The sequence below is a fragment of the Heptranchias perlo genome, unplaced genomic scaffold (assembly GCF_035084215.1).
Source record: "Heptranchias perlo isolate sHepPer1 unplaced genomic scaffold, sHepPer1.hap1 HAP1_SCAFFOLD_60, whole genome shotgun sequence".
NCBI lineage: Eukaryota > Metazoa > Chordata > Chondrichthyes > Hexanchiformes > Hexanchidae > Heptranchias > Heptranchias perlo.
The window spans coordinates 4,094,035-4,238,213 of record NW_027139623.1 but is presented as its reverse complement, the minus strand read 5'-3'; the positions used below and the strand labels follow the sequence as shown (position 1 = coordinate 4,238,213).

At 44.2% G+C, this 144,179-nt stretch overlaps 4 protein-coding genes, 1 long non-coding RNA gene and 15 other non-coding genes across 20 annotated transcripts in view; 8 read left to right on the top strand and 12 right to left on the bottom strand.

Annotated features, from left to right (window-relative positions):
- LOC137316846 (uncharacterized) overlaps nucleotides 1-7,013 on the top strand; it is a 7,833-nt gene extending 820 nt beyond the window's left edge. Inside the window, exons 2-3 of the long non-coding RNA XR_010961628.1 lie at nucleotides 4,653-4,715; nucleotides 5,092-7,013. This is a non-coding gene — a long non-coding RNA (uncharacterized lncRNA). The remainder of the gene's footprint in view (nucleotides 1-4,652; nucleotides 4,716-5,091) is intronic.
- Nucleotides 7,014-10,420: 3,407 nt separating this feature from the next.
- On the top strand, nucleotides 10,421-11,103 carry LOC137316703 (histone H2A-like). The gene has a single exon (XM_067980547.1). The coding sequence runs from the start codon at nucleotides 10,521-10,523 to the stop codon at nucleotides 10,908-10,910; it is 390 nt and encodes a 129-aa protein (XP_067836648.1). The 5' UTR covers nucleotides 10,421-10,520; the 3' UTR covers nucleotides 10,911-11,103.
- Nucleotides 11,104-14,188: 3,085 nt separating this feature from the next.
- Nucleotides 14,189-14,578, bottom strand: LOC137316790 (histone H2A-like). The gene has a single exon (XM_067980630.1). The coding sequence runs from the start codon at nucleotides 14,576-14,578 to the stop codon at nucleotides 14,189-14,191; it is 390 nt and encodes a 129-aa protein (XP_067836731.1).
- A 16,188-nt stretch (nucleotides 14,579-30,766) lies between these two features.
- On the top strand, nucleotides 30,767-63,163 carry LOC137316647 (killer cell immunoglobulin-like receptor 3DL1). The gene is made up of 11 exons (XM_067980497.1): nucleotides 30,767-30,867; nucleotides 36,445-36,477; nucleotides 45,774-46,067; nucleotides 46,930-47,223; nucleotides 47,976-48,269; nucleotides 53,433-53,726; nucleotides 55,019-55,108; nucleotides 57,097-57,124; nucleotides 58,106-58,149; nucleotides 60,205-60,245; nucleotides 61,878-63,163. The coding sequence occupies exons 1-11, from the start codon at nucleotides 30,810-30,812 to the stop codon at nucleotides 61,941-61,943; spliced, it is 1,536 nt and encodes a 511-aa protein (XP_067836598.1). The 5' UTR covers nucleotides 30,767-30,809; the 3' UTR covers nucleotides 61,944-63,163.
- Nucleotides 63,164-85,238: 22,075 nt separating this feature from the next.
- Nucleotides 85,239-85,310, bottom strand: trnaa-ugc (transfer RNA alanine (anticodon UGC)). The gene has a single exon. It is a non-coding gene; the product is annotated as a tRNA-Ala (tRNA).
- Nucleotides 85,311-85,778: 468 nt separating this feature from the next.
- trnaa-cgc (transfer RNA alanine (anticodon CGC)) lies at nucleotides 85,779-85,850 on the bottom strand. The gene has a single exon. It is a non-coding gene; the product is annotated as a tRNA-Ala (tRNA).
- Nucleotides 85,851-88,023: 2,173 nt separating this feature from the next.
- trnaa-ugc (transfer RNA alanine (anticodon UGC)) lies at nucleotides 88,024-88,095 on the bottom strand. The gene has a single exon. It is a non-coding gene; the product is annotated as a tRNA-Ala (tRNA).
- Nucleotides 88,096-89,510: 1,415 nt separating this feature from the next.
- On the bottom strand, nucleotides 89,511-89,582 carry trnaa-ugc (transfer RNA alanine (anticodon UGC)). Its single transcript has one exon. It is a non-coding gene; the product is annotated as a tRNA-Ala (tRNA).
- A 472-nt stretch (nucleotides 89,583-90,054) lies between these two features.
- Nucleotides 90,055-90,126, bottom strand: trnaa-cgc (transfer RNA alanine (anticodon CGC)). The gene has a single exon. It is a non-coding gene; the product is annotated as a tRNA-Ala (tRNA).
- A 249-nt stretch (nucleotides 90,127-90,375) lies between these two features.
- Nucleotides 90,376-90,447, top strand: trnaa-cgc (transfer RNA alanine (anticodon CGC)). The gene has a single exon. It is a non-coding gene; the product is annotated as a tRNA-Ala (tRNA).
- A 461-nt stretch (nucleotides 90,448-90,908) lies between these two features.
- trnaa-ugc (transfer RNA alanine (anticodon UGC)) lies at nucleotides 90,909-90,980 on the top strand. The gene has a single exon. It is a non-coding gene; the product is annotated as a tRNA-Ala (tRNA).
- Nucleotides 90,981-92,832: 1,852 nt separating this feature from the next.
- On the top strand, nucleotides 92,833-92,904 carry trnaa-ugc (transfer RNA alanine (anticodon UGC)). Its single transcript has one exon. It is a non-coding gene; the product is annotated as a tRNA-Ala (tRNA).
- A 1,630-nt stretch (nucleotides 92,905-94,534) lies between these two features.
- trnaa-ugc (transfer RNA alanine (anticodon UGC)) lies at nucleotides 94,535-94,606 on the bottom strand. The gene has a single exon. It is a non-coding gene; the product is annotated as a tRNA-Ala (tRNA).
- Nucleotides 94,607-129,161: 34,555 nt separating this feature from the next.
- trnaa-ugc (transfer RNA alanine (anticodon UGC)) lies at nucleotides 129,162-129,233 on the bottom strand. Its single transcript has one exon. It is a non-coding gene; the product is annotated as a tRNA-Ala (tRNA).
- Nucleotides 129,234-130,658: 1,425 nt separating this feature from the next.
- trnaa-ugc (transfer RNA alanine (anticodon UGC)) lies at nucleotides 130,659-130,730 on the bottom strand. The gene has a single exon. It is a non-coding gene; the product is annotated as a tRNA-Ala (tRNA).
- A 462-nt stretch (nucleotides 130,731-131,192) lies between these two features.
- On the bottom strand, nucleotides 131,193-131,264 carry trnaa-cgc (transfer RNA alanine (anticodon CGC)). Its single transcript has one exon. It is a non-coding gene; the product is annotated as a tRNA-Ala (tRNA).
- Nucleotides 131,265-131,513: 249 nt separating this feature from the next.
- trnaa-cgc (transfer RNA alanine (anticodon CGC)) lies at nucleotides 131,514-131,585 on the top strand. The gene has a single exon. It is a non-coding gene; the product is annotated as a tRNA-Ala (tRNA).
- A 472-nt stretch (nucleotides 131,586-132,057) lies between these two features.
- Nucleotides 132,058-132,129, top strand: trnaa-ugc (transfer RNA alanine (anticodon UGC)). The gene has a single exon. It is a non-coding gene; the product is annotated as a tRNA-Ala (tRNA).
- A 1,719-nt stretch (nucleotides 132,130-133,848) lies between these two features.
- Nucleotides 133,849-133,920, bottom strand: trnaa-ugc (transfer RNA alanine (anticodon UGC)). The gene has a single exon. It is a non-coding gene; the product is annotated as a tRNA-Ala (tRNA).
- A 1,438-nt stretch (nucleotides 133,921-135,358) lies between these two features.
- Nucleotides 135,359-144,179, bottom strand: part of LOC137316690 (zinc finger protein ZFP2-like) — a 14,189-nt gene continuing 5,368 nt past the window's right edge. Inside the window, exons 4-6 of the mRNA XM_067980535.1 lie at nucleotides 141,754-142,155; nucleotides 140,933-141,669; nucleotides 135,359-135,753 (exon numbers count right to left, since the gene is read on the bottom strand). Coding sequence (XP_067836636.1) covers nucleotides 135,359-135,753; nucleotides 140,933-141,669; nucleotides 141,754-142,155 — 1,534 coding nt within the window. The remainder of the gene's footprint in view (nucleotides 135,754-140,932; nucleotides 141,670-141,753; nucleotides 142,156-144,179) is intronic.

Below are 144,179 nucleotides of genomic sequence, written 5' to 3'. Positions count from 1 at the left end.
TTTAAACATTAAGATATTAAAGCTACAGTATTGAATACCACAATGCAACCTGAGAGAATAATAATACACAGACACAGAATGAATCTCACACTCACATACCGTACCAGAGACTGACAGATGCAGAAGGAAACCCAAACTCACATACAGTACGAGAGGTTGCCAGACGCAGAGTGAATCCCACACTCAAGTATGGTACCAGAGTTGACAGAAACAGAATGAATCCCACACAGGCATACAGTACCAAGGACTGACAGATACCGAGTTCATCCCACATTCGAATAAAGCACGAGAGACTGAGAGGTAAAGTATGAATCCCACACTCACACACAGCACCAGAGACTGACAGATACAGAATGAATCCCACACTCACACACAGTACCTGAGACTGACAGACACAGAATGAATCCCACACTCACACACAGTACCTGAGATTGACAGATACAGAATGAATCCCACACTCACACACAGTACCAGAGACTGAGAGATACAAAGTGAATCTCACAGTCACCTAAATTGGTTCAGGCTGAGTTACACATTATGTACCAGAGCAAAAATCTCACAGTCATAGATAGAAAGATACTGTATCAATTCCATTAGTGCAGACTGAGCTACACATTAGAAACCACTACAAAAATACTAATACAGATTCAGACTGAAATATACAGCATTCCATTCATGCAGACTGAGCTACACATTATTAACAAGTTCAAAAATGTCACCATATCAGTGGGAAGATGAACAAATTCACAATTGTGTTCCCAATGTAGATTTAATAGAAGTCCAAAAATAGATGCCCACATTATCTTATTACATTTCAAAATATATCATTATCTACCAAGTAAAGACTCGGAAAAATTATTCATATATTAAGGTCTTAAAGATACAGATTTGAACGCCATACTGTAAATGAAGATACAAATTAGATACAGATAAAGAATGAATCTCTCACTCCGATAGAGGGCCAGAGACTGACATATAGAATGATTCCAAAACTCATACAATGTACCAGCGACTGACAGATTCAAAATGAATCCCACACTCACACACTGCAGCACAGAGTGACAGATACAGAATTTATATCACTCACATACAGTTCAGAAATTGATAGATACAGAATGAATGTCTCACTCACATACAGCACCAGAGACTGACAGGAACAGAACGAATCGCTCACACACACAATATCAGAGAGTGACAGATAAAGAATGAATCCCAAACTCACACACAGTACCAGAGACTGATAGATACAGAATGAATCCCAAACTAACACACAGTACCAGAGATTGATAGATACAGAATGAATACCACACTCACATAGAGTATCAGGAACTGACAGTCACAGAATGAATCTCACAATCACACTACTGCAGACTGAGTTACATTTTACATACCAGTCCAAAGATATCATCGTGTCAGATTGAAAGATACACTATAAATTCCATTAGTGCAGACTGAGCTACATATTAGATATATTAGTAAATACTCATAGAGTATTATACTGAAATAAACATTATCAATACCATTGGTTCAGACTGAGTTACACATTACATACTGGTCCAAAAACCTCATAAATGATCAGACTGGAAGATACAGTATCAATTCTATTAGCACTGCCTGACCTGTACATTACATACCGGACTGAAAATACCATACAATATTAGACTGAAAGAGACAGTATCAATTCCATCAGTGAAGACTGAGCCACACATTATATAGCAGTCCAAGAATCTCATACCTTATCAGACTCAAAGATGCACTATCAATTCCATGGCACGGACTGAGCTACATGTTACACACCAGTCCAAAAATTTCATAAAGTATCAGATTGAAAGATTCAGTATCACTTCCATTATTGAAGACTGAGCTACACCTCACATTCCTGTACAGAAATCTCATACAGTATCAGACTGATAGATACAGTATCAATTCCTTTAGTGCAGGATGAGCTACATGTTACATACCAGTCCAAAAATATCATGCAGTGTTCGAGTCAGATACAGAATTAATTCCATTATTGCAGACTGAGCTACACATTACATACCAGTCCAAAAGTCTCATACAGTATCAGACTGATAGATGCAGTATCAATTTCTTTCATGCAGGCTGAGCTACATATTACATACCAGTCCAAAAATCTCACACAATATTAGATTGAGATACAGAATTCATCCCATTATTACAGACTGAGCTACACATGACATACCAGTCCAATAATTTCACTTTGAACAGATTGAAAGGTACATTATCATTCACAATAGAGTTCCGAGATTAAGATGTAATCCCACTCCAAAACTCACACACCTTTTTTGATTAAAGAAAATCAAAAAGTAATCCATATTTACAAATTAAACACTAGATGAAGAAATGTATATAATTTAAAGTATTAAAGATACAGTTTCAAATATCATACTGTAAACTGAAATAATACAGAATGAATTCAGACTTGCACATTGTCACAGAGACTGAATTACAGAATGAATCCCACACTCAGATAATGTAGCAGAGAATGGTAGATACAGAATGAATCCCACACTCACATACAGTACCAGAGACTGACAGATACAGAATGAATCCCACACTCACATATAGTACCAGAGACTGACAGATACAGAATGAATCCCAAACTCACACACAGTACCAGAGACTAATAGATACATAATGAATCCCACACTCACAGACTGTACTGGAGACTGACAGTTACAGAATGAATGTCACAGTCACATTACTGCAGACTGAGTTACACTTTACAGACCAGTCCAAAGATCTCATATTGGCAGATTGAAAGATACAGTGTAAATTCCATTAGTGCAGACTGAGCTACATATTAGTTATATTGGTAAATACTTGTGTTATACTGAAATAAACATTATCAATACCATTGGTACAGACTGAGCTACACATTACATACGAGTCCAAAAATCACATATGATCAGACTGGAAGATATAATTTAAATTCTATTTGCACCGTCTGAGCTCAACATTATATATCAGTCCAACAATCTCAAACAATATTAGACTGAAAGATACAGAATCGATTCAATTAGTGCAGACTAAGCCACATATTATATCGCAGTCCAAGAATCTCATACTGTATCAGACTCAAAGATACAATATCAATTCCATTAGCACAGACTGATCTGTATGTGACTCACCAGTCCAAAAATCTCATACAGTATCACATGAAAAGATTCAGTATCAATTCCATTAGTGCAGACTGAGATATACATTGCATTCCAGTCCAAAAATCTCATACAGTATCAGACTGATAGATACAGTATAAATTCCTTTAGTGCAGGATGAGCTACATATTACATACCAGTCCAAAAATCTCATACAGTGTTAGACTCAGATACAGAATTAATTCCATTATTGCAGACTGAACGACACATTAAATACCAGTCCAGTAATTTCAACGTGAACAGATTGAAAGGTATATTATCGTTCACAATAGGGTTCAGAGATTAAGACGTAACACTACTCCAAAACTCACACACGTCATTTGATTAAAGAAAATCAAAAAGTGTATCCATATTAACAAATTGAATGCTCGATGAAGAACTGTATATACTTTAAAGTCTTAAAGATAAAGTTTCAATACAATATTGTAAACTGAAATAAGAATACAGAATGCACATTGTCACAGAGATGGAATTACAGAATGAATCCCACACTGAGATAAAGTAGCAGAGAAAGGCAGATACAGATTGTATCCCACTCTCACAGACAGTACCAGAGACTGACAGATACAGAATGAATGCATCACTTGTATATAGTACCTGGAGACTGACAGATGCAGAATATACCCCATGCTCAAACTCCGTACCAGAGACTGACAGATTCAGAATAAATCCCAGTCTCACATACAGTACCAGAGACTGACCTCTGCTGGCGGTAAGCGACAACTGTAATGAGGGAACAAATTCACATTATCTGTCATGGTTACAGAAACAGGACAATGTGCAATGTGAGGAAAGTTTCTGTCTGCAACATTTACTCTCGTATTTTTGCACTTTTTGACGGTGAAAAATGAAGACAATTGATTCATAATAAAGTTTTTGTTTCACTCATTCCATAGTTGTGAATTTGCCCCATTATATTTCACTGTACATTGCGCAGTGTTTCTCTCTGATTTCTCAGGACACGATTTACATTGCTCCTCTACCCCATTTGGACTCTTATTTTCCAAGCAGTGTGTGGCCTCCTTATTCCCCCTAGCGAAATGCCCCACCTCACACCTTTCTATATTGAAATTCAATGGCCATTTACACGGCCGTTCTGCAAGTTTATTTTGTCCCAATCTTCCTCAGTATTGAAAATACCCCCGAAATCAATTACAAGAATTTAACACAGCATTACAAGTAGTGTTTGGTCAAACAAAATGTACTTGGAGCTCGTCTCCATTCCCAGTTTTTCTAAATCCCACCCGTGCAATATAATGTGAAGAATGAGTTTATCTTCTGTCCCTCTCTCATCTGTAAACTTCAATGACCCGGGGTTTGGGGACATCTACTGGCCGGAAGCAGAACTGCAACAGTTCGGAACAAATTGCTGAAACCGGACAAGGTGCAGTGTGAGCGTGTTTGTGATTGGTGGCAGGAATTAATTCTGATTTTAAACCTGACCATTAACCTTTAGTGTTTGTTATTGAACAGTAAACAGAGCCGGACAGTAAGGATATGGGGAGTTATACAAAGAGCATCTATTGCAGGCATCAGGTGAGAAGTATGAAGGACACATTTTAAACAGTTGCTTTTTTGTTTCGGTTGAACGGTTAGTCCCATGGGAGAGGGAAATTGAAATCTGATGTGTGCAAAGTTCCCCGCCCCATCGGCTAGTCCCATTCATGGATCAGTCCAGGGGTTGGGTTGTGTCTGGATGTCACTAAACTGTTGTAAAACAGCCCAACATACCTGGTGTGCAGAAGCTGAGTGCTGCAGTACTGCAGTGGAGTCAGACACTGACACTATTTGTATCACTGGTTTTCATTTGTGGATATTACAATGATTATTAACAGACAGATTCAATTGATCACTTTTGTATTTTCTACTTCACCTGTTCTTGAATTACAAGAGATTCTTTTTCTTCCAACAGTCAAATCCTTGAAGGACCCAGAATCAGTGTGATGTTTCCTGCACCCGAGGCACAAGGAACAGTGCAGCCAGCTCCTTCTCACACACAGTATGTACATTATCACTCACAGAGCACAGGGACGCAGACAGGTCATCAGTCCCACAGTCTCACACCGCAGAAATAGTCAATCCCACACTAATCCCAATCCAACAGTCAAACAGAGCAGGAGAGACAGACGGAATTTCAATATCACAACAACTCAGTACCGCTGACCGTCAGATAAATAATTCCCAGTCCAAAATCACACCCAGTATCAGATTGAAAGGCACTGTGTCAATCTCACATTAGTTCAGCATTAGCTACAAATTAAATACCAGATTGAACTCACACATGGTACCGATTGATAGGTACAGAATGAATCACAATAGTGTACTGCAAGATTCAAATTAAATGCCAGCCCACAACTCATACACATTATGAGTTTAAAGATGCAGTATTCATGACAATATTGTGCACTGAGATACAAATTAGATACCAGTTCAGATGTTACCCATATTTGACTCACATATATGTTCAAAAACCTCATAGTCTCAGAATGAAAGGTAAATTTTCAATTCCTTCACTGCAAACTGAGGTACACATCACATACCAGTCCAAAAATCTCAGTGTCAGGTTGAAAGATACAGTATCAATTCCATTAGTGCAGACTGAAGTACACATTAATTACGTGTCCAAAAATCATATTGTTTCAAACTGAAAGGCAGAGTATCAATTCCTTTACTGCAGACAGAGGATCACATTAGATACCAGTCCAAAAATCACGTACAGTTTCATACTGAAAGATATAGTATCGATTTGATTAGTACAGACTGACCTACATGTTACATACCAGTACAAAAATCTCTCACAGTATCAGATTGGAAGATACAGTATCAATCCCATTAGTGCAGATTGAGGTATATATTAGATACCAGTCGAAAAGTCACACTCAGTATCAAATTGAAAGATACAGTATCAATTCCATTAGTGCAGACTGAACTACACCTTACAAACCAGTCCAAATATATTACACAGTATTAGACGGAAAGTTACAGTATGAATGCCATTAGTGCAGACTGAGCTACATATTATATACCGTCCAAAATTCTAATACATTATCACACTAAAATATACAGTATGAATCCTATTAGTGTAGACTCAGCTACACATTACAAACTAGTCCAAAAATCTCTCACCGTGTCTGACTGAGAGTTCGAGTGTCAATTCCATTAGTACAGACTGAACCACACATTACACACCAGTCCAAAAATCTCACACAGTGTCAGACTGAAAGATACAGTATCAATTCCATTCGCCCAAACTGAGCTACACAATAAATACCAGTCCAATAATTTCACAGTAAAAGATTGAAGTGTACATTATCTTCAGAGATTCAGATGTAATCCTACAACAAAACTCACACATGTTGTTTGATTAAAATAAAATCCAAAAGTCTATCCATATTTACAAATTAATGCTAGATGGAAGATTTGCATACATTAATGAATTAAAGATACAATTTAAAGCAGCATACTGTAACCTGAAATAAGAATACAGAACGAATACAGACTTGCACTTTGCCCAGAGACTGAGTTACAGAATGAATCCCACACTCACAGACTGTACTGGAGACTGACGGATACAGAATGAATATCACACTCACATACAGTAACAGAGACTGACAGACAGAGAATTAATCCCACACTCACATACAGTCTGATATCTACTGGCCATAAGTGAGAACTGTAACAGATTGGAACAAATTCACATTATCTGTCATTGTTACAGATTCAGGACAATGTGCAATGTGAGGAAATATTTTCTCTCTGTAAATTCTACTCTCGTATTTTTCATATTTTGTCAGTGAAAAATTAGACAATTAATTCATAATTAAGTTTCTGTTTTGCTCATTCGAAAGTTGCCCCATTATATTTCACTCTACATTGCGCAATATTTCTGTCTGATTTCTCAGGACACGATTTATATTAATTCAAATAAACCGAACTGAAACACAAATAAAAACTGAGCGCAAATCTGGAAGTTTCAATGGCGACCGTCAAAAGTGAAAGGGATAAAATGTAGAAAAAATTAAAACCGAAAATGCTGGAAAGACTCAGCAGGTCCGGCAGCATCTGTGGAGAAGGGAAGCTCGGGATAACGGTTCAGGACGATGACCCTTCTATAGATCAGAAAGGTTAATCCGACATAATTTAAATAAGGAACGGGAATCAGCAGAGGGAAAAACTTCAGAAAATCAATTAATTTCACTGAATCCGGGCAATTGTGTCCCGTATCCACTGCACAGATCAGGGGAAATAATAATACAAAGGATCAGAGTTAAATTCAACGTTATGGGGGAAATAAATGAATTTTAATGTATTTTTTATATAAATTAGACCCGTTTGTGTTTTGGAAACACTATCCCTCTGAACATCATCAAATTCGGTTCCAGTCTTGGCGTTTCTGAATTCAGCGTGCTGGGATTCAAAACTTTTGCAATTAACTGCTTGGAAGGCAGCTATACTCACCATTATAGCACCTTATTTCACTAGGAGGGAGAAATAGAATGTTTCTGTGGAGTTTGGGACTGAATTGCTCCCTTTGGGTTTCTGGCACTATAAACATAGACAATAAATAGTTCCCAAACATCAGCCCCTGAACAGACACAACAAGCTGGTGGAATTTCTCATTTATAGATATTAAATAAGAGGATGACAAAAGCAAATAGGAAGAGGTTAGGAAGAAGTCACAAAAACAATTAGGGAAGGAAACAGGAACCATGAAATCAAATTATCAAGGAATAGAAAAAGAAATAGTAAATTATTCCACAGACACAAAAATAAAAGAAAGAAAATCAGAATAGTTTGAGTGCCACTAAGGGATGCACAAGATAAACTCACAGGTAAAGTCAGCGAAATGGCAGAAATATTGAATTATTACTTTGCCTCAGTATTTACCCGGGAGATTAACAGGGTGAACATGATATTAGAGGAAGAGGTCAATAAATAAATCAAGACATTTAAGTTAGAAAGGGAGGTTAAACTCCTGGTCCAGATGGATTGCATCCGCACATATCAAATGATGCAAGGGAAGAGATAGCAGAGGCACTGTTACATATATCGAAAAAGGAATAGTGCCAGAGGACTGGATGACAGTTAATGTGATTCTTACAATTTAAAACAGGAGATAGAACAAGTCCAGGGAACTATAGACCAGTTAACTAAAGGTCGGTGGTGGGAGTGATCATGGAATCCTTTACTCAATGATGCAAGAGAAAAACATCTAGAAACCGAAAATATAATAAAGAATAGTCAGCACGGATTTCAGAAAGGGAAGGTTTAACAGTTTGACAGAAGGTTTCACAGTTTAAATTACAGTTCAACATAACTTATCTGCTTTTCAATTCTCCTCCTCTAGAAATAAACCTCTGTGTTTGCTTTTTATGGCCTTATCAACCTGTGTTGCTACTTTTAAAGATTTGTCAATCTGTACCCCTAAATCACTTTGCTCTTCTACCCCATTTAGACTCTTATTTTCCAAGACGTATTTGGCCTCCTTTTTCCACCGAGCAAAATGCACCACCTCACACCTTTCTTTATGGAAATTTAATGGCCATTTCCACCGCCTTTCAGCAAGCTTATTAAAGGCTTCTTGAATTTGGTCGCAGTCTTACTCAGTTAGGCAATACCCCGTAAATTAATTACAAGAATTTAACACAGCATTACAACTAATGTTTGCTCTAACAAAATGTACTTGCAGCTTGTCTCCATTCCCAGTTTTTCTAAATCCCACTCGTGCAATATAATGTGAAGAATGAGTTTATCTTCTGTCCCTCTCTCATCTGTAAACTTCAATGACCCGGGGTTTGGGGACATCTACTGGCCGGAAGCAGAACTGCAACAGTTCGGAACAAATTGCTGAAACCGGACAATGTGCAGTGTGAGCGTGTTTGTGATTGGTGGCAGGTATTAAATCTGATTGGATATCTGAAGAAACCAATCAGAGAGTGAAAGGAAAAGGTGACGTTGCATCACTCCCAATGACCCAATCACAATCATTGCCTTCCCCCATCCCTCATTACCATAGGGCTGTGGGGCTGCCTATTTAATCCGAGCTCGGAGCGGATTTGGGTCATTTCTGGGTCTGAAATTGAGTTTGAAAATGCCTGAGGACAAGAAAGCAGCTCCCAAGAAGGGCGCCAAGAAAACCCTGAGTAAAGCACCAGCCAAGGGCGGCAAGAAGCGGAGAAAGTCGAGGAAGGAGAGTTACTCCATCTACGTCTACAAAGTGATGAAGCAGGTTCACCCCGACACCGGCATCTCCTCCAAGGCCATGAGCATCATGAACTCCTTTGTGAACGATATTTTCGAGCGCATCGCGGGTGAGGCTTCCCGCCTGGCCCATTATAATAAACGGCGCACCATCAGCTCCCGGGAGATCCAGACCGCCGTGCGCCTGCTGCTGCCCGGGGAACTGGCCAAGCACGCCGTGTCGGAAGGGACAAAGGCGGTGACCAAGTACACCAGCTCCAAGTAAAACTCCACAATGTACTGAAAAAAAACAACGGCTCTTTTAAGAGCCACCCACAACCTCTCTGAAGGAGCTGCATTTCCGATATATTTACATAGTATGTTTTTAACACCGCGATATTATTCCAATCGAAAACTGATACTCTACGCCGTTGAAATTTCTGACCCATAAAGTGAACACGAGTTTCTGATCCGCTCCTTCCCATTCGCTTTGTTCTTAAAGCGTTACTATTCCGGCGACGAACACACCCTGAATGACCCCTTAGCATTTCCATTATCTCTATGAATTCAGTCTCCCCACATCAACAGCAAACCCACCGCTTGCAGTAACACAGCGGAGTCGGGGCAGAATGAGAACTCCGTCCGGGTCCGTCTTTTCACAGAAACACTCTCGGCTCTGTGAGAAGGGACCAATCTATAACGTGTCACTTTTATAAAGACTAAATTGAAACGTGTCCCTTCACGGAATGCTGTGAATGGGGATTTCGTCCCGTTCGGTACAGTTTGAATGCGATGATAAAATTAGCGATAATTTAAAGCAGATTTTAAAACGGCGCCAGCGATTGGTGATGGGGAGCGCTGAATAAGACAAGATAAAAAGAACGGGTTTAAAATCTTGTGCTCAGGGAGAACATTGATCGAAATCCGGTCCTTTACTACACTGAAATTGGCGGGCTTTTTGAAATTCATCAAATTCCTGGTCTGAACGTTGAGGCCGGAAAATCCCGCCCTCTTCTGATTCCCAGCTATCTGATTGGTTAATGAAATAGGCAAATGAGGTGTATTAAAGAACAACCAATCAGATGATCTTTCAGTCTGTAAGAAGGGTAAATACGGAAATCATTCTTCATTCGTTGTGAAAGTATTTGTGAGATTGTGGAAATGTCTGGAAGAGGAAAAACTGGCGGTAAAGCTCGGGCCAAGGCCAAGTCTCGCTCATCCCGGGCCGGACTGCAGTTCCCTGTGGGTCGTGTTCACAGGCTCCTGCGAAAGGGGAACTACGCTGAACGTGTGGGTGCCGGAGCCCCGGTCTATCTGGCTGCTGTGCTCGAGTATCTGACGGCTGAAATCCTCGAGCTAGCCGGCAACGCGGCCCGGGACAACAAGAAGACCCGCATCATCCCCAGACACCTGCAGCTGGCCATCCGCAACGACGAGGAGCTCAACAAGCTGCTGGGACGGGTGACCATCGCTCAGGGTGGGGTGCTGCCTAATATCCAGGCCGTGCTGCTGCCGAAGAAAACCAGCACTGTGAGCTCCAAGAGCAAATAAAGCGATCAAGATTTAATCTGATAACCCAAAGGCTCTTTTCAGAGCCACCCACTGTATTTATGAAAGGGCTGGTCACTGTCTGTCAAAGGACTTGATTCCGATTCGCGAAACTAACAATAACTTGTGAAATACAAATGATCCATATGCTGAATGATCAGTTGTTTATTGTGTCAGCGATTACTGAATAAAGAATGTGTGAAATTTGTGTTTGGATGTGAGTGAGGTATTTATTCTGTCCCTGCCCGTCTGATATCTGCTCCCTCCCCTTTATACATTTCCCATTTAAGCAAATTTCTCACGGCCCTGCCATTTCAACAAAGGAGATCACAGCTCTTTCCATCGCCGATTTGGTGGCTCTGAAAAGAGCCTTTGTTGCACTTGGTGCTGAAGCCGGGTCGGGTTTCGGCGCGTTCCCCGCGGATGCGGCGGGCCAGCTGGATGTCTTTGGGCATGATGGTGACTCGCTTGGCGTGGATGGCGCACAGGTTGGTGTCCTCAAACAGCCCCACCAGGTAAGCCTCGCTGGCCTCCTGCAGGGCCATGACGGCCGAGCTCTGGAAGCGCAGGTCTGTCTTGAAGTCCTGAGCGATCTCTCGCACCAGGCGCTGGAAGGGCAGTTTGCGGATCAGCAGCTCGGTGGATTTCTGGTAGCGGCGGATCTCCCTCAGAGCCACAGTGCCGGGTCTGTAGCGATGAGGCTTCTTCACTCCGCCCGTGGCTGGAGCGCTCTTCCTCGCCGCTTTGGTAGCCAACTGTTTGCGAGGAGCTTTCCCGCCGGTCGATTTACGCGCTGTCTGCTTGGTCCTGGCCATTTTCTGAACAGATCTGAACACAACCTGAGACACACAGACTGTTAATACGGAGTGCGCTCTGGGGCCGTCTTTTAAAGTGTCTCAGGGGATCCGCCCCTGGCCTCTGATTGGCTTCAGTCCCACACCCAGTCAGGGAGGGATCGCCCCTGGACGATGATTGAACCGAGCTCTGTCAGTCAGACCGAAACGGCGGGAGATATTGGGCCCCAATTGGCTGAGCTGAAATTAACCATCAATTTCAAAAAGCCCGCCAATTTCAGAGCATCAAATAACAGTTTCAAGAAAATCTCATTTCCCTCCAGCAATTTAAGAATCTCTCTCTTTATAATCTCCATTATTTCCCACTCCTCAGCTCAAATCTCAGGCTGTTTCACATTCCGGTTCATTCTCTGATCTGTCTGTAAACGGGCGGGAATAAAGCCCCGGTCATTGCTTTCCGTAACGGGACAAAGTCCAGCTTCAATTTCAAAAATCCCGCCAGTTCCGGCCCGGTGAACCGCTCCTCAAACAGAAACTTCACATCGAACTGATAATTGAATGAGAGCAGGAAATAAAGACCGAGCAGAGAGGACACAGCGGGAGAGGGAGTGAGGAGGGATTTTACTCTGAGCGGAGAATGTAATGTCTGGGGAAAGACTCTGTATCACCGCCTGTTCATTTATACCGTGAAACCGGGAATTCCGCTCCTTCTCTCGGGATGGCTGAGAACCCCGGCCGTTGTTTCTGATCTCCCTGTACCGAGTGTTGGGGAATCGCCCTATACTAATTAAATATCAGAAACTGATTCCCCATCCCGAGATCTTTCCTCTCCCCGTTTCCAGGTCAGTGCTCTCTGTGAGGCGGTGGGTGGCTCTTAGAAGAGCCTTTGTTTTGTGTCCGGTTTGAAAGGGTCGAATTGTTCAACCGCCGAAGCCATAGAGAGTGCGGCCCTGCCGTTTCAGAGCGTACACCACATCCATGGCAGTGACCGTCTTGCGCTTGGCGTGTTCAGTGTAGGTGACCGCGTCCCTGATCACATTCTCCAGGAAAACCTTCAGCACCCCGCGGGTTTCCTCGTAGATCAGACCCGAGATCCGCTTGACACCGCCACGGCGAGCCAGGCGGCGGATGGCTGGTTTGGTGATCCCCTGGATGTTATCACGAAGCACTTTCCGGTGCCGCTTGGCTCCTCCTTTGCCCAGTCCTTTTCCTCCTTTACCTCTGCCAGACATGATGATTCTTCACTCAGATCGCCGCTGAATGAAAAACTCTCGCCTTTCTTCTCTATTTATAAAGCCCGCCCCGACCTGGTTTTGAGAAAGGCACATTATCGGAGAGGCCGGGGAGGAGTGTTTGAATGACAGACAGAGCATGAAGTGCGGGAGGGAGGAGACTGGCTCGGAATGACGGACAAGCGGACGTGAAACTTCAAGCTCCGCCTCCAGGAATCAGTTACCGTCCTTTATAAACTTTTCACCAGCATCAAATGCGAAATATAAATTCAGACACAATCCTTACAGACTCCGCCTTAATATTCAAGGATTGCTCGAAAAAAAAGGCGGAAAATACAATTTAAATTCAATAAATGAGGCACACTACAGTTCCAATACAATCACTGTCATAACAGAATCAATCAGTGCCGCTACGGGACCGTTGGAAGAGGGAGTTTTAGTTTTCAGATTTGTAGCTGACAGTAGGCGCCCAAAAGTTCAATAAACTTGAATCGGTGTGGAAGGCACCCGATACCTTTCCGTGCTTGGGTCAGTATGGGACTGAATAGATTCAGGCACCGGGATGGATGGAGACTGGTCCTGTGTGGGGACTGAATAGATTCAGGGACCTGGATGGATAGAGAATTATCCTGTGTGGGGACTGGATAGATTCAGGCACCTGGATGGATGGAAAATGATCCTGTGTGGGGACTGGATAGATTCAGGTACTGGGATGGACAGAGACAGTTCCTGTGTGGGGACTGGATTCAAGGACTGAGATGGACAGAGACTTGTCCCTGGCCACTGTGTGAAGCGGAATCTTAAACTTCGCAACCTCAGCGTCCAATTTACCCTGAGATAAGCATCAGACCCCATTTCCGCTCCACCACCAAGACCACCAACTTCCACCTCCGAAACATCGCGCGTCTCCTCCCCTGTCTCAGCTGATCTGGTGCTGAAACCCTCACCCACGCCCTTGTTACCTCCAGACTTGGCTCTTCCAATGCTCCCCTGGTCAGCCTCCGATCTTCTGCCCTGTGTAAACTTGAACTCCTCCAAAACACCGTTCCCCTATCCCAACTCACAACAAGACCCGTACACCGATCACCCATGTGCTCGGTGAATTACATTGGCTCCCATTAGTTTAACCGCTGTATTAACGTGGGATAACTGTAATCAATAGGTCAGTCTCTTCAGACAGTAACCAGCCCTTTCATAGATACAGTGGGTGGCTCTGAAAAGAGCCTTTGGGTTATCAGATTAAATCTTGGCTGCTTTATTTGCTCTTGGAGCTCACAGTGCTGGTTTTCTTCGGCAGCAGCACGGCCTGGATATTAGGCAGCACCCCGCCCTGAGCGATGGTCACCCGTCCCAGCAGCTTGTTGAGCTCCTCGTCGTTGCGGATGGCCAGCTGCAGGTGTCTGGGGATGATGCGGGTCTTCTTGTTGTCCCGGGCCGCGTTGCCGGCCAGCTCGAGGATTTCAGCCGTCAGATACTCGAGCACAGCAGCCAGATAGACCGGGGCTCCGGCACCCACACGTTCAGCGTAGTTCCCCTTTCGCAGGAGCCTATGAACACGGCCCACAGGAAACTGCAGTCCGGCCCGGGATGAGCGAGACTTGGCCTTGGCCCGAGCTTTACCGCCGGTTTTTCCTCTTCCAGACATTTCCACAATCTCACAAACACTTTCACAAAGAATGAAGAAATCCTCCCGCACTCGCCCTTCTTATACCTTCTGGAGGAGAACAGTGGGGGCAATTGTGATTGGTCCATCTGTTCTCAATCTCATTGGTTCAACGAACAGACCATTCAGAGAGCTGTTTAATTCACCAATCAATAGCCGGCAATGAGAAAAGGCGGAAAATACCGAACTGAACCGTTTTTTTGAAATTTGAAAAGCTCGCCAATATATTTGTAACACAAGAAGCGGATTTAGTAAATAATGTCGCGTAAAGACAAAGATTTAAAAATCTCTCTTCTTTTACTCTGTTATTCCACATTTCCCGTCAGAACTTCCAGAATTTTTCACAATCCGGTTAAAATCCGGCTTCATTCACCGTTCGCTTTCAATCCGGCGGGAATAAAGTCCCATTTTGTAACGGGACAGATTCCAGCTCAATCTTTGTAAAAGTAACAAACCACAGATTGTGGATTGATCCCTGTTCACAGGAGCTGCAGCGCGATCGAAACCGGAGCCGAGACTCCTGGTGTAAGAAGTCGAACAGTGACAGAGCCTTTAGACTATTCTGTACTCGGTGTGAATTCCCTTTCAGGGCTGCTGTTTTACAAAGGATTGCGGTTCTGAAAGTGATATTCCCGAATAATGAACAAACAAACGTGAAAAGGATAATGAAATGACAGAAGTCTCATCCACCGCCTTAAAACGGCTCTGAAGGGGCAGATGCGGGGGAAGGGGTGGAAAATGAACGGGAATGAGAGGATCAGGGACACGTTTTTGGTTATTGGGACTAAATAAAAAAGCGACACACAGATTAAACCGGGCTGTGATTATGAGAATCTTCCAGATTTCAAGAGAAACTACAAAAACACAAGAGTTATCGAGAGACAGTTAGTATCAAACTATCTACAGTAAAATGATTTCATACAGGTGTCGGTACAGCGTCTTCAGAGAGACTGTGGGTGGCTCTTAAAAGAGCCTTTGTGTTTATTTTTTTTCAGTACATTGTGGAGTTTTACTTGGAGCTGGTGTACTTGGTCACCGCCTTTGTCCCTTCCGACACGGCGTGCTTGGCCAGTTCCCCGGGCAGCAGCAGTCGCACGGCGGTCTGGATCTCCCGGGAGCTGATGGTCGCCCGTTTATTATAATGAGCCAGGCGGGAAGCCTCACCCGCGATGCGCTCGAAAATATCGTTCACAAAGGAGTTCATGATGCTCATGGCCTTGGAGGAGATGCCGGTGTCGGGGTGAACCTGCTTCATCACTTTGTAGACGTAGATGGAGTAACTCTCCTTCCTCGACTTTCTCCGCTTCTTGCCGCCCTTGGCTGGTGCTTTACTCAAGGTTTTCTTGGCGCCCTTCTTGGGAGCTACTTTCTTGTCCTCAGGCATTTTCAAACTGAATTTCAGACGCAGAAAAAGGCTCAAATCCGCTCCGAGCTCGGATTAAATAGGCAGCCCCACAGCCCTATGGTAATGAGGGATGGGGGAAGGCAATGATTGTGATTGGGACTGATGTCACAATATTTTTCCTTTATCGATCTGATTGGATATCTGAAGAAACCAATCAGATTTAATACCTGCCACCAATCACAAACACGCTCACACTGCACATTGTCCGGTTTCAGCAATTTGTTCCGAACTGTTGCAGTTCTGCTTCCGGCCAGTAGATGTCCCCAAACCCCGGGTCATTGAAGTTTGCAGATGAGAGAGGGACAGAAGATAAACTCATTCTTCACATTATATTGCACGGGTGGGATTTTCAAAAACTGGGAATGGAGAACATTTTATAGATAAAACATTAGTTGTAATGCTGTATTAAATGCTTGTAATGAATTTAGGGGGTATTATCTATACTGACTTTGATAAGCTTGCTGAAAGGCGGTGCAAATGGCCTTTGAATTTCCATATAGAAAGGTGTGAGGTGGTGCATTTTGCTCGGGGGAATAAGGAGGCCACATACTGCTTGGAAAATAAGAGTCTAAATGGAGTCGAAGTGTAAAGGGATTTAGGGGTACAGGTTGACAAATCTTTAAAAGTAGCAACACAGGTTGATAAGTCCATAAAAAGCAAACACAGAGGTTTGTTTCTGGAGGAGTAGAATTGAAAAGCAGATAAGTTATGTTGAACTATAATTTAAACTTTCAAACCTTCTGTCAAACTGTTAAACCTTCCCTTTCTGAAATCCGTGCTGACTATTCTTTATTATATTTTCGGTTTCTCGATGTTTTTCTATTGCAGTCATGATGTGGAGATGCCGGTGATGGACTGGGGTTGACAATTGTAAACAATTTTACAACACCAAGTTATGGTCCAGCAATTTTATTTTAAATTCACAAGCTTTCGGAGGCTTCCTCCTTCGTCATTTTCACATCGTTCACCTGACGAAGGAGGAAGCCTCCGAAAGCTTGTGAATTTAAAATAAAATTGCTGGACTATTACTTGGTGTTGTAAAATTGTTTACAATTTTTCTATTGCAGCATTGAGTAAAAGATTCCATGATCATTCCGACCACCGGCCTTTAGTTAACTGGTCTATAGTTCCCTGGACTTGTTCTATCTCCTGTTTTAAAATATAAGAATCACATTAACTGTCATCCAGTCCTCTGGCACTATTCCTTTTTGTGATGATTTTTTCTATATATGTAACAGTGCCTCTGCTATCTCTTCCCTTGCTTCATTTAATATGCACGGATGCAATCCATCTGGACCAGGAGTTTAACCACCCTTTCTAACTTAAATGTCTTGATATCTTTATTGACCTCTTCCTCTAATATCATGTTCACCCTGTTAATCTCCCGGGTAAATACTGAGGCAAAGTAATAATTCAATATTTCTGGCATTTCACTGACGTTACCTGTGAGTTTATCTTGTGCATCCCTTAGTGGCCCTCAGATATTCTGATTTTCCTTTTGTTATTTTTGTGCCTGTGGAATAATTTACTATTTCTTTTTGTATTCCTTGATAATTTGATTTCGTAGTTCCTGTTTGCTTCCCTAATTGTTTTTGTGACTTCTTCCTAACCTCTTTCCATTCGCTTTTGCCATCACCTTATTTAATATCAAAGAATGAGAAATTCCATCAGCTTGTTGTGTCTGTTCAGGGGCTGATGTTTGGGAACTATTTATTGTCTGTGATTAAAGTGCCAGAAACCAAAAGGGAGCAATTCAGTCCGAAACTCCACAGAAACACTCTATTTCTCCCTCCGAGTGAACTAAGGCGCTATAATGGTGAGCAGAGCTGCCTTCCAAACAGTTAATTCCAACAGGTTTGAATCACAGTTCGCTGAATTCAGAAGCACCAAGACTGGAACCGAATTTGATGATGTTCAGAGCGATAGTGTTTCCAAAACACAAACGGGTCAAATTTACATAAAAATACTTTTAAAATTCATTTATTTCTCCCATAACGTTGAATTTAACTCTGATCCTTTGTATTATTATGTGCCCTGATCAGTACAGTGGATACGGAACACAATTGCCCGGATTCAGTGAAATTAATTGATTTTCTGAAGTCTTTCCCTCTGCTGATTCCCGTTCCTTATTTCAATTATGTCGGATTAACCTTTCTGATCTATAGAAGGGTCATAGTCCTGAACCGTTAACCCGAGCTTCCCTTCTCCACAGATGCTGCCATACCTGCTGAGTCTTTCCAGCATTTTCGGTTTTAATTTTTTCTATATTTTATCCCTTTCACTTTTGACGGTCGCCGTTGAAACTTGCAGATTTGCCCTCAGTTTTTATTTGTGTTTCAGTTCGGTTTATTTGAATTAATATAAATCGAGTCCTGAGAAATCAGACAGAAATCTTGTGCAATCATAGAATCATAGAAGTTACAACATGGAAACAGGCCCTTCGGCCCAACATGTCCATGTCGCCCAGTTTATACCACTAAGCTAGTCCCAATTGCCTGCACTTGGCCCATATCCCTCTATACCCATCTTACCCATGTAACTGTCCAAATGCTTTTTAAAAGACAACATTGTACCCGCCTCTACTACTGCCTCTGGCAGCTCGTTCCAGACACTCACCACCCTTTGAGTGAAAAAATTGCCCCTCTGGACCCTTTTGTATCTCTCCCCTCTCACCTTAAATCTGTGCCCCCTCGTTATGTAGAGTGAAACACAATGGGGCAACTTTCGAATGAGCAAAACAAAAACTTTATTATGAATCAATTGTCTAATTTTTCACGGACAAAATATGAAAAAGTACGAGAGTAGAAGTTACAGAGAGAAACTATTTCCTCACATTACACATTGTCCTGAATCTGGAACGACGAAAGATAATGTGAATTTGTTCCACTCTGTCACAGTTCTCACTTATGGCCAGTAGATGTCAGACTGCATGTGAGTGTGGGATTAATTCTCTGTCTGTCAGTCTCTGTTACTGTATGTGAGTGTGATATTCATTCTGTATCCGTCAGTCTCCAGTACAGTCTGTGAGTGTGGGATTCATTCTGTATCTGTCAATCTGTGGTACTGTATGTGAGTTTGATATTCATTCTGTATCCGTCAGTCTCCAGCACAGTCTGTGAGTGTGGGATTCATTCTGTATCTCTCAGTCTCTGGTACTGTATGTGAGTGTGGGATTCATTCTGTGACTGTCAATCTCTGGGAATGTGTGTGAGTGTGGGATTCATTCTGTATCTGTCAATCTCTGGTGCTATCTGTGAGTGTGGGATTCATTCTTTGACTGTCAGTCTCTGGTATTTTATCTCAGTTTGGATTCATTCTGTAACTCAGTCTCTGGTCAAAGTGCAAGTCTGGATTCGTTCTGTATTCTTATTTCAGGCTACAGTATGGTGTTTCAAACTGTATCTTTAAGTCATTAATGTATGCAAATCTTTCATCTAGCATTAATTTGTAAATATGGATACAGTTTCGGATTTTATTTTAATCAAACAACGTGTGTGAGTTTTGTTGTCGGATTACATTTTAATCTCTGTGAAGATAATGTACATTTCAATCTTTTACTGTGAAATTATTGGACTGGTATTTATTGTGTAGCTCAGTCTGGGCTAATGGAATTGATATTTTATCTTTCAGTCTGACACTATGAGATTTTTCGACTGGTATGAAATGTGTGGTTCAGACTGTACTAATGGAATTGACACTCTAACTTTCAGTCAGACACTGCGAGAGATTTTTGGACTGGTTTCTGATGTGTAGCTGAGTCGACACCAATAGGATTCACACTGTCTGTTTCAGTATGATGATGTATGTGAATTTTGGACGGTATATAATGTGTAGCTCAGTCTGCACTAATGGAATTCATACTGTACCTTTCAGTCTGACACTGCGCAATATATTTAGACTGGTTTGTAAGGTATAGTTCAGTCTGCACTAATGGAATTGATACTGTATCTTCCAGTCTGACACTTTGTGAGATTTTTGTACTGGTATGTAACGTGTCGGTCAGTCTGTACTAATCAAATCGATACTATATATTTCAGTATGATACTGTATGTGATTTTTGGACAGGTATCTAATGTGAACCTCTGTCTGCAGTAAAGGAATTGATATTGTATCTTCCAGTACGATACCTTATGCGAATTTTGGACTGGTATATAATGTGTAGCTCAAACTGCACTAATGGGATTGATAGTGTATCTTTCAACCTGACACTGAGATTTTTGGACTGGTATGTGATGTGCAGCTCAGTCTGCAATAATGGGATTGATACTGTGTCTTTCAATCTGATACTGTATGAGAATTTTCGACTGGTATCTAATGTGTACCTCAGTCTGCAGTAAAGGAATTGAAACTGTACATTTCATTCTGACACTATGAGGTTTTTGGATATATGTGAGTCAAATATGGGTAACATCTGAACTGGTATCTAATTTATATCTCAGTGTACACTATTGTCATGAATATGGCATCTTTAAACTCATAATGTGTGTGAGTTGTGGGCTGGTATTTAATTTGAATCTTGGAGTACACTATTGTGATTCATTCTGTATCTATCGATCAGTACCATGTGTCAGTTCTACCTGGTATTTAATTTGTAGCTCAGGCTGAACGAATGTGAGATTAACACCGTGCCTTTCAATCTGATACTGGGTGTGATTTTGGACTGGGAAATATTTATCTGCCGGTCAGCGATACTGAGTCATTGTGAAATGGGAATTATGTCTTTCTCTCCTGCTCTCTTTGACTGTTGGATTGGGATCAGTGCGCGACTGACTATTTCTGCTGTCTGAGACTGTGGGACTGATGACTTGTCTGTGTCTCTGTGCTCTGTGAGTGATAAGGTACCTACTGTGTGTGAGAAGGAGCTGGCTGCACTGACTGCTCTTTGTGCCCCGGGTGGAGTAAACATCACACTGATTCTGGGTCCTTCAAGGATTTAACTGTAGGAAGAAAAAGTATGTCATGTAATTCAAGAACAGGTAAAGTAGAAAATACAAAACTGATCAATTGAATCTCTGCTAATAATCATTGTAATAACCACAAATGAAAACCAGCGATACAAACAGTGTCAGTGTCTGACTCCACTGCAGTCCTGCAGCACTCAGCTTCTGCACACCAGGTGTGTTGGGCTGTTTTACAACAATTTAGTGACATCCAGACACAACCCAACCGCTGCACTGATCAATGAATGGGACTACCGATGGGGACGGGACCGTTGCCCACATCAGATTTCTAATTCCCTCTCCCTTGGAATGAACAGTTCAACCGAAACAAAACAGCCGCTGTTTAAAATGAGTCCTTCAAACTTCTCACCTGATGCCTGCAATAGATGCTCTTTGTATAACTCCCCACATCCTTTCTGTCCGGCTCTGTTTACTGTTCAGTAACAAACACTAAAGTTTAATGGACAGGTATAAAAAAATCAGATTTAATTCCTGCTACCAATCACAAACACGCTCACACTGCACATTGTCCGGTTTCAGCAATTTGTTCCGAACTGTTGCAGTTCTGCTTCCGGCCAGTAGATGTCCCCAAACCCCGGGTCATTGAAGTTCACAGATGAGAGAGGGACAGAAGATAAACTCATTCTTCACATTATATTGCACGGGTGGGATTTAGAAAAACTGGGAATGGAGACGAGCTGCAAGTACATTTTCTTTGACCAAACACTACTTGTAATACTGTGTTAAATTCTTGTAATTGAGTTCGGGGGTATTGTCTATACTGAGGAAGACTGGGACAAAATAAACTTGCAGAACAGCCGTGTCAATGGCCATTGAATTTCAATATAGAAAGGTGTGAGGTGGGGCATTTCGCTCGGGGGAATAAGGAGGCCACATACTGCTTGGAAAATAAGAGTCCAAATGGGGTAGAGGAGCAATTTAAATCGTGTTCTGGGAAATCAGAGAGAAACACTGCGCAATGTACAGTGAAATATAATGGGGCAAATTCACAACTATCGAATGAGTGAAAGAAAAACTTTATTATGAATCAATTGTCTTCATGTTTCACCGTCAAAATGTGCAAAAATACGAGAGTAAAAGTTACAGACAGAAACTTTCCTCACATTGCACATTGTCCTGTTTCTGTAACCACGACAGATAATGTGAATTTGTTCCGCTTTTTTACAGTTCTCGCTTACGTCCAGTAGAGGTCAGTCTCTGGTACTGTATATGAGAGTGGGATTTATTCTGTATCTGTCAGTCTCTGGTACTGTATATGAGAGTGGGGTTTATTCTGTATCTGACAGTCTCTGGTACTGTATATGAGAGTGGGGTTTATTCTGTATCTGTCAGTCTCTGGTACTGTATGTGAGAGTGAGGTTTATTCTGTATCTGTCTGTCTCTGGTACCGTTTTTGAGAGTGGTGTTTATTCTGTACCTGTCTGTCTGTCTCTGGTACTGCATATGAGAGTGGGGTTTATTCTGTATCTGTCTATCTCTGGTACTGTATATGAGAGTGGGGTTTATTCTGTATCTGTCTATCTCTGGTACTGTATATGAGAGTGGAGTTTATTCTGTATCTGACAGTCTCTGGTGCTTTATGTCAGTGTGAGGTTAATTCCATCACTGCCAGTCTCTGGTGCTGTGTGTGAGTGTGGAATTAACTATGTACTGTCTGTGTGAGTGGGATTCATTCTGTATCCGCCATTCTCTGCTGCTTTATCTCAGTGTGGGATTCATTATGTAATTCAGTCTCTGAGACAATGTGCAAGTCTGAATTCATTCCATATTCTTATTTCAGTTCAGAGTATCGTACTTGAAACTGTATCCTTAACACTCCAAATTATATACAGTTCTTTGTCGAGTATTTGATTTGATAATATGGATACACTTTTCGATTTTCTTTAATCAAACAATGTGTGTGAGTTTTGGAGTGGTATTACATCTTAATCTCTGAACTCTATTGTGAATGATAATGTACCTTTCAATCTGTTCACGTTGCAATTATTGGACTAGTATGTAATGTGTAGCTAAGACTGCAATAATGGGATTAATTCTGTGTCGGAGTCTAACACTGTGAGAGACTTTTGGACTGGTGAGTAACATATAGCTCAGTCTCGGCTAATGGAATTGAAATTGTATCTTTGAGTCTGATATGTTGTGACATTGTTGGACTGCTATATAATCTGTGGCCCTGTCTGCACTCACGGAATCGATACTGTATCTTTCAGTCTAATATTGTATGAGATTGTTGGGCTGTTATATAATTTTAGCTCAGGTGGTGTGAATACAATTTAAACTATACCTTCCAGTCTGATCATTTATGGGGTTTGTGGACTCGTATGTAATGTGTAGCTCAGTCTGTACCAATGGTATTGATAATGTTTATTTCAGTATAACATGAGTATTACCAACATATCGAATATGTCGCTCAGTCTGCACCAATGGAATTGAAACTGTATCTTTCAATCTGACACTATGAGATTTTTGGACAGGTATGTAATGCGCAACTCATTCTGCAGTAATGTGATTGTGAGATTCATTCTGTATCTGTTAGTCTCTGGTACTGTTTGTGAGTGTGAGATTCATTCTGTATCTGTCAGTCTCTGGTACTGTATGTGAGTGTGAGCTTCATTCTGTATCTGTCAGTCTCTGGTACTGTTTGTGAGTGTGAGATTCATTCTTTATCTGTCAGCCCCTGGTACTGTGCATGAGTGAGATTCATTCTGTTCCTGGTATGGTGTGTGAGTGTGGGATTCATTCTATATCTGTCAGTCCCTGATACTGTGCGTGAGTGAGATTCATTCTGTTCGTGGTACTGTATGTGAGTGTAGGATTCATTCTATATCTGTCAGTCTCTGGTACTGACTGTGAGCTTAGTGTATATTCTGCATCTGTGAGTCTCAGGCGTACTATATATAAGTGATGGATTCATTCTGTATCTGTCAGTCTCTGGTGCTGTATGTGAATGTGGGATTCATTCTGTATCTGCCATTCTCTGCAACTTTATCTCAGTGTGGGATTCATTCTGTAATTCAGTCTCTGAGACAATGTGCAAGTCTGAATTCATTCTGTATTCTTATTTCAGTTTACAGTATCTTATTTGAAACTGTATCTTTAATACTTTAAATTATATATAGTTCTCCGTTGATTATTTAATTTGTAAATATGGATTTCTTTTCATTTTCTTTAATCAAAGAATGTGTGTGAGTTTTGGAGTAGTATTACATATTAATCTCTAAACTCTATTGTGAATGACAATGTACCTCTCAATCTGTTCATGGTGAAATTACTGGACTGGTATGTAATGTGCAGTTCAGTCTGCAATAATGGGACTAATTCTGTATCGGAGTCGAACACTGTGTGAGATTTTTGGACTGGTAAGCAATATGTAGCTCATCCTGAACTAAAGGAATTGATACTCTATCTATCAGTCTGATACTGTATGAGATTTTTGGACTGGAATGTGATGTGTAGCTCAGTCTTCAATAATGGAAGTGATACTGAATCTTTCAATCTGATTCTCTGAGATTTTAGGACTGGTGAGTAACATGTAGCTCAGTCTGTGCTCATGGAATTGATGTTGTATCTTTGAGTCTGATAGGATATGAGATTGTTGGACTGCTATATAATGTGTGGCTCAGTCTGCACTAATGAAATCGATACTGTATCGTTCAGTCTAATGTTGTATGGGATTTTCAGTCTTGTATGTATTGTACAGCTCAGGCGGTACTAATAGAATAGAAACTGTATCTTCCTGTCTGCTCATTTATGAGGTTTTTGGACTGGTATATAATGTGTAGCTCAGTCTGTACCAATGGTATTGATACTATTTATTTCAGTATAATACTGAGTATTTACCAATATATCTAATATGTAGCTCAGTCTGCACTAATGGAATTTATACTGTATCTTTCAATCTGGCACCAGGAGATCTTTGGACTGGTCAGTAAAGTGTAACTCAGTCTGCAGTAATGTGACTGTGATATTCATTCTGTATCTGTCAGTTTCTGCTACTGTATGTGAGTGAAATTCATTCTGTTCCTGGTACTCTATGTGAGTGTGGGAATCATTCTGTATCTGTCAGTCTCTGGTATTGTGTGTGGATGAGGGATTCCTTCTGTATCTGTCAGTCTCTGGTATTGTGTGTGGGTGTGGGATTCATACTGTATCTGTCAGTCTCTAGTATTGTGTGTGGGTGAGACATTCATTCTGTATCTAACAATTTCTGATGCTGTAGATGAGTGAGAGAAATTCTGTATCAGTCAGTCTGTGCGATAATGTGTGAGTGTGGGATTCATTTTGAATCTGTCAGTCTCTGGTACATTGTATGAGTTTGGGATTCATTCCATATATCAGTCTCTGGCACTCTATCGGAGTGTGAGATTCATTCTTTATCTGTATCTAATTTGTATTTCCGTTTACAGTATGGTGTTCAAATCTGTATCTTTAATACCTTAATGTTGGAATATTATTTCCCAGTCTTTAATTAGTAGATCATGATATATTTTAAAATGTAATGCTGTCAGATATAATCAGATAATGTGGGCATCTATTTTTGGACTACTATTAAATCTGTATCGATGGGAAAACAATTGTGAATTTGTGCATCTTCCAAACTGATATGGTGACATTTTTGAACTTGTATATAATGTGGAGCTCAGTCTGCATGAATAGAATACTGTATATTTCAGTCTGAATCTGTAACAGTTTTGTTGTTGTGGTTTCTAATGTGTAGCTCAGTCTGCACTAATGGAATTGACACTGTATCTTTCAATCTGACACTGTGAGATTTTTGGACTGGTACGTAATGTGCAACCAAGCCTGCATTGATGGAATTGATACGTTATCTTTCAATCTGTGACTGTGAGATTTTTGCTCTGGTAAGTAATTTGTAACTCAGCCTGCACGAATATAGGTGACTGTGAGATTCACTTTGCATCTCTCAGTCTCTGGTACTGCATGTGAGTTTGGGATTCATGCTGTATCTGTCACTCTCTGGTACTCAATTTGAGTGTGGGATTCATTCTGTATATACATTCTCTAGTACTGTGTGTGGGTGTTGAATTATTTCCATATAAGCAGTTTCTCATAATGTATGTGAGTGTGGGATTGATTCTGTATCTGTCAATCTCTGGTACTGTGTGTGAGTGTGGGATTCATTCTGTATCTGTCATTCTCTGGTGCTGTGTGTGAGTGTGGGATTCATTCTGTATCTGTCATTCTCTGGTGCTGTGTGTGAGTGTGAGATTCATTCTGTATCTGTCAGTCTCTGGTACTGTGTGTGAGTGTGAGATTCATTCTATATCTGCAATTCTCAGGTACTGTGTGTGAGTGTGGGATTCATTCTGTATCTGTCATTCTCTGGTGCTGTGTGTGAGTGTGGGATTCATTCTGTATCTGTCAGTCTCTGGTACTGTGTGTGAGTGTGAGATTCATTCTGTATCTGTCAGTCTCTGGTGTTGTGTGTGAGTGTGGGATTCATTCTGTATCTGCAGTTCTCAGGTACTGTGTGTGAGTTTGGGATTCATTCTGTATCTGTCAGTCTCTGGTACTGTGTGTGAGTGTGGGATTCATTCTGTATCTGCAGTTCTCAGGTACTGTGTGTGAGTGTGGGATTCATTCTGTATCTGTCAGTCTCTGGTGCTGTGTGTGAGTGTGAGATTCAATCTGTATCTGTCAGTCTCTGGTACTATGTTTGAGTGTGGGATTCATACTTTACCTGTAAGTCTCTAGTGCTTTATGAGAGTGTGGGATGACCTTGATATCTGTCAGTCCTTGGTACTGTATGGCCAGTGTGGGATTCATTCTGTATCTGTCATCTCTTGTACCGTACTTCAGTGTGGGATTGAATTTATGTCTGGCAACCTCTCGTACTGTATGTGAGTGTGGGATTCATTCTGTGTCTGTGTGTCTCTGTACTGTATCTGAGTGTGAGATTCATTCTGTATCTGTATGGAATTATTCTCTCAGATTACATTATGGCGTTCAATACTGTAGCTTTAATGTCTTAAATGTTTAAATAGTTTTTCACATTATTTAATTGGTCAAAATGGATACACTTTAGGATTTGATGCTGGAGGTTTCAATCAGATAATTTGTGTGCTTTTTGGACTAGTATTAAATGTGTATTTCTGTGATTACTATTGTGAATGATAATGAATCTTTCAAAATTATATTGTGAATTGGTATGTAATGTGTAGATCAGTCTGCACTAAAGGAATTGATTCTGTAACTTTAAATTTTATTTCATAAGATTTTTGGACTCGTGTGTAATGTGTATCTCAGTCTGGATGAACAGAATTGATACAGTATCTTTTAATCTCATACTATGAGTGTATTATAAACTGGTATCTAATTTGTTTCTCAGGTTACACTGTCACAGCATTTCTCAATCTGATACTGTCCGTGAGTTTTGCACTAGCAATTTGTATTCGAATGGTACACTATTTGAATGGATACTGCAAGTATTAAACTCACATGTGTGTGAGAGTTCTGGGCTCGAATTCAATAGGAATCTCGAGGAACATTATTGGGATTCATTCTGGACCTTTCAATCGGGTACCATGTGTGATTTCTATCTGGTATTTAATTCATGGCTAATTTTGCCCCTTTGTGAAATAGACAATCTGAGAGTGTGATTTTGGAATGGGATTTTTGTATCTCCCTGTCAGCGGGACTGAGTTCGGGGGAAATGGAACAGTGTCTGCCTCACCTGCTCTGTTTGACTGTGGATTGAAAATGTGTCTCTGGAATTTGGGATCATTGTGGGACTGAGTACTTCTGCTGTCTGAGACTGTGGAACTGTTGACCTGTCTGTGACTCCGTGCTCTGTGTGTGATAATGTACTTACTGTGTGTGAGAAGGAGCTGACTGCACTGTTCCTTGTGCCTCGGGTGGAGGAAACATCACATTTATTATGGATCCTTCAAGGGTTTGCCTGTAGAAAGAAACGTATGTCTGGTAACTCAAGAACAGGTGATGAAGAAAATACAGAAGTGATCAGTTTAATATCTGTTAATAATTATTTTGAATATCCATAAATGTAAATCAGCGATTCAAACAGTGTCAGTGTCTGACTCCACTGCAGTACTGCAGCACCCAGCTTCTGCACACCAGGTTGTTGGGCTGTTTTACAACAATATATTGACATCCAGACACAACCCAACCCCTCCACTAACAAATGAATGGGACGACCCGATGGGGCTGGGACGTTTGTACAGGTCAGGATTCTAATCCCCTCTCCCATGGGACTAACCGTTCAAAGGAAACCAAACAGCCGCTGTTTAAAATGTGTCCTTCACACTTCTCACCTGATGCCTGCAATTGATGCTCTTTGTATAACTCCCCACATCCTGACTGTCCGGCTCTGTTTCCACTCTTCACTGTCCAATAACAATAAACAGCGTGAGACTGGAACTAAACGAGGAACATTCACCACTGCTTTGGGGAGAGAAAGCAGCAATGATTTTAAATAGCAGGTTCTTCCCATTCTGTCTCCTTTACCCTGGACACACCCTGGACACACACAGCCCGAGAATGACCTCTCCCTTCCCCCGCTCACTCCATGTTCCGGGACCAGTTCCTGATCCACTCCGCCTCTTACAAACAGCCCCCGAACTCCCCCTGACCTTCCCCCGGACTCAATGCCGATCTCTGAGCCCATCTGCGGACACGGTCCCGAAGCGATGAGCTGCTGTAACGAGGCTGCTCTTTGCTCCCTTCCCCCGGGGGCCGTGATCTCTCCATTCCCGGCTGTTTTAAACCATCTTCTTCCGCTCACTGAGGGAATGGCGCCCACAGGCCGAGCTGGGGGAGGGCAGCGCGCATGCGCTCTTCTGCTCACCAACGGCCAGCGCTGGGGGCGGGTCTGAGTCACGCATGCGCAGATAACTGGTTTAATTCCCAATACAAAAATCGATGGAAACTTTCCCCAATTGGAATTTTTCCGAGTCTGAGCAAAGGAAGTGGGTCTGGGGGAAAGGTCAGAGGGAATGGGGTCCACAGGCAGTGCAGGAACAGGCACCAGAATGGAAAACAGATGGGATTCCACCAGTGCCTAACGCTGGAATCCAGACTGACTTTAAAATCTCTAACTATTAAACTAGATGTTTCCATCCCTGCTGTTTCTCTCAGCGGTTCTGAAATGAACCTATGGATTCTGTTCATTCTTGGCCCCTTTACTGATAAAACTGATGCGAGGATTTCTCAAACCAATCCTGGAGAAACAGACGAGGTAAGAGTGAGTCGGTGTGTTTGTTGGGACCGTATAGCATTCATATCTGACAGCAAAAGTCACAGATTAACTTAACCGGAGTGAAACTCTCGGTCAATGAGAGTTATACCAAAAGGCCCTGAGCTGCATAACTGCAGATGGTAGAACAGGCAAAAGAGGGTTAAATGTCGCCCATTGTTTTTGTCACTCTCTGCACTGTCCCTGAGTTTGGGATTAAATGCGTGCCTGTCTCTGGTACAATAACAGTGAGAGATGAGACCGCATCTTTTGTCTCTCCAACGGGATCTTTCTGGATAAAACGCAACTTTACAGATCAGTCTGGAACAAATACTGTTTATGTCTGTCGTTCTCTCTCTCTCTGGAGCTGTATACGTATGTTGGATACTATTGGCAAGTGTGATATAGACACACTGATTGGAAGTGTAAGACTGACAGTGTGTGTTTGTCTCTCTCTAGTGCTGAACATGAAGGTGGGAGACCGTCTGATATAAAACAGAGAAAATGAGATGTCCGGGCCGGGCCTCACAGTAACTGGGGATGTGTTCGGCTCCAGTCCCAGTTCATGCTCATTTTTTTTTAACAGATTCAGGGCGAGAGTCTCTGTGAGACGGTAACACTGGCGGAGAAATTCTGCGCCACAACTCAAACACCAACACACGAGATTCTCCAAATCAGCTGGAATAAGGTGTTTGTAAACTGCTGAACCCGTCTGCGAGGGGATGTGTGGGGAGATAGAATCGGGTCTGGGACTGCAATGGAAGGAGGCGGGTTGACTTGTTATCGAAGGGACTGTATTTAGGCAGGAATATTACTGACTGTTAATTGTAAGGGGTTTATTTAAAAGCTCCAGGCTTCTGGGAATCCGTGAATATGAAGACCGAGTCTGTAAGGGTTTTTGCGGAGCGCTGTGTTTTGGTTCTATTGTCGAGAAACGGTTTGAAATTGGCGGTTGGAGAAAGCTGGAGGTGGTATTTTCATTCTCACAGTCGTTACCAGGGCGATATGAGAGAGTAAACCAACTCAATATCAGAGTCACATTGAACATATCCATCTATATTCATTGTACCAGACACCCGTGGAACTAAATTGCTACCGGGTTTGGATGTTCCAGTTTTATTTTTAATCGTCTGTAATGTAATAAGGAAAACACTTCACTAAACAAGCCCACGGGAGGGCTGTTTTGGGAAATAGAAAAGCAATGATCGAGGTTTGGGTTGAGGCACTTTGTTGTTACATTTTGCTGCGCCTGAATTTTGGGTGCTTGATGCTGACACCGAGTGCCTGAAGTGGGACACAGTCCCTTCCCAGCAATGGAGATCCTGACCATGATGGGAGCAATCGTTCTAACTGAACACAAATGATTTACGGTGTTGTTCTGGGTAAATGGTCCATTCTAACCCCTTCATCCTATGATCACCGTCTAATAGTCAAAGGCCGCCATATTGGATCATTGCAATGTTCCAAACCACATCTTATTTCAGGTTGCAAAAAACTCGGTGCTGTTGCTTTAATTGTGGGGACCAACTCATTCCCATCCATCCTCCATATCCGCTCTCAAGTCTCTCAACCCTTCCGGGTTTGTCCTTCTGTGAGTTGGAGCAAGTGATTCTGTCGCCGTTCCTTGCAGCTCTCATGCCTCAAAGTAGCACTTCTTCGAAAATGGATACAACCGGCTTTTTACTGCTGTTTGGTGAGTCGTGAAACAATTTTATACCAATTCCCGGTCTGAGTTGGCAACTGTCAGCGGGAGAGTGCGACTGAACCCGGCGGTGTCCGAACTCCGGTATCTCAGTGGATGAAAGCAACTCATAATTTGGCGTGGAGCCCTCGACATTGGAAAGCATTCAGAGCGGTTGCTTGCTTGTGCTGAATTCTCTGCGGGTAACGATGAGGGGAGTGTAACGGAGAGGGGACAATCTCTCTTCATATCGGTATTAAAGTATCTCGGAGCTAGTTTTTCTTTGACAATTGAATCTTTGAGAATCTGTCTGTTAAAACCTACAGCTTTGACCAACTGTTGGTCACCTGACCTAACATCTCATTTAGCGGCTCGGTGTCACATTTTGTTTGATAACGCTCCCATGAGGCGCCTTGAGACGGGGTGAAAAGGGGAGATATTGGTCTCTCGATTGCCCAGTTACTGTCTACAGTGTAGGAGTAAGATGTATATAAAAGGAAAATTCAACAATCAACATCCACTGAGTTTGCTGATCTCCATCAAGGGGCGGGGAGGGGGGGTGCGGGGTGGGGATGAGTGATAGCAGCGATACCAGTGGGCTCAGTGCCCCAAAGCCATTGAATGAAATATCGGCCAAGTGTCGCCTTATCGCATCTTATTGCATCTCGGACGAGCCCTGCTCTTTCTGGCGGGGCAGTGGGACTAGCTTCATTGCTCATGTATGGAGCCGGCGCGGACTCGATGGGCCGAATGACCTGCTGCCGTGCTGTAACCTTCTCTGATTCCATGATTCTATGATACCATATGTTCCATGCTTGGAAGTGAGCATGCGCGTTAGGAGGGTACAGTTATCCAGGGGTCACCACGGCTGACCTCAGGTCAATCAACCCCCTGCACTCAGACATGAGCAGATAATGCGGTGGGGTATTGGAGGGCGGCCCTGAGCAACTCCCTTCGTGAATACACCTCTTTGGGGGAGATAGAGAGAAAAAAGGGAGAAGAAAAATTTGAACACATTCAGTGGATAATCTAGTAAATATATTTATAGTTATTCAGTTGGTGCTGAGACATTGTTCCTTCTGTCAGAGGTTAAGTTCCTCTTTCTTTGAACTAACCCTCCTCTGAGTTGAAACCGCTTTCTTCCGCTATGAAGCCAACTGCTCTTACTGTTCTCTTCAGTACTGGCCATTTTCAGTTTGCTTGCTTATTTTTCATTCTCTATTCCATCTTGCATCTCGATTTTAGGTGTTTTGTGATATTTATGTGCATGTGTGTACTGTCTGTACGAATAAATGTTTCTGGTGAATAACTCAGGCGGCATTCAGCTCTCGGAATTTCTCCTAACTCAACTTCCTCCTTCAGTGTGCTGGATGTCACGAAGATACAGATCTACACAGTGGGTGGAGACTAATGTTCCTCAATAAACACAGTGCTGCAGCTGCAAGTTGTGCTCAGCATTAACCCCTTATCTCCAACTTTTCATGCTGTTTTTTGTAATTAGACCCAAGGGCACCGATTGATAATTACCATGGATTAATGGAATTAGTTACAAATTTACACCTCTCGATAGACCTTATTCAGTTATGGTGGTGAAATGGAGAACAAGGGGGCACAATCTAATATATCCCCTTATTGCTAGCTTAGGAGATATTAGGTGGAATATTAAACATCTCTATCGATTTCAAGTGAATTCAATTCAATTTTATTAATAAATGAATGCCTGATAATCAGTGTGCTCCTGCACCACTATTAGGGGTGGATTTCAAAGAATTAATTAATTACTCGGTTAAAAGCCTATCAGAAAGATTGCCACAATGTATTTTCATTCAATATATTTCAACACATTCTTGGTTCTGCTACAATGTTCTTACTGTCAGTGGTTCCCATTCTGTTTGAGTGTTGTCCCTAAATAGATCCCCTTAATGAAAGCTTCGAAGATGTTAGTTGCAATATTAAATATTTTTATTCATTTTAAGTCCCTTGAATTGTATTTTATTAATATATGAATGCCTGAGAATATATCCGTTACTGCACCTCGAATAGTGGTAGCTTTCAAAGAATTAATGAATATAACCATCGGTTGGAAGAAAATCAGAAAGATTGGCACAATGAATTTTCATTCAGTGTGTTTAAACACATTCTTGTTCTGCTGACTGTCCTTACTGTCAGCGGTTAAACTTCCTCTTTGTCCGAGGTGAAGCGCTTCTGAGCTGAAACCATTGGCTTCCGTTCTAAGTATTTGATATCACTGTTAAATTCTGCCTGCAATATTTTCAGATTCTTTACTTATTCATGTTCAATTTACTTCCTCCTTCCATACCGTTCACCCGAATTGTGACATTTGTAACAATGAGTAAACTGTTTGTAAAAGTATCGGTTCCCAGTGAGTTCAAACACCATTCTGTACTCATTATTTAGACTCCACCTCCTCCTTCAGTGTGCTGCAATTGACCACATCACTGAGATATAGATCTGCACAGTGAGTGGAGACTAATGTCCTTCAACAAACACAGTGCTACTGCTGACCGTTGCTCAGAAAAAAATAATGAAAGGTTTTAATCGAGTAGTTGGGGAGAGACTGTTTCCACTGGCAGGAGGGTTGGCATTTAACGTTTAATCTCCAACGACCACCTTCAAAGATTTGTGTATGTGTATCCCAGGTCTCTCTGTTAATGCTCCCGCTGTGCAATTTGATCATTTAGGTAATATTGCCTCTTCTCACTCTTCTTTCCAAAATACATCACTTCACACTTCTCTACATTAAATGTCATCTGCCCTGTGTTTCCCCATTTCACCAATCTACCAATGTCCTCCTGAACTCTGCCAATATCCTTCTCATTGCTTACTAAAATTTCAAGTTGACAAGAATCATAGAATCATAGAATCTTACAACGTGGAACGAGGCCTTTCGGCCCATCGAGTCTATGCTGGCTCCTTGAACGAGCTATCCAAATTAGTAACACACCCCAATTATTTTCTCCATAACCCTGCAAATTATCCCCTTCAAGTACATGTCCAATTGCCCTTTGAAAGTTCCTATGGAATCTGCTTCCATCACCCTTTCAGGTATTGTGTTCCAGATCTTCGCAAACCTCTTTATGTAAACATTTCTCCTCATTTCCCTCTAGTTCTTTTGCCAACTCTTTGAAATCTGTGACCTCTGATTACAGACCACGTGCCAGCGGAATCAATTTCACTCTACTTGCTCTATCAAAGCCCCTCATTATTTTGAATTCCTCTATTAGGTCTGCCTTTACACTTACCTGCTCTAAGGAGAACAACCCAAGCTTCTCCAATCTCTCCACATAACTGAAGTCCCTCATCACTGGTATCATCCGGGTAAATCTCCTCCTTACCCTCTCCAAGACCTTGACATCCTTCCTAAAGTGTGGTGCCCAGAGTTGTACACTGCCAAGGCCTCGGTCACTTGCTTGCAACCATCATAACCCACATCTCCTTACTTACTTCAAATCGAATTACTTCTGCATTCCAACTTTGGAATAAACACTTTCACACTCCCTGTTGCCTGGACTTTGACCCGCCATTTGTCATCATACTTCTGCGGCTGTGTAACTTCTCAACCACTCCCGTTCTTCAACCGTTGATGCCTTTGCCCCGAGTAAAACGTTTACTCTCTTCTATCCTGGTCGTTCCTGCTGGTTTAATTCCAAGGGGTGCAGACTTGAGCATATCTGGATCACCACTGGTTTAGCCATCCATCACCAGATATGGCTGACCCAGAATTAGAACAAGCACGATGTCCTCTCTGAAAACCGCCTGCTGCTCCAGGATGACCCTGGGGACCAAAGATAACCTCCAGCTTCTTTTGCCCACAACACACAATCTCCATAAATCTCTTTCCCAGCCCCCTCCACACTCTCCTCCAACAACAAATACGATGACCGAGTGAACTTCATGAATTCTTACAGCACAGAGGAAGGCCATTTGGCTCGGCATGCATGTGCCAGCTTTGAAATGAGCTGTCAAATTAATCCCACTCCCCTGATCTTTCCCCATCGCTCTGCATTCTTTCCCTTTTCAAGTTTCTATCCAATCCACTTTTGAAAGTTTCTATTGAATCTGCTTCCACCACCATTCCAGATCATAAAAACTTGTGGCATATCAAAATTTATCCTCATCTCCTTCGTATTCTTTTGCCAATTAACATAATTCTGTATCCTCTGATTCCCGACCCTCCTGCCAGTGGAAACATTTTCTCACTACACACTCGAACAAAACCCCTCATAATTTTGAACACCCCTATTAAATCTCCACTTAACCTTCTCTGCTCAAAGGAGAACAATCCCAGTTTCTCTTGTCTCTCCACATAACTGAAGTCACTAAGATTAAGACCATCCATTCAGATGCATCTGCTGCATCCCACAAGTCCCAATATCACCAGGCCCAACCTCTCCTCAGGCTCCTCCATTACCCAGCCCTGATCCTGAGCCTTTTTCGAGTTTCCCTCCGATCTCCACGCATGTACTTTCCGAGCTGAGCTTGCCCATTCGACCCACCTCCTGCTCCCTTGACCTTATTCGGGGTAAACAGCTGACTACCCAACTTCCATTCCGGGCCCCAAACCAGCTGAAATTGTGAATGGTCAGTTTCCTTAGGTACTGTCCTCCTCTTGCTAAACTGTACAGTGGGTGGAGACTAATGTCCTCAATAAACTCAGTGCTGCAGTTGCCCGTTGGGCTCAGCATGAAGCTTTTAATCCCCGATGTTTCCATATCAATTCCCACCGTTAATGCTTCCATCCATCCATCCCATAATAGAGCTCCGACACTTCTATTGCAATTCTGTTTCATGGTGTGGAGATGTGGGAATCTTTAAAAATGCACAATGTTTGGACACACACCCAACCCAGCTGCTTTCCTTTATCTTTCAGTGATGGTTTCACTCAGTCCCAAAACGGGGCTTTTGTGCATTTTGAAGAACTTTTCACGTTGTTTTGTGTCCGTTATGCTCAGCATTAACCCCATCATCTCCAATTTTTAAAATCTCAATTCCCACCGTTAATGCATCCATCTATTCCATATTGGAGCTCCGACGCCTGCATTGCAATTCTGTTTCGTGATGTGGACGCATGTGAAGATCTGTAAAGATACACAGTGTCTGCACACACACTCCACACTAGCTGCTTTCCCTTGTCAATCAGTGACGGTTTCACTCAGCCACAAAATGGGCCCTTCATGTTTTTTGAACAAGTTTTCATCCGGTTTTGTGTCATTAGGCCCAAGGGCACCTTTTGATACTTGTCGTGGGTAATTGGAATGTTTTACAAAGGGACGTCTCGATTGATTTTATTCAGTTATAGAGGGGAATCGAGAACAAGTGGGCATGGTATTAGAATTAGAGCTGGACCAATTGGAGTGAAAGCAGGAAGTACTTTTTCAAACAAAGGGTAGTGGAAATCTGGAACTCTCTCAAGTTCTGGAGTGGGAGTTTAACCGAAACGGACCAAAATGCCACCAATGCAATCACACTGATAAATATCCATAAAACAATTCACGAAAATCAGCTTGTTGTATTGATCGTCTAAAGGTGTTGGTGTTCATTTAACTAATTTATATTTTCTCCTTTTAGTTATCTTTGGGGCTCGGCAGAGTGTTTCTCAAGGTTAGTGTCGACGTTTTTCTCTAAAATAATGAAATTCAATAACTAATTTTCTTGACTGCTGAAGCATTCAGTTGTTTTTTATGTAAATGAATTTGATTACTGTAACCAATCGTGTTTTGTCATTCGTAGCAGTAATACAGGTCTGCATCTCAGCAGCTGTCATTGCGAAGGCAGTATGGGATATGTCCGTGTTATGGACAGTACATCTATACACTTACTCTGTCGTGGGTTACAAAACTGCAAACAGCACTCCAGGTGGAACATAGGGACATCGGAACAGGTGTTGACCATTCGGCCCCTCGAGCTTATTCCTCCATTCCTTTAGACCATGACTGATCTTGCTTAGACCACACTTGGAGTACTGTGAACAGATCTGATCTCCATATTATAAACAGCACATGGAGGGACTGGAGAAAGCGTAAAAAGAATTACTAGGCTGATTCTAGAACTGAGAGGTTATAGCTATTAGTAAAGATTGAGCAGGCTGGGGCGCTTTTCTCTGGAAAAGAGAAGACTGAGGGGTGACCTGATAGAGGTCTTTAAGATTATGAAATGGTTTGATAGGGTGGACGTAGAGATGGTGTTTCCATTTGCGGGGGAGATCAGAACTATTGCTCAGAAATATAAGGTAGTCACTAATAAATCCAATAGGGAATTCAGGAGAACCCAGGGTGTGGTTAGAAGGTGGAACTCGTTACCACCGGGAGTAGTTGAGGCAACTGACATAGATGCATTTCAGAGGAAGCTAGTTGAACACATGAGGAAGAAAGGAATGGAAGGATATGCAGATACGGTTTGATGAAGTGGGGAGGGACAAGGCTCGTGTGGACCACAAAGACCGGCATGGACCTGTAGGGCCGAATGGCATGTTTCTGTGCTGTACATTCTGTGTAATTCTATGTAATTCTATGATCTGAATCTTAACTCCATTTACCCACCTTAGTTCCATATCCCTCAATACCCTTGCCTAATAAAAATCTATCAATCCCAGTTTTGACGAATTCAATTGAGCCCCAGCCTCAACAACATTTTGTGGAGGTATTTCAGATTTCCACTACTCTTTGTGTGAAGGAGTGATTCATGACATTACCCTTGAAAAGCCTAGCTCTAATTTTAAGGTTATACCTCCTTGTTCTGGACTCTTCCCACCAGAAGAAATGGTTTCTCTCTATCTACCCTATCAAATACTTTAATCATCTTAAACATCTCGGTTAGATCATCCTTTAATCTTCCATACTCACCCTAGTCCATGCAACCTGTCCTCATAAATGAACCATTTTTGCCCTGTTATCAATCTGCTTATTCTTCGCTGCAACCCCTCCAAGGCCAGTATATCCTTCCTGAGATGCAGAGCCCAGAATTGAATGCAGTGTCTCCAGATGCAATCTGACCAGAGCTTTATATAACTATAGCATAACTTCCAATACTTTGTATTCCAGCCCCCTTGAGATAAGTGCTAACATTCCATTAGCCATTTAAGTTAATTTTTGTACCTGTCCATTAGCTTTTAGTGATTTCTATACTTGGATCCCTAAATCTCACCATTGCGCCACAGTTCCTAGCTGCTCACCATTTAGAAAATAACCTGATCTTTCTTTCTCAGGTCTTTAGCAATTGTCTTCTCCCATCTACACAACTTACTGTGCCACCTAACTTAATGTCGTCAGCAAACTTGGATATAGGGCTCTTGATTTCTTCATCTGTGCCATTTATACATATAGTGAATTCTAAGGCCCCAGTACAGATCCCTGGGGGACATCACTAGCAATATCCTGCCAATTGGAATGCATACCCATTATCCCTGCTCTCTGTCTCCTACGTTCTAACCAATTCCCTACCCATGTCAATAGGTTGTCTCTAATTCCATGCACTTTCCCGGACAAATGTTCTACTTAATGTTAACATCACTTCTTTTGATCTATCCTGCGTTTCGTTTTGTTAGTAATTCAAATCTCAACACTTTGCATGAGCCAGGCATTGGCTAGATGAGTTGAAGGATAAATCTGTCATCAACCCCAGATCCCTTTCCTGATTCTCTATGATCTGTATTTCCCTCTTGGGTACTTCAACCCTCCCCAATCGTCATTATCCCAACACATCACTGCTTCTCGGCGTTCCAAAACTCCTACTGTCCCAGGCTTGAATTCCTCGTGAATTAGTCCACAGCTGCTCTCTGTGTCACTCTTGGCATTCTCCAAAAGCCCATCGAGAGCTCTGTCAATCGTTTCATACGGCCAGCAACACCCCCCTCCTCTGTTGCTGATCTTCCCACCCATCGCTCCCCTGAGGTCTAATCTCCCAATCTTTCTTACTATCACACTCACCCGACCCTCTACTAACAACTTGGTCTCTTCAATTGATCAACCAGCACCCCTATCAATTTCCATCGAGAATGATGCTTCACTCACGAGCAAGGCCCTGGCCATGCATGTGGATGTTTGTAAGATTGCGTTGACCAACTGTCTTTGACTGAGTCTTGGCTCACAATGGCAACATCTTATCACTTACTAAAGCCTCCCTAGCGGCTTGTACATTCCAACACATGTCCCTCCAACACATGTCCCTCCAACATGTCCCTCCAACACATGTCCCACCAACACATGTCCCTCCAACATGTCCCTCCAACACATGTCCCACCAACACATGTCCCACCACGTATCCCACCGACGTTTTTCCTAACAACATGTGTCCCATCACATATGACAGCACCACCACATGCCCCAACAACACATGTCCCAACAACACATGTCCCACCATATATCCCACCACCACGTATCCCACCACCACACGTCTCACCAACGCCGCTGTGATAGCACTGTGATCCTAATCGTTAATGGCACCTTAGGCTTTTCTCCTGCTCCTCTGGAACCTTCTCTTGCTTCAATCACCTCATCGTGATCCACCCTTCTGACCGCTCCATAATTTGTATTTGTCTACCGACCCCTACCCTCCCACCCCCACCACCCAGTCCCACCCGATTATCTTACCAAGATTTCCTTCCTCAGACTGTTCATTGAGCGACTCCTCGTCCTCGGTGGTTTCAATCTCCATGTCAGCCTCTATGTCCCTCTCTAGCCTTTTTTAACTGCCCACGTGTACCTTCGAAACTTCTCTCTCCATATAAACACTGTTACCCAAATTCACGACCACATCCCCACCACCACCACCCCAACTCCGCCCCCACCCAACCATCACCCGCCGATCTCTGGTGACCTCTCTACTCCTATGGCCATCTGCTCAGCTGCCTATGCTGCTTCCACTCCTTCCCAGCGCCCAACAAACGAAACCTTACTTCTAATTCCCCTAGCCCTAGTCTTGAATTTCATCTTTATTTCTCTCCTATTTCCCGCCATGTCCTCTCTGAACTCGGCTTGTCCACGAGATCCGGTTCCTTCGCCCTAACCCAAGAGAACGCAAAGACTTTTATTTTCATTCACAAAATAGTGAGACTACCGAGTGGTCCCTCCAACCGTTTTGCGTGTTTATCCAACATTAGTTTGCAGGGTGACCATTGCGTGGAACTAAATATTCCAGGGTACTTGATTTTTAGAAATGATTGTCAAAATGGAAAAGTTTGTGGCGGGGGTTGTGGAGTGTGGTAGCCCTGATAATAAAGGATGCAATGAAGACAATAGTGAGAGAGGAACTTAGCTCAGAAAATCAGGATGTAGAATCAGTATGGGAGCTAAGAAAGAACAAGAGACAGAAAATACTGGTGGGAGTAGTTTATAGGCCTCCTGACAGTAGTTATAGTGTTGGACAAAGTATAAATCAGGAAATTAAGAGGAGCATGTAACAAGGGTAATGTAATAATCGTGTGCGACTTTAATCCTCATACAGACTGGGCACACCAAATTGGCAAAAGACGTTTGGAAGAACAGTTCATGGAATGCATTCGAGGCAATTTTCTGGAACAATATGCCGAGAAACCAAATAGGAAAAAGATTATTTTAGATCTAGTATTGTTTAATGAGGCAGGGTTAATTAATAATATTATGTGTAAGGATCCTCTGGGGAAGAGTGATCAAGATGTGATAGAATTTCATATTGAGTTTGAGAGTGATGTAGTTAAATCTGAAACTCGGGACTTAAATTTAAGCAAAGCCAATTACGTAAGTATGAGGGACAAGTTGCTTAAGGTAGATTGGGAAATTAGATTAAAAGATGTGATGGTGGATAAGCAATGACGAACATTTACAGAAACAATTGATAATTCTAAACGAATATACATTGCCTTGAGGAATAAAGCTGCATGGGAGAAGTGATCGAACCGTAGCTAACTAGACACGTTAAGGTTAGTGGTAAACGAAGAGGCTTACAATGTTGCCAAAAATAGTAAGCCTGAGGATTAGGAGGGTTTAAGAAATCAGCAGAGGACGACCAAAACAATTGATAAAGAGGGAGAAAGTTGAGTATGAATGTAAACTAGCAAGAAATATAAAAACAGATTTTAAGAGCTTCTGCAAGTATGTAAAAGAGAAAGGGATTAGCGAATGTAAACGTGGGTCCCTTAGCGGCAGAGTCAGGAGAAATTAAAATGGGGAATAAGGAAATAGCAGAGACGTTAAATTAATACTTTTTATCTGTCTTCATAGTAAAAGACACGAAAAGCATACTGGAAATAGTGTGGAACCAAGGGTCTAATGAGAGTGTGGAACTTAAAGCAATTATGTTTAGTAAAGAAAAAGTACTGGACAAATTAATGAGGCTAAATGCCAACAAATCCCCTGTACCTGATGGCCTACATCCTCGGGTTTTAAAAGAGGTGGCTGTCGAGATAGTGGATGCATTGGTTTTTATCTTCCAGAATTCCCTAGTTTCGAGAACGGTCCCTGTGGATTGGAAGGTAGCAAATGTAAACCCACTATTCAAGAAAGGAGGGAGAGAGAAAAAACAGAGAACTATAGATCAGTTAGCCTGACATCAGTAGTAGGGAAAATGCTGGAATCTCTTATTAAGGACATAGTAACAGGGCACTTAAAAAAATCATAATATGATTAGGCAGAGTCAACATGTTTTTATGAAAGGGAAATCGTATATAACCAGTCTATTAGAGTTTATTGAGGATGTAACTTGCAGGGTAGATAAAGGAGAACCAGTGGATGTTGTATATTTGGATTTTCAAAAGGCATCCGATAAGGTGCCACACAAGAGGCTGTTACACAAGGTTAGGGCTCATGGGATTGGTGTAATTTTTTAGCGTGGATTGAGCATTGGTTGACAGAGAGCAAACAGAGAGTAGGGATAAACATTTCATTATTAGTTTGGCGGGCTGTAACTAGTGTGCTGCCACAAGGATCGGTGCTTGGGCATTAGCTATTTACAATCTATATTAAAGACTTTGATGAAGGGACCCAATGTAATTTATCCAAGTTTGCTGACGACAAAAAGCTAGGTGGGAAAGTAAGCTGTGAGGAGGTCGCGAAGATGCTGCAAAGTGATATAAACAGGTTGAAGGAATGGGCAAGAAGGTGGCAGATCGAGTATAATGTGGGAAAATGTAAGGTTATTCACTTTGGTAGGTAGAATAGAAAAACAGAATATTTTTAAACGGTGAGAGCCTAAGAAACGTTGGTAGTCAGAAGGATTTGGGTGTCCTTGTACATGAATCACAGAAAGTTAACATGCAGGTACAGCAAGCAATTAGGAAGGCAAATGGTATGATAGCCTTTATTGCAAAGGGTTGGAGTATAAGAGTAAGGAGGCCTTGTTGCAATTTTATAGGGCTCTGGTAGACCACACCTGGAGTACTGTGCACAGTTTTGGTCTCCTTCCCTAAGGAAGAATGTAAGCAATCTTACAACACCAGGTTATAGTCCAACAGTTTTATTTGAAAATCACAAGCTTTCGGAGCTTTCCTCCTTCGTCAGGTGAGTGAATGAGTTTACACTCACCTGACGAAGGAGGAAAGCTCCGAAAGCTTGTGATTTCAAATAAAGCTTTTGGACTATAACCTGGTGTTGTAAGACCCCTTACATTTGTCCAGCCCAGTCCATCACCGGCATCTCCACATCACGAGTATATTCAAGGCCGAGATCGATAGATTTGTATATTCTAGGGGAATCGAGGAACATGGGGAGCTGGCGGAAAAGTGGAGTTGAGGTTGAAGATCAGCCATGATCTTATTGAATGTCGGAGCAGGCTCGAGGGGCCATATGGCCTACTTCTGCTCCTATTTCTTATGGTCTTATATTCTTATTCCGTTTCAACTTCAGATGCCCGAAAAAACGTGCAGTACCGCCATCTGTCGGTCAGTAATGCTAACACAAAAGATGATCACTGTTCTCAATCCCTTTTGGGCTTGGGCAGAACTTTTGTGTTGCGGGCCGAATCACATAAAATCGACACTGAAAAGTGATAAGCAACTAAATATTTTGAAAATGACAATCTAACATCGATGGTTTTCCTTCTTTATTGTAGTGTGGAGACAATGTCATATTTCCCTTTCGTCAGAAAAGCTTCACTCCCTGACAGGCAGGCGGGGGAATTAGCTGGAGTACCAGTCATCTCAGAAATGTGCATTTTCACACATCACATTACTTTCAAACAATGGGAGTTCGGCCGAAACTTTCCAAAGATATTCACAGCTTTAATATTACTCTGGCTTTCATTTCGAAGCGCTCTGTAGGGGGCTGATTACATAGAATTAGATAGAATGTACAGCACAGAATCGGACCATTCGCTCCTGCTGGTCGATGCCAGGGTTTATATCCCACATTTTAATGACCGCTTCCCCACCCTGCCCCCACAGCCCTCTGTTCCATTCTCCCTCGTGTATGTATCTAGCCCCCCTTTGATGCATCACTGCCACCTGCTTCAACCACTCCGCCTGCCAGCGACTTTCACATTCTCTGTGAGAAGAATTTCCTCCTAAATTCTCAGTTAAAGGGACAACCGGCTTGTCGTAGCTCCAAAACCAAGTTGGGTGAAGTTTCTTGTGCAAGGCAGTTTGTTAGCTCGGCGAGCCAATCAGCGACAGAGGGAGGGGTCAAAGGCCCAGCTTCTCTCTCTCTTTCTCCCTCTCACTTCTTCTTTCCATTTCTTTTTCATTCCAGTTACCTCTCCTATTTCACTACACCCCCTCTCTCTCATTGCTCTTTGCTTATTTGCTGCCTCTCTTTTTCATACTCTCTCTTTCGTCCCACTGTCTCATTGCACTTGTCACTCATTCCCGCCCGCTCTCTCTTTTTATCTTCCTATCCAGTCTCGCTGATAACCCTCTTTCAATTTCTCCTTGATTCTCTCGCATTGTTTCTCACTGTTTCTCTTCCACTCCTATGTTTCATTCCTCTCTGTCACTCTGTTCCATTTGGATAACATCGCCACAACTGCAAATTCAAAGTTGGATAATTGATTTCAGAGTGTGAATATCAATTAATTATTTTAAAGGCAAACACCTGGGAATGAATCGTTAATCAGAGTTAACCACGGTACCAGAAGAATGCTGTAACCATGAGCCAATGGGAAGACTTAAAAAAATTGGATACAGAAACAGGCCATTTGACTCAACAGGTCCGTGTCGGCGTTTATGCTCCACAAGAGCCTCCTCCACCCTATTCCTTTCTCGCTCATATATTAATCCAGCTTCCCCTTAATTGCATCAATACTATTCGCCTAAACTACTACTTGTGGTAACGAGTTCCACATTCTCACTGCTCTCTGGGTAAAGAAGTTTCTCCTGAATCCCCTATTCGGTTTATTGGTGACTATATTATATTTATAACCCCTAATTTCTGTCTCCCCTACAAGTGGAAACATTTTCTCTACGTCTAACCTATCAAATCGCTTCATAATTTTAAAGACCTCTATCAGGTCACCCCTAAACCTTCTGTTTTCTGGAGAAAAGAGTCCCAGACAGTTCAGTCTTTCCTGATAAGTATATCTCTCAGCTTTCGAATCATCCTACTAAATCGTTTTGCACCTGTCCAGTGTAATATGGATACCCTATTTGTAATATGGAGATCAGAACTGTACACAGTGTGGTCTAACTAACGTTCTATGCACGTTTAACATATTTCCCTTCGCAGAGATTCTTAAACTAAAATGTGCAAGACAGCTGCAATTCTGCTTTTCTGATTCCAGTCGGTTGCTGGAGGAATACGAGGATAGAATTATGGAGAAATTATAACACGCAAACAGGCCGTTCGGCCCAACCACTTCGTGTTGGTGTTTATCCTCCACACGAGCAATAGCCCTAATCCCATGTGCGTGCTCTGCTCCCAATTCCCTTCAACCGTCGATCGAACCTATTCTTAAATGTTGACATGGTCTCTGCTTCATTCCACAGCCTCGCAACACTTGCTTTAAAATGTCCCTCCTGCTCCCTGCCCGAAATACCATTTATATCTGATCAATCTCCACTCGTTCGGACTCCCGGAAACCTCCTGTGTCTCTATACTCGGTTCCAACCCTTCTGAAATTTAAAGACGGCCACTAAATTACCCCCATTCTCCTTTGTTACAAGGAAAACAGCCACAGTTTTTGAATAAAAGAAGGAAGTACCATTTAGTTGGCGCCTTTTATGACCTCTGGACGTCCAAAGCGCTTTACAGCCAATGAAGTACATTTGAAGTACAGTCACTGTTATAATGCAGGAACCGCGACGGTCAAATTGCACTCAGCAAGGCCCCACATACAGTAATGTGATAATGATCAGATAATCTGTTTTAGTGGTGTTGATTGAGGGATAAATATTTGGCTCAGGACACCAGGGAAAACTCTCCTGCTCTCCTTCGAAATAGTGGCGTGGGATCTTTTACATTCACTTGAGACGGCAGCCGGGGCCTCGGTTTAACGTCTCATCTGAAAGACGGGACATGTGACGGTGCAGCAGGCTCTCAGCCCAATATTCAGTCCCAGTGAGGTCATTGATTCTCATCCCCAAGAATGATAATGATGAAATCGAGCCCACCATCACTTACCTCCTTTATTTGAGATTCTAATCTCCACGGTTTAACAGAGAAATTCACTCTTTTTAATCCGGTTTGCACCACAGGCTAAATGACCAGAAATTGGAATTTCAAATCCACGCATTTCCATGTTCCCCTCGTATCGCAGAAAGCAATTTCAGGGCTAAAATCTGATTTTGGAAACAGAACCACAAACTGATTTCTCTTCTCTCTCACCTCAGTTTGATTCCACGAATGACTGGTCAATTCCCGTTTTGTGGAACTTCAGCCCCCGATTCCAACTGTTCTCGAAAACACAGCGCAATCGTTATTGAGTTCCCAAACTTCGACAGTACACATAATCCACAGATCCATTTTTAATTGTTCTTTGCATTTATTTCACTACAGGTCCGCTTACAACGCCAGGGATATCCCCTGATCAATCGACTGGTGTTTATTTGAAAGGAGAGACGGCTACCATTACCTGCACCGTGACCGGAGACTATCCCAATAAAAACTTCTATTTTTACAGAGATAGACGACTGCTGTCCACTGATCAGATCATCACAAATGACAACGTTGGAACATTCCCGGTTACCAGAGCAGACCAAGGAGGGCGGTACCAGTGCAAATATGAAACATTCATCAATAGCATGTGGTTATCGTCTCAGATCAGCGAGGCTGTGACGGTCACTATAGCAGGTGAGTGAAGGGGGCTGAGATTGTTAATATTTCAACGCCCTTGATAAGTACAAAAATTCCTACTTGATTAAATATAACTGAGTTTAATATTCACAGGGAGCGTCTCTGCGCTCAGCTCCTGACATGGTCTTTGTAACAATGTTTACTATTCACAGAGAGAGTCTCTTCGCTCAGCTTCTGACAGGGTCTCTGTAACAGTGTTTAATATTCACAGAGAGGGTCTCTGCACTCAGCTCCTGACATGGTCTATGTAGCAGCGTTTAATATTCACAAAGAGGGTCTCTGCGCTCATCTTCTGACAGGGTGTCCGCAACAATGTTTACTATTCACCGAGAGCTTCTCCGCGCTCAGCTCCAGACAGGGTCTCTGTAACAGTGTTTAATATTCAGAGAGAGGCCATCGGCGCTCAGCTCCTGACAGGGTCTTTGTAAAAGTTTAATATTCACAGAGGGGGTCTCTGCGCTCAGCACCTGACAGGGTCTCTGTAACTATATTTAATGTTCACAGAGAGGGCCTCTGCACTCAGATCCTGACAGAGTCTATGTAACAGTGTTTAATGTTCACAGAGAGGGTCTGTGCGCTCAGCTCCTGACAGGGTCTCTGTAACAATGGGGTAGATTTCCGCCACGGCAGTTGTGTAAAACGGGCAGGATTGGACATGGAACCACAATCTGATTTATTTTCTCTCGTACCTCAGTTTGATTCCACGAATGAATGGCCAATTCCAGTTTTGTCGAATTTCAGTCCTGATGCAAACTGTTCCCGACAACACAGCACAATCGGTATTGAGTTCCCAACCTTCCACCGTACACATAATCCACAGATCCATTTCTAATTGTTCTTTCCATTCATTTTGCCACAGATCCGATAACAACGCCAAGGATATCCCCTGATAAACCGACTGGGGTGTATTTGAAAGGAGAGACGGTTACCATTACCTGCATCGTGACCGGATACTATCGCGATAAAACCTTCCATTTTTACAGAGGTAGCCCACCGGTGTACTCTCATCAAGTCCTCGCAAAGGACAACATTGCAACATTCAAGGTCAGCAGAGCAGATCAAGGAGGGCGGTACCAATGTCAATATGGAACCACCGTCAATAGAAGGCAGTTATTGTCCCAGATCAGCGAGGCTGTGACGGTCACTATAGCAGGTGAGTGAAGGGGTGCAGAGATTATTAAAATGTTTATTCAACACCATTAGAGGTAGATTTTGACTGTGCGCTCGCGTAGAATGGATGATAGTGAATCGGCAGGCTGTTTCACATATCTCCCGATTTTTATTTCCATTGACTTCAATGTAGATGATAATTGGGTGGTGTATAAAACGGGTGGAGTATAAAATGTGCTGCTGAAGCTCGAGCGCCCGTTCTTCAGTAAAAATGGAGTAGAAATCCGCCACGGGCAGTTGTGTAAGACGGGCGGGATCGGATCGGCCGCCTGATATCAGCCCGATCCGATATTCAGTTCCAGTGATGTCATTGATTCACATCCCCAAGAATGATAAATAAATAAATCGACCATCACTTCTCTCCTTTATTTGAGGTTCCAATCTCCACGGTTCAGCAGAGAAGTTCACTCTTTGATATCCGGTTTGTACCATAGCCTAAATGACAAAGAATGGGAATTTCAAATCAGCGCATTGTCCATGTTCCCCTCGTATCGCAGGGTGCAATTTCAGGACTAAAACCTAATTTTGGAAATAGAACCACAAACTGATTTCTTTTCTCTCGCACCTCAGTTTGATTCCACTAATGAATGATCAATTCCTGTTTTGTCGAATCTCAGCCGCCGATACAAACATTTCCCCTCAACACCGCACAATCGGTATGGAGTTCCCAAACTTCCACCGTAACTTAATCCACAGATTCATTTCCAATTGTTCTTTCTGTTTATTTTACCACAGATACGCCGAAAAAGCCACGGATATCCCCTGATCAACCAAGTGGCGTGTATTTGAAAGGAGAGACGGTGACCATTACCTGCACCGTGGCCGGAGACTATCGCGATAAAACTTTCCATTTTTACAGAGATCGCCGACTTCTGAACTCTCATCAAATCATCACAAAGGACAACATTGGAAAATTCAGAGTCACCGGAACAGACCAAGGAGGGAGCTACCACTGTAAATATGGAACCTCCGTCAATAGAAGGCAGTTTTGGTCCCAGCTCAGCGAGGCTGTGACGGTCACTATCGCAGGTGAGTGAAAGGGGCGGGAGGAGCAGAGATTGTTGAAATATCTATTCAACAGCATTAGGGGTAGATTATGACTAGGCGTTATCGTAGAATGGAGGATAGTGAATCGGCAGAGCGTTTCTCATCTCTTCCGGTTTTTCTTTACATTGACTTCAATGGAAATGATAATTGGGTGGTGTTTAAAATCTGTGGAGTATAAAATGTGCTCGATCGCCCGTTTCAGGCCTCCGCCTCAGACGGATTTATATTCCACTGTCAGAAATTTATGATATCAATCCCGACTAAAACTTTACCTCACAACCCAGGGTGATAGTTGGAGAATAACTTTAAACGAACACGCCCGGCGGAAAGGGGAGGGTTCGGGCGCTAAATTGGGCTGTGTAGCGCCCATTGTTTCGGCCCGTGTTGCGCCCATTGTTTCGGCCCGACACGGCCTCTTCGCTATCCAAGATGGCGTCTTGGATGCTCACGCACGTTTCCAGCGTGATGTGCGCCAGACGCTATTTTAGTATAGGAGTTAGCGCAGGCTAACAAATCACTGGACACACACACTGGCAGCTATTCAACCATGACAGGCACATCATCCAAACACGCGTCGCACTTTCTTGCAGGAGAAGATGTTGCATATCAGGAAGCAGCAAGTGGCGGTGGCATTTAGCCCATCGAGCCTGTTCTGCCGTTCAATGAGATCACGGTGGACCTGTGACCTAACTCCATATACCTGCCTTAGCCCAATATCCCTTAATACCCTTGGTTCACAGAAATCTATCAATCTCCGAATTAACTTTCACAAGTAAGCCAGCATCAACTGCCGTCTGCAGAATACCATTCGAACTGTTTCCCACCCTTTGCATGCAGAAGCATTTCCTAAATTCACTCCAACACGTCCTTGCTCTAAATGTTAGGCCATGTCCCTGCATCCTAGTATTCAAGAGTGGGAGAGTCTCCAAGAACAGTTACAAATGTCTCGGCAGCCAGGACCACTCGGCTCCAGACCTCATTACATCCTGGGTCCAAACATGGACAAAAGAGATGAATTCCAGAGGTGAGGTGAGAGTGACTGCCCTTGACATCAAGGCAGCATTTGACCGAGTGTGGCACCAAGGAGCCCTAGTAAAATTGAAGTCAATGGGAATCAAGGGGAAAACTCCAGTGGCTGGAGTCATACCTAGCACAAAGGAAGATGGTAGTGGTTGTTGGAGGCCAATCATCTCAGCCCCAGGGCATTGCTGCAGGAGTTCCTCAGGGCAGTGTCCTAGGCCCAACCATCTTCAGCTGCTTCATCAATGACCTTCCCTCCATCATAAGGTCAGAAATGGGGATGTTCGCTGATGACTGCACAGTGTTCAGTTCCATTCGCAACCCCTCAGATAATGAAGCAGTCCAAGCCTGCATGCAGCAAGACCTGGACAACATCCAGGCTTGGGCTCATAAGTGGCAAGTAACATTCGCACCAGATAAGTGCCAGGCAATGACCATCTCCAACAAGAGAGAGTCTAACCACCTACCCTTGACATTCAACGGCATTACCATCACCGAATCCCCCACCATCAACATCCTGGGGGTCACCATTGACCAGAAACTTAACTGGACCAGCCATATAAATACTGTGGCTACGAGAGCAGGTCAGAGGCTGGGTATTCTGCGGCGAGTGACTCACCTCCTGACTCCCCAAAGACTTTCCACTATCTACAAGGCACAAGTCAGGAGTGTGATTGAATACTCTCCACTTGCCTGGATGAGTGCAGCTCCAACAACACTCAAGAAGCTCGACACCATCCAAGATAAAGCAGCCCGCTTGATTGGCACCCCATCCACCACACTAAACATTCACTCCCTTCAACACCGGCGCACTGTGGCTGCAGTGTGCACCATTCACAGGATGCACTGCAGCAACTCGCCAAGGCTTCTTCGACAGCACCTCCCAAACCCGCGACCTCTACCACCGAGAAGGACAAGGGCAGCAGGCGCATGGGAACAACACCACCTGCAAGTTCCCCTCCAAGTCACACACCATCCCGACTTGGAAATATATCGCCGTTCCTTCATTGTCGCTGGGTCAAAATCCTGGAACTCCCTTCCTAACAGCACTGTGGGAGAACCGTCACCACACGGACTGCAGCGGTTCAAGAAGGCGGCTCACCACCACCTTCTCGAGGGCAATTCGGGATGGGCAATAAATGCCGGCCTTGCCAGCGACGCCCACATCCCGTGAACGAATAAAAAAAACAATAATCCAGCCACTAATTTGTATATCCTGCATGGTCGCTTTAAATAGCGCCGGTGAGTGTCCTCCAGGCAATCTTAGACACGTTCAGATGGTCGGGGTTAAGACTGTGCGTTGAGTTGTGCGTTAAGTCCCAAAATGGTGTTTATCACTCTAAATCAGCGTTGCACACTGATTGAAGCCATTTTCTCCCTACTTTACATGATTCCGGCTTCATAATCTTCGCCCACTGCTAACTCCAATACCAAGATGGCATCTGGTGCACATCACGCTGCAAATGTGCGTTCGCATGCAAGACGCCATCTTAGATGTTGGAGAGGCCACATAGCGCCGAATCAACGGGCGCTACACGGCCTAATTTAGCGTCCTCAGTTTCTCCAGTCTTTCCACTTATCAGAAGTCTTTCATCCCTTTTACTTTTCTAGTAAATCTCCTCTGTACCTTTCTAACGTCTTGACATCCCTCCTAAAGTGTGGTGCGCAGATTTCGCCGCAATACTACAGCAGGGGCCTAACCAGTGTTTTGTAAATGTTTAGCACAACTTCCTTGCTTTTGTATCCTGTAAATCTGTTTATAAAGAATTCAGTATCCCCTTTAGCGGCCTTCTCAATTTGTCCTGCCACCTTGAAAGTTTAATGTATGTACACCCCCAGGTCTCTTTGTTCCCGCACCCCCTTTAAATTTGTACCATTTAGTTTATATTGCCTCGCCTCAATCTTCCTACCAAAATGAATTAATTCGCACTTCGCTGTGTTAACTTTCATCTGCCATGTGTCTGCCCATTTCACCAGTCTGTCTATGTCCTCCTTGAGTTTGTGACCATCCTCCTCACTTCTTTCTATGTTTCGTATCTCCTGCAAAATTTGAAATTATGCCCTCTGTATCCAAGTGCAGGTCATTACCATATATCAAAAAGAGCAGCGGTCCCAACCGCGACCCATGGGTGACACGACTGCACACTTCATTCGAGTTTGAAAATCAACCATTCACCACTACTCTCTGCTTTCTGTCTCTTTGCTAATTACGTATCCACGCATCCACTGCCCTTTAATCCAATGGGCTTCAATTTTGCCAACAAGTCTATTGTATGGCACTTTTTGAAACGCCCTTTGAAGGTCTTTATATAAAACATCAACTACATTACCCTTATCAATCTTCTCCACTACTTCATCAAAGAACTCAATCAAATTAGTCCAACACGATTTACCTTTAACAAATCCGTGCTGGCTTTCATTTATTAACCCATATTTTCCCAAGTGCCAATTAATTTTGTCCCGGGTTATTGTCTCTAAAAGCTTCACCACCATCGACGTTAGTCTGACTGGCCTGTCGTTGCCGGGTTCATCCCTCCACAATTTCCACCCGTACTTTTCTCAGCAAGCTAGGATGCATCCCATCCGAACCGGGTGACTTTTCTACTCTGAGCTTTGCTAACATTTTCCGTGCCTCCTCTTTATCTATTCTCATCCTATCCAGTTTCTCCGCCTTTACTGGAACATTGGCAGCATCCGCTTCCTCAGTGAAGACAGATGCAAAGTACTCATAAGGTATCTCAGACATGCCCTCTGCCTCCACAAGAAGATCGCCTTTTTGGTCCCTAATCGGCCCCACCCTTCCTTTGACTTCCTTTTTACTATTAACTCCACTGAGTGTAGTGTCACCTCACGAGGCACCTCCAAACTGGCTGGACTTGTCACATTACAGGTTTCTCTGTCAGATAACCGAAACTGCGTGCCGAGATTTTCAAAATAACCATGTAACTCGGAGTACTTTAATGAATTACATTCTGGTTTTCCATATCATCTCACTGGGTTGGATTTCGACAGTAACGCCCAAACCTGCGACCTCCAACACCTGGAAGGACAAAGATAGCAGCTGGATGGGAACAGCATTACCTCCAAATTTCCCCCAAGTTACAAATCATATCGACTGAGACATATATCGCTTTTCTTTCATCGTCACTGTGTAAAAATCCTGGAACTCCCTACCTAGCAGCATCGATGGAGCACTTTCACCACATGGACTGCAGCTGTTCAACAAGGAGGCGGCTCACCACCACTTTCTCAAGTGGCAATTAGGGACGGGCAACAAATGATGGCCTGCCCAGCATCGCGCTCATCCCAGAGCCCGCTAACACTTAACTCCTTTATTTGAAATGGGAATCTCCACTGTTTAGATTGGGTTTGTTTTCCTTGGAGCAGAGGAGGCTGAGGGGGGACATGATTGAGGTGTACAAAATTATGAGGGGCACAGATAGGATGGATACTAAGGAGCTTTTTCCCTTCGTTGAGGGTTCTATAACAAGGGGACATAGATTCAAGGTAAAAGGCGGGAGGTTTAGAGGGGATTTGAGAAAGAACTTTTTCACCCAGAGGGTGGTTGGAGTCTGGAACTCACTGCCTGAAAGGGTTGTGGAGGCAGGAACCCTCACAACATTCAAGAAGAATTTGGATGAGCACTTGAAATGCCATAGCATACAAGGCTACGGACCAAATGCTGGAATATGGGATTAGAGTAGACAGGGCTGATGGCCGGCGCGGACACGATGGGCCGAAGGGCCTCTATCCGTGCTGTATAACTCTATGACTCTTTTTAATCAGGTTATGGCTCGGCTAAGTTACCACAAATGCGAATTTAAAATCAATGCCTTCCCTCTGTTCCTCTGGTATCCCAGAGGGAAATTTGAGGGATAAACGCTGATTTTGAAAATAGAACCCCAACTGATTTATTTTCTTCCGTTTGACCCCACTAATGAATGGCCAATTCCCCCTTTGTATATATTATCCTCCTCAGTGCTTACAACGATGTTACGTGTCATCTGCAAACTTTGAAATTATGCCCTGAATACCTAAGTCCAGGATATTAATATTTTGGTTCACAAAAATAAATCTCTATTGCGTTTGAATCGTTCGTCACTACTTTTTCCTTTCGTATTACAGGTCTACCCAAACCAAATATATCAGTGGATTCTCGTCTTGTTTTGAAGGGAGGAAAAGTTACCTTTAATTGTACAACTCCCGGGGTCCTTCCTGGCTTCACATTTTACTTATACAGACACGGAGAAGCGAATTACTCGGATGTCCAGACTGCTGCACGGGACAATTCTGTCACTTTCACCATCACGAATATAGATCACACCGATGGAGGAAATTACACCTGTCTGTATAAAGGGGATGTGAGGGGAAGGCTGCTAACGTCGGCTGAGAGTGACCCTGTATATATAACTGTAAGAGGTGAGTGAGATTCACACGGTGAATGTGTTCATCCGACCGCAGTACAACGTGTTCTTGTTACATTTCAGTCTGCATTCCGTGTTGTATTTAACGATCAAAACTGGCGTGGAAATGACATCCGGGGGTAATATTTGGTCTTCGGCGGTATCGGATCATGCATTCGTTTTACTCCCCGCCCGATATTCAACCCCATTGGCTTCAATAGAACTTGAATATCGGGCGCAGCGTAAAACAGGCGGCCGATGCGAAACCGTCCAGTTTGCGCTATCGCCCAATGGCCTCTTAACGCTTATTTCACGAACTGTTCGCTATTTATCCTGTTACTGGGGAAAGGTTAAATCACCAAACGTCGAACGGTTTTATTTCTCCAACTCTGATGAAAAGTTTGATTCACTAGTTGTGTCCTTTAGTTCCTCTCCGATCCCCTAATAGTCCAGGGTCGACTCCCAGAGAAGCTGAGAAAAAATAACACCCATTCTAGCAACTTTAACACAAGGTAATTTGAAACTAGTAAGCAAAATGCACAAAACAGATGCTGTAAACAGAGAGCCCGTCAGTGAGCTTCTGTGGAGAGAGCAGGTGAGTTCTGATCAAGGTCCCCACCTGAACCGTCACCACATCTGTTCACTCTGTCAATGTGCAATTTTGACCCAGTGATCATTCAGAATGAAACTTACAGAATGAAACTGATTCATTCCCACACTGTCGCTATTATACTTTTGACACCAGCTGGTAATAATTAAACATTCACCTTGTTCCAGGTCCACGGTTAATATCCAATGAATGAATCAATGAATTAATGAGGCAATTAATTAATCGACCAATGACAATTGAGCTTTGTGCCGAGTCGTTTTTAACAGGTGCATCGTGATGTCATCAAGGTCCCAAACCACTCACGGCCCCATTACTGATTCACTGACTTTGAAGCATTGAATCAATGGGGGGGGGGGAGTTTTATGGGGGGTAAAGAGAGGAGGTGATACAGACTTAGAGTATCAGAGACTGAGGTACGTTATCAAAACAGTGCAAAGCTCGGTACAGTGCAGGAGAGTGGTATTAATTGGACAGCTCCTTAAAAGAGCCAGCACAGTCACAATGGGCAGAATGGCCTCCTTCTGCGCTCTAAGATTCTGTGTGAATATTTTAATGCCTTATGTTTTTCTGTTAGGCGGCCCCCTCCGGATTCTACACCGCCCCAGTACCTATTTTACTTCTGTCAAGCAGCATATTATTTATTCCGTGTAGATAATGTGGGTTAACTTGATTCCACTGTGTCCCTTTATCTCATTTAGATAGATTCGTTGCGCTGGAGGTTGGTGTTGGCTCTGCTGTGGTTCTGATTCTTATCCTTGCTCTGTTGGGTGTGTGTTTCTGGAAGAAAGGTGGGTTAAACAGTATGTAATATCCGTTCATTACCAACACACGGACCAAGCTAACTGTCGTCTCCTTTCTTCCCCACCACTAACCATCCACCATCTGACCCCTAACCTCGGACAGTAAATATAAGGAGATCATGAACTGAAAGGTGAAATCGCTGGTGGCGAAGCTGAAAGATACCTGGTCTGAAATCTGTCTCTGGAGCTGGCGCAAAACGGGCGGTATCACGATTGCCGCCTGTTATTCACCCCACCCGATATTCAGTCCCATTGATGTGAATTGAACTGAACGTCAGGTGGAGCGTATAAAGGGCGCCCAATGCCTTACCGCCCGTTTTGCGCTACTGCCCAAAGACCAATTTAGATCCCATAGTGTCACATTATGAAGAATGACGAGAAAAACTCGGGCTTCTCAGTCTGGAAGGAAACATCTGAGAGGTGATTGTATGGAGTTTCTTAAGATAGTAAATGTTATGGAAGAGATAAATCTAAAACATGACATGAAATGAAGTTATATGTTTGGGCAAAGAGAGACAGGTACAAACTGGTAAAAGATCATCTAAGTTGGATATAAGGAAGTTCTTCATCACGCAGTGATCATGCTAGGGATGGACTCCCAGTTACAGTTCTGGAAGCGAATACCTTGGAATCATTGACAGCATATTGAGATACAGCAACGGGGGTGGGGGCTGTACGTTCTTTCTGGGGGGAGCGGGTGAATTAAGATGCAATGAATGCCCTTCCTCATCTGTAAATACTTTGTGATCCAAAGTTGAAAACAACCCTCTTCTGCCTGGGCCTCTTCTGACCACTCTACTTCCTAACCCTTCCCACTCACCCTTGTGTGAACCTCTCCAACCTGATTCTATATATTTTTATATCTCCTCATCCATCACCATTAAATTCATCTCTTCCATAAAACCCACGAACTGCTCACATGACACTTTCCCTTCTGAGCTTCTCGCCACCCAAATTCCTCACCTCAGTTGCCTGAGTACCAATCCACTGATCTTGTCCCTCCCTTTTGCCTCAGTAGTCATATCCTGCAGAACTGCTGTCATCACACAATTCCCAGGAAATCCATCTCTCAATCCTCCCTGCTCTCCAGCTCCCCATATCCAAAGGCCGCTTTTTCTATGAAGTGTTTAAAGGTGAGGTTCTGTTACAAGTATGCTCCGATTTCTCCCACCACTTCCTGTTCAAGGCCTACCCATCAAGCTTCCATCCATCCATCCATAATACCAGTCACTTCCTGTGTGACTGCTTACGTGGCTTGTTATCATTCCTCTTCTTCCTCGACTCCTCCACTCCTTTAAAATATCGGTCATTCCTCAAGTGTCTGTCCTCCATACACCGCCTCTCTGGAACTGCCCCGTTTATTTCCACTCCTACCTCTCACATCATAGTCCTAACATTTCATCCATTGACATCGCCTCCCTTGGCTGCACAATCACCTCTGCCGTGCCCAGGATTATCTCCTTTGACCCACTCATCTTCATCATCCATACCCTACAGCTTAACTACATCGTTGAGCAGTATGGGGTCCACTCTCCTCGGTACACTTACTCTCTATCTCTCAGCGTCCTCCATGGCCACCACAGCGGTGACCACTCGCTCCAACTGATTAACAAACATTGAGACATTTGCAGCCAACACGTTGTCCAGATTAACATATGTAAACACCAAAGCCATCTTCTTCAGCTCCTCAAATCCTTGATGTACTTCTGGCCTGTCAATGGAGAGTGAAATTAGGCGGCTTCTGGAATGGGAACCCTGTCCGTACCCGCCCGGTTCCCACTCGGCGGGTTAGGTTAAAATTATACCATACCGGGTTTGTCCATAATAGAGTTGGATGTGGTAACGGGAGGGAGATGGTTCTGGAGAATAAGTTTCAGTGGCCCAAAGACCTTTACTGCTCCTTGACCTTTCTCATGTTCCCATTTTGTTAGCCAGTAATTGGATCCGTATTTCTAATACTTATGTTTTCTTCTCAGGGACGTGTAAACGCAACAGAGAAATGAGGTGAGGCATTAAGTGTTGAATTTTAAATTTCAACCGTACGCAACCGAAATAAAACCCACCAGCAAGCATTCGGAACAATTTGTCTGTATTCTGCATTTTAAATTTTAGAATCGAGCTCTCCCACTCGCAGTCACACTTACACTCACACTCAAACACACAATCACACACACGTACACACACACACAATCACACATACATACACGAACACAAACACATATCAAACACAATCACACGCACACACACGCGCACACACTCACCCAAGCATGTGCAGGTTTCATTTACTTGAATAATTTTCATTTTATCTCCGTTTCATTTCTTTAAATGTCTTTTCAGCCACGTTGTTATTATGCTATGGCCTTTCTCATCTGGGGATCCCTCATTACCCACCGCTCAATGAGATCAGAAATTCCTCTGTTTGCTCTGTGTAATGACATCGTGAATACATTTGTGACGATGTCGTTAAACAGAGCAAACAGAGTAATTGTGAAGCAGTGTGGGAGAACCTTCACCACACGGACTGCAGCGGTTCAAGAAGGCGGGTCACCATCATCTTTTCAAGGGCAATTAGGGATGGGCAATAAATGCTGGCCTCGCCAGCGACGCCCACATCCAGTGAACGAATTAAAAAAATGTCGTTCCTTAGTTATTTCTCGCCAAGTGGATTCTGCGCTTGTAAAAAGGACTGTCCAACGGGAGGAAATATTCTCAAACGATTTAATGATGTCGCTACATATAGTGAAAGCAGGACACGGTTCCTCAATAATCGCCCTACACGTCAAACAAATTGTTAGTTTTCGGGCAAGAAAAAAAAATTCTCAGGAATATACTTGGTTTTGCAACAGTTGGATAAAACCATTCTCCTGACCATGCACCGAGGGTCATTAATACATATAAGGCGGGATCCATTCACTACCTGTCCAAACATATGAGCTGTGCCATGCAAAATAAAATGATTGAATTGACGATTTCTATTCTTTTAAGGACCACGGCGCCTCCTAGCGACCAAACCAACGAAGCCCTGACATGTAAGTTCTTTTTTGTATTCGTGCATCCGGAATTACCTTTGGCGTTTAATGTTTTCTTTTACATTTAACGAACAAGACTAAACAAAAACCTATTAACAGTAATAGTTTGTAGACTTTGTATTGTATTTAGCAAACCTGCTGTGAATCACAGAGTGTCAATCATTTCTGAACTATTTTGTGAACCTGACCAAGAAGCAATATAAACATTGATTTTATATTTTCACCATTCAATCCACTGTGGAGTGGAAATCCAGTGTAGCCCATAGTTGAAGGGGAATAGCCGGAAAAAGATCAAAGGAGCCGGGCGCACAGACGTAATTCAGTTCCCCTTTTAAAATTCGATGTTACGTGCCTGTTTGTATATAATAGGAAGTTTGCGCATGCATTGTTTAAATTGTTATAGATTTACAGTAAAGTACTCAAATATTAGTCAAGTTCTGAAGCAATGAGAGTTAAGAGGTTTTTGCAAACAGATTGAGCAGGTGGGAGATGCAAAATCGAGGTCCTACAGCTCCACTGCTGGCCGGCGGGTGCAATTACACGATGGCAAATTTCCATCGGCAGATTTTTATTGAAAAAATGAATACAGTACCGGAATTTATAGTGGAAAAAGTGACGCAAAAGTGTGACAAAAGTAACAACCGGAAGTACGTTTTGGTAAATAGGAAGTGGATGTAGGCATAGGACTTTTAACATATTGCTAATTTAACTCGCAGGGCAATGTGCACTCAGACTCAAGGCTAAGTATAGTCTGCAGGTGAAATGTAGCTGGAGGGTTGGGGATTACCGGACGAGGTGGTGTAGATGTAATTCAATCATCATTTTTAAGACATTCTGATCTTTTAAAAAACACTTCACTTTTTATTACAATTTATTATTAGGTGTCAGTCCTGGCTCAGTGGGGAGCAATCTCATCTGAGTCCAAGGTTGTGGGTTCAAATCCCACTCGGTGAGAATTAAGCACAAATCCAAGGCAGTGCAGCACTAATGAAATTCAGCACTGTCAGGGGTGTCGTCTTTCGAATGAAACGTTAAATCAAGGTCATGTTTTCCCTCTGAGGTAGATGTAAAGTATTGTACAGTACTATTCTAAGAAAAGTAGGGGAGTTCTCCCCGGCGTCCTGGCGAATAGTTTTCCCTCAACCAACATCACTAAAGCAGCTGATTTGTCCATTATCGTATTGCTGTTTGTGGAATTTTGCTATGCTCAAATTGGCCGCTGTGTTTCCTATGTTACAACAGTGACTACACTTTAAAATAGTACTTCATTGGCTGTAAAGTTCTTTCGGACGTCCTGAGGCAGTGAAAGGGACTATATAAATGGAAATCCTTCCTTCTTAATAGTTAGATGTAAAAACCTTTCCCATTTTGTGAAGCAACGAAGTAGGGTTGGTTGGAGCATAGATCTTCCTCTGCAGTACAGGCTGATGTGCTATAGCGCCGCCAGTGGTGAGACGGTGTAAGTACCGTGTGACAAGTTTACATAGACAGTTTCCAGTATAAAGGTGGCGGCAGGGTTTTGTAATGGTAAAAGATTGACACGAAGTTCTGAGAAAAACAATGACAACAAAAAAGTAGGACTTTGTTGCCACATTGCGAGATGAAAGTATGATCATAATTCATTCAATATATGCAACTATTTCAGAACAAATTCCTTCCTTATCCAAATACACAAAGCTATAAAACTATGTTTATGTATTAATGGTCGAAAGTGTAAATTGATACAATTTGGCAATCATTGCGACCATAGGACAACTCAAGACACAGCGTAAATTAGCTTCCTATTCCAAGAGAAACCTTGGAAATCGCATCCATTTCCTGGATGAAGAGAGGAAATGGGATTGGAACCCAGCAGAGGAAGTCCATTCGCTTACCAGTGGACAGCCGGAGGCCCATTGGTACTCTCCACTCTTGGCAGCGGAGATGGTCCATTCATACGATGATTTCGTAAGAAATCATTTGGAGGAGCGACTAACCATAGAAAACACATTTATTAAAAAAAATTCTAAGTATTTGCACATCAATGCATTCTTTTATTTGTTCTATTTTATTTAGACGCTGTCCTTAACCTACAAACACTGCCGAGGAAAGACGGTGTAAGTTACAAATGGCCTGAGGATTTATTTATTTTGTTTGATGTTGTTATTTATCTCTGTCATTCATGCTCCTGCAAAATGAGTCCAAGTATTTGACTGCATTCTCTCAAGATGTCTTTGTTCTTTATTGAACATCACAATCGTCGTCTCCAACATTAATATTCATAAGACCAAATACATTTGCATCGTATTTCCATATGTCCTAAAAGGACGACAGAAATGTTTGCAAGAGGGAGAAGTAAACGGATCTGTGTTTGTTTAAAAGGGTTTTCATCAGAATACGAACCTTTGAGGGGTGAGATGAAGCGTTGCTCCCCCTATAGGAAGTGTTTCGTTGCCAATATGGCATCTGTATACGTGTAAACTTACTTCTGCACACCTGAATCCAGACTGTATACAGCAGTGAAGGGTTCGCTGTTGGTTTATGTGTGGAATATGCAGAAGATTGTTACGTAAACGAGACAATTTTCTATTCCCCCCACTGAACCAGCATGCAGTTTCCGTGTTTTACACCCACCATCTTTGAATCATGCCTGGAATGATAAGTTATCCCTTCTCTTTTCCGACGCTGTCAAAAAAGCCGCTGGAACTTTCGACTTGGAGCGGGCGTAGAACAGGCGATTCGGGATCGGCCGCCCATTGTTAGCTGCTCCCTTTCCATCGATGCCGATCCCGCCAAATTCGAAAGGTCCTCCTTTCGTTTCCAGATTTCCTGTTTTGCTGATGGTGCTCACAAGAGCGCCTTATTTTTACACAAACAGCATTACGTTGAACTGATAAATTCATTTGAAAATAGAAAAGTAGCGAAGCAGGTTAATAAGGCCATAAAAAGGCAAACCAAGCAATGGTGTTCATTACAAGACAGATAGAATTAAAAAGCAGAGAAATTTTGTTAAATCTGTATAGAATCTTGATTAGACCAAACTTAAAGAACTGTGCACAATTCTGGTCTACATATTATCAAAAGAGTATCGAGGTATTGGAGAAGGTGCAAGAAAGATTCACAAGGCTGATTCCCAGAACTGAGTGGGTCTACTCATCAGGAAAGGCTGAACGGGCTGGGGTTAGTTTCTCTAGTAAAGTGAAGGCTAAGGGATGATCTGATCGAGGTCTTTAAGATGATGATAAGGTAGCTATAGAGATAATGTCTCCAATTGTGAGGAGTCCAAAACTAGAGGTCATAAATAGAAGATATTCACCAATGAATCCAACAGGAAATTCAGGAGAACGTCTTTACACAGAGTGGTGAGAATGTGGAACTCGCTACCACAAGGAGTTGTTCAGCCGAATAGCACAGATGCATTTAAAGGGAAGCTAGATGTGCACACGAGGGAGAAAGCAATAGAAGGATATCCTGATAGAGTTAGATGAAGTAGAGAGTGAGGAGGCTCGTGTGGAGCATCGATCAGCAGGGCCGAATGACCTGTTTCTGTGCTGTCGACTCTATGTAACCGTTAGTAGGTCCTTTCGAGAGGCACAATATTTCCCCTTAACGACCGTCCAGTCCAACAACGCCCCAGTGTCATTTTGCCGCCTTCTGCGGACGTTCATCTGCTGATATAATTTCGTTGAACTGTTACCATATTTTAAGTTATCAATTGCATATCTGACCAATTGCACCGTTCATTTCAGGGTCAGCGAAACATCATCCAATCCTTCGGTGAGGAATCCAGCACCTACGCTGTGGTGAAACGGTAGAAAATGAGCAGGTCTCCCGGGCACAATGTGCACCCCCCTCAACAAGAGGACCAGTGCGGGCTCACATGATGGTCATTAGCATTTGACCCATTTCAATATCATCCAGAGAGACTTGGTATTTGCATATAGCAAAATAGAGAAATGTAATCTACAGGAGACGTCCTACCTCTTGCCCAGTACATAGTTTACTTTAAGTCTCATATAAACGGCACTTTTGGAATATAGCAAACAGAATTACGCCATTCAGCCCCTCGAGCCTGCTTCCCTATTCTTTTAGCTCATGGTTGTCTGTACCGCAACTCCATTTACCCGCCTTTGTTCCATATCCCTTGATACACTTATCTAACAAAAGCTTACTGGGGGAAAAAGTTCCTGACGTCCACTAACCTTTGTGTGAAAAAGGGCGTCCAGATTTTGCTCCTGAATGGCCTGGCTCTCATTTTAAGTTTATGTCCCCTTGTCTTGAATCCCCCCACCTGAGGAAATACTTTCTCCCTATCTACACTATCAAACCTTTAAACATTTTTAAACACAGATAATTGCGACTGAATCGCTGTTTCCGCGCAGCCCGGGCGCAAATCACAAACTTGGCCCCAAGTCCATGAATTTTACTGGTCGATTAATCACGCTATAGGGGGATGCCCAATTGCGCGAAGGTTTTCGGCTCCCGCCATCCGCTAGGAGGGTAAAAACAACATTTTTAGTAAAATAAATCTTCTTTGTAACACAGAAGTTTAAAGAAGGTATCTCGCCATGAGAAACTTAAATTAGGTTAAAAACATGCATGAGCATCTTTGCTCCCTCCTTTACTGCTATTTTATTTCCGAAAGAAAGTGAAATCTGCGCAGAATAAATTGGTGTAAAAGTGAGCAGATTGATGCTTTTACCGACTGGGCTTTAACTATCACCTGAGTGGAGCAACGAGAGGAAAATCTGGCGCGACTGTTCTTCTTTCCATTGCAATTAAATGTGCTCTATTCCCTTCAAGCTGTGAGAATCCCCGCCCCCACGCCAGATTTTCCTCTCTGTGCTCCGCCCGGGCGAAGCTTAACGCCCAGAGAATAAAGATGAAAATTAATTGCGGTATCACAGTGGGATCTTGATTATCTTTGTAGCAGGGGGTACATTGTTGCTGTTACCGGCATTTAAGACGTTTTTAAAAGCTTTATAAAGTCATGTGTGTTTGTTTGTACAGTAATAGTAAGCTTTCAGTTTCTAAATAAATGCAATGGTTTCACTGAAGTCTATTGACACAGCACTTGTGTTTGTGTAGTTAGTGCAGGCCTTTTTGAATTGGATGGTTCAATAAACTCAAAAGCTCCGCATCCCAAGAGAAAGGAAAGAACTTAAATTATATTTAACTGTTGGCTCTCTTATATCGTCTACTCCTTGTCCTTCGTTTACAAACAGGACATGACTCTCCTAATCTCTGCCAAGCGTTTGTGACCCCAGTTCCCCGATGTGCGCACTCACGTGAGCACAATGGCTGTCACTCCGACCCAAGCCCATTATTACCAACTCTTTTTGTTCTTGAAACCTTCTCTCCATCTTCTCCCCTTCCTATCATCCAGTCATGCCACCTTTCATTTCTCCCATCTCGTGTACTTCCTCCCACCCCACAGTCCCTACGCCAACCCATCACTGCCCCTCTCCCTTCCTACTGCCGCCATCCCAGGCTTCAATTCCCTCTTGGATAAGCTCACAGTTGCCGTCTTTGCCTCACTGGGCAGTCTCCAAATGGTCTACCGAAGCGCTCATCACTACCTCCTCAGGAGCAGCGACCTCAACTGCCTCATCCTCATCTCTTGCTAATCTTCCCTCCCAGTGCATCCACTGGGGTTATAATCTTGCTAAACACCTTACCCGCTCGATCACCTCAGACACGCCCCCACTGCTCATTTAGACTCTGCCAGTGGATCAGCAATCATCACCCTCTCCGACTTTCCCCTCCGAAATGACCGTTCACTCACCAACCAGGACCTCCGCATCAAAGACCTGATTGTGGGCGATTACACTGGCATCATGGCTTTGACTGAAAATTGGCTCCAAGCTGGCGACATCTTGCCCCTTACTGAAGCCTCCCCACCTAACCATGCTTTCCACCACCTGCCCGGTACAATCCGCCGGGGTGTCGGTGTATCGCTCATTAACAAATCCCACCTTGGTCTCCCCCCTACTCCTCTAGTCGAATCATAGAATCATAGAAAGGTTACAGCACGGAAGGAGGCCATTCAGCCTATCGAGTCCGCGCCGGCTCCATTCAAGAGCAATCCAGCTCGTCCACTCCCCCGCCCTTTCCCTGTACTTTCCCAAGTACATTGTCCACTTTCAAGCATCTCACCCTATTCCACCTTTTTCACCAATCCTTTAAAATCCATGTTCCCTTACGCTCCTAAGACCGATCCCGATTTTCTCCCCGAGTTTTCCTCGCTTCTGTCCTCTCTCAGGATCAGCATTGCGCGACTCCTCGTCCTCGGTGATTCCAATTATCACCTCAAATCACTTTGCCCCTCTCTCCTCTGATTTCACTGATTTTGCTGCCCTTATACACGCCATAAACCTCTCCCTCCATATTAACTCTCCGACCCATATTGTCGAACGTTCTATCGACATCTTTACTCCCATGGTCCAAATCACAGATTAGTTAATCACCGACCTTTCCCTTTTATTCCGCACCACCTACACCCTCATACCCCCTACCAACCCCATTGTTTTCCATATCCGCCGATAAGGGGAGAAACTCTTTGCAATTCACTTACTACTGCCTGGTCAAGCTCCTGTCTTCCTTCCTTTCCATTCACTAAAATGCTTCTGTTGCTGTCAATCTCCCAACCATCCTCCCACCGACAACTTTGATTCCCTTCACCCCAGTGAAACCTATACTCTCACCAACCCTGTTATGGCCCCATCTTCACTCCCTCAAGACCAAAGTGCACAGCCCTTGATCGTATCTGGTGCACAATTGGCTGGACCAAATCATGCACTGTTAGGCACTGTTAGGCAGAACTCTCCTCTGCAAAAACTAAGATGACTCTGGAGAGCCAATTTATATTCAGTGGATCCTTCTGTCCACTACCAATCGTCTCCTTTAACCCTTATGCCCTACACCCTCCCCCAACCTTCAACTCACCTCCAAAAACGAGTGAGGAACTCATGGAATTCTTTGTCACTAAGATTGAGACCATCCGTTCAGATGCGTCTGCCGTATTCCCCGTTCCCCTTTCCCACTAAACCAAACCTGCTCCCAGACTCCTCCTGCCCGAGCCCTGATGCCACGCCCTTCTCTACTATCTTCTCCTACGCTCTCTACGTGCTTATCTTGCATATGGTTCCCACCACCAGCTCCCATTAAACTTCTGACCACCCAAATTCCCTAGCTCCCCCATTCTAGCTGACATTGTAAATGGTTCACTTTCCTCAGGTACTGTTCTATTCCCTTTCAAAACAACAGCATTACCCCCTCCTCACAAAAATCCAGTCTCGACCATTTCCAACACCTCATTTCCAATTCCGCTCCCCTCTCAAAAGTCCGAGTGTATGCTGTCACCAAACATACCTCTGCCCATCTCTCCAGCAATTCCATATTTGAATCCGTCCTATTAGATTTCTGCACATGCCACAGTCCTGAAGTTGGGATGGGTTGAAACCATCGTTCCTGTTTCAGGTCGCCGTTCTTCGAACTCTCCCGTTATCAGTCACGTGGCTGTCGGTTGGACGGGACGAGAAATGCTCAGGCACATTGTAGCAGTGGCCGGCAAGAAATATTGCGAATCCTTGAGATTCAGAGGAAGGTCACGTGTTGCATAGAGAATTGAGTCTCATTTCACTAAAACACCTTGAGGAGCTGCGGGTGGGAGCCGTTGAATTATAACCAGTGAAGACCGTTAGCTTTTTCTCGAGGTAAAGAAAGTCTTGCCTGTCCTGGTGTGTAACAATCCCCCATTATCACTACTCTATAGTTCTTGCATCTTTCTGTAATTTACCTGCAAATGTTCTCCTATATCTCCTTCCCACTATTTGGTGGCCTAAAGTATACACCCAATAGCGTAAATAGCTCCTACTATTCCTTAATTCCAACCAAATAGATTTTGTCTTTCACCCTTTCCATCATACCTTTCCAGTCCTCTAATAGTTTCTTTGATCAATACTGCCCCCCACCCCCACTTCATTCTTTCCTCCTCTCGCTTTCCTGAATACCTTCTTGCCAGGAATATTATCCTCCCCTTCTTTGAACCACGTCTCTGTTATTGCCACTAGATCATAGTCCCATGTGGCGACTTGAGCCTGCATCTCACCAACTTTATTTACAACGCTTCCTGTGTTTTTTTTATTTATTCGCTCATGGGATGTGGGCGACGCTGGCGAGGCCGGCATTTATTGCCCATCCCTAATTGCCCTTGAGAAGGTGGTGGTGAACCGCCATCTTGAAACACTGCAGTCCGTCTGGTGGAGGTTCCCCCACAGTGCTGTTAGGAAGGGAGTTCCAGGATTTCGACGCAGCGACGATGAAGGAACGGCGATATATTTCCAAGTCGGGGTGGTGTGTGACTTGGAGGGAAACGTGCAGGTGGTGTTATTCCCATGTACCTGCTGCTCTTGTCTTTCTAGTTGCTAGAGGTCGTGGGTTTGGGTGGTGCTGTCGAAGAAGCCTTGACGAGTTGCTGCAGTGCATCCTGTGGATGGTACACATTGCAGCCACTGTGCGCCGGTGGTGAAGGGAGTGAATGTTGAGGATGGTGGATGGGGTGCCAATCAAGCGGGCTGCTTTGTCCTGGATGGTGTCGAGCTTCGTGAGTGTTGTTGGAGCTGCACTCATCCAGGCAAGTGGAGAGTATTCCATCACACTCCTGACTTGTGCCTTGTAGATGGTGGAAAGGCTATGGGGAGTCAGGAGGTTAGTCACCCGCTGCAGAATACCCAGTCTCTGACCTGCTCTTGTAGCCACAGTATTTATGTGGCTGGTCCATTTAAGTTTCTGGTCAATGGTGACCCCCAGGATGTTGATGGTGGGGGATTCGGCGATGGTAATGCCGTTGAATATCAAGGGGAGGTGGTTAGACTCTCTCTTGTTGGAGATGGTCATTGCCTGGCACTTGTCTGGCGTGAATGTTACTTGCCACTTATGAGTCCAAGTATGGATGTTGTCCACGTCTTGCTGCATACGGTCTCGGACTGTTTCATTATTTGAGGGGTTGCCAATGGAACTGAACACTGTGCAATCATCAGCGAACATCCCCATTTCTGACCTAATGATGGAAGGAAGATCATTGATGAAGCAGCTGAAGATGGTTGGGCCTAGCACACATCCCTGATGAACTCCTGCAGGAATGCCCTGGGGCTGAGACGACTCGCCTCCAACAACCACTACCATCTTCCTTTGTGCTAGGTATGACTGCAGCCACTGGAGAGTTTTCCCCCTGATTCCCATTTACTTCAATTTTACTCGGGCTCCTTGGTGCCACACTCAGTCAAATGCTGCCTTGATGTCAAGGGCAGTCACTCTCACCTCACCTCAGGAATTCAGCTCTTTTGTCCATGTTTGGGCCAAGGCTGTAATGAGGTCTGGAGCCGAGTGGTCCTGGCAGAACCAAAACTGAGCATCGGTGAGCAGGTTATTGGTGAGTAAGTGCCGCTTGATAGCACTGTCGACGACACCTTCCATCACTTTGCTGATGATTGAGAGTGGACTGATGGGGCAGTAATTGACCGGATTTGATTTGGCCTGCTTTTTGTGGACAGGACATACCTGGGCAATTTTCCACATTGTGGGGTGGATGCCAGTGTTGTAGCTGTACTGGAACAGCTTGGCTAGAGACGCAGCTAGTTCTGGAACACAAGTCTTCAGCGCTACAGCCGGGATGTTGTCGGGGCCCATAGCCTTTGCTGTATCCAGTGCACTCAGCCGTTTCTTAATATCACGTGGAGTGAATCGAGTTGGCTGAAGACTGGCTTCTCTGATGGTGGGGATATCGGGAGGAGGCTGAGATGGATCATCTACTCGGCACTTCTGGCTGAAGATGGTTGCAAACGCTTCAGCCTTGTCTTTTGCACTCACGTGCTGGATTCTGCCATCATTGAGGATGGGGATGTCTTCAGATCCTCCTAACCGTTAGTTGTTTAATTGTCCACCACCATTCACGACTGGATGTGGTAGGACTGCAGAGCTTTGATCTGATCCGTAGGTTGTGGACTCGCTTAGCTCTTTCTATAGCATGTTGCTTCCGCTCTTTTGCATACATGTCGTCCTGAGTTGTAGCTTCACCAGGTTGGCACCTCATTTTTAGTTACGCCTGGCATGCTCTTCTACACTCCTCATTTAACCAGGATTGATCCCCTGGCTTGTTGGTAATGGTAGAGTGAGGAATATGCCGAGCCATGAGGTTAGAGATTGTGCTGGAATACAATTCTGCTGCTGCTGATGGCCCACAGTGCCTCATGGATGCCCAGTTTTGAGCTGCTAGATCTGTTCTGAATCTATCCCATTTAGCACGTTCGTAGTGCCACACAACACGTTGGATGGTGTCCTCAGTGCGAACACGGGATTTCGTCTCCACGAGGACGATGCGGTGGTCACTCCAACCAATACTGTCATGGACAGATGCATTTGCGAAAGGTAGATTGGTGAGGACGAGGTCAAGCAGGTTTTTGCCTCGTGTTGGTTCGCTCACTACATGCCGCAGTCACAGTCTGGCAGCTATATCCTTCAGGACTCGGCCAGCTCGGTCAGTAGTGGCGCTACCGAGCCACTCTTGGTGATGGACATTGAAGTCGCCCACCCAGAGTACATTTTGTGCCCTTGCTACCCTCAGTGCTTCCTCCAAGTTGTGCTCAACATGGAGGAGGACTGATTCATCAGCTGAGGGAGGACGGTAGGTGGTAATCAGCAGGAGGTTTCCTTGCCCATGTTTGACCTGATGCCATGAGATTTCATGGGGTCCAGAGTCAATGTTGAGGATTCCCAGGGACACTCCCTGCTTGGATTCCAGTTGAAGGAGCTGTCCACGACCGAGTGTTGCCGAATGGCACACTCCAAGGTCCAGGAGTATGTTCTGAGGGACGCACTGAAGTGAGGTGCTGCCTACGTAAAGGTTCTTTGAGGAAAGGCGACCATGTAAGGACATGTCACTTTGTATGGTACAGAATGTATTAGAAGATATGTACTGTGTTTTGAATTGTAATAATGAGGTCTTAGTTTGCACGATCTGTATTGTATTGTTTTGAACGGTAATTGTGACATTTTCATTGAAATGTGTGTATCAATAAATTTGATGAAATAAAGCATATTTTGAAATTTTAGTAAACTCTTGTGGCACAAATAGACCAATCACTAAAAGTAGCGACGCAGGTTTACAAAAAGGCGAGTCAAGCACTGGAGTTCAATTCTAGAGGGATAGAATTGATAAACAAAGAAGTTATGTTAAATTTGTGTGGAGCCTTGGTTCGGCCACACTTGGATTATTGTGCACAGTCTGGTCTCCATATTATAGAAAGGATATACAGGGATTGGAGAGGTTGCAAAAAAGATTCACAGGGATGGTACCAGAACTGAGGGGATATCCTGATCAGGAAAGGCCGAACAGGCTGGGACTCTTTTCTTTTGAAAAGTGAAGGCTGAGGGGTGACCTGATAGAAGTCTTTAAGATAATGATAGAATTTGGTCGGGTAGATGTAGAGAAAATGCTTCCACTTGGGAGGGAGTATAAAATTAGAGGGAGTAAATATAAGACTGTCACTAATAAATCCAATGTGGAATTCAGGTAAAACTTCTTTACCGAATGAGTGGTAAGAATGTGCAATGCGCTACCACAAGGAGCAGTTGAGGGAAATAACGTAGATGCATTTAAGGGGAAGCTAGATCAGCACAAGGGGCATAATGGAACATCGTATCCTGATAGGGTTAGATGGAGTAGGGAGGGAGGAGGCTCGTATGGAGCATACATGCTGGCATAAACAAGTTGGGCCGAATTGCCTGTTTCTGTGCTGTGGTTTTGAAGTAACTCGATGGAACTCAATGTACTATTTTGGGGGTGGTGGAAGAGCAGAGGGACCTGGGGGCGCATATTCACAAATCTTTGAAGGTGGCAGGGCAAGTTGATAAGGTGGTTAAGCAAGCGGATGGGATACACGGGTTTTTGAAGAGGGGCATTGAATAGAAAAATAGGGAAGTCATGTTAAACCTTTACAAAAGACTGGTTAGGCCTAAGCTGGAGCATTGTGTACAACACTGGGCACCACACTTTAAGAAGGATGTAAAGGCCTCGGAGAGGGTACAGAGGAGATTTACCAGGGTGATACCAGGGATGAGGGACTTCAGTTATGTGGAGAGATTGGAGCAGAAAAAGTTAAGGGGAGATCAAAAAGAGGTGATCAAAATAATGAGGCGTTTTTATAGAGCAAATAGGGGTAATTAAATAATTGGATTGATAACCAGAGGTCATAGGTTTACAATAATTGGCAAAACAACTAGAGGGGAAATAAGGAGAACATTTTTCACACGGAGTGTTGTTGAGCACTGCCTGAAAGGATGGGGTCTCTTTTGGAGGCTGTCTTCGTGTCAACATTCATATTTTCACTGGGAAACTGCAGGAACAGAGTGAAACGGGTCTGCTTGTGTCCCTGGATTCAATGTATAATGTGGAGAAATCTATAAAATTTATAATTGAATCGGTAAAAGTGAACATGGTCAATACAATTATATGAAAACTGTAAATGAAGCCGCTCATTGTTGTTGGACCAGTCCTTTCTGAGCACAGCTTTTAACTTTATTCCTGAGAGAAGTCTCATTAAGACAAGGTTCTGAACTTTGAGAAGTTTGTGATATATCCACGTCATCATTTACATCGGAGTCAAAGCTGCTGATGTGGCCTGTTTGTTCAAATGACTGTAACTAATAGCAATGATCAGGGGTATAACCGTGTCAGTGGAGATTTACCCCCTGTATAAATCAGGGATCGCTGTAATGAATCCACACAGAGTGCCTGCCGGAGCTGCGGTTTCCAGGCCAACAGAAATCATTGCTTCTCACAGAAATGGGATATTCAGTAATGTATCTGATAGAATGTATTTATTATCCAGTTCTCGCAGCCGTTGGAGTTCCAGGTAAGCCATTACCTCAGCTGTTCATGGTGTAAATCGTTATTAAATCTGCTGCTGTACTTGGCACTCTATTTTCTCCCGTCATGTATTACACAGTGGACTGTTCTGTCCTAAGTCTCTGCTCTTTTTGGTCTTCGAGCAGCTGCATTACATGCATTACGATCTTGTATGTCGAACCATGGCATTGTTACTGGATTATTCTCTGTACCTAACTTATTAGAATCAGGTGTCTGGGCTAAGAGCTGGTCTCAGACCATCAGGAGCTGTGAAGAGTTTCATGTTGTGGAACTAACCTGTCCTGGAATATTTTTTCATCAATGTGTTTTCAGTGATTGATAATGAGACAGCTCACGGTCTCAGTGTTACAAGGAGGCGGCGCAATGTCCTCCCTCCACAATAATATGGTTCAGTTTAACTGGGATTTTAATGTATTTATTGGTTATCACTGTGATGAAATATTATTTCATTCTGTGTGTATCTGACGCCGCATCAGATGTCTGGTTACTGAACTGAGTTTGCTGCTGATTCTTTCAATCTCATTCCCTGCTTTACTGTGGATGAATTTACTGTAAAATGCAATGTTTTGAGGTCATGTTTCACTTCATCTGTTCAAATCATGAGCATTTCTATTTATCTGTAGATTATAAGCAGCAGCGGTGATGTTGGTGTTTTGTTAATTGACCAATGCCGCCATCTAATGCTGTGCATTGTAATTACAGAAGAATGAATTTCAAATATTGTGAGGTTTGTCTTGAAGAGGCATTCGATTCTGTTTATTCCACGCATTGCGGATGAAGTGAACAGTGTAGGTGAACTGGTGGAACATTGGAATATCTGCAGAAACATTAAACTGTTCACAGAGGCTTCACCATTTAACAAACTGACACTGAGAATAGAATCGTTGGAACACGGGGCTGGTGAAGAGAAAACTGTCTCAGGATGTTCGGATTTACGAGGAAATGAAAGGGAGCATTGAGAAAGAGTAGAGAGAGTGCGGAGAGATAGAGTGCAGCGATAGAGAACGTGACTGAGAAGGAAAACGGGAGGGACGGTGAGAAGGAAAGAGAGGAAGAGATAGACAGAGAGAGAGAAATGCACACACGGAGAACGAGAAAGGGGAGAGAGAGCAGCAGCGGTGTGAATAATTCATCGGAATGAACTGCTGAAACTTCCAGTACAATTATGAAAATAAAATGTGACCTGAAGGTGTTATTAGGATGTTGTCAGATTGCGAGAGTTTTATTGTACTCTCTCCGGGTGTGTTTATCACTATCAGATCCTCAGTCTGTTTATGTGAATGTTCCTTTTCCTTGTTTACTGATTGAATACATAAACATAATTGAAATGTATTTAAAGAATAGGATCATTGATTTCTTTATCGCTTTGAATTATGGGGATATTGTATTCGAGAAGTTATGTGACAGCTTTATTCAATAAAGAACGAGGCGAATTCAATGATTGTATTTTAATGTAATTTTCGTTGAATATGCAAGTAAATTTATTGAACACATTATGTAACCAACGAGCAGTTCATTGACACCAATATCCACAGAAATTAATGGTTGAATTCATGAATTGGATTGTGTGAGCTGGACCAATAGATTAGATTTCCTCCAACACTCTGCTGCAGTCTCTCCCTGTGAATCCCAGCCTCTCCTCCCACGGCATCGAATCCTCTGTCTCCTCATCCGTTCCCTCAGTTCATTGGCTTTCCCAAACTATCTGCTACTGATTCCCCTCCAGTTCATACATGTCCTTTTCCTTGGTCTCCCTCCCAAACGCACTCGCTCGCTCGGCCTCCAGTTGCCTCTTCTAACCCAATCCGAAGCCTCAAACTCACCCCCACGGATCTTGGTCTTTCCAGTTTTGTGCCAGCCCCAGTCGGCTCTCTCCACCCAGAGCAACAAATCTCCCCCTGTCCCCTCACCTTCGCTGCCCTCGCTCACTTTCCCGTCCATCTGGAGTCCAAATCCGGATTCAACCTGTTGGACTCCCGGTGTTTAAAACCCTCCTCCCTTCCCCACCGGCACTGCCCCCTCACTCTGCACTTCCAGTGGATCTGGTGCTCACTTTATTCACTCTCTGTATCAATTTCCCAATTCATTATTCATAATTGTGTTTGAAAACATTTCTCTGCCCGAAAGCGCTGCCCAGGTCAGTGAATCAGTTTCCACCGTTTGATGCAGCAACAAAGCTGGAAATTTCACCTCAGATCCTCTCAAACTGTTGCTTTGTCTCCAGGTCTGATCATTAATTTCTCTCCTTCCGTTTCTCTCTCTTACAGTTAACTTGGTGGCGATTGTGATCCTGTCCCGAGGAAAGTGCGGACTCTCCAAATGTATCACTCGCTACCTGGTGGGAATGGCGGCGGCCGATCTTCTGGTCGTTATCACTGATGTCATAATGTGGCGCATTGTTGATATTTATTTCCCAGTTTCATTCTTGACCATTACCCCCGTGTGCCGTCTCATCGCCATCCTGATATATGCAACCACAGCGGCCTCCGTCTGGTTCACAGTGATTTTCACCTTTGATCGATTTGTGGCCATTTGTTGTCAGAAGCTGAAAACAAAATATTGCAACGAGAAAACGGCGGCTGTTGTTATCGGGGTGGTGAGTGCGCTGAGCTGTTTACTAAACATTCCCTGGTACTTTGTTATTGGGCGGGAATATATAATGGACAATGTACCCCGGGGTTGTGTCTTGAAACCGACGTTTTTGACTTCACCCGCATGGGCAGCGTTTGACTTGTTTAATCTTGCGTTAATGCCGTGTCTCCCATGCATTCTGATTTTACTGTTCAATGTTCTCACCGCCAGGCACATTTTAGCGGCCAGTAGAGTCCGCAGTGGACTACGGGGCCGCAGCAATGGAGAGAATCACAAGGACCCAGAGATGGAGAACCGAAGGAAATCGATCATTTTACTCTTCAGTATATCAGGCAGTTTTATATTGTTATGGAGCACTGGAGTTTTTTATGTTATCTCTCTGCGTATAACAGACGCCCAGTTCTATACGGTCAGTGACATTGAGTCAGCCGGATTCATTCTTCAACTTCTCAGTTCCTGCACCAACACGTGTATTTATGCTGTGACCCAGACTAAATTCAGAGAGGAGCTGAAGAACGGGGTGAAATACCCACTGAATCTAATTGTTACATTAGTTAAATCATAGAAACGTGTGAAGACTTTCCATCCGCAATTAAATAAAAAGTCAATTAGAGTCAATTAGAGTTTCACATTTGTCCGTGGTGGAAGGCGGGCGGTAGCGGATCGGGCGCCCGTTTTTCACCGCGCCTGATTTTACTATCTATTGACATCAATGAGTTCACTAAAGTAACTGATATCAATCGAATACTTTAAATACATTTGGAAATAGCAGACAGGAATTATATTTTACCCGACAAATGCGGTGTTGTGAAATGATACAAGATGTGATTCTAACATGAAATTATTTGCTGTTATTAGTCTGGAAATAATATGATTTCAATATTAAATGTTTAATCCTGAAATGTGTAAAATCAAATCCTCCTTTCCGGTTGCTGATTATTTCCCATCACACACACTGCCCGGTGGGATGGACTGAGGGTGAGCTGTCAGGGTCAGACAGCGTCCTGTTCATTGGGACATTTGTTTTGACCAGAACAGAATAATAATGGACTAACACCCGGACCGTTACTAACCGGTAAAATATTAATGTAATTTCAAACTCCAGTGGGGAGTTCTGGAGGAATGTGCAGGTATCGACTGTCTCTTCAGTCCGATATCAGGTGAAGAATTACTGGCTGTTGTGTAATTTCCATTGATTGGGAGTTGGCGACATCGACTGGGCGGAAACGGGAACTGCAACAGAGCGAGAAAGGATCCGTCAGAAACCAGTTCAAATGAAGAACAAAATCCAACAGCCTGCAGTGTCTGTTCAGGGTCTGATGTTTGAGAGCAATTTGATCATCCCCGCTTGTCACCAATGGTGGTATAGTGGTGAGCATAGCTGCCTTCCAAGCAGTTGACGCGGGTTCGATTCCCGGCCATCGCATTTCAGTATTCTTATTAAATTATTTCCATCATTAGGTTTGCCACCGAATTTGTTGCAGTTCAGCTGGATATTGTTTCCAAAACATGAACTGGTATAATTGCAGCAAAATGTTTTCAACGTTAATTTATCTTTCCTATAGAAGGAATAGATGACAAATATACTGGAAATAGTGAGCTACCAAGGGTCTAACAAGAGTGAGGAAGGCAAATGATATGTGAGCTTTTATTGCAACGGTGTTGCAATATAAGAGTAATAAGGACTTGTTGCAATTGTGCTATGAGGAGATATTGTGTAAAATTGGCCTATATTCGCTCGAGTTTAGAAGAATGAGAGATGATCGCATTGAAACGTGTCAATTTTTTAGACGGCTTGACAGGGTAGATGCGGAGAGGCTGATTCCCCTGGCTGGAGAGTCAAGAACTTGAGTTCAGAGGATCAAGATCAGGGGTCGGCCATTTAGCATCGACATGAGGAAAAAATTCTTCACTCAAAGGGTTTTGAATCTTTGAAATTCTTCACCCCAGAGGGCTGTGGATGCTCAGTCGTTGAATATATTCAAAGCTGAGATCAATAGATTTTTGGACGCTAATGGCATCAAGGGATATGGGGATGGGGCGAGAAAGTGGAGTTGAGGTCGAAGATCAGCCATGTCTCGGAGCGGCTACAGAACATTTTGGAGGGGGAGGGCGAACAGTCAGCTGTCGTGGTGCACATAGGCACCAACGATATAGGTAAAAAAGGGGATGAGGTCCTAAAAGCAGAATATAGGGAGTTAGGAGGTAAATTAAAAAATAGGACCTCAAAGGTAGTAATCTCAGGATTGCTGCCAGTGCCACGTGCTAGTCAGAGTAGAAATAGGAGGATATTTCAAATGAATACGTGGCTAGAGGAATGGTGCAAGGGGGAGGGATTCAAATTCCTGGGACACTGGAAACGGTTCTGGGGGAGGTGGGACCAGTACAAACCGGATGGTCTGCACCTAGGCAGGGCCGGGACCGCTGTCCTAGGAGGAGTGTTTGCTGGTGCTGTTGGGGAGGGTTTAAACTAAAGTGGCAGGGGGTTGGGAACCTGAGCAGGGAGAGAGAGGAAAGCGTAACAGGAAGGGACAGAAGGTATGGAGTAATAGGTAAAGTGTTAAAAAAGGAAAAAGCAGGAACTAAGCGTCACAAAACAGATTTGAAAGTTCTTTATCTGAATGCACGTCGCATTCGTAACAAAATGGACGAGTTAACGGCACAAATAACAACGTATGGGTATGATCTTGTGGCCATTACAGAAACATGGCTGCAGGGTGACAACGACTGGGAATTAAATATGCCAGGGTATTTAACAATCAGGAAGGACAGGCAGGAAGGAAGGGGAGGTGGGGTGGCTATGTTAATAAAGGAAGGAATCACTGTAATACAGAGAAATGATATTGGGACAAAGCATCAAGATAATGAAACAGTTTGGGTGGAGATAAGGAATAATAAGGGAAAAAAAACATTAGTGGGCGTAGTATATAGGCCTCCTAATAGTTGCAACTCTGCTGGAAGAAGTATTAATCAGGAGATAGTCGGGGCATGTAATAAGGGAACAGCCATAATTATGGGGGATTTTAATTATCATATTAACTGGACAAATCAAATTGGGCAGAGCAGCCTTGAGGACGAGTTCATTGAGTGCATCAGGGATGGATTTCTTGAGCAGTATGTAACTGATCCTACAAGGGGGCAGGCAACCTTGGACCTGGTCCTGTGTAATGAGTCAGGATTAATTAATAATGTCCTAGTTAAGGATCCCCTTGGAACGAGCGACCACAACATGGTTGAATTCCATATCCAATTAGAGGGTGAGAAGGTTGATTCTCAAACAAGCGTACTGAGCTTGAATAAAGGAGACTATGATGGTATGAGAGCGGAATTGATTAAAGTGGACTGGGAAAATAGATTAAAGGGTAAGACGGTACATGAGCAGTGGTGTTCATTTAGGGAGTTATTTTACAACTTTCAAAATAAATATATTCCACTGAGGAAAAAAGGGTGAAAAAGAAATGACAGCCACCCGTGGCTAAGTAAAGAAATCAAGGATAGTATCCGACTAAAAACAAGGACATATAAGGTAGCCAAACTTAGTGGGAGGATAGAAGATTGGGAATTCTTCAAAAGACAGCAAAAAGTAACTAAAGGATTGATTAAGAAAGGGAAGTTAGATTATGAAAAGAAATTAGCAAAAAATATAAAAACAGATAGCAAGAGTTTCTATAGTTATATAAAAAGAAAAAGGGTGGCTAAGGCAAACATAGGTCCCTTAGAGGATGAGACCGGGAAATTAATGGTGGGAAACATGGAGATGGCAAAAATGCTGAACAAATATTTTGTTTCAGTCTTTACAGTAGAGGACACTAAGAATATCCCAACACTGGACAAACAGGGGACTCTCGGGGGGGAGGAGCTAAATACGATTAAAATCACTCAGGAGATGGTACTCAGTAAAATAATGGGACTCAAGGCGGATAAATCCCCTGGACCTGATGGCTTACATCCTAGGGTCTTAAGGGAAGTGGCAGTAGGGATTGTGGATGCTTTGGTGATAGTTTTCCAAAATTCCCTGGACTCAGGAGAGGTCCCGGCAGATTGGAAAACTGCTAATGTAACACCGTTATTTAAAAAGGGTAGTAGGCAGAAGGCTGGAAATTATAGGCCAGTTACCTTAACATCTGTGGTGGGTAAAATTTTGGAGTCTATTATTAAGGAGACAGTAACGGAACATTTAGATAAGCATAATTTAATAGGACAAAGTCAGCATGGCTTTATGAAGGGGAAGTCATGTCTGACAAATTTGCTTGAGTTCTTCGAGGATATAACGTATAGGGTGGATAAAGGGGAACCAGTGGACATAGTGTATTTAGACTTCCAGAAGGCATTCGACAAGGTGCCACATAAAAGATTATTACTTAAGATAAAAAATCACGGGATTGGGGGTAATATTCTGGCATGGGTGGAGGATTGGTTATCGAACAGGAAGCAGAGAGTTGGGATAAATGGTTCATTTTCGGACTGGCAACCAGTAACCAGTGGTGTTCCACAGGGGTCGGTGCTGGGTCCCCAACTCTTTACAATCTATATTAACGATTTGGAGGAGGGGACCGAGTGCAACATATCAAAATTTGCAGATGATACAAAGATGGGAGGGAAAGTAGAGAGTGAGGAGGACATAAAAAACCTGCAAGGGGATATAGACAGGCTGGGTGAGTGGGCGGAGATTTGGCAGATGCAATATAATATTGGAAAATGTGAGGTTATGCACTTTGGCAGGAAAAATCAGAGAGCAAGTTATTTTCTTAATGGCGAGAGACTGGAAAGTACTGCAGTACAAAGGGATCTGGGGGTCCTAGTGCAAGAAAATCAAAAAGTTGGTATGCAGGTGCAGCAGGTGATCAAGAAAGCCAACGGAATGTTGGCTTTTATTGCTAGGGGGATAGAATATAAAAACAAGGAGGTATTGCTGCAGTTATATAAGGTATTGGTGAGACCGCACCTGGAATACTGCATACAGTTTTGGTCTCCATACTTAAGAAAAGACATACTTGCTCTCGAGGCAGTACAAAGAAGGTTCACTCGGTTAATCCCGGGGATGAGGGGGCGGACATATGAGGAGAGGTTGAGTAGATTGGGACTCTACTCATTGGAGTTCAGAAGAATGAGAGGCGATCTTATTGAAACATATAAGATTGTGAAGGGTCTTGATCGGGTGGATGCAGTAAGGATGTTCCCAAAGATGGGTGAAACTAGAACTAGGGGGCATAATCTTAGAATAAGGGGCTGCTCTTTCAAAACTGAGATGAGGAGAAACTTCTTCACTCAGAGGGTAGTAGGTCTGTGGAATTTGCTGCCCCAGGAAGCTGTGGAAGCTACATCATTAGATAAATTTAAAACAGAAATAGACAGTTTCCTAGAAGTAAAGGGAATTAGGGGTTATGGGGAGCGGGCAGGAAATTGGACATGAAGCTGAGTTCGGATCGGTCAATGCCCTGTGGGTGGCGGAGAGGGCCCAGGGGCTGTTTGGCCGGGTCCTGCTCCGACTTCTTGTGTTCTTTAGATTTGTGGTTGGGATCAGATCAGCCATGATCTTATTGAATGGCGGAGCAGGCTCGAGGGGCCGATTGGCCTACTCCTGCTCCAATTTCTTATGTTCTTATGTTCTTATGTTCTTATGTTCACTCCTGCCCATTCATTTATAAATTTTACAGATTTCACCGCGTCTACACTGAATCCAAGGACAAAAGCAGACCCGTTTCACTATGTACCTGCAGTTTCCCAGTTAAAATATGTATTTTGAGTCTCTGACACGGGGACAGTTCAAGGTCACGCTTAGGACTGTGCGTGATTTCAGGGGTCACTGAAAGAGTTTCATTGCCATTCCTCTCTCCGTTATTTTCCTGCAGATATTTACCCGTTTATTTTATATTGGTTGAAGGCTGCAGTAAAATTGCTCCCGTGCAACCCCGAGCTGAGCTCATGACCCGATTTGACCTCCATCACAAAGGCCCCGTGCTTCCCTCACCCGCCTCCATTCCTTCCTCAGCATATTGCCATTCAAACCCTCATTAATGTCTCTGACCCTCCAGACTCCATTCCTCCAATGCACGCCTGTCCGGTCATTCAGCCTCCTCCTTCCAACCAGCACCAGGTCCTGCTTGGCCACACGGACCGTCACTGCCTCCCACTTCCCGATTGCCTGACGTTTAACATTTTCAGCATGGGGTTTAAATCCCTCCATGGCCCACCCCTCCCCATCTCCGCCCTCTCCTCCACACCTACAGGAAACCCACCCGTGACCTCCTCATTCATCGATCATTGGCCTCTTTTGGTCGGATATCCCTCGCTTGGTTCCACTCACCTATCTGATCATAGCCAGGAGAAGCTTCTCTTCCCACCCTATCACCGTTATATCTGATGTCTCTAAAGGTTCAATCCTTTGCTCCCTCCTCTTCCTCATCTGCATGATGCCCTTTGGTGACATTGTCCGCAGACATGGACCAGCTTTCAGCTTTACGCTGACAAAACCACCGCCTCTCTTGACCCTTCCAATGTCTTTGTGTTGTCATAGCAGCATTCTGTTTTGGAGGAGCCATAATTTACACCAGTTAAAAATTGTGAAGTCAAGATCTTTGACCCCCTCCCAATCTCCACATCCTTGCCACTGATTCCATCTCCAACCCTCTCTTTTTGATTGGTGAGTCCCTCACCAATCACCCAGTCCTTAATGACCTGCATTGGCTTCCAGTCTCCGAAGCCTGTAGTTTATTTTTTATTGTTCCTTGCACTTAAATCCACTAGGGCCTCACCCCTCCCTATCTCTGTAACCTCCTCCAGCCCTGCAGCCAATGCCAAATACCTCCCTATCTCTGTAACCTCCTCCAGCCCTGCAGCCATTCCCCCACCTCACGCGCTTGTGCATCCACAGTTAATTTGCTCTACTTTTGACAGCCGTGCCTTCAGCCATATCCACGCTCCAGAATGCCCTCCCTATGCCCCTCCATCTCCCTCTACCCCTTTCTGGTATCAGGCATGGCTCAGTGGTAGCGGTCTCGCTTCTGAGTTGGAAAGTTGTGAGTTTTAGTCCCACTCCAGAGACTTGAACACATAATCCAAGCTGACACTACAGTGCAGTACTGAGGCAGCACTGCACTGTCGGAGATATCGACTTACGTAAGACGCGTTAAACGGACGGCCCATCTACCCTCTCAGGTAGATATAACAGATCACACGGCAATATTCGAGAATAAACAGAGGAGTTCTCCCCATTGACCTGGGCAATATTTATCCCTCAACTAACATAACTGAAACCGATTTTTTGGTCATTTATCTCATTGCAGTTTGTATGATCTTGCTGTGTGCAAATTTGCTGGCGCGTTTCCCACATTACACAGTGACTACACTTCAAAGTGCACATCATTGACTGTAAAGCATTTTGGGACGTCTGGGGGTCTTGAAAGGCGCTGTATAAAGGCAAGTCCTTTCCTTCTTTCAGACCTTCCATGAAAGCCATCTCTTGTGTCATGATTTTCTCATGGCGCCAAATATCTCCTTCTTCAGCTGGAGTTCCATATTTGTCTGATTATACCTCAGTAAATCGGATTGGTCTATTTATCTATGGGGGGTTAAATGCGCTGTTTAAATGCAAGTCGTTATTTCTATGAGCTGTAAATTTTCAGTGCATTTGCTTCTAACAGCCAATCGAAACCTTATAGTAGTGTCGTCACTGTTGCCCACGTGTTCCCCCACACAGAAGCCTGATACGAGCTCAGGCTCATAATAAACACTTGATTAAATATATGGTTACCGCGTGAAGGATTTTGGACTTTTCAATATGGATCTTTCACTTGCTAAAGGAGCAGAGTTTGGTTCAACACAGGATGGAACACAGAATTGCTAGACTTGACTATTCAAGACTGCATTCTGGGAAGATTGAACAAGTTCAAAAGGTTTTATTATTGCTTCAGATTGTTTAGAAGTCTAACTGAGACGATGTACTTGCGCTGAGGTAAGCGGCGAGGTTAAAGTTAAGACAACTGCCGAGCTAGGAATTGAAGTCTGTGGGAAACTGTCGTAAACTTCAGATGCTGCAGCAAAAGTTTGTTTGAACCATGGGAAAGAGAGAGAGGGAAAGGAGAGAGAGTGAAAAGTTCCAGCAGCTTGTTTTTACCAGCGAGGATGGGAAAACATTTCTCCTCATTTCCCCTCCAGTTCTTTTGCCAATTATTTTGAATCTCTGTCCTTTGGTTATTGACCCACTTGCCGGTGGAAACAGTTTCTCCCTTTTTGGCTGCCCAAACCCCACATTATTTTGAATACCTCTATTAGGTCTCCCCTCAAGCTTCTCTGCTCCAAGGAGAACAAACCCAGATTCTCCAATCTCTCCACATAACGGAAGTCCCTCTTCCCTGGCATCATCCTGATCAAGCTCCTCCGTACCCTCTCCAAGGCCTTTCCATCTTTCCTAAAGTGTACTGTCCAGAATTGTACACAACACTCAAGCTGAGGCCTAACCAGTTCAGCGTGACTTCCTTGTGTTTGTATTCAATGCCACTATTTAGAAAGCCAAGTGTCCCACTCACTTTCATAGCCGCCTGTTCAACTGGCCCTGTCGCCTTCAACGATTTGTAAATATGCACACCCAGGCCCCTCTGCTCTTGGATCTACTGAAAATAGTACCATTTATCAACTTGCCCTGTCACCTTCAAAGATTGGTGAATATACACCCCCAGGTCCCACTGCTCTTCCACCCCCTCAAAATAGTACCATTTAGATGCTACTGGCTCTACACGTGGTTCCTCCAAAAGTGCATGAATTCACTCTTATCCGCATTAAATTTCAACTGCCATGTCTCCGCCTATTTCGTCAGCCTGCCTATGTGCTACTGAAGTCTGCTACTATCCTGCTCACGGTTTATGTTTCGAATTTTGGCTACAATTGTGAAAAGATCCTCTTGGACTCGCCTCACCTTTAAACACAAGGACAGGGAAGACTTCCGTTACCTCGTGAAAAACCTAATGCTCGGCACAGGATAGCATTCAATGGAACAGCGCACGCACCGTATCAATGGTTCCGAACCCAGGGCTGGATTACGGGCCCAGTGAGAGATTATTCCACTTCGACAGATTGGGGAGGACCTGGTACAAGAGTTTAGACTACGCAGAGGTTGGAATAGGGTGGATTTTAGGCGGTTCTCCTTTTCCCAGTGAGTAGTGAGCCTCTGGAATGCGTTGCTGGCTGGTGCGGTCGATGCTGACTCTCTGCCTGCCTTCTCCAGGGAGCTGGACCGGTTTTTGGCTGGGGCAGAGGTCACAATATATAAAAGGTAAGAGGATTTACAGTTAGTGTCCGTACGATCCATGTGATCTCCAGGACTGGTTTCGATCACCTGAGGAGGTCGGGGAGGAATTTTCCAGTGTATTCTATCCCTTAAAGGCCCTGGATTTTTCTCAGGATCTTTGCCTCTCCCAGGAGATTACACGGCTGCGGGCGGGTGAGGGGGAGTAAGTGTCAGTAATGATGCTCCAGCAATCCCGAGTGAGGGGCAGGCCTGATGGACCAGCTGGTCTTTTACTGCCCGTCATTTCCGTATGTTCGTCCACATCCCCAGCTCGTCATGGTGTTTTCAACGAAACGATCTTCACACAAACCCACACCTGGGGCATGTGCTGCGTCTGTCTTTAGTGAAACGAGACTCAATGTCTCTGCTCCTCACGTTATTCTCCTCTGAAGTTCAAGGGCTCGAAATATTCTTGCAGGCCTCTGCTACAATGTGCCTGAGAATTTCTAGTCCCGTCCAGCCGTCTGCTACGTGTCTAGGTGGCTGTTGTCCGCTTGGAGCACAAGAGGAGATGACTTTCAACCCAGTAAATCATTGGGTGGTCTTAAGACAGTGAACACTCAGTCCTTATACCCTTGGTTATAGGTCTATTGGATTCGGGGTTGTAGCTCAGTGGTATAGCGCCTGCTTTGCGTGTATATATTTCTGGGTTCAATATCTAACATCTCCAAAATTTATTTTCACCAGAATGTTCCACAGAAAGATGAATCGTGCTTTCAGAGGGAAGCGAGTTCCAACTTCTGAGACAAACATTCAATTGTCCCGGAGCAGGACTTCATCTCACGGTCCCCTCAGCTGCTCAGCTCATACCAGCCGCCGACTGACCGGAATTCAAAACTCGAACCATAAAGTGCTTGGAGAGAGAACCCGGGACCTCATACACGCGAAGCACGCGATCTATCACTGAGCTACATCACCAGATAGGGAAGACCTCTAACCAAATATAAAAGGACTCAGTGCCTCACTTTCGTAAGGCCATCCGAGGATTTACTGGGTTGAAAAGCATCTCCTTTTGTACTCCAAGCAGACAACTATACCGAGGTATGCGGACCTGATATATACTCAGAGACTCAGAGTAATGAGAAAGGGGGCGTTGAGAAATAAGACTGGGAGAGGGGGAGAGCCACCATGGGCTGTGCTGTAACCATCCTTCCGATTCCAGGGCGCAATTTTCGAACGCTCCCATTATCAGTCACTTTGTTTACGGTTGTACGGGACTAGAAATCCTCAGGCACATTGTGGCAGAGGCCGGCAAGAATATTTCGAGTCCTTGAGCTTCAGAGGGGGGCAACTTAAGGCCTGGAGAGTATTGCGTCTCATTTCACTATAGACGGATGCAGGACTTGCCCCAGGTGTAGGTTTGTGTTTAAAGATCACTTCACTGAAAACACCTTGACGATCTGGGGTTATAGACCGGCATGACGGGCGGGAAAACAGTTGGTTCATCAATCCTGCCCCACATGCCTGGAGCATCGTGACCAGACATTTCCTCCCTACAAAACCCGCAGCACCCACCGGAAACATGTAATCTCCTGGGAGCGGTTACAAATCAGAAAAACAATCAAAAGCCGATAATGAGGGCGAATTCTGGGAAATTCCTCCCCGACTCCCTCAGGCGATCGAATCGAGTTCAGTGGATCACACTGACCATGTGCAGGTTAACTGTAAAACCACTCACCTTCTATATGATGCGATCTCTGCCCCAGTCAAGAAATGGCCCAGATCCCTCGAGAACGCGGAGGGAGTCAGCACCCACCACACCAGCCAGAATTGCATTCCAGAGACTCACTACTCTCTGGGAAAAGAAGAATCACCGAACATTAAGAATATTTTTACCTCTGTGTGGTCTGAACGCCTGTCAGCTGCTCCTCCCCAATCTGTGAAACTGGATGGTGGTGAACCTGTGGAATTCTCTACCACAGAAGGCTGTGGAGGCGAAGTCACTGAATATATTTAAGAAGCAGATAGAGAGATTTCGACACACACAAGGCATCAAGGGGTATGTGGAGAGCGCGGAAATATGGTATTGAGATAGAGGATCAGCCATGATCCGATTGAATGGCGGAGCAGGCTCGAAGGGCCGAATGGCCGACTCGTGATCCTATTTTCGATGTTTTAACAACTCCGCACGCAATCCAGCCCCAGGACGGCAGCCATTTCAAAGGCGCGTGCGCGCTTCCATTGAATTTTATCCTGTGCAGAGCATTTGCCTTTTCTCGAGGTGAAGAAACCCTTTCCTGTCCTTGTGTGTGAAGGTGAGGTGAGGACAAGAGGGTCTTTTCAAAATTTCAAACATAAATAATTTGGAAATGCCGGGGATTGAACCCGGGACCTCATACATGCAAAGCATGCGCTCTACCACTGAGCTACATCCCCTCTGCAAAGTCTGCTCCACTTTAGAAATAAACAAGTGGGATTTCAGCTCCGTCTCTCCCGGACAACGAGATGCCCAGTCATCACACGTGCTCACAATGATGAACCTCCGTTTCAGTTCACGGGGTTTCTGCTCCTCTTTACTTTGAACTTTCCAAAAAAAAGTCAGCGGAAATAAAAAAATACAATTGCCAATAGTCAGTGACGAGGCTGACATCCAACCTCTGAATCATAAAGTGAGATGGATGAATGACACAGCGTCAAACAAGAGCTGGGACTGCTCGCTGGACATTGCACTGTCACATATTCCGGTCAGTCGGCGGCTGTTATGAGCTGAGCTGCTGAGGGGACCGTGAGATGAAGTCCTGCTCAGGGATAATTTAATGCTTGTGGAGCCTCAGAAGTTGGAACTCGCTGAGCTCAGAAAGCGCGATTCGCCTTTCCGTGCGTAATTCTGATGAAAAATATTTTTGGAGATGCTGGGGATTGAACCCAGGACCTCATACATGCGAAGCATGCGCTCTACCACTGAGCTACATCCCCCGATGAAATAAATAGCTACCCAACGAAAGAAGAACGGATTATCCTCATTTTATGAGACCACCCATGGTGGGTCTGCCACGTGATAGATTATTTCCAGTTTCAAAGATTGGGGAGGAGCGGGGAACAGGCGTTGAGAGCACACAGAGGGAAGAATCGTCTGGATGTTAGGCGGTTCTTTATTTCCCAGAGTGTAGTGAGTCTCTGGAATGCATTGCCGGCTGGTCTGGTGGGTGCTGACACTTTGTATACTTGGCTTAAAATCATCGAGTTTTCTGTTCCAAGCAGACAATTAAAGATGAAGTTTGCGGACCTGATACAACTGTGGGTGAACGGAAGAAACCAGGCCTCGGCACTTAGTCTAATGAGAAAGGGGGAGTTGAGAAGAAAGGCTGGGAAAGGGGGGAGAAAGACCTTAAACTGTGCTGTAACCATCCTTCCTATTTGAGGGCGCATTTTTCGAACGCTCCCGTTATCAGTCACTTTACTTACGGTTGGACGGGACTAGAAATGCTCAGGCACATTGAAGCAGAGGCCGGCAAGAATATTTCGAGTCCTCCTGCTTCAGAGGAGGGCGAGGTGATGCACAGGCAGCATTGAGTCTCATTTCACTATAAAGGGCCAGGTGTGAGTTTGTGTTTAAAGATCACTTCACAAAAACACCTTAACGTGCTGAGGTTACTGACGGACATGATGTTCAGGAAAAGACCAGCTGGTTCATCAATCCTGTCCCACATGCCCGGATCATCGTGACTGGACACTTCCTGCCGACACCACCCGCCCCACCCACCGGAAACATGTAATCTCCTGGGAGCGGTTACAAACCAGAAAAAAATACAGGGCCAATTGATGGAAAGTTCCTTCCCGACATCTTCAGGCGATTGAAACCAGTCGAGGACATGACAGTGACCATGTGTAGGTTAACTGTAAAACCACTCACCTTCTATATGATGCGATCTCTGACCCAGTCAAGAACAGATCCAGATCCCTCGAGAAGGCAGAAAGAGAGTCAGCACCCACCACACCAACCGACAATGGATTCCAGAGACTCACTACTCTCTGGGAAATGAAGAACCTGCGAACATCCAGACTATTCTTACCTCTGTGTCGTCGAAACGCCTGTTCCCTGCTCCGCCGCAATCTTTGAAACTGCAAATAATCTATCACGTGGCAGACCCACCTTGGACGGTCTCATAAAATGAGAACGATCAGTTCTTCTTTCCTTGGGTAGCTTTTTATTTTATCTGGGAATGTTGCACAGTGGTAGAGCGCATGGTTCGCATGTAATGAAGTCCTTGGGTTCAATGCCCAGCATCTCCAACTCTATTTTTTCATCAGAATTTCGCACGGAAAGGCGAATTTCGTTTTCTGAGCGCAGCGAGTTCCAACTTCTGAGGCTCCACAAACATTAAATTGTCCCGGAGCAGGACTTCATCTCACGGTCCCCTCAGCAGCTCAGCTCATAACAGCCGCCGACTGACCAGAATTCAAAAGGTAAAGTGCTTGGGCATAGAACCTGAGACCTCATACACGCGAAGCATGCGGTCTATCACTGAGCTCCAACACCAGATAATAACGATCTCTAACCAAGTGTAAAAGGTCTGAGTCTCCCACTTTCCTAAGGCCACCCGAGGATTTACTCTGCTGAAAAGCATTTCCTCTTTTAAGCATAGGAGATACCTGAGGTCTGCGGACCTGATACTAGTATTTTAATTCCAGATTTTATTTAATTAATTCAATTTTTAATTAATTGAAATTGAATTCCCCAGCTGCCGTGGCGGGATTATGAGTCCAGGCCTCTGGATTACCAGTCCAGTAAACTAACCACGATACCACGGTACCCGCTGGGGAAACAGAAGAAACCAGGTCTCGTCACTCAGAGAAATGAGAAAGGGAGCGTTGCGAAGAAAGTCTGGGAGAGAGGTGAGTCTCCTCGGGCTGTGCCGACCAGCATTTCTGTTTCAGGTCGCTGTTCTTCCAACTGCTCGCTGGACATTGCACCGTCACACATTCCGATCAGTCGGCGGCTGCTGTGAATAGAGCTGCTGAGGAGACCGTGATGTGAAATCCTGCTCAGGGGCAATTTAATGCTTGTGGAGCCTCAGAGGTTGGAATTCGCGGCACATCGAAATCAAGATTCGGCTTTCTGTGGGTAATTCTGGTGAAAAAATAGCTTTGGAGATGCTGGGAATTGAACCCAGGACCTCATACATGCAAAGCACGCGCTCTACCACTGAGCTACATCGCCAGAGAGGAGCACATTCCAACGAAGAGCTGATCTCCTTCATTTTATGAGGTCACATAAGGTTTTTCTTGGGCTTCAATTCATCTCCTTTTCTGCTCCAACCATAAAATTAAACATGAAGTTTGCGGACCTGATATAATTGTGGGTGAACGGAAGAAACCAGGCCTCGGCACTCAGAGTAATGAGAAAGGGGGCGTTGAGAAGAAAGGGTGGGAGAGGGGGAGAGTCTCCTTTGGCTGTGCTGTCACCATCCTTCCGATTTCAGGGCACATTTTTCGAACGCTCCCGTTATCAGTCACTTTGCTTCGGTTGGACGGGACTAGAAATCCTCAGGCACATTGTAGCAGAGGCCGGCAAGAATATTTCGAGTCCCCGAGCTTCAGAGGAGGGTAAGGTGAGACACAGACAGCATTGAGGATAATTTCACTACAGACGGATGCAGGACTTGCCCCTGGTGTGGTTTTGTGTTTAAAGATCACTTCACTGAAAACACCTTGACGATCTGGGGTTACAGACGGACATGATGGTCAGCAAAAGACCAGTTGGTTCATCAATCCTGTCCCACATGCCTGGAGCATCGTGACCAGACACTTCCTACCGACACCACCCGCCCCACCCACCGGAAACATGTAATCTCCTGGGAGCGGCGACAAACTAGAAACAAATCCAGCGCCAATAAGGAGGGGAAATTCTGGGAAATTCCTCCCCGAATCACTCCGGCGATCGAATCGAGTTCAGTGGATCACACTGACCATGTGTAGGTTAACTGTAAAACCACTCACCTTCTATATGATGCGATCTCTGCCTCAGTCAAGAACTGGTCAAGATCCATCCAGAAGGCAAAGAGAGAGTCAACACCCACCACACCAGCCTGCACTGCATTCCAGAGACTCAGTACTCTCTGGGAAAAGAAGAACCGCCGAACATCCAGACTATTCCTACCTCTGTGTAGTCTGAACGCCTGTCCGCTGCTCCTCCCCGATCTGTGAAACTGGGAATAATCTATTTCTTCACTCAGAGGGTGGTGAACGTGTCGAATTCTCCACCATAGGATACTGTGGAGGCCAAGTCACTGAATATATTTAAGAAAGACAGATTTGTACACACAGAAGGCAACAAAGCGTATGGAGAGAGAGCGGAAATGTGGTATTGAGATCAGCCATGATCATATATAATGGCGGAGCAGGCTCGAAGGGCCCAATGGCCGACTCGTGATCCTATTTTCTCTGTTATTATTACTGGGCCCGCTCTCCAGCCCCGGGATGGGAGCCATTTCAAAGGCGCGTGCGTGCTTCCATTGAATTTTATCGTGTGCAGAGCGTTCGGTTTTTCTCGAGGTGAAGAAACCCTTTCCTGTCCTTGTGTGAAGGTGAGGTGAGGACAAGAGGGTCTTTTCAAAATTCGAAACATAAAGCGTTTGGAGATGCCGGGGATTGAACCCGGGACCTCATACATGCAAAGCATGCGCTCTTCCACTGAGCTACATCCCCTACCCGCAACTACTTCAAATTTAGAATAACAAAAGTGGGCTTCCCGCTCTGTCTCTCCCGGACAACGCGATGCCCAGTCGTCACACGTGCTCACAATGTTCAACCTCTGCTTCAGTTCACGGGGTTTCTGCTCCTCTTTACTTTGAACTTTCCAAAAACAATGTCAGCGGAAATAAAAAATATATATAATTGCCACTACTCAGTAACGAGGTTCACATCCAAATTCTGAATCATAAAGTGAGATGGATGAATGACACAGCGTCAAACAAGAGCTGGGAATGCTCGCTCGACATTGCACTGTCACACATTCCAGTCAGTCGGCGGCTGCTATGAGCTGAGCTGCTGAGGGGACCGTGAGATGAAGTCCTGCTCCGGGATAATTTAATGCTTGTGGAGCCTCAAAAGTTGGAACTCGCTGCTCTTCGAAAGCGCGATTCGCCTTTCCGTGCGTAATTCTGATGAAAAATATTTTTGGAGATGCTGGGGATTGAACCCAGGACCTCATACATGCGACGCATGCGCTCTACCACTGAGCTACATCCCCACACAAGGAACCAGTCTAACCAGGGAAAGAAGAGCTGATGCATTCCAGAGACTCACTACTCTCTGGGAAATGAAGATCCGACTAACATCCAGCCTATTCTTACCTCTGTGTCGTCTAAACGCCTGTCCCGTGCTCCGCCCCAATCTTTGAAACTGCAAATAATCTATCACGTGGCAGATCCACCTTGGACGGGCTCAGAAAATGAGAACGGTCAGTTCTTCTTTCCTTGGTTAGCTATTTATTGCATATGGGGATGTAGCTCAGTGGTAGAGCGCATGCTTCGCATGTATGAGGTCCTGGGTTCAATCCCCAGCATCTCCAAAAAATCTTTTTTCATCAGAATTACGCACGGAAAGGCGAATCGCGCTTTCTGAGCACAGCAAGTTCCAACTTCTGAGGCTCCACAATTGTCCCGTCGCAGGAATTCATCTCACGGTCCCCTCAGCAGCTCAGCTCACAGCAGCCGCCGACTGACCGGAATGTGTGACGGTGCAATGTCGAGCGAGCAGTCCCAGCTCTTGTTTGACACTGTGTTATTCATCCATCTCACTTTATGATTCAGAGGTTGGATGTCAGCCTCGTCACTGACTGTTGGCAATTGTATTTTTTTTAATTCCGCTGACTTTTTTTTTGGAAGGTTCAAAGTAAAGAGGAGCAGAAACCCCGTGAACTGAAGCAGAGGTTGAACATGGTGAGCACGTGGAACGACTGGGCATCGCATTGTCCGGGAGAGACAGAGCGGAAAGCCCACTTTTACTCTAAAGTGGAGGGCTTGTGCCCGTGGGGATGTAGCTCAGTGGTAGAGCGCATGCTTTGCATGTATGAGATCCCGGGTTCAATCCCCGGTATCTCCAAACGCTTGATGTTTCGAATTTTGAAAAGACCCTCTTGTCCTCAACTCACCTTCACACACAAGGACAGGAAAGGGTTTCTTCACCTCGAGAAAAACCGAACGCTCTGCACACGATAAAATTCAACGGAAGCACGCACGCGCCTTTGAAATGGCTCCCATCCCGGGGCTGGAGAGCGGGCCCAGTGATAAGAACAGAGAAAATAGGATCACGAGTCGGCCATTGGGCCCTCCGAGCCTGCTCCGCCGTTATATATGATCATGGCTGATCCTCTTTCTCAATTCCACATTCCCGCTCTCTCTCCATACTCTTTGATGCCTTCTGTGTGTGGAAATCTGTCGTTCTTAAATATATTCATTGACTTGGCCTCCACAGCCTTCTGTGGTGGAGAATTCCACAGGTTCACCATCCTCTGAGTGAAGAAATAGACTATTCCCAGTTTCACGGATCGGCGAGGAGCAGCGGACAGGCGTTCAGACCACACAGAGGTAGGAATAGTCTGGATGTGAGGCGGTTCTTCATTTCCCAGAGAGTACTCAGTCTCTGGAATGCATTGCCGGCTGGTGTGGTGGGTGCTGACTCTCTCTTTGCCTTCTGGATGGATCTGGACCAGTTATTGACTGGGACAGAACTCGCATCATACAGAAGGTGATTGGTTTTACAGTTAACCCACGCATGATCAGTGTGATCCACTGAACTCGATTCGATCGCCTGAGGGAGTCGGGGAGGAATTTCCCAGAATTTCCCCTCCTTATTGGCGCTGGATTTGTTTCTAGTTTGTCGCCGCGCCCAGGAGATTACATGTTTCCGGTGGGTGGGGCGGGTGGTGTCGGTAGGAAGTGTCTGGTCACGATGCTCCAGGCATGTGGGGCAGGATTGATGAACCAACTGGTCTTTTCCTGACCATTATATCCGTTTGTAACCCCAGATCGTCAAGATGTTTTCAGTGAAGTGATCTTTAAACACAAAACCACACCTGGGGCAAGTCCTGCATCCGTCTATAGTGAAATTATCCTCAATGCTGTCTGTGCCTCACCTTACCCTCCTCTCAAGCTCAGTGACTCGAAATATTTTTGCCGGCCTCTACCACAATGTGCCTGAGCATTTCCAGTCCTGTCCAACCGTAAGCAAAGTGACTGATAACGGGAGCGTTCGAAAAATGTGCCCTGAAATCGGGAGGATGGTTACAGCACAGCCAAAGGAGTCTCTCCCCCTCTCCCAGCCTTTCTTCTCACGTGGCAGACCCACCTTGGGTGGTCTCATAAAATGAGAACAATCAGCTCTTCTTTCCCTGGTTAGACTGAATTTTCATTTGGATATGTAGCTCAGTGGTAGAGCGTATGCTTCTGCATGTATGAGAACGTGGGTTTAATCCCCAGCATCTCCAGCAACATTTTTCATCAGAAGTCCGCACGGTAAGGCGTATCGCGCTTTCTGAGCGCAGCGAGTTCCAACTTCTGAGGCTCCACAAGCATTAAATTGTCTCGGAGCAGGACTTCATCTCACGGTCCCCTCAGCAGCTCAGCTCACAGCAGTCGCCGACATGACTGGAATGTGTGACGGTGCAATGTCGAGCGAGCAGTCCCAGCTCTTGTTTGACGCTGTGTCATTCATCCATCTCACTTTATGATTCAGAGGTTGGATGTCAGCCTCGTCACTGACTATTGGCAATTGTATTTTTTTATTTCCGCTGACTTTTTTTTTGGAAAGTTCGAAGTAAAGAGGAGGATAAACCCCGTGAACTGAAGCAGAGGTTGAATATTGTGAGCACGTGGAACGACTGGGCATCGCATTGTCCGGGAGAGACAGAGCGGAAAGTCCACTTTTTATTCGAAAGTGGAGGGCTTTTTTGCGTGGGGATGTAGCTCATTGGAAGAGCGCATGCTTTGCATGTATGAGGTCCCGGGTTCAATCCCCGGCATCTCCAAACGCTTTATATTTCGAATTTTGAAAAGACCCTCGTGTCCTCACCTCACCTTCACACACAAGGACAGGAAAGGGTTTCTTCACCTCGAGGAAAACCGAACGCTCTGCACACGATAAAATTCAATGGAAACACGCCCTTCGAGCCTGCTCCGCCATTTTGTATGATCATGGCTGATCCTCGATCTCAATACCATATTACCGCTCCCTCCCCAAACCCCTTGATGCCTTCTGTGTGTAGAAATCTCTCTTTCTTAAATATATTCAGTGACATGGCCTCCACAGCCTTCCGTGGTGGAGAATTCCACAGGTTCACCACCCTCTGAGTGAAGAAATAGATTATTTCCAGTTTCACAGATCGGGGAGGAGCAGCGGACAGGCGTTCAGACTAAACAGAGGTAGGAATAGTCTGGATGTTAGGCGGTTCTTCCTTTCCCAGAGAGTACTGAGTCTCTGGAATGCATTGCCGGCTGGTGTGGTAGGTGCTGACTCTCTCTTTGCCTTCTGGATGGATCTGGACCAGTTATTGACTGGTGCAGAGATCGCATCACATAGAAGGTGAGTGGTTCTACAGTTAAACTACACATGGTCAGTGTGATCCACTGAACTCGATTCTATCGCCTGAGAGATTCGGGGAGGAATTTCCCAGAATTTCCCCTCCTTATTGGCGCTGGATTTGTTTCTAGTTTGTCGCCGCTCCCAGGAGATTACATGTTTCCGGTGGGAGGGGCGGGTGGTGTCGGTAGGATGTGTCTGGTCACGATGCTCCAGGCATGTGGGGCAGGATTGATGAACCAACTGGTCTTTTCCTGACCATCAAGTCCGTCTGTAGCCCCAGACCGTCAAGGTGTTTTCAGTGAAGTGATCGTTAAACACAAAACCACACCTGGGGCAAGTCCTGCATCCGTCTGTAGTGAAATTATCCTCAATGCTGTCTGTGTCTCACCTCACCCTCCTCTGAAGCTCAGGGACTTGAAATATTCTTGCCGGCCTCTGCCACAATGTGTCTGAGGATTTCTAGTCCCGTCCAACCGTAAGCAAAGTGACTGATAACGGGAGCGTTCGAAAAATGTGCCCTGAAATCGGGAGGATGGTGACAGCACATCCAAAGGAGACTCTCCCCCTCTCCCACCCTATTCCTACCTCTGTGTTGTCTGAACGCCTGTCCGCTGCTCCTCCCCGATCTGTGAAACTGGGAATAATCTATTTCTTCACTCAGAGGGTGGTGAACCTGTGGAATTCTGTCCCACAGAAGGCTGTGGAGGCCAAGTCACTGAATATACTGAAGAAGGCGAGAGATGGATTTCCAGACACAGAAGGCATCAAGGGGTATTGAGAGAGAGCGGGAATATGGGGTATTGAGATCGAGAATCAGCCATGATCATATCCAATGGCGGAGCTGGCTCGAAGGGCCGAATGTCCGACTCGTGATCCTATTTTCTCTTATTAATACTGGGCCCGCTCTCCAGCCCCGGGATGGGAGCCATTTCAAAAGCGCGTGCGTGCTTCCATTGAATTTTATCGTGTGCAGAGCGTTCGGTTTTTCTCGAGGTGAAGAAACCCTTTCCTGTCCTTGTGTGTGAAGGTGAGGTGAGGACAAGAGGATCTTTTCAAAATTCGAAACATAAAGCGTTTGGAGATGCCGGGGATTGAACCCGGGACCTCATACATGCAAAGCATGCGCTCTTCCACTGAGCTGCATCCCCTCAGGAAAAAACGCTTCAACTTTAGAATAAAAAAGTGGGCTTTCCGCTCTGTCTCTCCCGGACAACGAGAGGCCCAGTCCTCACACGTGCTCCAAATGTTCAACCTCTGCTTCAGTTCACGGGGTATCTGCTCCTCTTTACTTTGAACTTTCCAAAAAAAAGTCAGCGGAAATAAAAAAAATACAATTGCCAATAGTCAGTGACGAGGTTGACATCCAACCTCTGAATCATAAAGTGAGATGGATGAATGACACAGTGTCAAACAAGAGCTGGGACTGCTCGCTTGACATTGCCCTGTCACACATTCGAGTCAGTCGGCGGCGGCGATGAGCTGAGCTGCTGATGAGACCGTGAGATGAAGTCCTGCTCCGGGGCAATTTAATGCTTGTGGAGCCTCAGAAGTTGGAACTCGCTGCGCTCAGAAAGCGCGATTCGCCTTTCCGTGCGTAATTCTGTTGAAACTTTTTTTGGAGATGCTGGGGATTGAACACAGGACCTTGCGCTCCACCACTGAGCGATATCCCCAGATGAAATGCTTTTTTAAACAGGGAAAGAAGAACTGATTGTTCTCATTTTATGAGACCATCCAAGGTGGGTATGCCAGGTGGTAGATTATTTCCAGTTTCAAAGAAGTGGAAGTGTCCGGGGGTATGCTTCTGACAGGCAACATGTCAGAGTCCATGAGGAAAGGCATCATCATCCTAATCTACAAGCGGAAGGGCGAGACGGAAGAAATCAGAAATTAGGCACCCGTTTCCATGCTAAATGTTGACTACAAGATTCTGTCTGAGGTCCTCCCAACCGGCTCTGCTCTGGAGCTGCTGATCCACCCGGATCATACCTGTACTGTACCTGGCAGGAAGATGCCTGATAGCCTGGCACTACTCAGTGATACGATCGCCTACGTGCAGGATGCGGGGTGAACACCTGGCTCATCAGCCTGGACCAGCAGAAGGACTTCGACTGAATATCCCACATGTACATGATGGACGTGCTCTTTAAAATGTAGTTTGAGGAGGCAATCTGCGATTGGATCCGACCGCTCTACACAGAAATCTATAGCGCAGTCCTAATCAATGGTTGGGAGTCCGAGAGCTTTCCATTCACATCTGGAGTCAGGCAGGGCTGTTTCTCTCTGTGGTCTTGTTTGTGTGTTGTATCGATCCGTTTGCTGCATCCATCAGGAAGGTCGCAGGCATGGGGGAGGGGGGGGGGGGTGGGGTTGGTGACGATCCCAGGCAGTGGAGGCTCTCAGGTTAAAGGTTTCCGCTACATGGACGACGTCACCGTCTTCTGCTCTGATCAGCGGTCGGTGCACAGACTGATGGGCATCTGCGACCGTTTCGAGCTGCCCTCGGGGGCTAGAGTGAACCGAAATAAAAGCGAGGCCATGTTATTTGGCAAGTGGAGGCCAAGTCCTTTGTCCCCTTCACTGTTAGGTTCGACTATATGAAGGTGCTGGGCATGTGGTTCGGGGGGTTCCTGGCCTGCACCATGAAATGGGGAGAGCGGGTCGCCAAGTCCAAACAGAAGCTTGTTATGTAGGTGGGGCTCTCCCTCTCCATAACCGGCAGGGACCTGGTGATAAGGTGTGAGGTACTCGCAGTTTTGCTCCACGTGGCCAGGGTGTGGCCCATACCCCGCTGATCCGCCGTCACAGTCACCCGAGCTATCTTGCACTTTGTCTCGAGGTCCAAGGCAGAACTTGTCCGCAGGGACACCACGTCCAAGACCCCTGACAAAGGGGGGAAGACTGTCCCCAAAACTACTCTGATGCTGATTGCCACCTTTGTGTGTGGCTGCCTGGGGATATGTGTAGAGCCCCAGTACGCAAACACCAAGTGTCACTACGTGCTGCGTTTTTACCTGTCCCCCACACTGAGAAGGCTGGGTCTGGCCACGCTGGCCGAGCAGACGCAAGACGTCTCGGCCAACTGAACCGTAATCCCCCAACCCCACCTGTCCCAGGTGGAGAGGATCCTGACGACCACAAGGCCGCCAGACAGTGGGAGTCCTGCAGGTAAAGGAGAGGGCGGATCTGATCCAGCAGTTCCCCGACCAGACGGTCGATGCCATTTGGCAGAATGACTCATTGCCAGAACTGACCAACCGGCGCCAGGATGTAGCCTGGATGATGGTGAGAAGGGCCCTGCCACTGCGGTCCTTCCAAAACTCACGCAATCTCAGAACCACCGCGAGCTGCCCTCGAGACTGCAGCAAGGAGGAGACCATCGTCCATCTCCTGGTGGGCTGACCCTTGGTGCAGAAGATGTGGAGACAGATGTATTTTTATCTGTCCGGGTTCATCCCCAACACCTCAGTAACACAGGACATTGTGCTCTACGGGCAGTTCCCCAGGACGCACACCAAGACAGAAATCAACTGCTTCTGGAAAACCATCAAGTCGGTGAAGTTGGCCCTTTGGTCCGCCCGAAACCTGCTGGTCTTCCAGCTGAAGGAGCTGTCCATGATCGAGTGTTGCCGACTGGCACACTCCAAGTTCCAGGAGTACGTGCTGAGGGATGTAATGAAATGAGGTGCGGCCTACATAAATGCTCTATGGGGAAAGGCCACTGTATAAGGCCATTTCACATTGTATTGTACAGCATGTATTCGAAGATATGTTCTGTGATTTGAATTATAATAATGAGGTCATTGTGTGAACGATCTGTATTGTTTTGAACGGTAATTGTGATTTACATTGAAATGTGTATATCCTTAAATTTTAAGAAATAAAGTATATTTTGAAATTTTAATAAAATCTTCGGGCACAAATACACAAATCACGAAAAGTAGCGACGCAGGTTAAAAAAAGGCAAATCAAGCACTGGGTTTCAAATCTAGAGAAATAGAATTGATAAGCAAAGAAGCTATGTTAAACTTTTATGGAGCCTTGGTTAGGCCACACTTGGAGTATTGTGCACAGTCTGGTCGCCATATTATAGGAAGGATATAAAGGCATTGGAGATGGTGCAAAAAAGATTCACAAGGGTGATACCATAACTGAGAGGTTATCCTTATCAGGAAAGGCTGAACAGGATGGATCTCTTTTCTGTAAGGTTTTGGGAGGGTAGATGTAGAGAAAATGTTTCCACTTGTGAGGGAGACCAAAATTAGAGGTCATAAATATTAGATAGTCACTAATAAATCCAGGAATTCAGGTTAAACGTCTTTCCCTAAAGAGTGGTTAGAATGTGGAACGCGCTACCACAGGGAGTAGTTGAGGCAAATAACGTAGATGCATTGAAAGGGAAGCTAGATGAGAAGAAGAGGGAGAAAGAAATATGGTGTCCTGATAGGGATAGATGAAGTAGGGAGGGAGGAGGCTCGTGTGGAGCCTAAAAGCTGGCATAAACCAGTTGGGCCGAATGGCCTGTTTCTGTGCTGTGGTTTCGATGTAACTCAATGTACTGTTTTGAGGGCGGTGGAAGCGCAGTCGGACCTGGGGGTGCATATTCACAAATCTTTGAAAGTGGCAGGGCAAGTTGATAAGGTGGTTAAGCAAGCGTATGGGATACACGGGTTTTTACATCGGGGCATTGAATAAACAAATAGGGAAGTCATGTTAAACCTTCACAAAAAGACTGGTTAGGCCTCAGCTGGAGTATTGTGTGCAACACTGGGCATCACACTTTAAGAAGGATGTCAAGGCATTGGAGAGGGTACAGAGAAGACTTACCAGGGTGATGCCAGGGATGAGTGACTTCAGTTATGTGGAGGGATTGGAGAAGCTGGGATTGTCCTCCTTAGATCAGAGAAGGCACAGGGAGACCATTAGTGGTGTTCAAAATAATGAGGGTTTTTTATAGAGCAAATAGTGGAAACTGCATACGCTGGCAACTGGATTGGTAACTAGAGGTCATAGGTTTAAAATAATTGCCAAAACAACTAGAGGGGAAATCTGGAGCATATTTTTTACACAGAGGGTTGTTAAGCACTGCCTGAAAGGATGGAGTCCCTTTTAGAGACTGTCTTCGTGTCAGAGACTCAAAATTCATACTTTAACTGGGAAACTGCAGGAACAGAGTGAAACGGGTTTACTTGTGTCCCTGGATTCAATGCACAATGTGGAGAAATCTGTAAAATTTATAATTGAATGGGCAGGAGTGAACATGGTCAATACAATTATATGAAAACTCTAAATGAAGCCGCTCATTGTTGTTGGACTAGTACTTTCTGAGCACAGCTTTTAACTTTATTCCTGAGAGAGGTCTCATTAAGACAAGGTTCTGAACTTTGAGATGTTTGTGATATATCCACGTCATCATTTACAAGGAGGCAAAGCTGCTGAAGAAATCTGTTTGTTCAAATGACTGTAACTAATAGCAATGATCAGGGGTATAACCGTGTCAGTGGAGATTTACCCCCTGTATAAATCAGGGATCGCTGTAATGAATCAACACAGACTGCCTGCCGGAGCTGCGGTTTCCAGGCCAACAGAAATCATTGCTTCTCACAGAAATGGGATATTCAATAATGTATCAGATAGAATGTATTTATTATCCAGTTCTCGCAGCCGTTGGAATCCCAGGTAAGCCATTATCTCAGCTGTTCATGGTCTAAATCGGTATTAACTCTGCTGCTGTACTTGGCATTATTTTTCTCCCATCGTGTATTATACAGTGGACTGTTCTGTTCTATCAGTTGATCGATTGTCCTAAGTCTCTGCTATTGTTGTCTTATAGCAGCTGCATTGTGTGCCTTATGATCTTGTATATCCAACCCTGGCATTGTTACTGTATTATTCTCTGTACTGAATGTATTGGAATCAGGTGTCTGGGCTAAGAGCTGGTATCAGACCATCAGGAGCTGTGAACAGTTTCATGTTGTGGAACTAACCTCTCCTGGAATATTTTTTCATCAATGTGTTTTCAGTGATTGATAATGAGACAGCTCACGGTCACGGTGTCACAAGGAGGCGGCGCAATGTCCTCCCTCCCCGATAACATGGTACGGTTTAACAGGGATTTTAATGTATTTATTGGTTATCACTGTTATGAAAGATGATTTCATTGTGTGTGTATCTGACACCGCTTCAGATGTTTGGCTACTGAACTGAGTTTGTTGCTGATTCTTTCACATCTCGTTCTCTGATTCGCTTTGGATGAATTCAATGTAAAATGCAATATTTTGAGGTTACGTTTTGTCAGTTTGCACTGTTTCTGTTGAGATCATGAGCCGTTCTATTTATTGATAGATTAGAAGCAGCAGCGGAGATGTTGGCGTTTTGTTAATTGAACAATGCCGCCATCTAACGCTGTACTTTGTAATTACAGGAGAAGGAATTTCAATTATTGTGAGGTGTGTCTGGGAGAGGCATTCGATTCTGTTTATTCCATGAATTGTAGATGAAGTGAACAGTGTAGGTGAACAGCTGGAGACGTGGATGATTTGTGGAAACATTAAAATATTCACAGAGGCTTCACCATTTAACAAACTGACACTGAGAATAGAATCGTTGGAACACGGGGCTGGTGAAGAGAAAACAGTCGCAGGATGTTAGGATTTACTAGGAAATGAAAGGGGCATTGAGAAAGAGTAGAGACAGTGCGGAGAGATAGAGTGCAGCGATAGAGAACGCGACTGAGAAGGAAAACGAGAGGGACGGTGAGGAGGAAAGAGAGGAAGAGATAGACAGAGAGAAAAATGCACACACGGAGAACGAGAGAGGGGAGAGAGAGAGCAGCAGCGGTGTGAATAATTAATCGGAATGAACTGCTGAACCTTCCAGTACAATTATGAAGAGGAAATGTGATTTGAAGGTGTTATTAGAATGTTGTCAGATTGTAAGAGTTTTATTGTATTCTCTCCGGGTGTGTTTATCACTATCAGATCCTTAGTCTGTTTATGTGAATGTTCCTTTCACTTGTTTACTGATTGAATAAATAAACATAATTGAAATGTATCTAAAGAATAGGATCATTGATTTCTTTATCGCATTTAATTATGGGGATATTGCATTCTAGAAGCTATGTGTCAGTTTTATTCAATAAAGAACGAAGCGAATTCAATGATTGTATTTTCATGTAATTTTAGTTGAATATGCAAAGTAAATTTATTGAACACATTATGTAACCAACGAGCAGTTCATTGACACCAATAACCAATAAATTAATGGTTGAATTCGTTAATTGGATTGTGTGAGTTGGACCTCTTGATTAGATTTCCTCTAACACTCTGCTGCAGTCTCTCCCTGTGAATCCCAGCCTCTCCTCCCACGGCATCGAATCCTCTGTCTCCTCATCCGTTCCTTCAGTTCATTCGCTTTCCAAAACTATCTGCTACTGATTCCCCTCCAGTTCATACATGTCCTTTTCCTTGGTCTCCCTCCCAAACGCACTCGTTCGCTCGGCCTCCAGTTGCCTCTTCTAATCCAATACGAAGCCTCAAACTCACCCCCACGGATCTCGGTCTTTCCCGTTTTGTGCCAGCCCCAGTCGGCTCTCTCCACCCAGAGCAACAAACCTCCCCCTGTCCCCTCACCTTCTCGTCCCTCGCTCACTTTCCCGTCCATCTGGAGCCCAAATCCGGATTCAACCTGTTGGACTCCCGGTGTTTAAATACGTCCTCCCTTCCCCACCGGCACTGCCCCCTCACTCGGCCCTTCCAGTGGATCTGGTGCTCACTTTATTCACTCTCTGTATCAATTTCCCAATTCATTATTCATAATTGTGTTTGAAAACATTTCTCTGTCCGAAAGCGCTGCCCAGGTCAGTGAACCAGTTTCCACCGTTTGATGCAGCAACAACGCTGGAAATTTCACCTCAGATTCTCTCAAACTGCTGCTTTGTCTCCAGGTCTGATCAGTAATTTCTGTCCTTCCGTTTCTCTCTCTTACAGTTAACTTGGTGGCGATTGTAATCCTGTCCCGAGGAAAGTGCGGCCTCTCCAAATGTGTCACTCGCTACCTGGTGGGAATGGCGGCGGCCGATCTCCTGGTCGTTATCACTGATGTCATAATGTGGCGCATTGTTGAGATTTATTTCCCAGTTTCATTCTTGACCATTACCCCCGTGTGCCGTCTCATCGCCATCCTGATCTATGCAACCACAGCGGCCTCTGTCTGGTTCACAGTGGTTTTCACCTTTGATCGATTTGTGGCCATTTGTTGTCAGAAGCTGAAAACAAAATATTGCAACGAGAAAACGGCGGCTGTTGTTATCGGGGTGGTGAGTGCGCTGAGCTGTTTGCTAAACATTCCCTGGTACTTTGTAATTGGCCCGGAATATATAATGGAAAATGTACCCCGGGGTTGTGTCTTGAAACCGACGTTTTTGACTTCACCCGCATGGGCAGCGTTTGACTTGTTTAATCTTGTGTTAACTCCTTGTCTCCCATTCATTCTGATTTTGCTGTTCAATGTTCTCACCGCCAGGCACATTTTAGCGGCCAGTAGAGTCCGCAGGGGACTCCGGGGCCGCAGCAATGGAGAGAATCACAAGGACCCAGAGATGGAGAACCGAAGGAAATCGATCATTTTACTCTTCAGTATATCAGGCAGTTTTATATTGTTATGGAGCGCAGAAGTTTTTTATGTTATCTCTCTGCGAATAACAAACGCCCAGTTCTATACGGCCAGTGACATTGAGTCAGCCGGATTCATGCTTCAACTTCTCAGTTCCTGCACCAACACGTGTATTTATGCTGTGACCCAGACGAAATTCAGAGAGGAGCTGAAGAACTGGGTGAAATACCCACTGAATCTAATTGTTACATTAGTTAAATCATAGAAACGTCTGAAGACTTTCCATCCGCAATTAAATAAAAAGTCAATTAGAGTCAATTAGAGTTTCACGTTTGGCGGTGGCCTAAGACGGGCGGTAGCGGATCGGGCGCCCGTTATTCACCGCGCCTGATTTTACTATCTATTGACATCAATGAGTTCACTAAAGTAACTGATATCAATCCAATACTTTAAATACATTTGGAAATAGCAGACAGGAATTATATTTTACCCGACAAATGCGGTGTTGTGAAATGATACAAGATGTGATTCTAACATGAAATTATTTGCTGTTATTAGTCTGGAAATAATATGATTTCAATATTAAATGTTTAATCCTGAAACGTGTAAAATCAAATGCTCCTTTCCGGTTGCTGATTATTTCCCATCACACACATTGCCCGGTGGGATGGACTGAAGGTGAGCTGTCAGGGTCAGACAGCGTCCTGTTCATTGGTACATTTGTTTTGACCAGAACAGAATAATAATGGACTAACACCCGGACCGTTACTAACCGGTAAAATATTAATGTAATTTCAAACTCCAGTGGGGAGTTCTGGAGGAATGTGCAGGTATCGACTGTCTCTTCAGTCCGATATCAGGTGAAGAATTACTGGCTGTTGTGTAATTTCCATTGATTGGGAGTTGGCGTCATCTACTGGGCGGAAACGGGAACTGCAACAGAGCGAGAAAGGATCCGTCAGAAACCAGTTTAAATGAAGAACAAAATCCAACAGCCTGCAGTGTCTGTTCAGGGTCTGATGTTTGAGAGCAATTTGATCATCCCCGCTTGTCACCGATGGTGGTATAGTGGTGAGCATAGCTGCCTTCCAAGCAGTTGACGCGGGTTCGATTCCCAGCCATCGCATTTCAGTATTCTTATTAAATTATTTCCATCATTAGGTTTGCCACCGAATTTGTTGCAGTTCAGCTGGATATTGTTTCCAAAACATAAACTGGTATAATTGCAGCAAAATGTTTTCAACGTTAATTTATCTTTCCTATAGAAGGAATAGATGACAAATATACTGGAAATAGTGAGCTCCCAAGGGTCTAACAAGAGTGAGGAAGGCAAATGATATGTGAGCTTTTATTGCAACGGTGTTGCAATATAAGAGTAATAAGGACTTGTTGCAATTGTGCTATGAGGAGATATTGTGTAAAATTGGCCTATATTCGCTGGAGTTTAGAAGAATGAGAGATGATCGCATTGAAACGTGTCAATTTTTTAGACGGCTTGACAGGGTAGATGCGGAGAGGCTGATTCCCCTGGCTGGAGAGTCAAGAACTTGAGTTCAGAGGATCAAGATCAGGGGTCGGCCATTTAGCATCGACATGAGGAAAAGATTCTTCACTCAAAGGGTTTTGAATCTTTGAAATTCTTCACCCCAGAGGGCTGTGGATGCTCAGTCGTTGAATATATTCAAAGCTGAGATCGATAGATTTTTGGACGCTAATGGCATCAAGGGATATGGGGATGGGGCGAGAAAGTGGAGTTGAGGTCGAAGATCAGCCATGTCTCGGAGCGGCTACAGAACATTTTGGAGGGGGAGGGCGAACAGTCAGCTGTCGTGGTGCACATAGGCACCAACGATATAGGTAAAAAAGGGGATGAGGTCCTAAAAGCAGAATATAGGGAGTTAGGAGGTAAATTAAAAAATAGGACCTCAAAGGTAGTAATCTCAGGATTGCTGCCAGTGCCACGTGCTAGTCAGAGTAGAAATAGGAGGATATTTCAAATGAATACGTGGCTAGAGGAATGGTGCAAGGGGGAGGGATTCAAATTCCTGGGACACTGGAAACGGTTCTGGGGGAGGTGGGACCAGTACAAACCGGATGGTCTGCACCTGGGCAGGGCCGGGACCGCTGTCCTAGGAGGAGTGTTTGCTAGTGCTGTTGGGGAGGGTTTAAACTAAAGTGGCAGGGGGTTGGGAACCTGAGCAGGGAGAGAGAGGAAAGCGTAACAGGAAGGGACAGAAGGTATGGAGTAATAGGTAAAGTGTTAAAAAAGGAAAAAGCAGGAACTAAGCGTCACAAAACAGATTTGAAAGTTCTTTATCTGAATGCACGTAGCATTCGTAACAAAATGGACGAGTTAACGGCACAAATAACTACGTATGGGTATGATCTTGTGGCCATTACAGAAACATGGCTGCAGGGTGACAACGACTGGGAATTAAATATGCCAGGGTATTTAACAATCAGGAAGGACAGGCAGGAAGGAAGGGGAGGTGGGGTGGCTATGTTAATAAAGGAAGGAATCACTGTAATACAGAGAAATGATATTGGGACAAAGCATCAAGATAATGAAACAGTTTGGGTGGAGATAAGGAATAATAAGGGAAAAAAAACATTAGTGGGCGTAGTATATAGGCCTCCTAATAGTTGCAACTCTGCTGGAAGAAGTATTAATCAGGAGATAGTCGGGGCATGTAATAAGGGAACAGCCATAATTATGGGGGATTTTAATTATCATATTAACTGGACAAATCAAATTGGGCAGAGCAGCCTTGAGGACGAGTTCATTGAGTGCATCAGGGATGGATTTCTTGAGCAGTATGTAACTGATCCTACAAGGGGGCAGGCAACCTTGGACCTGGTCCTGTGTAATGAGTCAGGATTAATTAATAATGTCCTAGTTAAGGATCCCCTTGGAACGAGCGACCACAACATGGTTGAATTCCATATCCAATTAGAGGGTGAGAAGGTTGATTCTCAAACAAGCGTACTGAGCTTGAATAAAGGAGACTATGATGGTATGAGAGCGGAATTGATTAAAGTGGACTGGGAAAATAGATTAAAGGGTAAGACGGTACATGAGCAGTGGTGTTCATTTAGGGAGTTATTTTACAACTTTCAAAATAAATATATTCCACTGAGGAAAAAAGGGTGTAAAAGAAATGACAGCCATCCGTGGCTAAGTAAAGAAATCAAGGATCGTATCCGACTAAAAACAAGGACATATAAGGTAGCCAAACTTAGTGGGAGGATAGAAGATTGGGAATTCTTCAAAAGACAGCAAAAAGTAACTAAAGGATTGATTAAGAAAGGGAAGTTAGATTATGAAAAGAAATTAGCAAAAAATATAAAAACAGATAGCAAGAGTTTCTATAGTTATATAAAAAGAAAAAGGGTGGCTAAGGCAAACATAGGTCCCTTAGAGGATGAGACCGGGAAATTAATGGTGGGAAACATGGAGATGGCAAAAATGCTGAACAAATATTTTGTTTCAGTCTTTACAGTAGAGGACACTAAGAATATCCCAACACTGGACAAACAGGGGACTCTCGGGGGGGAGGAGCTAAATACGATTAAAATCACTCAGGAGATGGTACTCAGTAAAATAATGGGACTCAAGGCGGATAAATCCCCTGGACCTGATGGCTTCCATCCTAGGGTCTTAAGGGAAGTGGCAGTAGGGATTGTGGATGCTTTGGTGATAGTTTTCCAAAATTCCCTGGACTCAGGAGAGGTCCCGGCAGATTGGAAAACTGCTAATGTAACACCGTTATTTAAAAAGGGTAGTAGGCAGAAGGCTGGAAATTATAGGCCAGTTAGCTTAACATCTGTGGTGGGTAAAATTTTGGAGTCTATTATTAAGGAGACAGTAACGGAACATTTAGATAAGCATAATTTAATAGGACAAAGTCAGCATGGCTTTATGAAGGGGAAGTCATGTCTGACAAATTTGCTTGAGTTCTTCGAGGATATAACGTATAGGGTGGATAAAGGGGAACCAGTGGACATAGTGTATTTAGACTTCCAGAAGGCATTCGACAAGGTGCCACATAAAAGATTATTACTTAAGATAAAAAATCACGGGATTGGGGGTAATATTCTGGCATGGGTGGAGGATTGGTTATCGAACAGGAAGCAGAGAGTTGGGATAAATGGTTCATTTTCGGACTGGCAACCAGTAACCAGTGGTGTTCCACAGGGGTCGGTGCTGGGTCCCCAACTCTTTACAATCTATATTAACGATTTGGAGGAGGGGACCGAGTGCAACATATCAAAATTTGCAGATGATACAAAGATGGGAGGGAAAGTAGAGAGTGAGGAGGACATAAAAAACCTGCAAGGGGATATAGACAGGCTGGGTGAGTGGGCGGAGATTTGGCAGATGCAATATAATATTGGAAAATGTGAGGTTATGCACTTTGGCAGGAAAAATCAGAGAGCAATTTATTTTCTTAATGGCGAGAGACTGGAAAGTACTGCAGTACAAAGGGATCTGGGGGTCCTAGTGCAAGAAAATCAAAAAGTTGGTATGCAGGTGCAGCAGGTGATCAAGAAAGCCAACGGAATGTTGGCTTTTATTGCTAGGGGGATAGAATATAAAAACAAGGAGGTATTGCTGCAGTTATATAAGGTATTGGTGAGACCGCACCTGGAATACTGCATACAGTTTTGGTCTCCATACTTAAGAAAAGACATACTTGCTCTCGAGGCAGTACAAAGAAGGTTCACTCGGTTAATCCCGGGGATGAGGGGGCGGACATATGAGGAGAGGTTGAGTAGATTGGGACTCTACTCATTGGAGTTCAGAAGAATGAGAGGCGATCTTATTGAAACATATAAGATTGTGAAGGGTCTTGATCGGGTGGATGCAGTAACGATGTTCCCAAAGATGGGTGAAACTAGAACTAGGGGGCATAATCTTAGAATAAGGGGCTGCTCTTTCAAAACTGAGATGAGGAGAAACTTCTTCACTCAGAGGGTGGTAGGTCTGTGGAATTTGCTGCCCCAGGAAGCTGTGGAAGCTACATCATTAGATAAATTTAAAACAGAAATAGACAGTTTCCTAGAAGTAAAGGGAATTAGGGGTTATGGGGAGCGGGCAGGAAATTGGACATGAAGCTGAGTTCGGATCGGTCAATGCCCTGTGGGTGGCAGAGAGGGCCCAGGGGCTATGTGGCCGGGTCCTGCTCCGACTTCTTGTGTTCTTTAGATTTGTGGTTGGGATCAGATCAGCCATGATCTTATTGAATGGCGGAGCAGGCTCGAGGGGCCGATTGGCCTACTCCTGCTCCAATTTCTTATGTTCTTATGTTCTTATGTTCTTTTGTCATCTTCTTATTTAATATCGATCAATGAGAAATTCCACCAGCTATTTGTGTCTGTTCAGTGGCTGATGTTTGGAAACTATTTATTGTCTGTGTTTAAAGTGCTAGAAAACCAAATTCCAAACTCCAGAGAAACACTCTATTTTTCCCTCCTTGTGAACTAACGTGCTGCAGTGGTGAGCAGAGCTGCCTTCGAAACAGTTAATTCTAACAGTTTTGAATCCCAGCACGATTAAATCACTAACACCAAGACTGGAACCGATCTGATGCTGTTCAGAGGGATAGTTTTTCCAAAACCGAAACAGGTCTAATTTGTATTAACAATATTTTTAAAATTCATTTATTTCCCCCATAATGTTGAATTTAACTCTGTTCCTTTGTATTATTATTTCCCCTGATCTGTACAGTGGATACGGGACACAATTGCTCGGATTCAGTGAAATTAATTGATTTTTTGAAGTTTTTCCCTCTGCTGATTCCCGTTCCTTATTTAAATTATGTCGGATTAACCTTTCTGATCTATAGAAGGGTCATAGTCCTGAACCGTTAACCCGAGCTTCCCTTCTCCACAGATGCTGCCGGACCTGCTGAGTCTTTCCAGCATTTTCGGTATAATATTTTGCATAATTTATCCTTTTCACCTTTGACGTTCGCCATTGAAACTTCCAGATTTGCGCTCAGTTTTTATTCGTGTTTCAGTTCGGTTTATTTGAATTAATATAAATCGTGTCCTGAGAAATCAGACAGAAATATTGCGCAATGTAGAGTGAAATTTAATTCACAACTTTGGAATGAGCAAAACAAAAACTTTATTATGAATCAATTGGCTTAATTTCTCACTGAAAAAATACGAGAGTAGAAGATACAGAGAGAAACTATTTCCTCACATTGCACACTTTCCTGTTTCTGTCACAACGACAGATAATGTGAATTTGTTCCACTCTGTTACAGTTCTACCTTACGGCCAGTAGATGTCAGACTGTGTGTGAGTGTGGGATTCATTCTGCATCTATCAGTCTCTGGTGCTGCGTGTGAGTGAGAGATTCATTCTGAATCTGTCAGTCTCTGGTGCTGCGTGTGAGTGTGGGATTCATTCTGTATCTGTCAGTCCCTGGTATTGTATGTGAGTGTGGGATTCATTCTGAATCTGTCAGTCTCTGGTGCTGTATGTGAGTGTGGAATTTATTCTGTAACTCAGTCTCTGAGACAAAATGCAAGTCTGGATTCGTTCTATATTCTTATGTCAGGTTAGAGTCGATTGCTTGAAACAGTGTCTTTAATTCATTAATGTATGCACAGTCTTTTGTCGAGCATTAATTTGTAATTATGGATACACTTTGGGATTTTGTTTTAATCAAACAATGTGTGTGAGTTTTGGTGTAGGATTACATCTTAATCTCTGTGAAGATTATTGTGAATGATAATGTACGTTTCAATCTGTTACTGTGAAATTATTGGACTGGTATTTATTGTGCAGCTCAGTCTGCCCTGATGGAATTGATATTGTATCTTTCAGCATGACACTGAATGTGATTTATGGACTGGTGTAGCTCAGTCTGCACTAATGGAATTGATACTGTATCCTTCAGTCTGATTCTATGTAATATATTTAGACAAGTGTGTAAGGTGCAGCTCAGTCTGCGCTAATGGAATTGATATTGTATCTTTCAGTCTGATTCTGTGTAATATATTTAGACTAGTGTGTACGGTGTAGCTCAGTCGGCTATAATGGAATTGATACTGTATCTTTTAGTCTGATTCTGTGTAATATATTTAGACTAGTGTGTACCGTGTAGCTCAGTCAGCTATAATGGAATTGATACTGTATCTTTCAGTCTGATTCTGTGTAATATATTTAGACTAGTGTGTACGGTGTAGCTCAGTCAGCTATAATGGAATTGATACTGTATCTTTCAGTCTGATTCTGTGTAATATATTTAGACTAGTGTGTACCGTGTAGCTCAGTCAGCTATAATGGAATTGATACTGTATCTTTCAGTCTGATTCTGTATAATATATTTAGACTAGTGTGTACGGTGTAGCTCAGTCAGCTGTAATGGATTTGATACTGTATCTTTCAGTCTGTTACAGTATGAGGTTTTTGAACTGGTATGTAATGTGTAGCTCAGTCTGTACAAGTCAAATTGATACTGTGGCTCAATCAGCTATAATAAGAATGATACTGTATCTTTCAGTCCGACACCGTATGCGGTTTTTGAACTGGTATGTAATGTGTAGCTCAGACAGCATTAATGGAATTGATACTGTATCTTTCAGGCTGAGACTGAACGTGATTTTTGGATGGTATATAATGTGTAGCTCAGTCTGCACTAATGGAAATGATACTGTATCTTTCAGCATGGCCATGAAAGTGATTTTTGGACTGGTAGGTAATGCGTAGCTCAGTCTGCAGTAAATGAATTGTTACTGTATCTTTCAGTCTAATCCTATATGCGAATTTTGGACTGTATATAATGTGTGGCTCAGTCTGCACTAATGGAATTGATACTGTATCTTTCAGTCTGATGCTGCGGAATATACTTAGACTGATGTGTAATGTGCAGCTCAATCCGCACTAATGAAATTGATACTGTATCTTTCAGCATGACCCTGAATGTGATTTCTGGACTGGTATTTAATGTGTAGCTCAGTCTGCACTAATGGAATTGATACTGTATGTTTCAGTTTCATACTGTGTGAGATTTATGGACTGGTATGTAATGTGTAGGTCAGTCTATACTAATCAAATCGATACTATATCTTTCAGTCTTATACTGTATGAGAATTTTGGACTGGTATCTAATGTATACCTCAATCTGCAGTAACGGAATTTAAACTGTACATTTCATTCTGACACTATGAGGTTTTTGTACATATATGTGAGTCAAATATGGGTAACATCTGAACTGGTATCTAATTTGTATCTCAGGGTACACTATTGGCATGAAGACTGCATCTTTAAACTCATAATGTGTGTGAGTTGTGGGCTGGTATTTAATTTGATTCTCGGGGTACACTATTGTGATTCATTCTGTACCTATCAATCAGTACCATGTGTCAGTTCTATCTGGTAGTTAATTTGTCGCTAAGGCTGAACTAATGTGAGATTGACACAGTGCCTTTCAATCTGATACTGGGTGTGATTTTGGACTGGGAATTATTTATCTGCCGGTCAGCGGTAATGAGTCATTGTGAAATGGAAATTCCGTCTGTCTCTCCTGCTCTGTTTGACTGTTCGATTGGGATCAGTGTGGGACTGACTATTGCTGCTGTCTGAGACTGTGGGACTGATGACCTGTCTGTGTCTCTGTGCTCTGTGAGTGATAATGTACATACTGTGTGTGAGAAGGAGCTGGCTGCACTGTTCCTTGTGCCTCGGGTGCAGGAAAGATCACACTGATTCTGGGTCCTTCAAGTATTTGCCTGCAGAAAGAGAAAGTATGTCTTGTAACTCAAGAACAGGTGAGGAGCAATGTAAATCGTGTCCTGAGAAATCAGAGAGAAATACTGCGCAATGTACAGTGAAATATAATGGAGTAAATTCACAACTATCAAATGAATGAAACAAAAACTTGATTATGAATCAATTGTCTTCATGTTTCACCGTCAAAATGTGCAAAAATAGGAGAGTAAAAGTTACAGACAGAAACTTTCCTCACATTGCACATTGTCCTGTTTCTGGAACCACGACAGATAATGTGAATTTGTTCCACTCTTTTACAGTTCTAGCTTACGTCCAGTAGAGGTCAGTCTCTGGTAATGTATATGAGAGTGGGGTTTATTCTGTATCTTTCCCTGGTACTGTATATGAGAGTGGGGTTTATTCTGTATCTGGCTGTCTGTCTCTCTATGGTACTGTTTTTGAGAGTGGGATTATTCTGTATCTATCTCTGGTACTGTATATGAGAGTGGGGTTTATTCTGTATCTGTCTATCTCTGGTACTGTATATGAGAGTGGGGTTTATTCTGTATCTGTCTGTCTCTGGTACTGCATATGAGAGTGGGGTTTATTCTGTATCTGTCTATCTCTGGTACTATATATAAGAGTGGGGTTTATTCTGAATCTGTCAATCTCTGGTACTGTATATGAGAGTGGGGTTTATTCTGTATCTGTCTGTCTGTCTCTGGTACTGTATATGAGAGTGGGGTTTATTCTGTATCTGTCTATCTCTGGTACTGTATATGAGAGTGGGGTTTATTCTGTATCTGTCTATCTCTGGTACTGCATATGAGAGTGGAGTATATTCTGTATCTGACAGTCTCTGGTGCTTTATGTCAGTGTGAGATTAATTCCATCACTGTCATTCTCTGGTGCTGTGTGTGAGTGTGGAATTAACTATGTACCTGTCAGTCTCTGGTACTGTCTGTGAGTGTGCGATTCATTCTGTATCTGCCATTCTCTGCTGCTTTATCTCGGTGTGGGATTCATTATGTAATTCAGTCTCTGAGACAATGTGCAAGTCTAAATTCATTCCATATTCTTATTTCAGTTCAGAGTATCGTATTTGAAACTGTATCTTTAACACTCCAAATTATATACAGTTCTTTGTTGAGTATTGAATTTGTTAATATGGATACACTTTTCGATTTTCTTTAATTAAACAATGTGTGTGAGTTTTGGAGTAGTATTACATCTTAATCTCTGAACTCTATTGTGAATGATAATGTACCTTTCAATCTGTTCACATTGAAATTGCTGGACTGGTATGTAATGTGTAGTTCAGTCTGCAATAATGGGATTAATTCTGTGTCGGAGTCTAACACTGCGAGAGATTTTTGGACTGGTGAGTGACATATAGCTCAGTCTATGCTAATGGAATTCATATTGTATCTTTGAATCTGATATGGTATGACATTGTTGGACAGCTATATAATCTGTGGCCCTGTCTGCATGAACGGAATCGATACTGTATCTTTCAGCCCAATATTGTATGAGATTGTTGGGCTGTTATATAATTTTAGCTCAGGTGGTGCGAATAGAATTTAAACTATACCTTCCAGTCTGATCATTTATATGATTTGTGGACTGGGATGTAATGTGTAGCTCAGTCTGTACCAATGGTATTGCTACTGTTTATTTCAGTACAACATGAGTATTACCAATATATCGAATATGTAGCTCAGTCTGCACCAATGGAATTGACACTGTATCTTTCAATCTGACACTATGAAATGTATGGACTGGTATGTAATGCGCAACTCAGTCTGCAGTAATGTGATTGTGAGATTCATTCTGCATCTGTCAGTCTCTGGTACTGTTTGTGAGTGTGAGATTCATTCTGTATCTGTCAGTCCCTGATACTGTGCGTGAGTGAGATTCATTCTGTTCCTGGTACTGTATGTGTAGGATTCATTCTATATCTGTCAGTCTCTGGTACTGACTGTCAGCTTGGTGTATATTCTGCATCTGTCAGTCTCAGGGGTACTATATATAAGTGATGGATTCATTCTGTATCTGCCAGTCTCTGGTGCTATTTGTGAATGTGGGATTCATTCTGTATCTGTCAGTCTCTGGTGCTGTATGTGAATGTGAGATTCATTCTGTATCTGACATTCTCTGCTACTTTATCTCATTGTGGGATTCATTCTGTAATTCAGTCTCTGAGATAATGTGCAAGTCTGAATTCATTCTGTATTCTTATTTCAGTTTATAGTATCGTATTTGAAACTGTATCTTTAATACTTTAAATTATATATAGTTCTCCGTTGATTATTTAATTTGTAAATATGGATTACTTTTTGATTTTCTTTAATCAAACAATGTGTGTGAGTTTTGGAGTCGTATTACATCTTAATCTCTGAACTCTATTGTGAATGATAATGGACCTTTCAATCTGTTCATGGTGAAATTATTGGACTGGTATGTAATGTGTAGATCAGTCTGCAATAATGGGATTAATTCTGTATCTGAGTCTAACACTGTATGAGATTTTTGGACTGGTATGTAATATGTAGCTCATCCTGAACTAAAGGAATTGATACTGTATCTATCAGTCTGATACTGTATGAGATTTTTTGACTGAAATGCAATGCGTAGCTCAGTCTTCAATAATGGAAGTGATACTGAATCTTTCAATCTGATACTCTGAGATTTTAGGACTGGTAAGTAACATGGAGCTCAGTCTGTGCTAATGCAATTGATGTTGTATCTTTGAGTCTGATAGGATATGAGATTATAGGACTGCTATATAATGTGTGGCTCAGTCTGCACTGATGAAATTGATACTGTATTCTTCAGTCTAATATTGTATGGGATTTTCAGGCTTGTATGTATTGTACAGCTCAGGCAGTGCTCATAGAATAGACACTGTATCTTCCTGTCTGATCATTTATGAGGTTTTTGGACTGGTATATAATGTGTAGCTCAGTCTGAACCAATAGTATTGATGCTGTTTATTTCATATAATACTGAGTATTTACCAATATATCTAATATGTAGCTCAGTCTGCTCTAATGGAATTTATACTGTATCTTTCAATCTGGCACCAGGAGATCTTTGGACTGGTCTGTAAAGTGTAACTCAGTCTGCAGTAATGTGACTGTGACATTCATTCTGTATCTGTCAGTTTCTGCTACTGTATGTGAGTGAAATTCATTCTGTTCCTGGTACTCTATGTGAGTGTGGGAATCATTCTGTATCTGTCAGTCTCTGGTATTGTGTGTGGGTGAGACATTCATTCTGTATCTATCAATTTCTGATGCTGTATGTGAGTGATATCAATTCTGTATCTGTCAGTCTGTGCTACAGTGTGTGAATGTGGGATTCATTTTGAATCTGTCAGTCTCTGGTACATTGTATGAGTTTGGGATTTATTCCATATATCAGTCTCTGGCACTCTATCGGAGTGTGAGATTCATTCTTTATCTGTATCTAATTTGTATCTCCATTTACAGTATGGCATTCAAAACTGTATCTTTAATACCTTAATGCATGAATATTTTTTCCCAGTCTTCAATTGGTAGATAATGATATATTTTAAAATGTAATGCTGTCAGATATATTCAGATAATGTGGGCACTTTTTGGACTTCTATTAAATCTGTATCGATGGGAACACAATTGTGAATTAGTGTATCCTCCAAACTGATATGGTGACATTTTTGAACTTGTATATAATGTGGAGCTCAGTCTGCATGAATAGAATACTGTATATTTCAGTCTGAATCTGTGTCAGTTTTTTTGTAATGGTTTCGAATGTGTAGCTCAGTCTGCACTAATGGAATTGATACTGTATCTTTCAATCTGACACTATGAGATTTTTGGACTGGTATGTAATGTGTAACTAAGCCTGCATTGATGGAATTGATACGGTATCTTTCAGTCTGTGACTGTGAGATTTTTGCATTGGTAAGTAATTTGTAACTCAGCCTGCACTAATATAGGTGACTGTGAGATTCACTTTGCATCTCTCAGCATCTGGTACTGCATGTGAGTGTGGGTTTCATGCTGTATCTGTCACTCTCTGGTACTCTATTTGACTGTGGGATTCATTCTGTATATACATTCTCTGGTACTGTGTGTGGGTTTTGAATTATTTCCATATATGCAGTTTCTCATAATGTATGTTCGTATGGGATTCATTCTGTATGTGTCAGTCTCTGGTGCTGTGTGTGAGTGTGGGATTCATTCTGTATCTGTCAGTCTCTGGTAATGTGTGTGAGTGTGGGATTCATTCGGTATCTGTCAGTCTCTGGTACTGTTAGTGAATATGCGATTCATACTTTACCTTTCAGTCTCTCGTGCTTTATGAGAGTGTGGGATGAACTCGGTATCAGTCAGTCCTTGGTAATGTAGGCCTGTGTGCGATTCATTCTGTTTCTGTCATCTCTGGTACCATACTTGAGTGTGGGATTCACTCTGTGTCTGGCAACCTCTAGTACTGTATGTGAGTTTGGGATTCCTTCTGCATGTCAGTCTCTCTACTGTGTCTGAGTGTGTGATTCATTCTGTGTCTGTCTATATTTATTCTCTCAGATTACATTATGGTGTTCAATATTGTAGCTTTAATATCTTAATGTTTAAATAGTTTTTCTCATTATTTAATTGGTAAATATGGATACACTTTAGGATTTGATGCTGGAGGCTTTATTCAGATAATTTGCGTGCTTTTTGGACTCGTATCAAATCTGTATCTCTGTGAGTAATATTGTGAATGATAATGTATCGATCAAAATGATATGGTGATATTTTTGAAATGGTATATAATGTGTAGATCAGTCTGCACTAAAGGAATTGACACTGCATCTTTAAATTTTATTTTATAAGATTTTTGGACTCGTGTGTAATGTGTATCTCAGTCTGTGCTTTTTTTAAATTCGTTCACGGGATGTGGGCGTCGCTGGCAAGGCCGGCATTTATTGCCCATCCCTAATTGCCCTCGAGAAGGTGGTGGTGAGCCGCATTCTTGAACCGCTGCAGTCCGTGTGGTGACGGTTCTCCCACAGTGCTGTTAGGAAGGGAGTTCCAGGACTTTGAACCAGCGACAAAGAAGGAACGGCAATATATTTCCAAGTCGGGATGGTGTGTGACTTGGAGGGGAACGTGCAGGTGGTGTTGTTCCCATGCGCCTGCTGCTCTTGTCCTTCTCGGTGGTAGAGGTCGCGGGTTTGGGAGGTGCTGTCGAAGAAGCCTTGGCGAGTTGCTGCAGTGCATCCTGTGGATGGTACACACTGCAGCCACAGTGCGCCGGTGGTGAAGGGAGTGAATGTTTAGGGTGGTGGATGGGGTGCCAATCAAGCGGGCTGCTTTATCTTGGATGGTGTCGAGCTTCTTGAGTGTTGTTGGAGCTGCACTCATCCAGGCAAGTGGAGAGTATTCCATCACACTCCTGACTTGTGCCTTGTAGATGGTGGAAAGGCTTTGGGGAGTCAGGAGGTGAGTCACTCGCCGCAGAATACCCAGCATCTGACCTGCTCTCGTAGCCACAGTATTTATATGGCTGGTCCAGTTAAGTTTCTGGTCAATGGTGACCCCCAGGATGTTGAAACCGTACCTTTAAATCTCACACTATGAAAATATAAACTGGTATTTATTTTGTTTCTCAGGTTACACTGTCAGGTTACACTGTCACAGCATTTCTCAATCTGTTACTGTACATGAGTTTTGGACTTGCAATTTGTGTTCAAATAGTACACTATTCGAATGGATACTTCATGTATTAAACTCACGTGTGTGAGAGAGTTCTGGGCGAGTATTCAATTGGAATCTCGGGGTATCTGGTATTTAATTCATGGCTAATGTTGCCCTTTGGTGAAATTGACAACCTGAAAGCGTGATTTTGGACTGGGATTTTTTAATCTACCTGTCAGTGAGACTGAGTTTGGGAGAAATGGAACAGTTTGAGACAAGGGACCAGCTTATGGGCATCGAAGATTGATACGAGGGCGTAGGTCAGGAAAGGTGTGGCCGATTTTATGCATCCCCGCCGGGCGGAAATGGGGCGGTAGAGGCGAGTAAATGGTGTCAGGTCACTTACCGCCCCTTTAACGTTGGAGTTCCTGCCTCCACCACCGTGGGTCGGGTCCTGAGAAGAGCGGCCGGAGCAACACCCACCTGTTTCCGGTCAGGCCACGTGTAATATGTAAATCAGAGTATTATGACGTATATGGGACAGTATTTAAATTTGGTGACGAATGGGAGGAGGAGCCGCCCTATCGATGGGCATTGAGTGATCCAGAACACTGAGAAGTTTATTTTTAACTTATATTTGGTGTGGCGAGGAGGAGCAGGAGAGCTTTCCCTTGGCCTGCTGCCGCCGTGAGAAATCTCCCGCCTCCTGATCGTCTCAGAAATATATCAGGAGGTTTCCTTATAGATCTGTGTAACCAGGCCCAGCCTCATGTCCCATTAAACTCCCTGCAGTGAGTAAACATTGCTGAACAGCAGCTCAGAGAGGAAACGATATCCGGAACTCCCCACTGGAGTTTGAAATTACATTAATATTTTACCAGTTAGTAACGGTCCGGGTGTTGGTCCATTATTATTCTGTTCTGGTCAAAACAAATGTCCCAATGAACACGACGCTGTCTGACCCTGACAGCTCAACCTCAGTCCATCCCACCGGGCAGTGTGTGTGATGGGAAATTCATTTTTTATTCATTTCAGGATTAAACATTTAATATTGAAATTATATTATTTCCAGACTAATAACAGCAAACCATTTCATGTTAGAATCACATCTTGTATCATTTCACAACACCGCATTTGTCGGGTAAAATATAATTCCTGTCCGCTGTTTCCAAATTTATTTGAAGTATTGGATTGATATCAGTTACTTTAGTGAACTCATTGATGTCAATAGATAGTAAAATCAGGCGTAGTGAATAACAGGCGGCCGATCAGCTACCGCCGACTTACAACACCGCCAAACCGGAAAATCCACTCTCATTGACTTTTTATGCAATTTCGGATGAAAAGTCTTGAGACGTTTCTATGATTTAACTAATGTAACAATTAGATTCAGTGGGTATTTCACCCCGTTCTTCAGCTCCTCTCTGAATTTAGTCTGGGTCACAGCATAAATACACGTGTTGGTGCAGGAACTGAGAAGTTGAAGCATGAATCCGGCTGACTCAATGTCACTGACCGTATAGTACTGGGCGTTTTTTGTATGCAGAGAGATAACATAAAAAACGAATGTGCTCCATAACAATATAAAACTGCCTGATATACTGAAGAGTAAAATGATGGATTTCCTTCGGTTCTCCATCTCTGGATCCTTGTGATTCTCTCCATTGCTGCGGCCCCGGAGTCCCCTGCGGACTTCACTGGCCGCTAAAATGTGCCTGGCGGTGAGAACATTGAACAGCAAAATCAGAATGAATGGGAGACAAGGCATTAACACAAGATTAAACAAGTCAAACGCTGTCCATGTGGGTGAAGTGAAAAAGGTCGGTTTCACGACACAACCCCGGGGTACATTGTCCATTATATATTCCGGGTCAAACACAAAGTACCAGGGAATGTTTAGTAAACAGCTCAGCGCACTCACCACCCCGATAACAACAGCCGCCGTTTTCTCGGTGCAATATTTAGTTTTCAGCTTCTGACAACAAATGGCCACAAATCGATCAAAGGTGAAAGCGACTGTGAACCAGACAGAGGCCGCTGTGGCTGAAAAAGTCATGGTGACAATGAGACTGCACACGGGGGTAATGGTCAAGAATGAAACTGGGAAATAAATCCTACCAATCACCCTCAATATCACATCAGTGATAATGACCAGGAGATCGGCCGCCGCCATTCCCACCAGGTAGCGAGTGATACATTTGGAGAGTCCGCACTTTCCTCGGGACAGGATCACAATCGCCACCAAGTTAACTGTAAGAGAGAGAAACGGAAGGAGAGAAATTACTGATCAGACCTGGAGACAAAGCGGCAGTTTGACAGGATGTGGGGTGAAATTTCCAGCTTTGTTGCTGCATCAAACGGAGGAAACTGATTCACTGACCTGGGCAGCGCTTTCGGGCAGAGAAATGTTTTTAAACACAATTATAAACAATGAATTGGGAAATTGATACAGAAAGTGAATAAAGTGAGCACCGGATCCACTCAAAGAGACGAGAGAGGGCGCAGAGCCGGTGGGCAAGGGAGAAGGGGTTTTACGGACAGTGAATCCAATAGATTAAATCCGAATTTGGGCTCCAGATGGACGGGAAAGTGACTGAGAGCCTGGAAGGTGATGGGACAGGGGGAGGTACTGCTGGTTTGTTACTCTGGGTGAAGAGAGCCGACAGGGGCTGGCACAAGACGAGGAAGACTGACATCCATGGCGGTGAGTTTGAGGCTTCGGATCAGATTGGAAGAGGCTGTTGGAGGCCGAGCCAGTAAGTGAGATTCGGAGGGAGACAAGGAAAATGGCATAAGAACTGGAGGGGAGACAGGAGCACGTGGTTTGGAAAAGCGGATCAAATGAAAGAATGAATAAGGAGGCAGAGAATTCAATGAAGCGGGAGGAGAGGCTGGGATTCACCGGGAGAGACTGCAGTTGGAGGAAATCTAATCTACTCGTCCCAGTAACACAAGGCAATTAATGAATTCAAATTTTATTTTTTGTGGTTATTGGTTGCATAATATTTCCAATAAATTCACTTTGCACATTCATTTAAAATTAAAATAAAATCCAATTATTAAATTAACCTCGTTCTTTGAAGCTGACACATGGCTTCTAGAATACAGCATCCTAATAATTCAATGCTATCAAGAAATCACTGATTTTATTCATAAAATACATTTCAGTTTTGTTTATTTATTCAGTCAGTAAACAAGTGAACGGAATATTCACATAAACAGACTGAGGACCTGATAGTGATAAACACACCCGGAGAGAGTACAATAAAACTCTCACAATCTGACAACATCATAATAACACCTTCAATTCACATTTCATTTTCATAATTGTACTGGATGTTTCAGTAATTCATTCCGGTGAATTATTCACATCGCTGTCGCTCTGTCTCTCTCCCCCTCTGTCCCATTCTGTGTGTGTGTATCTCTCTCTCTCTCCCTCATTCTCCATGCGTCTCTCTCTGTCTCTCTCTATTCCTGTCGATCCTTCTCTCCCCCTTTCGTTTTCCATCTCATTCGCGTTCTCTAACGCCCCTCTCCAGCTCTCCGCACTCTCTCTACACTCTCTCTATGCCGCTTTTCACATCCGAGTAAATCCTAACATCCTGCGCCTGCTTTCTCTTCACCAGCCCCGTGTTCCAACGAGCCTATTCTTAGTTTCAGTTTGTTAAATGGTGAAGTATCTGTGAATGTTTCTTCAGACCATCCAAGTCGCCACCTGTTCACCTACACTGTTCACTTCATCTACAATGTATGGAATAAACAGAATCGAATGCCTGTTCCAGACACACCTCACAATGATTGAAATTCCTTCTCCATTGTTCAATTAACAAAACACCAACATCTCCGCTGCAACTTATAATCTACAGATAAATAGAAAGGCTCCTGATTCCAACAGATAAAGTTCAAACTGATACAACATAACTTCAAAACATTGCATTTTACAGTGAATTCATCCACAGTGAAGCAGATATTGAGATATGAAAGAATCAGCAGCAAACTCAGTTCAGCAGCCAGACTTCTGGAGCTGGGACAGACACACACAAAACGAAATATTTCATAACAGTGAGAACCAATAAGTAGATTGAAATCCCAGTTAAACTGAACCATGTTATTGTGGAGGGAGGACATTGCACTGCCTCCTTGTAACACTGAGACCGTGAGCTGTCTCATTATCAATCACTGAAAACACATTTATGGAAATATTTTTCACAACATGAAACTGTTCCAGTTCCTGATGGTCTGATACCAGCTCTTAACCCACACACCTGATTCCAATACATTCAGTACAGAGAATAATCCAGTAACAATGCGAGGGTTGGATAAACAATGTTCACGGCAGAAATAATGCAATTGCTACAGGACCGAAGGATGGACCGTTATTCCACAATAAATTCAGTGCAGAGAATAATCCAGTAACAATGCCTGTGTTGGATATGTAAAGATCATAACAGATATAATTCAGCTGTTACAAGACTGAACGTTTTGAAGTTAATGACATACCATTAATCAACAGTATATTCAGTACAAAGAAGAGTTCAGTAACAGTGCCAGGGTTGGAAATACAATGTTCATTACAGATATAACACAGCTCTTACAAGACCGAAAGAGCAGAGACTTTAAACAATCTATCATTCAACTGAAATAAGAGAACGGCTGGCTGCGTAAAATATGGTGGGAGAAAAAATAATTAACCAAGTACAGCAGCACAGTTAACACCGATTTACAATATTCACAGATGAGATAACGGCTTACCTGGAACTCCAATGGCTGCAAGAACAGGATAGTAAATGCGTTCAATCTGAAAAATTGCTGAATATCCCATTTCTGTGAGAAGCAGTGACTTCTGTTGAACTGAAAACCGCAGCTCCGGCAGGCACTCCGAACTGATACATTGCAACAAGCCCTGATTTATACAGAGGATGAATCTCCACTGACACGGTTATACCCTGGATCATTGCTATTACTTACAGTCGCCGAAACAAATACATTGCATCAGCAGCTTTGTCTCCAATGTAAATAATGACGTGGATATATCGCAAACATCTCAATGTCCAGAACATTATCTTAATGAGACCTCTCTCAGGAATAAAGTTAAAAGCTGTGCTCAGAAAGGACTGGTCCAACAACAATGAGCGGCTAAATTTACAGTTTTCATATAATTGTATTGATCATGTTCACTCCTGACGATTCATCTATAAATTTTACCGATTTCTCTGAATGTACACTGAATCCAGGGGCACAAACAGACCCGTTTCACTGTTCCTGCAGATTCTCGGTCAAAATATGAATTTTGTGTCTCTGGCACAGGGACAATTAAAGGGCACGTTGAGGATTGTAGCCGAGAAATGACAGTGGGTGATATTGGGGGTTGGACACTGAACGAGATTTATTGCCATTCCTCTCTCCGTTATTTTACTGCAGATGTTTACCCGTTTATTTTACATTGGTTGATGGCTCCAGTAAATTGGTCCGGTGTAAACCCGCTTCCCTCACCCGCCTTTATTCATTCCTCAGCCAATTGTCATTGAAACCCTCATCAATGCCTCTGTCCCCTCCAGACCCCATTCCTCCAGTTCACTCCTGACGGCCAGCCACCCTCCACCTTCCAACCAGCAGCAGGTCCTGCTCGGCCTCACTGACCCTCACTGACTCCTAGTTCCTGATCGCCCAATAGTTCACATTTTCATCCATGGCCCACCTCTCCCAATCTCCGCCCTCTCCTCAACACCTACAGGAAACCCACCCGTCACCTCCTCATTCATCGATCGTTGGCCTCTTTTGGTGGGACTACCCTCGCTTGGTTCCACTCACCTATCTGATCATAGCCAGGAGAAGCTTCTCTTCCCACCCTATCACCGTTATATCTGATGTCTCCAAAGGTTCAATCCTTTGCTCCCTCCTCTTCCTCATCTACATGCTGCCCTTTGGTGACATTGTCCACAGACATGGACCAGTTTTCAGCTGGACTTCCAACTTCTTTGTGTTGTCAGAGCGACATTCTGTTTAGATGAGCCACGAATTCAGCCAGTAAAAAATTGGGAAGTCATGATCTTTGACCCCACAATCTCCACATCATTTCGACTGATTTCATCCATTCTCCTCTCTTTTTGATTGGAGAGTCCATCACTAATCATCCAAATTCTCAATGGCTTCCAGTCTCCTAAGCCTGTAGTATATTTTTATTATTTCTTACACTTAAATCCACCGGGGCCTCACCCCTCCCTATCTCTGTAACCTCATCCAGCCCCGCAGCCCCTGCCAAAGACTCTGCTCCTCCACCTGTGGCCGCTTGTGCAGCCTGAGTCCATTTGCCCTGCTTTTGACAGCCGTGCCTTCAGCCATATCCACGCTCCAGGATTCCCACTCTATGCCACTCTATCTCCCTCTCCACCTTTCAGGTTTCAGCCGTGGTTCACTGGCAGCAGTCTCGCTTCTGAGTTAGAAGGTTATGAGTTCAGTCACAGAGACTTGAACACATAATTCAGGCTGACATTGCAGTGCATCACTGAGGGAGCACTGGACTGTCGCAGGTGTTCACTTTCTTAGGACAAGTTAAACGGAAAAACTATCTGCCCTCTCATGTAGATGTAAAAGATTCCACAGAAGTATTGGAAAAAGAACAGGGGAGTTATCCTGCTTTCCTGGATAATATTTATCCCTTAACCAACATTACTAATCCCTTGCTTCATGATTTTGTTATCTCTCCTAATATCTCCTTCTTTGGCCGGGGGTCCATTTTTGTCCGATTATACTTCAGTAAATCGCCTTAGGATATTAATCTATGTTAAATCCGCTGTATAAATACAAGTAGTTATTGTTATATTTTACCATCCTCCACTCTCTTCATCTCACCATTGGCGGCCATTCCTTCAGAGAACTAAATTCTACTTTCAAAAACCAACCTTATTCCCTCCGTCTGTCCATTTGCTTCTCCTCCTTTTACACCCTCCTAACACCCACTCTTTCACCAAGGTTTTTTCACCAGTCCTCCTGATATCTTCTTATTCCTTTAGTGCCCGTTTTTACCCACCCCTCCGTGAAGCCCCCTGGGAATGTTTATTACATTAAAGGCGGTCTGTGAATGCGAGTTGTTGTTAACTTTCATTGGACTGTGTTCATTAGTTGTCCACAGAATGAACAAATGTAATTTCTGGGCTGATATTTTTGTACCAGAAAAAGATTTATATAATAGACGGACTTGTTGAGATAAATTAACATTGGCCATTACTTGTGGACACTGTATTGTTCGAACAACATAACTCGGTTTATCTACAACCATCGCATTGCAATAGAGGGCATTCTAGTGCATAGATATCGCTGAAGGCAGGGCTGTCAAAAATGGGACAAATGTACTGCGGAGGCAGCCTTTAGGGAGTCGTCTATCTATAATGAGACCAGTTACAGTGACCAGGGTGAAGGTTTATTAGTTATTTGCCTTTTCTCTCTTTGGTAAAACCTGGTTTACTTCTGGCTCGGGCTGATAGGAACATATAAACATAGAAAACAGGAGCAGGAGTAGGGCCATTGGGCACTTCGAGCCTGCTCCGCCATTCAATATGATCATGGCTGATCCTCGATCTCAATACCATGTACCCGCTCTCTCCCCATACCCCTTGATGCCTTTTGTGTCTAGAAATCTATCTAGCTCCTTTAATATATTCAGTGACTTGGCCTCCACAGCCTTCTGTGGTAGAGAATTCTGCATGTTCACCAGCCTCTGAGTGAATAAATTTCTCCTCATCTCAGTCCTAAATGTCCTACCCCGTATCCTGAGACTGTGACCCCTCAGCCAGAGGAAACATCCTCCCTGCATTCAATCAGAACTTTATACGTTTCAATGAGATCCCCTCTCATTCTTCGAAACGCTAGTGAATACAGGCCTAGTTGACCCAATCTCTCCTCATGCAGCAGTAATGCCATCCCAGGAACCAGTCTGGTGAACATTCGCTGGACTGCCTCTATGGCAAGTATATCCTTTCTTAGGTAAGGGGACCAAAGCTGCACAGTATACTCCAGGTGTGGTTTCAACAAGGACGGGTAAAACTGCAGTAAGACATCCTCGCTCCTGTACTCAAATCCTCTTGCAATGAAGGCCAACATACCATTCGCCTTCCGAACTGCTTGCTGCACCTGCATGTTTGCTTTCAGTGACTGTTGTACAAGGACACCCATGTCCCTTTGTACATCAACATTTCCCCATTGATCATTATATAAATAATACTGTGCCTTTCTTTTTGCCACGTTATATTGCATCTGCCATGTATTTGCCCATTCATTCAACTTGCCTACATCGCCGTGAAGCCTCTTTGCATCCTCCTCACAACTCACAATCCCACCAAGTTTTGTGTCTTCAGAAAACTTGGAAATATTACATTTGGTTTCCTCATCCAAATCATTGATATATATTGTGAATAGTTGGGGCCTAAGCACTGATCCCTGGGGTATCCCACTAGTCACCGCCTGCCACCCCGAAAAAGACCCATTTATTCATACGTTCTGTTTCAAAAGACGATTTATTCCTACTCTTTTAATATGATGCAGCTTTATGAGTGACTCTCTTTGGTTAAAGCCCGTAGATCCAGAGTACAGTTTGCAGTTTTGACGGCCATTATAGAAACTGCACTCAACCCATAGAAAGCACAATGTTGATTATCTCGAACGAGGCAACGGAAGGGAAGCTGTATGAGGGAAGACGTGAAATTCCGGGATTTTTTCTGTGGAAATGGAGGAGAGGAAACTTAAATTTCAAATCATGAAGTTGTTTGATAGAGTAATAGAGAATTACTGTATCCTCTGGTTGTGAGGATCAGTGATAGAGTAATAGAGAATTACTGTATCCTCTGGTTGCGAGGATCAGTGATAGAATAATAGAGAATTACTGTATCCTCTGGTATGTGGATCAGTGATGGAATAATAGATAATTACTGTATCCTCTGATATGTGGATCAGTGATAGAGTAATAGGGAATTACTGTATCCTCTGGAATGAGAATCAGTGATAGAGTAATAGAGAATTCCTGTAACCTCTGGTATAAGGATCAGTGATAGAGTAATAGAGAATTACTGTATCCTCTGGTTGTGAGGATCAGTGATAGAGTAATAGAGAATTACTGTATCTTCTGGTTGTGAGGATCAGTGATCGAGTAATAGAGAATTACTGTATCCTCTGGTTGTGAGGATCAGTGATCGAGTAATAGAGAATTACTGTATCTTCTGGTTGTGAGTATCAGTGATAGAGTAATAGAGAATCACTGTATCCTCCAGTTGTGAGTATCAGTGATAGAGTAATAGAGAATTACTGTATCTTCTGGTTGTGAGGATCAGTGATAGAATAATAGAGAATTACTGAATCCTCTGGTTGTGAGGATCAGTGATATAGTAATAGAGAATTACTGTATCCTCTGGTTGTGAGGATCAGTGATCGAGTAATAGAGAATTACTTTATCCTCTGGTTGTTAGTATCAGTGACAAGAGGTCAAGAATTCCAGCTCATCATGAAAGAGTTTAATTTTAAATTCTTCATGCAGAGATTTTTTGGAGCATGGGATATTTTACCATCGGGATTGGAATAACCAGAAAAGGTACAATAACAATTTTTACCATTGTATCATTTAAGAGAAAATTGAATACATATTTGAAATTGATGAAGATAAAGGGCACTTGGGAGAAAGTTTGCCATTGCATACATTTTGAATTGCTTTAACCATGAACAGGCACTGACACGATGGGCCCCTGTTCTGTAATCCTCTAAGCTTCATGTTTCTCCTAGATTGTGATTTGTGACGTGCTTGAATGATCCTGGAGGCCGGTGTGCTGCCCCGTGTCTAACAATATGACGGTGTAACCCAGGGATGTAACAATAGTTCCCCCTTCTAATCTAAACTGGATAGTCATGTTCCTGCACTGCCCAATGTCTAACAATATGATCGTGTAATTCAAGGATGTAACAATAGTTCCCCTTATGATTGGAACTGGATATTCATGTTTCTGCACTGTCGAATATCTAACAATATGACAGTGTAAGCCAGGGTTTAATAATACTTCCCTCCTTATAATCTGAGCTGGACATTCATGTTTCTGCACTACCGAATACCTAACAACATGATAGTGTAGCCCATTAATGTAACAATAGTATCCCTTTATAATCTGAACAGGATATTCATGTTTCTGCACTCTCCAATATCTCACAATACTATAATGTAATCCACGAATGTAACAATAGTTCCGCTTTTAATCTGGCCTGAATATTCGTGTTTTTGCACTATCCAATATCTCACAACACGACAGTGTAACCCAGGGATGTAACAATAGTTCTCCCTCTATTCTGGCCTGAATATTCGTGTTTCTGCACTATCCAATATCTCACAACACGACCGTGTAACCCAGGGATGTAATTATAGTTCCCCCGTGTAATCTGAACTACATAATCATATTCTGCACTGTCCACTTTCTAACAATACGACAGTGTAACGCAAGGATGCATCAACAGATTCCTTTTTAAACTGAACTGTACATTCGTGTTTCTGGACTACCACATAACTAAAAATACCACAGTATAACCCAGGGATGTGACAGTAATTCCCCATATAATCTGAACTGGATATTCGTGTTCTGCACTGCCCAATATCTAACTGTGCGATAGTGTAACCCACGGATCTAACAGTAGTCACCCATTGGATTAAACGGACAGTGGCAGCGCGGATACAAAATTGACGAGGAGACAGAAAGCAGAGAGTAATGGTGAACGGTGTTTTTTCAGACTGGAGGGAAGTATACAGTGGTGTTCCCCAGGGGTCACTATTAGCACCACTGCTCTATATGATATATATTAATGTCCTGGACTTGGGTACAGAGGGTATCATTTCAAAGTTTGCAGATGAAACAAAACTCGCAAAAGTAGTAAATAATGTGGAGGATAGTAACAGTCTTCAGGAGGACATGGACAGACTGGTGAAATGGGAAATACATGGCAGATGAAATATAATCACAGAAGTGTAAAGTGATGCATTTTGGCAGGAAGAATGAGGAGAGGCGGCTCTTCTTTTCCCAGTGAATAGTGAGCCTCTGGAATGCGTTGCTGTCTCGTGTAGTGGGTGCTTACTCTCTGTCTGCCTTCTCCAGGGAACTGGACCGGTTTTTGGCTGGGGCAGAGGTCACAACATATAAAAGGTAAGAGGATTTACAGTTAGTGTACGTACGATTCATGTGATCTCCTGGACTGGTTTAGATCACTTGAGGGGATCGGGGATGAATTTTCCAGTGTATTCTATCCCTTCAAGGCACAGGATTTTTTTCAGGATCTTTGCCTCTCCCAGGAGATTACACGGCTGCGGGCGGGGTGAGGGGGAGTAAGTGTCAGTAATGATGCTCCAGCCATCGCGAGTGAGGGGCAGGCTTGATGGACGAGCTGGTCTTTAACTGCCCATCAAAATCCGTATGTTCGTCCACATGCCCGTCTCGTCAAGGTATTTTCAATGATGCGATCGTCCCACAAACCCACGCCTGGGGCATGTCCTGCGTCTGTCTTTAGTGAAACGAGACTCAATGTCTCTGTGTCTCACGTTATTCTCCTCTGAAGCTCAAGGACGCGAAATATTATTGCAGGCCTCTGCTATAATGTGCCTGAGAATTTCTAGTCCCGTCCAAACGTGCGCTTCGGGACTACGTGGCTATTGTCCACTTGGAGCACAAGAGGAGATGATTTTCAGCCCAGTAAATCATTGGCTGGTCTGAAGAGAGTGAACACTCAGTCCTTATACCCTTGGTTATAGGTCTATTGGATTCGGGGTTGTAGCTCAGTGGTATAACGCCTGCTTTGCGTGTATATATTCCTGGGTTGAATATCAAACACCTCCACCATTTATTTTCACCAGACTGTCCCACAGAAAGACGAATCGTGCTCTCAGAGGGAAGCGAGTTCCAACTTCTGAGACAAACATTCAATTGTCCCGGAGCAGGACTTCATCTCACGGTCCCCTCAGCAGCTCAGCTCAAAACAGCCGCCGACTGACCAGAATTCGAAAGGTAAAGTGTTTGGGGATAGAACCTGAGACCTCATACACGCGAAACATGCGGTCTATCACTGAGCTCCATCACCAGATAATAACGACCTCTAACCAAGTGTAAAAGGACTGAGTGCCTCACTTTCCCGAAGGAAACCTCGAGGATTTAATGTGCTGAAAAGCATTTCCTCTTTTCAGCTGCTTTGAGGTATGCGGACCTGATACTCGTATTTTAATTCCAGATTTTATTTAATTGATGTTAAATTCCCCAGCTGCCGTGGCGGGATTCGAATTCATGACGCCACATTATTAGTTCAGGTCTCCAGATTGCTCGTCCAGTAACCGAACCACTATTCTACCGTACCCGCTGGGTAAACAGAAGAAACCAGGTCTCGTCACTCAGAGAAATGAGAAAGGGAGCGTTGCGAAGAAAGTCTGGGGGAGAGGCGAGTCTCCTCGGGCTGTGTCGACCATCATTTCTGTTTCAGGTCGCTGTTCTTCCAACTGCTCGCTGGACATTGCACCGTCACACATTCCGATCAGTCGGTGGCTGTTTTGAACTGAGCTGCTGAGCAGTACGTGAGATGAAATCCTGCTCAGGGGCAATTTGATGCTTGTGGAGCCTCAGAGGTTGGAATTCGCGGCACACCAAAATCAAGATTCGCCTTTCTGTGGGTAATTCTGGTGAGAAAATAGCTTTGGAGATGCTGGGGACTGAACCCAGGACCTCATACATGCAAAGCACGCGCTCTACCACTGAGCTAAATCCCCAGATAGGAGCACATTCCAACGAAGAGCTGATCTCCTTCATTTTATGTGACCACAAAAGTTTTTTTTTGGGCTTCAATTCATCTCCTTTTCTGCTCCAAACAGACAATTAAACATGAAGTTTGCGGACCTGATATAATTGTGGGTGAACGGAAGAAACCAGACCTCAGCACTCAGAGCAATGAGAAAGGGGGCGTTGAGAAGAAAGGGTGGGAGAGGGGGAGAGTCTCCTTTGGATGTGCTGTCACCATCCTCCCGATTTCAGGGCACATTTTTCGAACGCTCCCGTTATCAGTCACTTTGCTTACGGTTGGACGGGACTAGAAATCCTCAGACACATTGTGGCAGAGGCCGGCAAGAATATTTCAATTCCCTGAGCTTCAGAGGAGGGTAAGGTGAGATACAGACAGCATTGAGGATAATTTCGCTGCAGACGGATGCAGGACTTGCCCCAGGTGTGGTTTTGTGTTTAACGATCACTTCACTGAAAACACCTTGACGGTCTGGGGCTACAGACGGACATGATGGTCAGGAAAAGACCAGTTGGTTCATCAATCCTGCCCCACATGCCTGGAGCATCGTGACCAGACACATCCTACCGACACCACCCGCCCCTCCCACCGGAAACATGTAATCTCCTGGGAGCGGCGACAAACTAGAAACAAATCCAGCGCCAATAAGGAGGGGAAATTCTGGGAAATTCCTCCCCGAATCTCTCAGGCGATCGAATCGAGTTCAGTGGATCACACTGACCATGTGTAGTTTAACTGTAAAACCACTCACCTTCCATGTGATGCGATCTCTGCCTCAGTCAAGAACTGGTCCAGATCCATCCAGAAGGCAAAGAGAGAGTCAGCACCCACCACACCAGCCGGCAATGCATTCCAGAGACTCAGTACTCTCTGGGAAATGAAGAACCGCCTCACATCCAGACTATTCCTACCTCTGTGTAGTCTGAACGCCTGTCCGCTGCTCCTCCCCGATCTGTGAAACTGGGAATAATCTATTTCTTCACTCAGAGGGTGGTGAACCTGTGGAATTCTCGACCACAGAAGGCTGTGGAGGCCAAGTCACTGAATATATTTAAGAACGACAGATTTCCACACACAGAAGGCATCAAAGAGTATGGAGAGAGAGCGGGAATGTGGTATTGAGAAAGAGGATCAGCCATGATCATATATCACGGCGGAGCAGGCTCGGAGGGCCCAATGGCCGACTCGTGATCCTATTTTCTCTGTTCTTATCACTGGGCCCGCTCTCCAGCCCCGGAATGGGAGCCATTTCAAAGGCGCGTGCGTGCTTCCATTGAATTTTATCGTGAACAGAGCGTTCGGTTTTTCTCGAGGTGAAGAAACCCTTTCCTGTCATTGTGTGTGAAGGTGAAGTGAGGACAAGAGGGTCTTTTCAAAATTCGAAACATAAAGCGTTTGGAGATACCGGGGATTGAACCCGGGACCTCATGCATGCAAAGCATGCGCTCTATCACTGAGCTACATCCCCACGGGCACAAGCCCTCCACTTTAGAGTAAAAGTGGACTTTCCGCTCTGTCTCTCCCGGACAATGCGATGCCCAGTCGTTCCACGTGCTCACCATGTTCAACCTCTGCTTCAGTTCACGGGGTTTCTGCTCCTCTTTACTTTGAACCTTCCAAAAAAAAAGTCAGCGGAATTTAAAAAAATACAATTGCCAATAGTCAGTGACGAGGCTGACATCCAACCTCTGAATCATAAAGTGAGATGGATGAATGACACAACGTCAAACAAGAGCTGGGACTGCTCGCTCGACATTGCACCGTCACACATTCCAGTCATGTCGGCGGCTGCTGTGAGCTGAGCTGCTGAGGGGACCGTGAGATGAATTCCTGCGACGGGACAATTGTGGAGCCTCAGAAGTTGGAACTTGCTGCGCTCAGAAAGCGCGATTCGCCTTTCCGTGCGTAATTCTGATGAAAAAAGATTTTTTGGAGATGCTGGGGATTGAACCCAGGACCTCATACATGCGAAGCATGCGCTCTACCACTGAGCTACATCCCCATATGCAATAAATAGCTAACCAAGGAAAGAAGAACTGACCGTTCTCATTTTCTGAGCCCGTCCAAGGTGGATCTGCCACGTGATAGATTATTTGCAGTTTCAAAGATTGGGGCGGAGCACGGGGCAGGCGTTTAGACGACACAGAGGTAAGAATAGGCTGGATGTTAGTCGGATCTTCATTTCCCAGAGAGTAGTGAGTCTCTGGAATGCATCAGCTCTTCTTTCCCTGGTTAGACTGATTTCTTGTGTGGGGATGTAGCTCAGTGGTAGAGCGCATGCTTCGCATGTATGAGGTCCTGGGTTCAATCCCCAGCATCTCCAAAAATATTTTTCATCAGAATTACGCACGGAAAGGCGAATCGCGCTTTCGAAGCGCAGCGAGTTACAACTTTTGAGGCTCCACAAGCATTAAATTGTCCCGGAGCAGGACTTCATCTCACGGTCCCCTCAGCAGCTCAGCTCATAGCAGCCGCCGACTGACTGGAATGTGTGACAGTGCAATGTCGAGCGAGCATTCCCAGCTCTTGTTTGACGCTGTGTCATTCATCCATCTCACTTTATGATTCAGAATTTGGATGTGAACCTCGTTACTGAGTAGTGGCAATTATATATATTTTTTATTTCCGCTGACATTGTTTTTGGAAAGTTCAAAGTAAAGAGGAGCAGAAACTCCGTGAACTGAAGCAGAGGTTGAACATTGTGAGCACGTGTGACGACTGGGCATCGCGTTGTCCGGGAGAGACAGAGCGGGAAGCCCACTTTTGTTATTCTAAATTTGAAGTAGTTGTGGGTAGGGGATGCAGCTCAGTGGAAGAGCGCATGCTTTGCATGTATGAGGTCCCGGGTTCAATCCCCGGCATCTCCAAACGCTTTATGTTTCGAATTTTGAAAAGACCCTCTTGTCCTCACCTCACCTTTACACACAAGGACAGGAAAGGGTTTCTTCACCTCGAGAAAAACCGAACGCTCTGCACACGATAAAATTCAATGGAAGCACGCACGCGCCTTTGAAATGGCTCCCATCCCGGGGCTGGAGAGCGAGCCCAGAAATAAAGCAGAGAAAATAGGATCACGAGTCGGCCATTGGGCCCTTCGAGCCTGCTCCGCCATTATATATGATCATGGCTGATCCTCTATCTCAATACCACATTTCCGCTCTCTCTCCATACGCTTTGTTGCCTTCTGTGTGTACAAATCTGTCTTTCTTAAATATATTCAGTGACTTGGCCTCCACAGTATCCTATGGTGGAGAATTCGACACGTTCACCACCCTCTGAGTGAAGAAATAGATTATTCCCTGTTTCACAGATCGGGGAGGAGCAGCGGACGGGCGTTCAGACTACACAGAGGTAGGAATAGTCTGGATGTTCGACGGTTCTTCTTTTCCCAGAGAGTACTGAGTCTCTGGAATGCAGTGCAGGCTGGTGTGGTGGGTGTTGACTCTCTCTTTGCCTTCTGGATGGATCTTGACCAGTTCTTGACTGAGGCAGAGATCGCATCATATAGAAGGTGAGTGGTTTTACAGTTAACCTACACATGGTCAGTGTGATCCACTGAACTCGATTCGATCGCCGGAGGGATTCGGGGAGGAATTTCCCAGAATTTCCCCTCCTTATTGGCGCTGGATTTGTTTCTAGTTTGTCGCCGCTCCCAGGAGATTACATGTTTCCGGTGGGAGGGGCGGGTGGTGTCGGTAGGAAGTGTCCAGTCACGATGCTCCAGGCATGTGGGGCAGGATTGATGAACCAACTGGTCTTTTCCTGACCATCATGTCCGTCTGTAGCCCCAGATCGTCAAGGTGTTTTCAGTGAAGTGATCTTTAAACACAAAACCACACCAGGGGCAAGTCCTGCATCCGTCTGTAGTGAAATTATACTCAATGCTGTCTGTGTCTCACCTTACCCTCCTCTGAAGCTCAGGGACTTGAAATATTCTTGCCGGCCTCTGCCACAATGTGTCTGAGGATTTCTAGTCCCGTCCAACCGTAAGCAAAGTGACTGACAACGGGAGCGTTCGAAAAATGTGCCCTGAAATCGGGAGGATTGTGACAGCACATCCAAAGGAGACTCTCCCCCTCTCCCACCCTATTCCTCCCTCTGTGTCGTCTGAACGCCTGTCCGCTGCTCCTCCCCGATCTGTGAAACTGGGAATAATCTATTTTTTAATCAGAGGGTGGTGAAGCTGTGGAATTCTGTCCCACAGAAGGCTGTGGAGGCCAAGTCACTGAATATACTTGAGAAGGCGATAGATGGATTTCCAGACACAGAAGGCATCAAGGGGTATTGAGAGAGAGCGGGAATCTGGGGTATTGAGATCGAGAATCAGCCATGATCATATCCAATGGCGGAGCTGGCTCGAAGGGCCGAATGTCCGACTCGTGATCCTATTTTCTCTTATTATTACTGGGCCCGCTCTCCAGCCCCGGGATGGGAGCCATTTCAAAAGCGCGTGCGTGCTTCCATTGAATTTTATCGTGTGCAGAGCGTTCGGTTTTTCTCGAGGTGAAGAAACCCTTTCCTGTCCTTGTGTGTGAAGGTGAGGTGAGGACAAGAGGGTCTTTTCAAAATTCGAAACATAAAGCGTTTGGAGATGCCGGGGATTGAACACGGGACCTCATACATGCAAAGCATGCGCTCTACCACTGAGCTACATCCCCTCAGGAAAAAACGCTTCAACTTTAGAATAAAAAAGTGGGCTTTCCGCTCTGTCTCTCCCGGACAACGAGAGGCCCAGTCCTCACACGTGCTCCAAATGTTCAACCTCTGCTTCAGTTCACGGGGTATCTGCTCCTCTTTACTTTGAACTTTCCAAAAAAAAGTCAGCGGAAATAAAAAAAATACAATTGCCAATAGTCAGTGACGAGGTTGACATCCAACCTCTGAATCATAAAGTGAGATGGATGAATGACACAGTGTCAAACAAGAGCTGGGACTGCTCGCTTGACATTGCCCTGTCACACATTCCAGTCAGTCGGCGGCGGCGATGAGCTGAGCTGCTGATGAGACCGTGAGATGAAGTCCTGCTCCGGGGCAATTTAATGCTTGTGGAGCCTCAGAAGTTGGAAGTCGCTGCGCTCAGAAAGCGCGATTCGCCTTTCCGTGCGTAATTCTGTTGAAACTTTTTTTGGAGATGCTGGGGATTGAACACTGGACCTTGCGCTCCACCACTGAGCGATATCCCCAGATGAAATGCTTTTTTAAACAGGGAAAGAAGAACTGATTGTTCTCATTTTATGAGACCATCCAAGGTGGGTATGCCAGGTGGTAGATTATTTCCAGTTTCAAAGAAGTGGAAGTGTCCGGGGGTATGCTTCTGACAGGCAACATGTCAGAGTCCATGAGGAAAGGCATCATCATCCTCATCTACAAGCGGAAGGGCGAGAGGGAAGAAATCAGAAATTAGGCACCCGTTTCCATGCTAAATGTTGACTACAAGATTCTGTCTGAGGTCCTCCCAACCGGCTCTGCTCTGGAGCTGCTGATCCACCCGGATCATACCTGTACTGTACCTGGCAGGAAGATGCCTGATAGCCTGGCACTACTCAGAGATACGATCGCCTCCGTGCAGGATGCGGGGTGAACACCTGGCTCATCAGCCTGGACCAGCAGAAGGACTTCGACTGAATATCCCACATGTACATGATGGACGTGCTCTTTAAAATGTAGTTTGAGGAGGCAATCTGCGATTGGATCCGACCGCTCTACACAGAAATCTATAGCGCAGTGCTAATCAATGGTTGGGAGTCCGAGAGCTTTCCATTCACATCTGGAGTCAGGCAGGGCTGTTTCTCTCTGTGGTCTTGTTTGTGTGTTGTATCGATCCGTTCTCTGCATCCATCAGGAAGGTCGCAGGCATGGTGGGGGTGATGGGGTTGGTGACGATCCCAGGCAGTGGAGGCTCTCAGGTTAAAGGTTTCCGCTACATGGACGACGTCACCGTCATCTGCTCTGATCAGCGGTCGGTTCACAGACTGATGGGCATCTGCGACCGTTTCGAGCTGCCCTCGGGGTCCAGAGTGAACCGAAATAAAAGCGAGGCCATGTTATTTGGCAAGTGGAGGCCAAGTCCTTTGTCCCCTTCACTGTTAGGTTCGACTATATGAAGGTGCTGGGCATGTGGTTCGGGGGGTCCCTGGCCTGCACCATGAAACGGGGAGAGCGGGTCGCCAAGTCCAAACAGAAGCTTGTTATGTAGGTGGGGCTCTCCCTCTCCATAACCGGCAGGGACCTGGTGATAAGATGTGAGGTACTCGCAGTTTTGCTCCACGTGGCCAGGGTCTGGCCCATACCCCGCTGATCCGCCGTCACAGTCACCCGAGCTATCTTGCACTTTGTCTCGAGGTCCAAGGCAGAACTTGTCCGCAGGGACACCACGTCCAAGACCCCAGACAAAGGGGGGAAGACTGTCCCCAAAACTACTCTGATGCTGATTGCCACCTTTGTGTGTGGCTGCCTGGGGATATGTGTAGAGCCCCATTTGTTGTCAGAAGCTGAAAACAAAATATTGCACCAAGAAAACGGCGGCTTTTGTTATCGGGGTGGTGAGTGGGCTGAGCTGTTTACTATACATTCCCTGGTACTTTGTAATTGGCCCGGAATATATAATGGACAATGTACCTCGGGGTTGTGTCTTTAAACCGACCTTATTCACTTCACCCGCATGGGCAGCGATTGACTTGTTTAATCTTGTGTTAATGCCTTGTCTCCCATTCATTCTGATTTTGCTGTTCAATGTTCTCACCGCCAGGCACATTTTAGCGGCGAATGGAGTCCGCAGGGGACTCCGGGGCCGCAGCAATGGAGAGAATCACAAGGATCCAGAGATGGAGAACCGAAGTAAATCCATCATTTTACTCTTCAGTATATCAGGCAGTTTTATATTGTTATGGAGCACACTCGTTTTCTTTGTTATCTCTCTGCATATAACAAACGCCCAGTACTATACGGCCAGTGACATTGAGTCAGCCGGATTCATGCTTCAACTTCTCAGTTCCTGCACCAACACGTGTATTTATGCTGTGACCCAGACTAAATTCAGAGTGGAGCTGATAAACGGGGTGAAATACCCACTGAATCTAATTGTTACATTCGTTAAATCATAGAAACGTCTCAAGACTTTTTATCCGACATTAAATAAAGATTCAATTGGATTAGATTTTCCGGTTTGGCGGTGGTGCAAGACGGGCGGTAGCTGATCGGCCGCCTGTTATTCACTACGCCTGATTTTACTATCCATTGAAATCAATGAGTTCACTCAAGTAACTGATATCAATCCAACACTTTAAATAAATTTGGAAATACCAGACAGGAACTTTACTTTACCCGACAAATGCGGTGTTGTGAAATGATACAAGATGTGATTCTAACATGAAATGGTTTGCTGTTATTAATCTGGAAATAATATGATTTCAATATTAAATGTTTAATCCTGAAATGAATGAAATCAAATCCTCCTTTTCGTTTGATGATTATTTCCCATCACACACACTGCCCGGTGGGATGGACTGAGGGTGAGCTGTCAGGGTCAGACAGCGTCCTGTTCATTGGGACATTTGTTTTGACCAGAACAGAATAATAATGGACCAACACCCGGACCGTTACTAACTGGTAAAATATTAATGTAATTTCAAACTCCAGTGGAGAGTTCCGGAGATCGTTTCCTCTCTGAGCTGCTGTTCAGCAATGTTTACTCACTGCAGGGAGTTTAATGGGACATGAGGCTGGGCCTGGTTACACAGATCTATAAGGAAACCTCCTGATACATTTCTGAGATGATCAGGGGGCGGGAGATTTCTCACGGCCGCAGCAGGCCAAGGGAAAGCTCTCCTGCTCCTCCTTGCCCCACAAAATATAAGTTACAAATAAACTTCTCAGTGTTCTGGATCACTCAATGCCAATCGAAAGGGCGGCTCCTCCTCCCATTTGTCACCAACATTAAATGGTGTCCCGTGTACGTCATAAATATCCGATTTACATATTACACGTGGCCTGACCGGAAACAGGTGGGTGTTGCTCCGGCCGCTCTTCTTTGGACTCTACCCACCATGGCAGAGGCAGGAACGCCAGCGTTAAATGGGCGGTAAGTGACCTGACACCATTTGCAAGCCTTATCCACCCAACTTCCGTCAGGTGGGGATATCTAGAATCGGCCACAACTTTCCTGATCTATGCAATGGTTCAAACTTCGAAGCCCACAAACTCGTCCATTGTCTCAAACTGCATCAGTTCGCAAAACGTAGAGGGAAATTCTCACCATTGCTGAGGGCTGAACTGGTCGAGCGGATCACCCGCCCCTTACAGAACCGGCTCGATTTTAATTTCTGCTCCATCATTTTACGGCCCAAGCAGTGAAGGTGAAATTATCCCCTACGTCTCTGACCCCAAGTTTTGACAGGTTTGTGGAAGACATTAGACAGTGTTTGCCAAACACGAACATGAATGTGGGCGAATGGGTCCGTGTATTCGGGTAAAAGGTGATAACCCCCCCTCCACAGAGACAGGACCCCTATACCATGGAGTCGGAGAGGGGTTCACCCCTCAACAGCTGTGGCTCACACAAAGGCTCTATTGGGAAATGTCACTGTGTAAGGCCATTTCACTTTGTATTGTACATCATGTCTTCGAAAATATGTATTGTGTATTGAATTGTAAAAATGGAATCCGTAGTGCGTACGATCCGTATTGTATTGTTTTGAATTGTAACTGTGATATTTACATTGAACTGTGTGTATCTATAAAAATTTTATGAAATAAAATATATTTTGAAATACAAAAAAAAGTTCCAGTCTCACCGTCTCTGTTTTCAGTGGACAGTAAAGAGAGTAAATACTAAAGATGTGGGGAGTAATAGAAAGAGTATCTATAGGGACTGTAGAGCAGCAAAGGGGTTTGGTGTCCAGGTACACCAAACAATAAAGGTCTGTTATTATTGGATGGTGAAGAGTGGAAAGCTAGCGCACCATGTACCAAAAATAACATTGAAGATCCCAATTTCTAGGCTGTCATATCCCAAGGAATGGAAATATATGCTGATAGGGTTAGATGAAGAAGGGTGACAGGAGGCTCATGCAGAGCACAAACCCCGGCATGGACCTTCTGTACATTCTGTATAATTCTATTGCTGGCACCAAGTGAGAAATAGGAGAATTTTCTTAATGGTGAGAAATTGGGGACTGTGGAGAAGCAAAGAGGCTTCGGTGTCTAGGTACAGCAATCACTAAAAACTAGTGCACATGTACCAAAATTAATTTTAAATTTCGAGGCTGTCATTTCCCAAGGTATCACTATCAGGTACTTCGCCAACTCTCTGGAATTTGCTGATACAATCAGGCCCCACTGCCTCCCTCGCTGGTCCATTCCATCCATCCAGCACCATCTGCATTAAAAAAGGTACATTCTAACATTCTGCTCATCCTATGCCCCAGGGAGAGAAGACGAATAGTGGCGGGAGGACCCAGACCATCAGCCTTATGTGAGTTTAGACATTTCTGTTTTAAATTCAGATTATTGTATATGCAGGTTTTTTTTTCCTTTTTTGGGACAATTCTAATTTTATTTCATTCTTGCACATTTTGCATTTTGAACAAATTCTCCAAAACCTGTGCGCAGTGAGTGCTGAATCCGGGCCCTTTGATTGACAGCTCTCTCCTCCCCCCGACTCCTGGGCTGACACCTTCCACCACGTGACACTCTGAAGCGTCACCCACCTTTGCGCGCTGACGTCACGAGGCACATGTGCCGCTCGGGCCAGAGGGATGCCGCGCATGCGCCGCGCGGTTCCTGTGCCGCGTTCCCTCAGCAACAGGCCGGCGCCGGGAAGATGATGGCGGGCGGGCGGTGCTGTGGGCGGGGGCGAGGCCGACAGAGGGAGGGCCCGCACCCGGGAGTGGCCTGAGAGGGGAGGGTGGGGTGACGGGGGGAGTTACTCGGGGCCTCCTGCGGGCCCCGTGAATCTCCACTCTGGCAGCGCCCGGTGTCGAGCTGGGCTCGGGGGGGAGTCACTCTCCCGCCTCCCAGTCAAACGGGCCGTGGGTCGGAGCCCAAAAGTGAGCGAGAATCAAACAGCACAGAGAGAGGCCGCTCGGCCCATCGCGCCTGTGCCCGCCCTGTGAAAGAGGCCGCTCGGCCCATCGCGCCTGTGCCGGCTCTGTGAAAGAGGCCGCTCGGCCCATCGCGCCTGTGCCGGCTCTGTGAAAGAGGCCGCTCGGCCCATCGCACCTGTGCCGGCCCTGTGAAAGAGCGATCCCATTAGTCCCACTCCCCCCCGCTCTTTCCCCACAGTCCCGCAAATTTCCCCCCTTCAAGGATTGACCCGATTCCCTTTTGAAAGTTATTATTGAATCTGCTCCCACCGCCCTTTCAGGCAGTGAATTCCAGATCAGAACAACTCGCTGCCTAAAAACATTCTCCTCATCTCCCTCTGGCTCTTTTCCCAATTCCCTTCAATCTGTGTCCTCTGGTTACCGATCCTCCCGCCAGTGGCAACAGTTACAAGGGAGGGAAGTGGTCTTTAAGACCGTCCGTGTTCTGTTGTAAGATCTCACTGTGTGTCTTGTTCCAGCCGTTCCCATTTTTACCTGTGACCTGACTGGCGGATTCTGCGAACTCGACTGCTGCTGTGACCCTGACTGTTCCCCCGCGGACATCAATGTCTTCACCACCTGTCTGCCGGGCAGTGAACCATACGTTTCTGTTCGTGTGTTCGTACAATGGCTCCCGGTCCGACATTTTAAGATCCTCATCCTCGTGTTCAAAACTTTCCATGGTCCTCGCCCGCTCCCTATCTCTGTAACCTCCTCCAACAGATTTAATCTCCTCCGACAACCCCATGTCACTCCACCCTATCATGGATTCTACCCCACCCATTTATCTCCTCCCACAGCCCATGTACACTCTACGCACAGTCATTGCTGGGACACTCAGTCCTGTTATACACACAGTCAGTGCTGGGACACTCAGTCCTGTTATACACACTGTCAGTGCTGGGACACTCAGTCCTGTTATACACACAGTCAGTGCTGGTACACTCAGTCCTGTTATACACACAGTCAGTGCTGGTACACTCAGTCCTGTCATACACACAGTCAGTGCTGGTACACTCAGTCCTGTTATACACACAGTCAGTGCTGGTACACTCAGTCCTGTTATACACACAGTCAGTGCTGGTACACTCAGTCCTGTTATACACACAGTCAGTGCTGGTACACTCAGTCCTGTTATACACACAGTCAGTGCATGGACACCCAGTCCTGTCATACACACAGTCAGTGCTGGGACATTCAGTCCTGTCATACACACAGTCAGTGCTGGGACAATCAGTCCTGTCAGACTTGGATGTCTTGTATATCCATCTTTTAAAAGGTATAGGAACTCAGTTCTAAGATGGATTCGACTCACTTCATAATAATCCTCAATCAGCTTGTCTTATCATCAAGATGTCAAGCACTGGACACACTGTCTTCAAAGGAAAGCTGATTTATTTGACTCTTGTACAGAATACAGTAAAAATGGGTTATTAACATCAGAAACAAACCCCAACTGTCAGAATGAACATGGTTCAGTCCTGGATGTGATTAACATCAGCAATAACAGCAGAATCCAACCCCTGTAATCACATGTGAACTCGCTGGTGAATCAGCAGGTGGGATGATTGAGTGAATCCATTCCCACACACAGAGCAGGTGAACGGCCTCTCCCCAGTGTGATTACGTTCGTGTCTCAGCAGATTCCACTTTCTTTTAAAGCTCTTCTCACAGACAGAACATTTCAGGGGTCTCTTATCAGTGTGAACAAGTTGATGTTCAATGAGGCTGGATAACTGAATGAATCCTTTCCCACACACGGAGCAGGTGAACGGCCTCTCCCCAGTGTGAATGCGTTGGTGTGTCAGCAGATCCTTTTTTCTTTTAAAGCTCTTCTCACAGTCGGAACATTTAAAAAGTCTCTTATCAGTGTGAACAAGTTGGTGTTCAATCAGGTTGGATGAGTGAGTGAATCCCTTCCCACACAGGGAGCAGGTGAACGGCCTCTCCCCAGTGTGAACTCGCTGGTGACTCAACAGGTGGGATGATCGAGTGAATCCCTTCCCACACACGGAGCAGGTAAACGGCCTCTCCCCAGTGTGAACTCGCTGGTGTCTCAGCAGGTCGGACGAATGAGTGAAACTTTTCCCACACTCAGTGCAGGTGAACGGACCCTCTCCAGCGTGAATTTGCTGGTGTCTCAGCAGATCCCTTATTCTTTTAAAGCTCTTCTCACAGTCAGAACATTTAAAGGGTCTCTTATCAGTGTGAACAAGTTGTTGTTCAATGAGGTTGGATGACTGAGTGAATCCCTTCCCACACGCAGAGCAGGTGAACGGCCTCTCCCCAGTGTGAACTCGCTGGTGTTTCAGCAGATCCCTTGTTCTTTTAAAGCTCTTCTCACAGTCAGAACATTTAAAGGGTCTCTTATCAGTGTGAACAAGTTGGTGTTCAATGAGGCCGGATGACAGAGTGAAACCCGTCCCACACACAGAGCAGGTGAACGGCCTCTCCCCAGTGTGAACTCGCTGGTGTATCAGCAGATGGGATGACTGAGTGAATCTCTTCCCACACTCAGTGCAGATGAACGGCCTCTCCCCAGTGTGAGTCCGTTGGTGTGTCAGTAGATCCTTTTTACTTTTAAAGCTCTTTTCACATTCAGAACATTTGAAAGGTCTCTGATCAGTATGAACAAGTTGATGTGCCAGAAGATTGGATGAATGAATGAATCCTTTCTCACACACGGAGCAGGTGAACGGCCTCTCCCCAGTGTGACTGCGTCGATGAGTTTCCAGCCGGGACGGGGAACTGAATCCCTTCCCACAGTCCCCACATTTCCACGGTTTCTCCGTGCTGCGGGTGTCCTCGAGTCTCTCCAGGTTGGACGATTAGTTGAAGCCTCGTCCACACACAGAACACGTGTTTGGTTTCTCCCCGCTGTGAATGGTCTGATGTGTTTTCAGGCTGTGCAACTGGTTAAAGCTCTTTCCACAGTCAGTACACTGGAACACTCTCACTCGGGTGTATGTGTCTCGGTGATTTTCCAGTTACACTGATGTTTGAAATATTTTCCCACAGACAGAACAGACAAACATTTCTCCTTCTATATTCAAAGGCCGATGATCTTCAGGTGCTGGTGAATTGAGTGACTGTCAGGTCTCCATGTGATATTTGGTTTGAGTTTCTCATCTTCAAATCCTCCCCTTGTAATACCCTGTAAAAGGAGTTTACAAAAGTCTTCACTGTGAATACAGGGAATACAGGATAGAAATTCAGAGCAGGGAATTCCAGTTTCTATGGAACATTCTTCCCATTCATTCTCCCAGACTGTAAATCCCCGGCCCACACACTCACCCTCCTCCCTCTGCTGAAATCCAAACCCATCGCACCACCTCCAACATCTTTCCTTCTATTTCAGTTTTCTTTCTTCCATGAAGGTGTTGACTCTGACTGGGTTCAGTTCTGCACTCACTGGTTCCACTCCCTCTCCTCCCCTGAAGGTGTTGACTCTGGCAGGGTTCAGTTCTACACTCACTGGTTCGTCTCCCTCTCCTCCCCTGAAGGTGCTGACTCTGGTTAGGTTGAGTTCTACACTCACTGGTTCCCCTCACTCTCCTCCCCTGAAGGTGCTGACTCTGGTTAGGTTCAGTTCCACAATCACTTGATCCCCTCCCTCTCCTACCCTGAAGGTGCTGTCTCTGGCTAGGTATTTATGCTCTCGTCCTCTTTTCAACACAGTGTCCCTCCCTATAGCTGCCTGTAAGCTGTCCATCTGTAATAGCTCCCACTTTTGGTGATGTCCGCTACCTGACCAGCCACCATTTCTCCTTTATTTACAGACACTCCCTGATCAATCACCATTTATGCTTAATTTATAGACGCTCCCTGACCAGTCACCGTTTCTCCTTCATTTATAGACACTCCCTGACCAGTCACCATTTCTGCTACATTTGTGGACACTCCATGACGTGGCATCATTTATCCTTCATTTACAGACACTCCCTGACCCGTAACCATTTCTTCTTCATTTACAGACACTCCCTGACCAGTCATCATTTCTCCTTCATTTTTGGCACTGCCTGACCAGTCATCATTTCTCCTTCATTTATAGGCACTGCCTGATCGGTCACCTCCTCTCTCCTCATCTCCCTCCAGATGTCCGTTCAATCTGAACAAGGCCCTTGCCATCCACAATCTTATTGCGGATGGTTGCATTTCGGAACATAGGAACAAGAGTCGGCCATTCAGCCCCACGATCCTGTTCCGTCCTTCAATTAGGTCATGGCTGATCTGTATCTTAACTCCATCTACCCGCCTAGATACCTTAACCCTTAATATCCTTGCCAAACAAAAATCTATCAATCTCAGTTTTGAAATTATCAATTCACCCCCAGCCTCAACAGCTTTCAGGGGGAGAGAGTTCCAGATTTCCACTACCCTTTGTGTGAAGAATTGTTTCCTGAATTCACCCCTGAACGGCCCAGCTCTAATTTTAAAGGTGATTTCCCTTTGTTCTGGACTCCCCCACTGGAGGGAATAGTTTCTCTCTATCTACCCTATAAAATCCTTTAATCTTCTTAAACACCTCAATTAGATCACACCTTAATCTTGTAAATTCAAGACAATACAAGCATAGTCTATGCAATCTGTCCTCATAATTTACAAAAATCATCACTGTAAGTACTGGTTAGAAATTCACAACAGACAGTTCTAGTTTCTCTGGAACATTCTTTCCGCTCTCGTCCCACCTAAGCTGTAAATCCCCCGTCCCACACACTCTCTCTCCTTGCCCCTATTCAGCTGTAAATCCCCCGTCCCACACATTCTCCCTCCTTGCCCATATTAAGCACGGACTGCAGCGGTTCAAGAGGGCGGCTCACCACCACCTTCTCAAG

Excerpts from the sequence above, each read along its gene's own strand:
- LOC137316647 (XM_067980497.1), top strand. The coding sequence starts at position 30,810 with ATGCCTCAAAGTAGCACTTCTTCGAAAATGGATACAACCGGCTTTTTA. Across the intron at positions 36,478-45,773 it reads TCGGCAGAGTGTTTCTCAAG|GTCCGCTTACAACGCCAGGG; the intron begins GTTAGTGTCGAC and ends ATTTCACTACAG. Across the intron at positions 46,068-46,929 it reads TGTGACGGTCACTATAGCAG|ATCCGATAACAACGCCAAGG; the intron begins GTGAGTGAAGGG and ends ATTTTGCCACAG.
- LOC137316790 (XM_067980630.1), bottom strand. The coding sequence starts at position 14,578 with ATGTCTGGAAGAGGAAAAACCGGCGGTAAAGCTCGGGCCAAGGCCAAG.
- LOC137316703 (XM_067980547.1), top strand. The coding sequence starts at position 10,521 with ATGTCTGGAAGAGGAAAAACTGGCGGTAAAGCTCGGGCCAAGGCCAAG.